The sequence below is a fragment of the Calypte anna genome, chromosome 18, assembly GCF_003957555.1.
Source record: "Calypte anna isolate BGI_N300 chromosome 18, bCalAnn1_v1.p, whole genome shotgun sequence".
NCBI lineage: Eukaryota > Metazoa > Chordata > Aves > Apodiformes > Trochilidae > Calypte > Calypte anna.
In genome coordinates, this window is record NC_044263.1 from 10,528,190 (window position 1) to 10,637,692 (window position 109,503).

Consider the following 109,503-nt stretch of genomic DNA (forward strand, 5'->3'; position numbering starts at 1 on the left):
TACTCATCTGGGTTTTGTACAGCACAGCCAGGCTTTGTTCATCAAGGTTGTCAGTTAAAACAAAGCTTCACTAATTTCTTGTACCCACAAAACACTCCAAGGGCAATGAATCCCTGCCACAACCCTTGGGGTTTGCACTACACTTGATTTGAGCTGTGAGCATATTCAGATCTGGGATTTGTTGCTTCTCACTGATAGACAGCACCTGGCAGCCTCCCTCTCCATCCCACCACGTATCTCATCCTCTCCTCTTTATGAAAAAAGTGGAGATGCATCTGAATTAAACTCCCCACCATCAAATGGAAAAATTAGCAGAGATAAACACAGCCAGACAAACACTTCCCTGGAATTTTACAGAGACAAGGGTTATTTTAACTCATGAGGAGCTGTTTAATATTAACCTGGACAGCTGAAGGTAGATGGGCATTTTGGTTTTACAACATAGGCTGCTTTTGCACAGCTCTTACCAACAATTAAGCTCACACATATAAAAGCTTGTGTTGACATGATCACGAATCTCAGAAGCTAGCATTCACACCACAACTGAATACACAGAGACCTGAAGACAGTGGCTCCAAGTTACAGCAAAGTCAGCTTTCACACCTACCTTGTACCTCCCCACGTCACAGCAAAGAGCTGCAAGGATTCCCTGTAGAGGGCTCAGCAGTAACTCCCTTTCTTTAGTGTCCACACCTCCTGCCAAGTTACTTCCTCTGGATTTAGGTGGAAGACATTGGTTATCAGAGGAGCTAGGAGAGAAAAACAACATCATAACAGGTTTGGAAAGCCCTTGAAGAAACAGAAGGGAAGGTGTTAGCCCAGGGTACAGCCTGTCTCCCTCTACAGCAGAACATTTCACTCAGACTGAGCCCAGGGTCTGCTGAGCAGTTACAGGCACCAAGAGAGGCACCAGCTAAGGGACTGCCAAGCTCCAGGGCAGCCCTTATCAGCTCAGGTCTGGGTGTGCACACCAAGAGCCACAAGAGATAGCAAGATTCCTGCAACCAGAAAAAAATCACAGCTTCCTTTGCTTTTCAGGAACTGTGCTGGCAACTGTGGAGAACACATCTGTGGTAGTCCCTCTTCAGGTAAGTCTGTGATGGGGGATATCACCTGGTCCTACTGCTGCACTTGCAGGAATACCCATAGCTCTGTCACAGAGCAAAGCCTCAGAGGTACCAGGAGGTGGGGAAGAGCTTAGTGAGCCAACTGCTGGGATGTCCACAGGCTCAAATGCCCCAGGAGAGAAACAGTGGCTTCTGGGGGAACACTTGTAAGTGGCTCCTCAGTGTCCACACAGAGGAGCTGTGCCCAGAATGGAAAACCTGTTTTTTTTTTAATCAGTGCTGTTTTGTCTGCTTGGTTTCTGGCCCCACACAGCTAATGCCCCAGTAAGGAAACTGCCTTGAAGCTATATTGTAACACCAGATGATCCCAGTCCAAACTGGAGTATTTCCCTCTCTCCCAGATGGGAACACACACAAGCTCCTCACCCAGCTCCCACACACCAGGGAAAATCCTTGTCTGGAGTCATCACTGGGAGATGGGGTATAAACACTCTGAATTTGGCCACAAAACAGCTTCTGGTTACTGGAATTTTAGTTCTTTTTGTAAGCACAATGACCACTCAGCTGCTGAGCATGTTCCCTATGGCTAGAGGTGTAAAACCTACCCCTGTGGAGTGAAGCAGCCCAAGCCTTCCCTCACACTGCTCTGCTGCCTCTTGAGCTCTTCACCATTCACCCCATCCCATAAACTGCAAACTCTCAACTGGCTCTGGTCCCAGGATTCCTTTCTCAGCTACACAAAGCTCAGAAGAGGGATGATCCATTTCATTTGAGAGAATTAAAAAAAAAACAAAAAACACAAAACAAACAAACCAACAAACCCACAAAACAACCCAAAAACCCAAAAATAAAACAAGAAAAAAAAAACACCAACAGAAAAACATACTCCCAGCAACAATGTCTGGAAATGTCAGCTGGAGCTCCAGAGGCTGGAAAGAACCAGGGCTCCTCTATCCAAAATACCTCCTTCAACAGCTTTTTGTCTGTGCCAGCCCAGCAGGAAGCATATGACCAAGAGCTGACAGAGAAACAAAACTGACACCACTTCAGGGCTAATTTGGGTCAACTTTTTTTTTAGTTTTTCTTTTTTTTCTTTTTCCCCTTTAAAATCTCTTTGATGGAAAGGGATAAAATATTCTGTTCCTTGACTGGGAATCTCTCAGAGAGCTGTCTCCACCCCAGAGCACTGCAGTGCTGCAGACAAGGGAGGGGGTAATTTATTAAACTCATGGTTAGCTGGCCCCACATCAGAGAAACAGCCTCTGCTGTCCCTGACAGATGCCAGGACCATTCTAGGACCCTTCCACTGCTCCAGAAAGAGAAACACAAGAATCACAAAGCTCAAATTCCCCTCTGTACCCTTGGTTAAAAAAAAAAAAAATTAAAAAAAGAATCTCATCACTTCACATCTGCCTGTAAAAATAAGAATCACATCTGTGCAGAAGTCCTATAAATTGTATAGCCAGAAGTGAGCTGTTTCTTGGTAAAGGTCTTTCCCAAACTGAGTTAACATCAGAAACAATCCCTCTTAACCTCTGGAAGAACAAATGTGCCATTTGGCATCCTTTAGGGTGAAAAGTGCTGCAGGAATGCAAGATGTAAGCCTGCTTCTTGAGTGGTATAAATCATCATGTCCCTTCCTTACACCTGGAAAAATGTGGCTTCTCAGTGCCTTCCCCTCTGTTCCTGTTTCATGCTTCTCTTCCCTTCTATTGCTTTCTATTTCCAGTTCTTCTGCCTTCCTGAGGTACCTAGAGGGTTCTGTGCTCCTCACCTCCATCCTCTTCCTAATAACTTGACAGAGGTTTTTGCCAGCCACAGAGAGGGTGGAATTCTTTGGGAAAGCCCCAGGCAAAGTCACTGCTGGGCAGGAGAGCAGTGGAAATGTGGGATCCTTGGGCCATTCTTGGGCTTAACTGGGATGCTGCTTAGCATTTGCTCAACTGGGGTTTGTTTCAGAGGCCCTGGGATCCCTGGGAAGGGCAGTCCTGTTGCACAGTCTCTGCTGAGGCCAAGAGGATCAGCCAGTCTGTTACCAATAATGCTGCACAATGACTTTATTCACCTCCTCCCTTGAACTGCACTTCTTGCAGATGGGTGTCATGCTAGAGAAAGGTATGGCCTGGGCCAGCCAGGCAGGGCATACACAGAGTGTGTTTGTTCCTAGCTCTGCAGCTTTCCTCTCAAGCCTTGCATCCCCATTTTTAGGTATCAAATGAGAATGCTCAGCCCTACAAGAGGAACACTCTAAGCTGTCAGGTTCAGGTGGTGTCCAGCCCATGTGCTAATCTCCACGAGGCTGCCCTTACAAAATGGGGACATTTTGTACCCACTGAGACACTGCCCATCCCTCCAGAAGGAGTTACACTGCAGAGCCACAGAAAAAAAAGGCTGGAAGAGGTATACTGAAAGGTCATCTCATGCAGCTCCAGGCTGCCATGGTATCTAAACCAACCTTGTGACTCCAGTAGATGTTGGCTGGGGATTGGCTATCAGCTCTTGAGGTTTCCCTCCCACTCTCTAAGCAATCTACACCACTGGGTCTTACTCACCTCAGGTCATCTGGGGCACCCCACCTTTCCCTGACCTTGGTCAACTCTGAGTTGACATTTACCCCTGGATACTGTAACTGTAAATAAACACAAGCCAACTAAACTAAACTAATTAGTATCTTAAGAGTGTAGACCAAAAATCAATAGGATGCTAAAAGCTCCTTAGAAAAATAAGGACTGTGGAAAATTACTCTTTTCCAGTTGTTTAATTATGTGTGCTTGTCTGAGAAACCATATGGTAAAGTGCTCTGAGAATCCAAGAGCAAATAACAAGCCCTGGGGTTTATAAACTTTGTGAAATTTACCTTAAAGCCCCTGTAAATCACCTGGCTGTGTTTTCTACAGCTGACACTGAAAGGCAATCCTTGCTAGGAGGCACACCAGGAGCCACGATGCTACAGCACCACCAACCCTTCCAGACCAAAAGCCTCTGAAATAAACAGGAAGGAGACAAAGCAGTGAAAGGCAGTGGATCACATGAGAATTTAACCAGAATGGTGCCAACAGCCCTACTTTTGCCCAGAGATACATGGATAGCTTTTTGTTTTCTGTTTCATCAAGGCAGTGGTAGCTTCAGCACATCCTCAAAACCCCTGTGGCTGAAGCCAGGGTGCTCCTGCAGCTCCCCAGCCCAGGTGCTGTTTGCCCTGGCATCTCATGCTGTTCAGGAGGTTGATCTATCAGAAACATTTGGATATGTCAGGTGCTCCCCCACCACACTGAAACAAGTGCACTGTTCCAGAGATGGAAGTTCAGGTCCTCCCTAAAACACAATTCGATTTGAAAATGAGCTTTGATCTCAGTTGTAACTCACCTCTCTGAAAGACACACAGATTCTTTCTCAGAATCAACAGGTAGTTGTTTACTTGTGGACTTTTCACATGGTTTCCTATCTAATCTATCCAGGAAAAAAAAAATAAAATAAAATTCCCATCTCGTTGTGTGATTAGTTTTTAGGTTCAGGCTGTAAAACAGTTCACTGCTTAGAGATTGCAACCGGGTTGCAACACTTTTACTGGCATGTTTGTTCAGTTTTTACTGCTCCCAGTAGAACATCAGCCCACCTCTCACCTCTCTTCAGCAGCATTTGACAAGGTCAGGCCTCACAACTTCAGCTAAACCAAGAGACTGCAGTCCCAGGTGTGCACAAACAAACAGCACATTGCACAGAAAAAGCCACCCCAGGCACCACTCTGCCTGCTACAAACTTTGCAGCACAACAACAACAGTCTGGAAAGTACCAAAATGGCATCTTAAGGCTGCCTGACCCTGTGCTGGGGACTTTGGGTTAGACATGCTCAGTCACAGACACCTGATCTACCTGTCCACCCTACTAACTGCACCCAAAACCTTAAAATCAAGATAGGTTTAGTGGTCAGCAGCACCCCCAGGGTTTTCTGGACAGTCAAACCAAGTCCCCAGCCATGCCTGCAAAGCCTTGCTCACCAATTTTATTAACCCAGTTTGAGCTGGAGCAGAGCCCAGGGTTTCAGTTCTGCATCTGGCAGTGGGATGGATGCACAGAGATGAACTGGCAAACAACAAACCCTCCTTATGCCATCCCTTCCAAAAGGCATCAGAACATGACTTTAAATAACATGCCTGCCACCAGCTAAGTGACCCAAGGACCACAATAAGCTCTTTGTCCAAAACTACCTGTACATGTGGCTATCTTGGGGTATTTTGTGCTCACAAAGAAGGAAGTGAATGAGGAAGATGACATTGGAATGGTCAAGCTGGAAGATAAGGAAGGTAAAGCCATCAGCAGAAGCCATAACCTTGGAAAGAAGAAAAACAGCTCAGCTAAAGACAGTGAAGGTACCCAAGGAGGAATAGGAAGACCCCAGGCCCTAATACAACTATTGGTCCCAGCCATCACATGAGGGGTGAGGAACTGGGACTGTCAGGGTACAACTGCCCAGGGGTTTCTTTGTTCAGGGTCCCTCTGCAGAAGGAAAATTAATTTTTTTTTTTTTTTTTTTTTTTATTAAATTACTTTGAGACATTGTACCAGAAATTCTTCTTCAGGAAAACTGGGCATGAACCTGAGGGGAAGATAAAAGCTCAAGAGCAACAGTGTGACCTGAGTGGAGTGACAAGCACACCCATCAGCTCACAGAAGCCACACACACCCCATCATCACAGGCACGTCAGTATCAGTAGCACCACGTGCCAAGCATGATGCAAATCATTCCTGGGAACAGAATATCTCTGTGCAAATAAAGGTAACACACCCTTTCCTAATAAAACATTTGTCACAAGGAGCTGGCAAAAAGGACAGTGGGAGCCAGAGAGAGCAGGTGACACAGCCCCATGGGATCCACCCAGCCAGGCAGTGTCACTGGGCTGCAAAGACTTGGCTGTGTCACCAGGGAGCCTGGAAAAAGGCAGGGCTTCTGCTGGAAACCAGTACAAAGGTACTGGATGCAGGTCCAGTATCTTCCCTGCCTGTGCTCTCCAAATGTCCCAGTGATAAAGGTGCCACTCCCAGCAGAGCCAGCAGTGTCCCAGCTCCCCCAGCAGCCTGGCACAGAGGAAGGGGCTGCTTGTAACTCTGCAGCATCTCTGCTGAGCTGCAGGGGAAAGGACAAAGTGTGAGAGGAGAGGGAACATCCCAACTTCTGTCTGCACACTCCTGGGAACAGGGAACCACTTGCTCATACCACAGTCAGCAGGCTCTTCACAGCAGTGACTGCACCCTGGGACACTTCAATGGGGAAAACTTCCCAGGAGGCATCTCAAAAGCCACTGGTGCAGAGGTTGGGCTTTGGGTTGGTTTTTGTTTTTTATTACTTTATATCATAAAGGAATTCCTCTCTGCTGCACTAAATTACATTCTCAGTTGTACTAACACCAGATTTTCTCCTCTAGTTTTGCTCTCAGATGTGGATGTTCACCTGTGAGAACAGATACAGGGAAGAAGGGAACCAGAGGACCAGAGTCCCTCCAAGTCATCAGGCAGCACAAAGAACTCCTGGACCTTCCACTTGCACGAAGGGGGTGTTAAACACCTCGAAGGTGCTGGCAGAAGTTTTAAAAAACAAACTTTGGAGGTGCACAGGGCAGTGTGCAGTTCCCTTGGGGCATTTTAGGGAACCCACATTTTAGGGTCCACCCACTCCCAGCACTGCCCATTTAACAGAGCAATTGTAGCTGCTGGAACTGCTGCAGACTGAGGCCCAACACTCTTAGGTGTTCATGGGCAGCTTCAAAACAGTTGGAAGATAAAATCCTCCCCCTGAAAACAAGTTTTCAGAATCTGGCTCCTATCCCAAGGGTTCATCCCTGAGGGTACTCCCCTTCTTCACTCAGGGCAGCTGATGAGGCACAGAATTCTTCACTGCAGGACCAAGAAACAGAGCCCACGTGGCAGGAAGGATTGGCAGTGCCCAGCCTGCAATTTTCATGCAGTTGCTGCCTTCTTCCCTGTGTCCAAAGCCAACCTTCACCACCACAAAGCTGATGGAAGTGTGGGGGTGAGAAGATTTCCAGGTTTGCCCAGCCAAAAGCTGAGGTTTCCGTTTCTCCATCCGGTTCCTGTTTCCATTGCTAAAAGGCAGGGTGACACCTGAGGTACCTCAGCCCACAGCTTCACATCACAGTGGAAAAACAAACAAAATTAAGACCTGGAGGTGGAAGAGACAACAGCTCCCCAGACTGATCGAAACTGAAGTGCATGAACACACAGAGAGGAGACAAACAAAAAGCCAAAGCAAAAGGGAAGCTCAGAGCTCACCAGTTGGGAATCTCCCTCCCACCATTCTGACCACATCCTACAACTATCCAGAAACTGTGACTCCTCCATTTTGCAGCAGACAGAGCTCTGACTTTCAGCACACACACACATCAGAAGCTGGCAGAAGCCTGGAGTCAGTCATTTCACCTCCCTGCACACCTCTTTCCCCCCCAGAGTCCTGGTTCAGCCCTCCAGCCCCATGTCCAGCAGTCCCTCTGCCCTCAGGAGGTCATGGTCACCTCCATCAGCTGCTGGGCCACAGGGCTTCTCCTCCTAAATGAAACAGATGGATTTTAAAATGGTCCTTGCTGGTTTGAAAGGACACAATTCCCATGGTCAGAGTGGCAGCTAAAGGGAACCGAGGGCGACAGGAGGGGTGGGGAGACCCTGGGCTGCAATGAGGAACCCAAAGAGGCTCTGTGCTGACCCACTGCCTCCACCTGGACAAGCAGTGGTCAGCAGACACACCCCCTGCCAGCAGATCTGCTGTAAAATTCTTCTCTGCTAGCAGAATTTGAGGTATGTGGAAACTGGAAGCAGCTGACAGTCCTCTGCTGCTGGAAGAACCAAAAGATTTAAATGACAATCTCTCAGAAGAGTTACTGAAGCAGTGCAGACATCTTCACTGGCTAAAAACTAAATGCTTCCCATCACTTCCTCTCCCCACCCTCTCATTTCCTTAAAACCAGCATCTTGAGTTAATTTCTATTTCCATCAATTCTCTCTAGCAGAATTCCAACAACTGAGTCATAGGCAGAGCTTGCAGAGGGATTTCCCACACTGCACAGGTTGTTATTGTTTCCAGCAACAGCCTGTTGACAGGGAGAAGAAATTACAGAGCCAGTGATCTACACTTCAGAAGGATCACAGCTGCATTTTAAAGAGAAAGTCACAAGGACATTAAAACAACATCAAATCTGTCCCGAATTCTTGCTTCAGGAATCATCTGCTGCTGTGCCAGCTGATCCTATGGCAGGCAAACAAAATCGAAACTCAAGTCCTGGCCTCTGGAGAGGTGGTTTCACCAGGGGAAGGTGTGCTCCCTTCCCCACCATGCAGCACAAGCACAGCGACCTCACTGCACTTGGCTGAGCCAACAAACACCGAGCCAATCCTGCAGGTGAAACAAAACTTAATCCTGAGGGGCTGGGGAAATGAGGGAAGTTTTAAATGAGATTTAGGAAACAAAACAAAACAAAACAAAACGCAACAACAAAAAAAACCCACAAAACAAACAAAAATGTAAAATTCTGGTGCTGATGAGGGAGGATTGCTCAGAGCTTTCCCCTCTGCAGCCATCAGCATGGTTTAGGCAGCCTCGGGAATGCTGGCCAAGAGGCAGAGCTCAGGATGCAGGATCGGTGAGCATCATGATCCGCTTATTATTTTATATATTGATTATGAGGAGAAATCAGCCACTACCCAGAGACGAGGCTTGAATTACCAAATGACAAGACTGCTGGATTTAAAAGTAGTTACAAGGGTTTATTTCTAAAAAGAGGGAAAGCCGGGTTACTGGCAACAAGGCCTTTGTGTAAAGTAATCACCTTAACGCGGGGGTCGTTAAGTGTAAAAGAGGGAGAAACAAAAGAGAGAAATCATCACCCTGGCCTCGGGCTGGGGGCTGCTCCTGGCTCTGTGCTGGGGGCTGCTCCTGGTTCTGTGCTGGGGGCTGCTCCTGGTTCTCTGGGCTGGGGGCTGCTCCTGGTTCTCCGGGCTGGGGGCTGCTCCTGGTTCTGTGCTGGGGGCTGCTCCTGGTTCTGTGCTGGGGGCTGCTCCTGGTTCTCTGTGCTGGGGGCTGCTCCTGGTTCTCTGTGCTGGGGGCTGCTCCTGGTTCTGGGCTGGGGGCTGCTCCTGGTTCTCCGGGCTGGGGGCTGCTCCTGGTTCTGGGCTGGGGGCTGCTCCTGGTTCTGGGCTGGGGGCTGCTCCTGGTTCTCTGGGCTGGGGGCTGCTCCTGGTTCTCCGGGCTGGGGGCTGCTCCTGGTTCTCTGGGCTGGGGGCTGCTCCGGGTTCTCTTGGGCTGGGGGCTGCTCCTGGTTCTCTGGGCTGGGGGCTGCTCCTGGTTCTCCGGGCTGGGGGCTGCTCCTGGTTCTGTGCTGGGGGCTGCTCCTGGTTCTCTGGGCTGGGGGCTGCTCCTGGTTCTCCGGGCTGGGGGCTGCTCCTGGTTCTCCGGGCTGGGGGCTGCTCCTGGTTCTCTGGGCTGGGGGCTGCTCCGGGTTCTCTTGGGCTGGGGGCTGCTCCTGGTTCTCCGGGCTGGGGGCTGCTCCTGGTTCTGTGCTGGGGGCTGCTCCTGGTTCTCTGTGCTGGGGGCTGCTCCTGGTTCTCTGGGCTGGGGGCTGCTCCTGGTTCTCCGGGCTGGGGGCTGCTCCTGGTTATCTTGGGCAGGGGGCTGCTCCTGGCTCTGTGCTGGGGGCTGCTCCTGGTTATCTTGGGCAGGGGGCTGCTCCTGGTTCTCTGGGCTGGGGGCTGCTCCTGGTTCTGTGCTGGGGGCTGCTCCTGGCTCTCTGGGCTGGGGGCTGCTCCTGGTTATCTTGGGCAGGGGGCTGCTCCTGGTTCTCCGGGCTGGGGGCTGCTCCTGGTTCTCTGGGCTGGGGGCTGCTCCGGGTTCTCCGGGCTGGGGGCTGCTCCTGGTTCTCCGGGCTGGGGGCTGCTCCTGGTTCTGTGCTGGGGGCTGCTCCTGGTTCTCTGGGCTGGGGGCTGCTCCTGGTTCTCCGGGCTGGGGGCTGCTCCTGGTTCTGTGCTGGGGGCTGCTCCTGGTTCTCTGGGCTGGGGGCTGCTCCTGGTTCTCCGTCCTTCGAGCTGCTGCTCTCTTTTCATAGCTGGAAGCCGAGGTGGAGCTGGGGGAGCATCTGGACGAAGGAGCCTCCTTTTCCTTCTTTCCTAGGGTTTTTATACCCCAAAAAGAAAGAGGGCTCCCTTCATTGAGGATGGCCCTGATACATACAGATCCCCAGGCTTCCTGGGATGAGGCAGTTCTGATCTTTTGTTTCCTGGAGTCCTAGTTTTTGGCGACCTGATAAATAACCTTATCTTCTAGATGTCTGTCAGGCATACGCTGAGGTAAACATTTGGTAATTACAAGCCGGATGAAGGGAAAAGGAAAAAAAAAAACCTGATTCAAGAGACATAATTTATATTTTCGGTTCCACATGTGAGGAATTTACAAAGGAGAGGACGCGTGGAATTCCTCTGGATTCTCTGTGAAGCAGAACAGTGCTCGAAGCCTTCAGCCACATCCACCCCAGGCAGGACCCCGCTCCTCTTCCTCTGGAGCAGCAGCCCCCTCCAGCGGGGGAGCCCTGCTCGCTCCGCAGCTCCCACCACTCCCCTTTTAACCTCATTTATCGACAGAAAACGCCCCGCAAAAACTTTCTTCCGACTATCAGCGCTTTCGGGCTGCGTTTACATCAGCCTCGGGGCAAGAAAATGGGAGACGGTTCCGGAGAGAGGTGGAAAAGAGGCTCAGAAAGAAGCGGGCAGCTCTGCCAGGGTCACCTCTCCTTGCACCAGCACTGCGGCTGCGGAGGAGGCAAAACTGATCCCAGAGGGGGCAAAACTGATCCCAGAGGAGGCAAAACTGATCCCAGATGGGGCAAAACTGATCCCAGAGGAGGCAAAACTGATCCCAAAGAAGGCAAGGACTGGTCACACCTCCCCCTCGGACATGCCCATGGGAAACGTGGGAGGTAGAAGCAGAGGTTGTGGTGCAGTGGGGTGTGGGCTGCCGATTTTGGGGGTGTTGAGACTGCTGAGGGCTCCCCAGGACAGTGACACTTGGCTGTGCCAGCCCTGAGAACTCCACTTAACCCCTGGAAACAGCCACAAAACCCACTGTAAGGGTGACAACACCTCCCAGGGAAAAACAACCTAATTATCCCTTTGGAGCCAAAGGAAACCACCTCATCCCTCCAGTCAGTTTATTGCTCCCCATGCAATCCAGCAGTTACCACAAGCACACAGCACTCCCAACATCTGACTTTACACCCGATTCGTTCCGTCCCAGGGCTCCATTCCTGCTGGGAACTGAGAAAGACGCAGACAGCAGAGGAGGTTTTTCCTCTTCAGGAAAAATCCTGTTTCATCTCTGTCCCGGAATCGTTGGCTGGGACCCAGCGATCCCTGCGGGGCTTGACGCACAAGACATCCCAAGTTTAATTTTTTGTTTTCAATAATGAAACCACAAAGGCTGTGTGTGTGCTGCTGTGTTCCTGTCCCAGGAGACAGCCAGACCCCCGGTACCGGCCAGCACTCCATCCTCATCTCCTCACCTTCCCCAAGCGAACCCTCTGACCAGACACCCACAGCGGGCCGACCCCCGCCGCCCAGGGAGGCCTCACACCCCCGTCCCACCGCTGAGGGCACCTCCGCCCCTCTCTGCACCGCTGAGGGCACCCCCGGACCCGCTCCATCCCTCAGCTCCCCCCGGGCCCGCCCGCCGCCATCTTCCTCCTCCTTCTCCCGGCGGTACGGCGGCCGATGAGGGCCATACCGGAGCGTTTCGCCTTGCCCTACGGGTGCCGATGAGGGACAGGTGTGTCTAATGGCGGCCGGGGAGTGGTTGCCATGGCAGCGAGGCCTTGCCCTTGTCACCCAAAATGGCTCCGGTGGCAGCGGGCGAGGCCTCCCGGGTGCGAGGGGCCGTGGGGGGCTCCTCAGTGGCAGCGCTGGGCGGGATCCCCGGGGTTTATCACAGGGGGGGAGGTCTCCCCAAGTCCCCCTGCCCCCCCTCACCTCCCTGCCTGCTGTGCCACCCCAGAGCCTGGCATGGGGCTGAGGAAAAACAGAACCAAAGAACGAAACGCAGGAGGAGAGATCCTGGTGTAGCAACGGGTGACGTTTCCTGTGTAAATATGGATGAGCCCGGGTGGAAAGGGAAATCAGAAGCCAGCCCAGTCGGGATGCAGCCTGTGGCCCTGCACAGTGCTGCTGGCAGTGTCCTCGGGCTCCTCAGCATTCTGTGGTTCTGCTCTTTTCATCCATTTCACATCAATCATCTTTGGCTTTCTTCAGATGTCAGACCGATAAGGACTAGGTTTGAAAGTTGATGTTTTATAAAGGCACCAGACATGAACGTGCCTTTTGGAACCAGTGGTCTTGTGTTTGGCCATCCCTGTGACAGGAAGCACAGAACTTGGGGTGTGGACGGGACCTCCAGAGATGATGGAGCCCAACAGACCCTGTGAGGAGAGGCTGAGGGAGCTGGGGGTGTTGAGGCTGGAGAAGAGGAGGCTCAGGGGAGACCTCATCACTCTCTACAACTCCCTGAAAGGAGGTTGGAGCCAGGGGGGGGGTTGGGCTCTTTTCCCAGGCAACTCTCAGCAAGACAAGAGGGCAGGGTCTCAAGTTGTGCCAGGGGAGGTTTAGGTTGGAGATGAGAAAGAATTTCTTTCTGGAGAGGGTGATCAGGCATTGGAATGGGCTGCCCAGGGAAGTAGTGGATTCTCCGTGTCTGGAGATCTTTCCAAAGAGCCTGGATGTGGCACTGAGTGCCATGGGCTGGGAACCACGGGGGGAGTGGATCAAGGGTTGGACTTGATGAGCTCTGAGGTCCCTTCCAACCCAGCCCATTCTGTGATTCTGTGAACATCACCCAGAACCCAGGACACCTCCAGTGGGTTCTGAGTGAAAAATCTCTGTACGGAATGCAAAGATCACAATAACTCCTCAAGGAAAAAAAATATAAATTCCCCAGTGTGGAGAAGGAGACTTCACAACCTCCTTGGGCAGCCTGGGCCAGGGCTCTGTCACTCTCACACTGGAAAAGCTTTTTTGTTCCGTTTACACAGAACCTCCTGAGCCCCAACTTGAATCCCTTCCCCTTGGCCTCCCACTGGTACCACTGAGGAGAACCTGGCTGCATCCTCCTGATGCTCACCCTTTACATATTAATTAACATTAATGAGGTTTCCTCCAAGTGAAAGACTCAGCTCCTCTCCTCATAAGGGAGGCATTTAAAAGGTGTTTGGATCTGGTCCTTAAGGCCGTGGTTTAATAATTAGATGGTGGTGTTGGTCAAAGGCTGGACTGGATGAGCTTGGAGGTCTCTTCCAACCTCAACATTCTGTGATTCTATTTCCCACTCCCTTTGTTTCATGTCTTGGGCACAGGCTTCTTTGTGCTTCTTTGTTAAACTTCATTTCTGAAATTTGAGGCTAGCACAAAATGGGTTTTTCAGCACTGTCATGGAGAGCATCTGAAGCTTTTGGTGACAGTGCTGGGAGGAGGTATGGGCAGGACAGGGTTCCTGCCAGCTGCTCTTCCTCAGCCACTCTTATCCACATCTTGATGAGAAGCTGAGGGGTCTGAGGTTTTGCCTCTGGAAATATTCCTGTTCAGAGAAGGCAGAAATATAAACCTATTTTTAAAATATTCTATAAAGTCTACAAGACAAAAATCAACTTAAGCTTAACTCTCCTTTTCTTGCTTTCAACAAGGGCTCTGGAAAATGTTCTGCTTTCAGTTTGGAATTAGGGAGAAGACCCAGATACAAATTTTCTACGTTTTGCCCCTTAAACAATTTGACAAAGGAAATTGTGGCCTAGGAACACAGCAAGCCAGCAGTCTGCTTGATATTTCACATCCCGAGAGTCCTTTTTCCACTTAATTCTTTCATATTGAACAAGAGAAGGTAATTTTCAGCCATTCCATCTAGATGAAGTCATGACTGGTGGCCAACCAGCTTGATTTCATAATAAATATGCTTTAATCCAAGTGAGAACAATTAGAAGATAAAATAATTCTCAAAAATCAAATAGTGCAGTAGAATATATTGTAGTGGGAAACAGTGACCAGGTAACAAGATTTTTGTTTTCCCAGACTCAAAAGGATTACACAAAACAAAGGAAACCTAATCTTTTAAGAGACTGTTCCCCAAAGCTGGGTCAGAAAACGTTGCCTCCATTTGTCTACGGTTATTAAAACTGAGACAATCCTTCCTGATAATAGAGTATTTAACAGGATTTCATAGGAGAGATAAGAACACCAGAAGACACTCAATTAAAATGAGGAGCACTCATTGATGGGCTCTATCCAAACCACCACAGGCTGCTCAAGACCATTCAAAACACTTGATAAATTCACTGAGATTTCCTAAGGACTGAGCTTCTTACAGTTCTGTATTAGGTGAAGAAGATCTGAAGTGGACACCGTGGTGCCTGGAAAAATGCTTTTAGCAGTGTCAAGAGCTGAGGAGGTGTCTGTGATCCCAGGCTGAAGTCAGCAGCTCTCTTCTCAGCCGTGGTGATGAACTCAGCAGGGGCAGCAGGAACCAACTTGGATTTGTTTCAAAAAGCCAGCAGGAAGGAGGATGAAGTGTTCCTGCCAAGGAGATGAGAATGGCCACTCACCTCCAGCCCCTGCAGTAATAATCCTTTGCCTTTGGCTGTTTGTTTTCTGGCTGTAAGGCTGGAAAGCTCTCTGCCCAGAGGGGCTCTGCAGTCTCCATCTCTGGAGGTTTTCAAGACCTGATAGGACAAAGCCGTGGGTAACCTGGCTTGATCTCAGAGCTGGTGCTGCTTTGAGCAGGAGGTTGGGTTACAGACCTCCTTCCAGCCTGAGTTATTCTATGACTCCTCTGGTTTCATCCCTTTGACATCTATCATCCTTGGCTTTCTTCAGATATCAAACTGTTAAAGACTAGGTTTGAAAGTTGATGCTTTATAAAGCATGGCCAGAAGTTGTGAGTTGAACTGCTTTGCATGGCTGAGGCACAGAACCCAGCCAGAAAGAGGTAAAGATCTCTGCATGAGATGAAAATATCACAATAACTCTTCAAGGACAGGATATAAAAAGGGTGAGAAATTACAAGTCTTTTGAAATATATATATATATATATCACAGGACTACACATGTCTGCAAAACAAACTGGAACTGCAGGATAATAACTACCAAAACATATTTATAGCACTACAGTCTCCAGTGTGCTGCATGAATAAGGGTTGAGATGTTTTTTGGGCATAGTCTTCCCTGGCTGCAAGGTTATATATCATACAGCCTAAGCTGCTCCTTCATGTCTCCTTCAGACATCTCTCCAAATGTGTCACTTTTTTCTCTCATCAGCCTGAAGATGGCAGCCAGCTGCTCTCTCTGAACCCTGTCAAGAAGAAAAGAAGAAGTAGGAATAGCCAGACCCCAGAAAGCACTTTGAGCAAGAGCACCATGGTCAAATGAAACCCAAGGCCAAGCACAGGTGATTTTTCCTGGCTGCAGAAAACCTGCCCAGGTGAGATGAGGAAGAGATTGCCTCTTGGTCTCCTTCCTCCACCCTCCCATCTTTCCAGTCTCCCTGCACATCTCTCCACAGTTCTTTAAAGATGGAGATAAAACAAACTGCTTTAAAGCCAGCTTTGCAGCTCCTTAGAGCTTAGGCATGCTCCAAGTATCAGGATAACACGACGTGGAATTTAGTAAGGCCACCAAGTCCCAGTTCAGCAGACTCCATGATGAAACTGCTCCATCAGCAGAGTCCTTTCAATCTGTTCTGGGGGTCAGTAGTTACACAGTAATTCAGGAATACCTATTAACTTGAAATGCATACCCTGCCTTAGAGCTGCAGACCAGACTGCCTTCACTTTGAGCCACCACTGGAAGATCAGATCACAGATAGAAATCTGGTTTGATTCAAGAGTTCATCTGCCAATGCCAACTGGTGAGCTGGATTCCTGTAACCAGTCCAGCAACAAGGTCACCTCTGTGTGGGCAGAGATCCTCAACCCAGAACACCACTGGACCACCTAGCTTAGATTTCCAGCCCTAATAAATGCCAGAGTAGATGATTAACACCTTTCTCCCCACACCAGCTGATACCCTGAGCACCTGAAGCAGGTAACCAGTTTTATTTCTGTCCTGCAGCACAGTCTGGGGTCTGTCATGGGGCTTTACTTGAGGCAGCTTTATGGGAAGGTTTGGTCACACATCATCACTCAGGGATCCAGCAGGGTGGGCAGCACAGAGGTATCAGTTGTTACCAAGTAGCTCACAAACTGATGCAACTGCCTACAAATCCTACAAATCCCCTTTCTAGGGCAAAATGAATGTGGGGTAAGGCTGGCTCTGGGCTGGTTTGTTCACACTGGGAGCAGGTTGCAGCACTGCCTGGCACATCCCTGATTCTCTGGGGTGAAATTTAAAGAACTAAGGAGGTTGTGGTGCTTTATGGTTGGGAGAAGCAGCCTCAAGGCTCATTTTTTGTCTGGGACTGTGAGGCCAGAATTCCAGTAGCCCAGTGCCTCAGCACCCAGACCTGCTGCACTCCCAGCTCCTCCTGCTTCTTCAGCATTTATACCTGGGATAAAATCACAGGCTCTGGCTTTTACTTCCCCATTTTCACCCTGTGAAGTCTTCTATCTCCAGGACCCTCTCCAGGGCTAAGCCCCAGCAGACGCAGGAACTGGCTGCTCTCTCAGCACCACTGCAGCAGCAGGGCAGGAAAAAAAGCAGATCCTGGCAAAAGAACCCTTATTGGCCCTTTTTTTTTTTTTTTTTTTTTTTTTTTTTTCCCTCTATTGCAATTAAAATGCAATTATCCCAATTATCCTAAGGCCAAACGTATCCTAATAATGATGTGGGATCTTTTGGTTATGAAAAGGTCTGGCCAGAGGCTGTCAAACTCTGCCTGGATTTGTCTGGCTCAGCTGTAAATTTTTTGTGCCCAACATGAAAAGCACCCAAGTGCCCTTTCCAGGAGAGAGGAGAAGAAGCTCTGGCGTGAAGTGATCAATATTTTATTTTAGAGCACCAGAGGGCACATTTCCAGTCTGGTGCAAAGACATTCAATACACAGCCTTGCCTCATGGGTCTGAAATGCCAGCTGGGAGTGCTCCACACAGGTCTGCATCTCTTGCTCCTTATTTCAGACATTAACACTGTTGAAACCTCCCCCAGGGCCTGTCTCCTTGTCTCTCAACTTGCAAAATCAAGCTCACAAACAATATTCCCTCTCTTTAAGTGCAGCATCAATGCCTGTTGGCTGTCCCCTCAGCTTGGAACATCATGACTGTGCATTTGCAAAACAGAAATAAAAAAAGAGCTGCTGCTTCTCTGTGCTACACAATCTACAACAAAGTGAGAGCAAAACAAAGATAAAGAGAGAAAAGAGCCTGGGAAGGAAGAGCAAGGCATCAAAAACACAACACTGATTTCAAACATGAGCTTCTCCTATCAAAGGCAACCTTGTAAAACAGCTCTGCACTGCTCCAGGTTGTGGGTTTTTTTATGATTTGAGATGAAACCTACCTCATTTACAAGTAAAATAATTCTCTCTTCCCACAAGTGCTGTCCTCAAAACTACCTGGATTCAGGAGGTCAAGCAGGATTTTATTTATTGCTGACAAAATAGATTAATTAAGGCTTTTCAAAGCAGCCTAATTCTTTTTGATAGGCAATTGAATTTGCACCTGTAACTCCCTGAGGCTCCTTTCAGACATTTCAGTCCAAAACATTTTACAGTTAACTGAACGTTTGGGGCACTGAGCCACAGGTATGTTAAAGGAGATCTCTGTGTCAGGAACTGCTGAGCATCCGTGGTCACAGCAGCAGAAATCCTGGGCAGAGATCCTTGGGAAAATTGCTAATTCCTCCCCAGCCAAACAAGACCAGGCCCTTGCTGCAACACTCTGTGTTCTCCAGCAGAAATAAGGGAAAATCCCAGGCTTTTGCCACTGGTCTGGTGTTAAGGAAGGCAATGGAATAATTTATGTAGCAAAAGCCATAGGAGGGCAGAACGTGCCTCAAACCTAAAATCCAGATTTTCAACACAGACCTCTTGAGGAGGAAGCAATAAGCTGCTGAAGTCAGGGAGAACAAGCATCAAACCAAATAAACTATTCAAAGGTTTATTGGACCAAACAAAGGCAATTTTTACAGATTCAAGCCACTAGAATGACAGTCCTTGGTATAAGAGCCACCATCAGATACAAAACAAAACGAAACAAAAGTAAAAAAAACACCCAGACAGCCATTTGAGTAGAAGAAAGAGTTTGACTCACTGCCACTAGCAAAAACCTGGACTCAGCTACAGACTTTGCTGGATGTACATATTGCCATGTCACTTAAACACAAGGTATATAAGGCATTCTTTGCATAGTTGGGTGCTGGGGACACAGAGGCAGCCAGCACCGAGGGAGACAGCAGCTGTACCAGCAGGGTGGTGAAGCAGGGGGTCCAGATGTGCCCCAATTCATATGCAAACCACTGAACACACTTGCAGTTGTCAGGCTAGGAAAGGGCAGCCCAGCCTCTTCTAAAGCTGAAGCCTCCTGCTGTTCTTTCAAGGAGCCTTTTTAGGAGGAATTTGTCAACCCCAGGTGCTGGAAAAGACAACTGTGGACAAGGTTTCAAGTATTGTCTGCATAGGAACTGAAAAAGGGGGGAGGGAAAAAGCAGCCTGGTGGGTTTCTGATATGTTTGCAGCATTAGCCAAGGGGCTGTTGTCCTGCAGCCAGGGAGAAACTTGGAAGGACACATCCCCAGCCAGCCTGCTGTTTCTGCAGCAGGATTAGGGGACAGGGGCCCTCTTCTCACTCTCACAAGCCAGCTGGGTTTGATCTGAAAGCTGCTCCAGCTGAAGCAGGGGTAGAGCTGAATTCATCTTCTGCGTGGGACAGAGCTGAGGAGCAATGCTGAGCTCTGTCTCCTGTGGACAAACCACAGAGCTGGCAAGAGAAGAGGGCATGGGAACAGCAAGCAGGCAGAGGAATGGGGAGGGTGTCTCTTCCAGGACCCCACTATCTCATCCTGAGCCAGAGGGAACCCCTGATGCCATAGCTAACTCCTTGGGTCTCTTCTCTTGGGAACCAGAGTAGGGAAAGGTGAGAATCCAGATATGAACACCGGGCAAAGCTCAGTCTCCTAAACCTCCACCACAGGCCAAACTGCTACATTTTCCATCTTTGTCACTTCTCAAGTCTTCTGTTTACCTACAGGATCAGCTCTCTGCTAAAATAATTACAGAAACCAGACCTGAGCCAGTCCAGCTGCCATCTGCCATCCCTCAGCTGGATCCCACTTTGTCCCTCCAGCCCTCAGGATGAAGCAGCATTGTACAACATGAGAAATCATAGGCAGTTCCCACCCCCTCCAGCCAGAAAGAGGAGCTTGGCCCCAGGGAAAAACAACTTGATAGTCTGGTATAAGGTTCAGGCTGGTCTGGGAGAAGGGCTGTGGTTTGCCTACCCCAGTAAAGGAGCATAAATTCCATGGCAGGCCTAATACATGGGAATGAACACAACTGATAGGCTTGCTGCATAGCTGGTGTCCAGTTTGGGTTCTGTCTGGGGGAAAGGGAGGAAGGTTCATCCCAGGCCCCCAAACACAACTCAAATCACTGCTTGGGCCCAGTGGTCCCTGGAGCCACACAACAGATTCTCCTGAAACTTGAAACCACAGGAGTTTTTGGAGAACTCAACTTCAGAACAAGAGGGGATCCCATATTTTGAGGGTTTATGGATTTCTCTTATGGGTGTTTTTGGTTGTTTTTGGTATTTCTCTCAAGCCTTTAAAGATGCCAAGGGATGCCTTTAGGAGGAGGCTAGGGACAACTTCATATAGTCTTCAGTTCTGCAAAGAGAAACAGGGAGAGAAATCATTTCAGCAATTTCACCCCTCAGGTTTGTTCATTATTATTCACACAAGTAAGGCAGGGGAAAACTCAGTGTGTGTCACGGGGTTGGGGGAAGGCAACTTTCCACATCAGGGCAGAACAAGCCCCTGTTTGCAAACCTCATTTCTTTAAGGAGGAGGCTCTTGGGTTCATCAGCTGCAGCAGGATAGTCAGACCCCAAGCAGAGGTGTAAATCCTCTCATCTGGAAGCAAATCAAAGCTACAACCCTTCTGCCATACTGATAAGAGCTGGAGAAGCCTCCCTGACTCACTGCCTCCCAAGGTTACTGCCTCACTGTCCTGTGCAGAGCCTCCCTGGGCTGCTGGCACCCTTGTCCAGTCCAAACTCCTTCTCCCACCTGCAACCAGATGAGCCAGGAACTGGTTTCACACCTGAACAGGCTGATCTTTCTCAATCATCCTACAGATGTGTCTGTAAAAGGGAAGAAGGAAAAAACCCAAAACCCAAGACTCTCTGCAGGCCACAAGGCTTCCTTTTGGTGGGAAGCTCTCCTGGTGTCCCAGGGATGGAGGGTGAGATGATTGGATGTGTTTTTTGTGGGTGGCAACATCCAGGCACTCCCTGAGGTCTTGCAGCTTGTTGATGGCAGCACCAGAGCTAAAAATCCTGGCTCATTTGTTCTCAGCTTGAACCCTTCAGACACTCTGCTCCTCCTGCCCCAGCACCTGCACTGGGAACCACCCGAGTGGTGTATGTGGAAAATACACCTCAACTGCCCCTGGACACAGAGACCTGCACTGAGGTAGAGGAAAGCTACAACACACATTATCTGGGCACTTAGAAACACAGACAGAAGCACCCCAGACTAATTCCTCCTGAACTCTCTAGGACTGGATTCACCAACACCTGAACCCTTTGCTCCTGCCAGCCCCAGCCTCTTCCTCACTCCTCTGCAGCATCTTCCTCACTCCTCTGCAAAACGTTGCCTTCTCCAGCAGCCTCACAAGTGCAGCTGGTGACTTCCAGGATGGGGGATGGAGGGTGCAGCATCTCCTGGGGCTGGGGTGAGTGGGGAGGCTCAGCAGCTGCCCCCTAGGACAAGGAACAGGAATTCTCCGGGGTGGATAATCGCTCCGCGGGATTCGCGGCGCTGGGGCTGGGATCATCCTGCTGAAGTCACACCAGCATAATCAGATTTCACATGTGAGGACATAAGCTCCTTGCTGTGGGGGCCCAGAAGGAGAGGTCCCCTCCAGGATGCTGCAGTTGGAGCAGGGAGGGATGGAGGACACAGCAGGGAGGGTGGCTGAGGCTCAGTGGCAGCCTGCAGCCCCTCACAGGGATACTCACCTCCAGGACAGGGCCAGGCTGACAGCTGGGGTAGGAAGAGCTTAAAGCAAGCATGAACTGACTAGAAGATGTCCATTAGAGCCATAAATTCCCCATCTGCACAACAGGGATACCCCTTTCTGCTCCTGGAGCAAGTTCTAAGGGGGTTTAGACTAAGAAGCATGGGGCAGTCCATCCCTGGGGACATTCGGGCCACACAACTTCCCTGAGCTCTGTCACTGCTGCCATGAAGCCAGAGAGACTTAAATGAGCTCGGGGTGGAGGCTGTGAGGCATTCCTTATCCTTGGCTCCTCCCTCCCTTCCATTTGCCTTGGATGTTGAAATGAAGCTGATCAGCATGTGCCTCGGCAGCAAATTAATCAAGCCAGGCTAGGGTCTTCTTTTGCTAAAACCATATCCTCTCTTCACATATGAATTATCCAAATATCTCTGCTCTGGCTCCAGCTGTGGGCTGAGTCAGCAAAATGCACAATCTGCCAGCTGGACATGGTCCTGTGGAAGGGGGAATAAGGATTACAAAGGAGGTGCTGGAGGTATCAAAAAACCTTCCTTCTCCTGAAGCATGGAACCTGTGTCCTTCTGATGCCTTCATTAACATTCCCCTCACTCCAGCTCAGCCACGGCATCAGCACAAGGGCAGGAACCTCTTGTCTTTGAGAGCAGAGAGCATCCCAGCAGTGACAAATGGTGGCATCCCCTTCTCCATTTATCCCTCACACCTGCAAAATCCACAGCAGGAGGTCAGGAAATCCTGAAGTCCATCCATAGACTTTTCTAAAGGAGTCCTGGATCAGAGCATCTTGCTGTAACCTCTGGTAATCCCTTGTGTCCTTCTCAGAAAAAGTGTCACTCAGGAAGCTGATTTTCAGAAGTGCTGGAGCATTCTCAGCTCCTTCTCCTGGTAGAGGGAACAGGTTTCTCAGGAACATCAGTCCTCTGGTCTGAAATCCTGGCAAAGAAGGCAGATGACAATCTGGCTCCAGACTCTTCTCACTCCAGACAGGCTTCAGTTGACCCTTGAGGGTTAATACCAGTGAGAAAAAGCCCTGGGCAGACTTGGGAACTCGTGGTGAAGCTCACCCCAGCCACTTCCCTCCCTGCTGTTTCACTCCTGAATGGTCCCATCACAACTGCTTCCCATTTCTCTGCTACTGGGACAGCTACCATCTCATTTCTGGAAGTGACCATGGGCCAGGTCTTGGCCAGGATTGGGGTATTGCAGGAGGGACATAAAGAAGGACATACTAAATCTAAGCCAGTTGCTTCTGCCAACAAGTAAAACGTGGAGAGAGAAAACTTAAATGCAGAACAGGGAGAGACAGTCAGTGTGCAGGAAAGAGCAGGAGAGTGAGAGGTACCAGAGGGAGCTTCCATCAACACAAATCCAAACTTCCTCCAGTGGAATGGAGAAGTTGAAAGGTGCACACAACCTCAGGAACACCAGGAAAGCAGCCAAGGCTGCCAGAGCCTGATGACCAGGGAGCAAAAGTCCCATTGCCTTCAGGACAGGGTCCAGCAAGGAGTCAGCACCCCCTGAGCTGCTCTTACCCACCCACCACTGCTTCAGGACAGAAACCTCCCACATTTCCCAGCAGCAACAGCCAAAATGTCCAGAACATGACCAGGAAAGTGGCTCAAGCTCCTGGCCAGCTCACCTAAGGGGTCATGAGCAGCTCTTTCATTGCATGTCCATCCCCTCTCAATGCTCCTGACCCCCAAACCAACACCAGCACTGTGGGGAAAGCTGTGGATGGGCCAGGCTGAAGCTCTCCTCCATCACTCAGTCTCTGTGCTCACAGCCAGGTTTGGGGGGAGATGATGCCCTGAGGTCCCCCCAGGCACAGGAGAGGCAGAGCAGGGAGAGAAGGACAAACTGCCCTGTGCCATGCAGGGTTCAGCAGAAGCAGCTGGAGACAAAGTTGTGAGCATTGTGTGAGAGAGATGTGGAGAAGCAGCCATGAGCTGGGACAATTCAGGAGCACAGCCAAAAGGGAAGACTCTGGGGCTCAAGCAGAGTTGCTGCCTGGGCTGAAATCTCATGCCAGGGCAGGGTTGGAGACTCCCACCTGGCAAAGGCTATGGGGGAACTTGGAAAAGTTTCCTCTCCTTGATGGGAGAGGAGGAGATGGGGAAAGGACTTCCTGACCTCCCCTTCCCTGGGTTTCAGAGGGAGGCATCCTGAGTTCCTCAGTTTTAAAAGCTGCTGGGGACTCATGACTCAAACCAGATGCTCTATAAATAGGGCCAGAGCTCACATCCACTGACATCTCCTTGGTCAGAAGGCATTTTCCCCAGGGGGGTGGTGGAGGCAGGGAAGTGCTGGGCCACCAGGAAACTCCCTCCTCATACAAGAGGAGCCTGGAAGCTACAGAGAGAGCAGCAGAGCAGGGGGAGCTGAGTGGGGACCCCCAAATACACAACACCCCTTTCCTACAAGAGGCAGGTGGGAAGGGATCATTCCTCCTGGGCAGGGTTCTTGGTGTTTTGGGGCTGAAGGCAGCTTTGCCTCGGGTTGGTGCCATTCCCATGGCTGGTGGCCCCAGGGACCAGTGGCCAGCCTGGCCTGAAGAGTCCCATGGCCCCAGGCTTTGGGATCCCTTCCTGCTGCTCCTCCTCCCTCAGCCCAGGGTGACTATCGTGCTGCAGAAGATGAAGAGCAAGCAAACAATAAAACCCCAAAGAAATCCCAAACTTACCAGCTTCCCTCATCCAAAAGAAGCATCATGCTGGACAGGACAGCAAAGCTGCTAGGTGGGGGGTGAAGGTTGGCAAAGGAGAAGGAGGAGGAAGATGTCCAGGCAAGCAAGCCAGGGCTATGTGATGGCAATGCAGGGGGTGGGCAGGGACAGATGCAGATGGAGAGCTCTCCCAAAAAGCAACCTCCCCCAGCCCAGTCCACCCACTTATTTTTTTGGAGGGCCAGTCATGGAGATGTTCAAAATAGGTCAAGGTCTGTCAACACAATCACTGAACCCCTGCAGCTGCTTCCTGCCCATGTGTGCTCCAGAGCTGTCATCACAAGCATTGTCTCCTTCAAAAACCAAACCCCAGCACGATTCTCCCCCAGGCCACAGCTGATTCCTACTTTGATCCAGGATGCCTGGCAGAGCAGGGAAAGGTCTCTCCTCTCTGCCATTCCCTAGAGCCAGGCTCCATCCAGGGCACCCTGCCTTGCTGCAGCTCCAGGGGCCAAGCCCAGTTTGATTCAGTGTCTCCTAAGCAAGGGCACTCTGAACCCCTCAGTTTTCTCTTGTTAGATTTCCAACAAGAAAAGGACTGGGCATGAGATTTACAGCCAGCCAATTCTCCTTGCATGAGAATTCCAAGCTGCAGCTGAGCCCTGGGTTTCAATCCAGTTGGGATTCAGGCAGTGCCTCCTTGACCCATCTATGCCTATATAGAAGGCTGAGAGGCAGGGGAATATTCTCCTGGGATGGGTCACCTGGCTGCAGGAACTGAGCCCATTGGCAAGGAAACTGGGCAGCCATCCCTTATCTTCTCCACTCTTACAGAGACAGCTGTGGGATCAGCTGCTCCATCCATGAATGCACCAGGGAACAGGATGTCTGAGCACTTTGGTGCCATTCACTTGGATCCTGCTCAGGGGGTCTGCACGGTGCCCTCACAGAGCCCCCCCCCCCTAGGACAGCTTCTGGCTCCCCACCTCCTCCTGAATCCCAGAAGCAAAAGAGAGGAGAGACCTTTCACAGACCATCAGATGGGATGGTCTTTTCTCCAGCCAACACACCTCCCAAAGAGTGGCCAGGACAGAGAACAGACAGCTCAAGCTCTCAGCAGCACCAAAACTTGGCTGGGACCTCCCCTGCCTCATAGAGAGAGAGAGAGCAGAGAGCAAGACCCAAGAGAATCATTTCTCCCGACTGCTTTCTCTTTTACCCTGAGTGGAGCTTTGGTTGCAGCTGTCAGTGCTCAGCAGACTCCTGCTCAGACTCATTTCCAACTGCAAAAAATCCCCACTGACCTCGTTCAACTTCCAGGGAGGTTTGGTGAGCAAGAGGCCACTTGGATGCAGCCAGGCTCTGCAGGCACACCAGGAGCCCTTCCTCTTCCTCCCTCACCTGCAGGAGGTGCTCAGCAGCACCCATCAGTCAGTCCTCATGGGCTGTCCCTCCTGCTTACACCACTCAGCCTTGCTGGCACAGGGACACTGCTGTATTTTTCAGCCCAAACTGCTGCTTAGCACCGTGGCACTACACTTGGCTATAGATGCCCAAAAGCCTCAGACGCAGGAGAGAGAGGTCTGGGAAATACACTGTGCTGGCTCAACAAAGGGCTGAATCCTTCCCCTGCCCTCTTCTCCTTCCTGCCCAGGGTGTTTTTCTCCCTCAGGGGTGCAGGTGCTGGGTGCTTCTCTTCCAGGAGTCCTTGGGACCCACCGGGTGGATCAAGCACCTGTGCAGATGGGTTTGAAGCGAGCTCGACTGTCCTGCTCCCTCACTGAGAAATTCCCTCTGGTTTTTAAGACTGAAGTCAGCAGAACCAGGAAGTTGCACCACTCAGTAAAGGGCACATTCCTTCCCCTTGTAGTCCAGACTTAGCACCAGTTTAAAGCTACAAGACTCAAGTGAGTACTGGGCAAAAGAACCCCAGGTTCTGGAGTGATGCAGGTTAGAGCAGAAGTGGGTTTGGGTTTTTTTGTTAAATAAATCCAATCTACTGCATTCCTCTCCTTTCCTGTCTGAAGTCCTACAGCTCTTCCTGGAAAAAGGGAGGTCATTCTTTCAATGGCACCTCCAAAATCAGGGATGAGTTAAGGCTCAAGGACCACTTCAACACAAGTAGCCCCAGAGGGGGGCTGGGGAACCCCCACTTGTGTGTTTGGGATGTTGCTTACAGGCTGCTTCATACAGGAACCCGTTGGTCCCTGGGGAAGCTGGAGGGCTAGAAGCAAAGCCTGAGCCTGCCTCAGCTTGGGCAACTCAGCCCAGGACTCACTAGCCACTCACTCAGCAACCCTGATTTTCCCAACGAGGAAGCAGAAGTTGTGGGATGTCCAACTTCAGGCAGCCAAGGGGGAAGAGGTGAGGATCCAAACGTGAGAGCCCCCATTCCATTCCCCCTGGAGAGCTCATGGAAAGTGAGATGGAGGCAGAGGGAAGGGACTCAGTCATCTGTTATGAGGAAGGAAGAGGGAAGGACATGGTGGGGGAGGTGGGAGAGGGATTCAACTGCAGCTCAGAAACAAACCCTCCCCCAGAAAACGGGACCCAAAAGGAAAGAAAAAACAACAAACAAACCAAAAAACCAAACCAAACAAAACCAACCACATTAGCAGATGTTACCAGTGGTACCACTACTTCTAAGAAACAGCATGTCCTTACCAAAAAGATTTGCAAGAATGTTTGTGGCCGAGGACCTAAGGTACTTGCTACAGAGATGTGAGATCAGAAGTCAGCTCAATCCTGCAACATAAAGGTGGCAAACCTGGGTCACAGCAGGGCAGCAGCATGGTCGGGGTGCATGGAATCAGGGAGAGGGATGGGACTGCTGAGCCAGAGGAAGGATAGAGGACTGGGCTGAGCTGCTCACCTGGCAGCAGCCCTGCCCCCTTACACCACCTGCCAGGCCTGAAATGAGAAGCTGCTGATGCCACAGGGAAGGTTTAAGGGGAAAAAAACAACAACAAAACAGGAAGCCAGCAACAAAGCAAGACAAAAAAGAAATAGAATTCACAAAGCTGCCTTAAGGAAATGAACAACACAAATATGGAAGAGGAGAAAATAAAGGAGCAGGAGGAAAACCACGCCTGGCAATAGCCTTCAGCTGAGAGCCTCCAAGGGAGCTGGCAGTGTCCATCAGCCCCAGGTGGGTGTCCTGCTCTGGGATGACACCAGCAAGACAGGATCAGCAAAGCCTGGGAGGTCCCACATGAGCAGGAAAGGTCCAGCACCTCCTGGAGCTGGTTCTGAGCACAACCCCCCTGTGCCACTGCTGTCTGCAGACAACGTCCCCTCAGTGTCCCCTCCGTGTCCCCAGGTGACAGCAGCACCAAGGACCCAGCCCAAGGCCCTGCAGGACTCCTGGCCCTGAAAACCTGAGCAGCAATTGCTCAGCTGGTTTGGATGGAGCTGCTGGTGCAAAGGGGCTGAGATTCCCTGCTGCAAGCAGACTTTTGCCTTGGTGGTTGGAAGGATTATACCAAACAATTCCCACGGAGGTTTCACTCACACCCACTCAGTTCCTTCCACCACCCCCCTCCCCAAGTGAAAACTTCAAGGATGCCAACAGATCTGCTGGGCCTTTCTTAGGCTGGGGGCTTCAGGCAGGATCAAGTTAACAAAAGGAAGAAAGAAAACATTTTTCCTGATGCCTCCACTGCAGAATCAACCCAGCACCAGAGGAACACAGAGCTCATTTCTGCTGCTGACCACAGAGCACAGAAGCCCTCACAGATCTTTGCTCCTGGCAGTGCTCCAAGGCAGGTGAAACCCAAGATCTGAGGCCAACTGGGAGCCCAGAAGCTGTGAAGAAAGTTGGGTTTGATATGAAGAGAGCTGCAGGTCTGCACGGAGCCCTGTGTGCCACCTGGGTGAGGACATTTCTGTGCCAGCCCTGGGACAGGTCTCTGGATTTAAGCTGCACACCCTGGAGCTGGGATCCCTCCACCTTCCCTTTCCCTGCTCTGCTCACATTCCCACTCAAGCCTTTACACCACTCTGGTTGTGGTGCATCCCCAGCAAGAAGTGACAAATCCCCCCCAGATCATTCCAGGAGCTGCACAGCACGGAGGGGCAGAATCAGGTCCCACAGCCCTGAGCACACAACATCTCCCAGGCTTCTGGAGCCAGCACTGGGCAATCAGTTCCCTGCAGTTTGCCTAGGAGGGAAGGGCTGTGAGCTGCACACATCTGCTGGGGAGCAGCCTGCAAAACCAAGCCCTTGCTAAGGTGGTTTCACACCTCTGGCTGCCCATGGGCTCTGGTTCCCTCCCTCTGCACCTGGGCAGAAAATTCACAGCATAGAAAGGCTTTGGATAGGGCTTTGCTGCTTGAGGTGCAAGGTTGGGGTTGATTTCCCTCATCTAGACTGGGAAATGTTGAGCTGAGAAGCTTGTTTTCAGCAGCAGGACAGGCTCTTCCTGTCTTCAGGTAGGGCTCAAGCTCAGGAGGAAATTTTAGTAAAAAAAAACAAAACAAAGAGATGGACAATTCTCCTTCTCTAGCAGGGCCACTGTGTGGCAAATCCCCCACATCACTTAGAGCAGAGGAGCCATCCCTGGGTATGGACATTCCCAGTTTTAGCCCCATCAGTGAACTCCAAAGCTCCAAGCTCACTCACTTTGCTCCACTCAGCTGTGTCCCTGTCCTCAGGTTGGAGAAGGAGCCAGAGATCAGGTCCTCTACAGATGTAAATTCCTGTGGCACTGATGGGATCAGGGAACTACAGCAGCTGGGAAATGTGGTCTGAGCACCCAGAAGAGGAGCCTGAACAACCCCAAGGTATCTCTACCTCCTTAATCAGGGTGAGTTGATTTGTTCTTATTTTTTTCCTGGGTGGGAGAGGTCTGGGTCATGGTGCAATGAGACATTAAACCCAAGGCTGTTGAAGCAGTCTGGGGACAAAGAGGTCTGAACACAGCCAGCTTGTTTCAAGAGGACATCAAGCAGCTGGCCTTGGGCAAGAAAAAAAACAAAACAGAAAACTCAGCTCACCTTTGTTCTTCCTCAAGTTCTTCTTTGGTCATCATTGACTTGTACTGGTTTCCTCTCAGCTTTCCAGGGCTGTATTTAAAAGAGAACTTCTCATCTGCAGCTGGAGAGCGGGAGAGACAGAGAGCAAGAGATGGTGTGAGCCAGGGACCTCCAAGAGCAAAGATCTTGGGTTTGTTCCTTGGGCTTCTCACTGCTCCCATCCACACACCCCTAAAACTTCTGGCTACCCCAAAAGATACTTCCACAGTCAACTCCAGTCTCCAGAAAGCCTGGGAAGTGTGTGGGAAGCTCTGGATCGTGGTGGAGAGCTGGGATGCTGCTGGGCCAGAGGACAGCAGGAGTCCCAGCTGCAGCTGGCACTGGACACTGTCCTCCTGGAAGCAGACACAGATAAATCCTACAGCTCAGGAACCATATGCTGGTGCTCTCTTTGGATTCAAAGCTTTGCAGGCCCATCTTGGCTTATCAAGACATGCTAATCCTGCCCTGATTACCCCGAGGCATTTTCCATTTCCCCTCTCCAGACCTCCATTCCTCCTCTCTCCCTCCCCTTGTCCAGGGGCCCTTCCCCATGCTGGGGGCTCACGGATGCTGCCATAGCCCAGCAGTGGAAAAAGGAGGTGTCAGGCTGCAAATCCCAGGGCTGCAAAGAGACCTGAGCCCTGGCAGCTCCAGGAGCTGGGTCCCAGTCCTGAGGGAGACCTGAAAAGGCCACCAGGGTCTCCTCCTCCAGCCCTGGCTGCTCTCCTGCCCAGCTCCCCAGCCTCAGCCCTCTGCTAATTCAGAGCCCTGAAGCTCTCAGCCAAAGCTGATCCTTTTCCAATCGGATTTGGTTTGAGCACTATTTGCTTTTAAAAACTTCTCCCTTCTTTTATCTTCCTAGAGATGGGAGGAAGCGGGAGGAGTGGAGGTCAAGGCAAAGGGCAGAGGAGCAGCTGCTTTGGGTAGTTGCCTTCTCTGGTTATCTGGGGCTGGTTATCTGGGAGCCTTTATCTCTCAAGGACTGCAGGACTCAGCTGCCTCACGTTGACTCCTCTAGGACTGCTGTTTCCACATCCACCCAAGAAACATCTCCTGTTTCCACCAGTCCTCAGAGCCCCGGGGATACTCCTAAAGAGCCCACAAGAAGATGTTGCTCTGTTATCTGCCTGGCCCTGAAAAGTTGCACATTACCCACAAACCAAATATCCAGGGTGATCCCTTGCACTAGCAAGGCCTCAAGAGTGGTGAAACTCTTCTGCCTTCTGTGGCAGGAAAGAAAGCCTCAGCTTGTACATAACCTGTCCCTGTCCCCAAGGAAGCTGCTATTGCAGACACCACATTCATGACAGTTTCCTCCTCCACCTCCCCAGATGAAACCACCCCACAGCCCCTCTCCTCCCTTCCTCACACCCTGAAGGATTCAGCATCAGAACCTTCCCATTAGTTTTTGGTCAATGCTCCCCCTTAAAGATTTTCTCCCCCTGCCCAGATTTAGGGATTTCTCCAGCCCCATACTCATACAAGCACTCAGCTGCTGCCAGGGCTCTCACAAACCTTGGGTACCCCCCCTGAAGCCCAACTTAGAGCCTCATGTCAGAGATGTGGACACTTGGGATGTCCAAAACAAGCAGCCCAAGGCTGAGGGTGCTGGCACGGGTCTGAGCTGCAAGGTCCCTGCTGGCAGCATACTGGGTGTACTGGGAATGGAACACAAACCTCCACTCCCACCCTTCCTCTGCATCCCTGATCTTGGGGACCATCCCTGGGTGGAATACTGCTCAGTGACTGCTCCTGAGTGTTTCTCTAATCCCCAAACACCTTTGGGATTGCTTCTGGGGCAGCAGCCAGGCAAACTCTTTCCCTAGCCCCTTCACAAGTGTCTGAACACAACCACCCCAGTGCTCCAATCCTGCAGCCCCAGACATTCAGCTTGCCCATATCCACTTCCCTGGGTGGGAAAACCAGGAGACAAACAAGTCTGGGCAGCTGAAAACAAGCAGCAGCTTATCAGCCCTTTGGGTGGCCATAAAAGAACACAGAGAAACTTCAGCTGGCCACTGCTTTGGGAGATATTAAGAGAAAGAAATTAAAAAAAATAATAATAAAAATAAAAAAGAGGGTGTGACATCCTGTTTCTTACCCTGGTGCAGGAGCTGTTTTACTGCCTTTGTATAGCTTGCCTGATTTCAAGGACAATAAAATCACTTCCCTCACGTGGTTTTCTGACAAGTAAATTGAGTTTCAGGGTTTTGCCTGTCCCAAAAAGGGCAGTTTCATTGCTACCCCACCAGGAGAGAATAAGAGGGAGGTGAGGAGGCTGCTCATCTCCCTGCCCACAGGCTGTGGTTAAGAAGGAGCCACTGAGCTGCTTTGCTGGATGTTTTCTTAGCTCAGGAACTTTCTTTGCAGCCTGAAAACAAACTTCAGGAAACACACAGCAAAGGGGAGGCCGGGTTTCCATGTGGACAGGGAGAACACCACAGAAACAGGAGGTGACCTACTTAGAGCCTCTGTGAGTTCAGATTAAAGAAAACATTTATCTTTCATCTTTCTGCCCCCACCAGCTTCTGCCCCAGGCAGGGAGAAGGCTGCTCGGGAGGTTTTGGCCACCGTGGCTGGTGACAGAGTGGCCATGGCATCACCGTGTGCCCAAAGGGTCTCTCTGCTCCTGGGCTGGCTGGGCAGCAGCTCAGTGGCTTGAGCTGGGTCAGGACCAAGCAGGACAGAGGAGAAACAGTGGAGGAAGGAGTGAGCCAGGGAGCACCACTACCTCTGCTCTCTTCATCCTCCTTCTCCTCAGGTCTGAGCTTTACCCAGTCCTGTTACAAAACACCTTAAACATGGTGTAAAGAATTCAGAAGATGGGTCAGGGATATCTGCAGGAGAAGCCTAAGGAGGACACTGGGGTGATGACCACCCATGGCCAGGGACCACCATTGCCTCATCCTGAGCCACAGCCACTTGGGGGGAGCCCCAGTGGGGTCAGCACAGCCCTGAGGTGGGGCTGAACCCAAGGACCCTGGCAGAGCAGTGGGAATGAGCATCCATCTGGATCTGGATCCAGATCCATCAGTCCTCCAGCCAGGTCTCCTGCAGCCCTGTCAGTAATAGCCTTGATCAGCAGTGCTGTGAGAGACCCAGAATGGGGTGGAACAAGGGGCTTTAGGGAAGCCCATCTCTAAAGGTGCTTCCCCCACCTTGTGGGCACAGCTCCAGGATTCCAATTTGTTTCTCTGTGGCATTAGGCATGATCCTCCCAAGCCAGGGCATTGCCACCCAGCACCTCAAAGAAAGCAAGTGGAAAGGGGTGCAGAGAAGAGGGTGCACCCCAAGAGCTCCTGGTGCCCCAGCTGCCCAGGGCCACCCCGGGAAGGGACTCCTGGGGACTCCTCAGCATCTCAGAGTCCCCTTCAGACACTCTCCTGCTTGGCACCATCTGTTTCATTTTGTTATGAGCACAGCAGTTGTCACCCCAGTCAGTCAATGAATCATTTTCCAATCAACTAATTGGCTAATCAGTTAAACACAGCTCTGCCTAAACCCCCCTGGAGACTCTTCTGGATGGGAAGAAGGAGCTTTTTGGCCTCAGCACAAAGCTACCCCATGGCAAACAGCCCAAGGGCACCTGGGGAAGCAAACCAGGGCAGGAATCTCCTGCAGGATGGGGACCATCCCCAAGCACTTCAGCCCCTCAAACCCATCCCCACCATCTCCCCAGCTGCTGGCTTGGCACTCACCAGCCTCATCCTCCAGCTCTCTCACCACCAGCTTCTCATTTTCTGAGTCCAGATCTTCCTCCTGGAGGAGTTAAAACCAAAGCAGCCGTGAGGAGAAGGCGTTGGGCTGAAGAACCCCAGCTCAGCCAGGGCACCAAAGGCAAGGGCTGGGCAGCTCTTCTCTGGATCTAGCAGCCTGAAAGGATGCTCACTAATGAGCCAGGGTCATCAGTCTGCTTTCTGCAGGGAGAGGGGGGGGGTTTGGCCTTGCTTACTGCAGTCCCCCCCTCCCCCAGTGCTGTGAACTGCAAGTGCCTCCCCACAATCGAGGGGATATTAAGGTTTTTAGGATAGGTTTGTGCTCAAGCACCCTCCCAGGCACCCACCCAGCCCCAGCACCTGCTGCACAGCCCCCCCTGCCTGGGGACATGAAGGAGACTGAGTCCCAAGGACTTCTGGGTGTCCCCAGGGCAGGCTTGGATGGAGCATCCCAGCAGGAGGAAGATGCAGGTCCCCAGCAAAAGTCACCTCGCAGCCAGGGGGCTGCCCCAAAGCACGGGAGCTTTGGACCAGTGGTCAACCCCCCCTGAGACCACACTGGCCCCTGACCTCTCCTTCCCCCAAGGAAGCAATTAGGAGCAGCAATTAAACAGCACTCTTTGGTGTTGGGGTTTTTTGGGGGGATTGTTTCAGTTTTTGTCTGAGTTTTTTTTTTTGTTTTTGTTTTTTGGGTTTTTTCTTTCGGGGGGGGGTGTGGGTTTGTTTGTTTTTTGGTTTTTTTAAATGGAAAGCAATTTAGGAAGCTTTGGGGGTCGCCTCCTCCAAGCTCCCACAAGCTTTATCACACCCAAATTGCCTCCTCAGGCCACGCAGCTGGCAGGCAGGCAGGGAGAGGAGAATTCCATCTCTGGAGGAAGGACAGGGACACTTGGAAAGAGCTCAGCAAGCCAGGAAAAGCCAGGGAGAAGGAGATCCTTCTCCCTGGGGAGGGGAATTAAGAAAGCCGAGGGAAGGACCCTGCGCAGAGCCGAGGCTTTGCAATGCTCAGCTCTGGATAAAGCACCGGGAGAGGGATGCAGCCCCGACCCAGAACTCGGTTCCTTTGTCATCGGTGAGGAATGTGCATTATTCACAGCTCTCTGGCTGCTCCTGCCGCCCTGCTCCCGGCCTCGCCAGAAGGAGACGGTGCCGAGACCCCCCCCACCCCTTCCAGCCACGGCTATTTTGGGCCACGCTTCCAAAGATGGGCACTTCCCACCCGGGAATGGCTGGGTGGGGGCAGCACCCAAAGGAGCAGCCTCGGAAAGGGTGTGGGGATGCTCAGCCCTGGGGACTGAGCCGTGAGCCTGGGCCAGAGGTTCCCCCTTCTCATCCATCTCTCCCGGTGAGCTGGGGTGTCCCCAGGGAAGCCTCAGCCCCCAGGAGCAGGCACAAGAGGGGATATTTTAGCCTGGAACTGAGCATTTCCTGGCATTTCACAGGGGAAGCAAATGGGAAATTTGGGGTTCAGGCTTTCAAGGGTGGAAAATAGAAAAACAAACAAACAAACAACAAACGTTCTATGGGAGCAGCGAGGGATCCATGGGGATGCCAGAGCATTGTGTCATGGCAGTGCTGGGAAGCCCCTGCTCCTGGCAGCCAGTGCCTGACTGCAGCCCAACAGTTTTCTGCTTGGATGGCTCAGAGGCAGATGCCAGCCCCTCCCTAACCCCAGAAACACAGCCCCAGCCTCAGCATCCCTGTCTGCCTGCCTCACCTTGCTCCCTGGCACCCACAGCCATTGCTGTGCCACCCCCTGACCCCCAGCAGCACTCCCTGCACCCCCAAGGAGCACATTTGCCCCTGGAGCACTCTTCCTCTCTGCTTTAAGCAGACCAAGCCATTAAAAGCCCACCCAGACCCCCCTGGAGGGTGCAGTGGGCAAGCTTCACCCTTCTCCTTGGCTGCTGCTACCCCAGGTGTCCCATCCAGGCAGGGACACCTCCTCTCCCTGTCCCACACACCTCTGCCTTGATGGAAAGTGCTGCATGGCCACATCCACCCTCTGCTTGTCCCTTCTGCCCAGGGCTGGAGCCAGGTGAGGCACCCAAAGGTGGTATCTGGAAAGAAGCAAAAGCTTTGAGCACAGAGCATCCCCCGAGCCCTTCCCATGCTCCAGCAACCATCATCAGCACCTAGGGACACATCTCCAGGTGGGGACAGCCACCCACCTCACCCCCAGCACCCCAGCTGAGGCTGCCTCCCCCCCCCGTGCCAAGTCCTGGCGTTGCTGCTGGAGCAAGGAACAGCAGAGACCTCCAATGCCCATCCCTGGGAATGGGTTTGGAGCTCCTGAGCTGCCCACCACAGCAGCCCCAACCCAGGGGACCAGGACCCTCCCCAGGAGCAGCCCCAGCTGGGCTGGAGGCACTTGCCCAGGATGCTGATGTAGCAGATGGGGGTTAACAAGAGGGGGGAGAGGTGGGAAGGGAGAGAAGAGGAAGGGATTCAATTCAATAACACTTCCCACCTGCTCCATCACCAGGCAACACCCCCAGGAAGCTCCTTGCTGTGATTCCCCAGCGGGGAATTCGCTGCCCTCTCAGTCCCAAGGCAGCTCAGGAAGCAGAACGGCCTCATCCCCCCCTGAAAACCCTGTCCCTCCCTGCTCCCCCCAGCCCCAGGGCTCCTCAGCCCAACTTCTCCCCTCTCCCTGTGCCAGGAGGGCGGCCCTGGAGGAGGGGATGCGTGGGCAGGGAGCGGGGACATCGTGTCCAGTGACCTTGCAGGGAAATACCAGCACCAGGCTGGCTTGAAAAACAATCAGCTGGGACAAAAAAAAAACCTGCTCGGAGCCCAGCCCAGCCCTGTCCCTGCCCCTCCCTGCCTGGAGCATCTCGAAAGCCCCAGGGAGCCTGCCCTGAATTCCAGAGCTCCCCAGCCCCGGTGTGCTGGGGGCTGCTGTGCCCTGGGATGCTCTGTGAGAGCAGGACAATGCCCAAAACTGCAGGGTGAAAGTGCTGGGACAGTGCTGGAAGACTTGACAACCAAAAAAGATGCTATGGCAGCCCAGGCACTGCTCTTCCATGAGAAGCACAGCCCAGGTGCAAGCCCTGAGGAATGTTTTGAGGGTGGGGAGAGAAGGAAGAGTGAACAGGATGGCAGGAGGAGCTGCTGGAGAAGCATGGACCTGAGTGCTCCAGCCACCAGCCTGTGAGCTAACATCTCCCCATGGTCACACCCCAACCAAGGCATCCTCCATGCAGAAAAAAAGGGCAAACAAACAAAAAGGACTGCACACTTCAGAACCTGGGAGCATCTATAGGGGACTTGCCACCCAGGCCAGCTGCTGCAGCAAACAAAGATGGCATTGCTGCTGGCAGTGACATGAGGACACTTTTGGCCACAGCTGCCTGGCCTTGAGGGGCCAAGAACCAGCTCCATGCTCCTGCCCACTGCCCAGCACCCCCTGTGCCTACTGGCATTGGGGTCACACCTCTGCACAGCTCACCAGTGCCTTGGGAAAGCTCAGAACCTGCCACCACAGGGTTAAAACCCAACAAGTGACTTACCTCAAATAGCAACACAGCAATTACATCTGTGCTTGGGCTTTGGGCAGCTCTTGGCTTTTTCTTGGCTGAAGCATTTGTTGGACCATCAGAAACACACTCCTGCCCTTTAGCTTCTATATCCCACCAGCGTGATGCTGGGTCCAGCAGTGGAGGCTCCAGGACAAGACCTCCAGGGACACTTTGAGCATGGGCTGCACCACCCCACAGGTGGCTCCAAGTCACCCAGGAGAAGACATCTCAGATGTAGGAGCTTGGTGTTGTCCCCCCAAAATATCCCTTTGTGCCTCTGCCCTCAAGCAAGCCCCCTCCCTGCCCTGGGGGAACTCCCCAGCACCTCATCATCTGGGTTGCAGCTGATTTCTGGCCATTTCCTCCCTGGTTCCTCCATCCCTGGCACAAAACCCTCTGAGCAATGGGTTTCCCTTCTTAGAAAGGACACAAGGAGGCCACGGAGCTGGTGTGTTCCACTCCCTGTCCTCAGTCATAGAGACAACCCTGGCATCTATGGGCAGGATGGGGGCAAATGAGTGCCCCACTGCAGCCCTGGGGAAAGGGAAGATGCCAGGCTGCAAAGCTGGGGAAGAAAATTCCCTTAAACTCCTGGGCCCTGCATGTTGCCATTTATGGCTGCACTTTCTGCTCCAAGCCTGATGCAAGAAGTTGCAAGAGGGAAAGGAAGCAGCCAGGAGACAGCCAGCCAGCAAGAGAAAAGCCAGGAGGAAAAGGGGAAGGAAAAAGCCTTAAAAAAAAAAAATATATATATATATATATATGTATATATCTAGAGATATCAATTCTAATGATGGGCAGAGCTGAGCAAAGTGGAGCAGCTGCTGTGTGGGCAGCTCCCTTTACCCCACTGCTGGGGGTCTCTATCCTCCCAGCAGCCAGGGAAGCAGCTGCTACAGAATGAAGCAATTTTCCTGTCCTGGGTGAGGGTCCTGCCAGCCCCGAGGTGCCCAGGGGGGGACAGGCCTCGTACAGAGGCAGCACTTCACACCTCTCATCCCCCCAGAATGTGGGCAGCATCTGCTCCCCCCAGTCCCCCAGTCACTGGGCCAGCTGCTGGGACTCTACCCAGCCCAGAAGGGACCCGGTACCAGCCCGACCCTCCCGGACCCACCGGAGGGGACACAACATAAAGCCTGGACACAGCCATGTCCCACTCAAGGGAGATGACACCCGTCCTGCCTCCCTTCCCAGCTGGCAGCCCTACACATTCGGTACGGGCACATCCCAGCGGGTGTGGGTCCAGCCCCACATCCCGTGACAAGGGGCAGCCCAGCATCTCATCCCTCCCCACCACGCTGCGGGAACAGCACAACTCCTGCCCCAGCCCCGAGGCAGTCGGCACAGCCGCCAATTAGTAGCAGACTAATTAGGCAGGCTCTCCCCTCCGGCAGGAGGAGGGAAGGCAGGCAGGAGGTGTGAGGGGGGAGTCCCAGCTGGGTGCTTTGTGCTTCTGCTGTGTCCAGGGGTGCTGGGAGCCTCGAGAAGACACAGATAGGGTGGGGGACAGAGTGGAAAGGTGTGGAGAGCTTTGCAGAAGAGGCAACTTCGTCCCCTTTTGCTGGATCACCTCCAGAGTTGTCCCCTGTCTCCCCACTGCCACCCACTTGACCCCTCTCTCTCTGTGAAGCCACCAGCTGGGGGTAGCCCTTGGCAAACGGGGGAGCCTGGCACTGCCCCCCACCCTCCCCTTCTCCAGAGCATCCCGGACGGGACAGGATCCCAGCAGCAGCTCTGGACCACCCCTGAACCCCCTGCCACTTCCAGGACAGAAATACTCGTTACAGAATGGAAGTTTTCTGACAGTTTCCCTCAAGAACAAGACCCGGCAGCCCCAGCCAACAGCTTTTCATCAGGGGATGGCTTTGACAGCACTGCCTCATCTGCTAACGAGCTGGGGATGGGGATGATAACAGACAGCGACACACTAATTAACTTCTTTTTCTGTGATGGGAGTCAGCAGAGACAAGGGGAACCATGTTAATGGAAACAAGGACTCCTGGGCTCTGCCACTGCTTCATTTCATAGCCGTGGGCACGATGCTGCAACCCTGGGTTCCTCCTGGAGAGAGGCAGGGGGGGAGCCTTGGCCCAGCTGAGGGAAGCTGAGCCCCCCAGCTGAGGGTGCTGAGCAGGCTCAGGTTCCCGGGGCACAGGGAAGGCAGTGGGGGTGCAGGGAAGGCAGTGGGGGTGCAGGCTCCGGCCAGGCAGCAAACACACCGAGGCTGCTCCCCCTGAGCAGTTTGGCTGCGTGGTTGATGCCTTCAGTAAATCTGAACCATCCCGGCCCAGTACGTGCTGAGAAGAGGAGGGGAGCAAAAAGAAAAAACAAAAAAGGAAAGCAAGCTCTGCAAGTGCCAAGCACAGCCCTCTGCTCACTGACCCGGACCACCAAAAAACAGCAGCAGCCTGGAGGGAGCCCGCGGGCGAGGGTGTCAGGAGCCTCCTCTGCTGAGTCACAGCAGGGACCGCAGCCCTGTGCCCGGCAAGGCGGCTGCCGCAGGCCAGGCAGAGCCTGCAAAGCTCTCCCTGCTCTGCCCAGGCTCTGCTACTGCCTGTAACATCTGCCCGAGCAGTGCTGGAGGAAGAGGAAGGAGCTTTGAGGGTATTTGCAGGGAGTAAAAGAGGGGAACCCAGGTGAGAGCCTGTGTTACTGGGGGTGGTATCCCCCACTCTGCCCCCCATCAGCACCCCCAGCACTGCTCCCCCTTCACACGACTGCAGTGCCTGCTGGAAGCACAGATTCTGTGCCACCTCTGCTGTGCCACCCAGCACCCCGGCACTGCCAGCCCCAGCCAGGCAGCCTGCACCCAGCATTCCTGGCAGCAGAGATCATGCATGGGCTTGGCCAGTGCTCCTGAACACTTTCAGAGCAGCAAAAACCATCCCTCCCCCTTCCAACAGTTCTGCACCGCCACCCAGATCACAGCCCTGCTCCCCAGTCCTTCCCAAGGAGATGCTGCTGGGGTCCGGGGTGACTTGCTCTGCCTTGCTCCCACAGTGAGGTCACCATTTCCCAGAAGGAGAAACTGGCCTGGCCCCTGCTCAGCTCCAGTGTCCCCTTCACTCTGCTGCAGAGGGGCTGAGGGCAGCAGAGCCCCCGATCCCACGGAGCACAGCCAGGCTTCAGGGGGACACAAGATTCCCCGTGCCTTGAGTAAGGGCTCCCTTCCAGGCATGCAAAACCCCACTCCCTGTACCTGAGTGGGGAGAAAGGAGCTGAGACCACCTCTGCAGGGGCAGTGCCTGTTCCAAGACATCAGGACTGAAGGGCAGCCAGAGGAAGGGAGGAGAAACATTCCCAAGAAGCTGGCAGAGGAACCATGAGCTCTGGCAGCACTGGACACGTCCATCTGTCCCAAGGGGGTGCTGCACCCCCAGGCCCTGCAGCAGCTCTGGCCGAGAAGCCATCTTTGCTGCCCAGCTGGCAAATGGCAGCCCTGGGGCTCTCCAGCTTAACAAAGACCCCGCTACTCAAAGGCACCAATAAATCATGTGGCAGAGGGACAGATGTGGCTTCCAGGACACTGGGACACGGGAGGGGGCTGCTCTAGAGCTGTACCCATGGCCAAGGGGTGCTGGGAAGTGGAGAGGGAGAGCTCCAGGGCTCAGAAATGACAAGAAGAGGTGAGGAGGAGCAGGGGAAAGCAGATCCAGGTCTCCAGAGCGGCTCAGGGCTCACTCTGGGGGGTGCACAAAGCCCTGGGACCGGCCCGAGGCCGCGCAGTGAGGCGGTGGCGATGCTCTGCAAGGCGGGGGGGCAGCGGGGATACGGTCAGGGACGGTCACAAACGCTGCTAAGAGCAGCCAGCAGGCGCCTGGGCCCCAGGCCTGAGCTCCCCAGCCCAAACACGCTGCCAGGATCCGTCATTCCTGGAGCTCTGAGCCTCCCCCCCCCCCCCCCCCCCGATCGCTCTCATCCTCTCGCTGGGACAAGGGGACATCCTGGGAGAAAGTCACCAACGCCGTGAGTTCAGGCGCCTCAGGTTGTCACCGAGCCCCAGCCAAGCCAGGCAAGAGGAGACGGACACTGGGTGGCCCTTTTATTTCTAAAAAAGATCCAGTGCTGGAGCAGGATTTACTGGGTGCCTAACAGGCAATGATGCCCGTCCCTGCTGACTCCCCCATCTCCCCCAGGGGCTAAAGGACAGTGTCCTGCTGGGGTTTGGAAGGAGGGGGAAACCTTGCCTTGGGGCAGGCAAGGACAACTGGCTGGGGACAGCATAAGGGAACCCCGTGCTGGCAAGGGGACAGGTTGCAGCAAGCCACAGAAAGAGGATGCAGAAGAATAAACACATAACCACATACTACACAACCATCACCACCTGGATTAGCCTTGGGGAGAAGGAAAAGCCTCCTAGGAGCTGGGATGCACAGACAGGAGAGGCTCACACCATCTTTACTATCTTGCTTATTTTTAGGAACATACCTTTAGGGGCGGTGGGTGGAAGGAACCCAAAACACCCACCCACCCGCTGCTGCCGCACTCGGGGACAACAGACTTGTCCCCATCCCAGGGCAAACCCTGGCTTTTGCCGACACCTCCCGTGTTTTAGTGGAAAACCCGGGCGCTGCGCTCCCGCCCCGACACTGCCGCGGGGACGGCGACAGCCGGGAAGGGACACTGCGGGGCGGGGACCCCGGCGGTGCCGGAGAAGGGTCCGTGGGGACCCCGGCCTTACCTTGCTCTTTGCATCCTCCTCTCGGGGCTCGGGGTCCCGGGGCTCGGCGGGCAGCTGCCGGGGGATGCTCTCGGTCACCGGGGGGCTGGGCTCGGTCACCGGGGGGATGCTCTTGGTCACCAGTGGGGTGGGCTCGGTCACCGGGGGGATGCTCTTGGTCACCAGTGGGGTGGGCTCGGTTACCGGGGGGGTGGGCTCGGTCACCGGGGAGATGCTCTTGGTCACCGGGAGGGTGGGCTCGGTCACCGGGGGGATGCTCTTGGTCACCAGTGGGGTGGGCTCGGTCACCGGGGGGATGCTCTTGGTCACCGGGGGGGTGGGCTCGGTCACCGGGGGGATGCTCTTGGTCACCGCGGGGCTGGGCTCGGTCACCGGGGGGCTGGTCTTGGTCATCGGGGGGATGGGCTCGGTCGCCGCGGGGCTGGGCTCGGTCGCCGTCTCCCGCTGCTCGCCCACCGCCTCCTTCCTCGGCTCGCCAGCCCCGACCTCCTCCACCGGTACCCGGCCCCCTTCATCCTCCGGCCCCGCTACCGCTTCCTCCGCCGCCTCCTCGCCCTCCTCTGCCGGCTGCCGGGGCCGCTCCGCCGGCCGCTCCCCTTCTCCTCCTCGCAGCCTGACGAAGACGAAGGCGAGGACGATGGCCAGGACGGTGAAGAGCAGCGAGACGACCACGTACGAGTCCACGGCCAGGTCCATCCCGCCCGGCTGCCCGGAGCCCGCCCGACCCGACTGCGCGGCCGCGGAGGGTGCGCGGAGCTGGGCAGGCTCTGGGCAGGCTCTCGGCCGGCTTTACCCGGCGTCATCTGCCTGGGCCCTGCCCACAGCCCCGGCCCCCCCTCCTCGGCACCCACAGCCGGGAGCCAGGGCCGTGCCCCCCCACCCCCGGCCGGGGATGCGCACCCACACCCGCGGGAGGGATTTGGGGAAGGGAGAGTGCGAGGATGGCTGAGCTCTGCCTGGAGAGAGTTGTCGGGCTCGGGACGGGGGGATCTTGCCTTAGGTACAGCCCTGGATCCAAAAAGTCATTCCCGGAGAGTTCTGCTCCCGTATTTGCATAATTCCTAATTGTTTAGCTTGGAAAAACCTCTGTGTTCTCAGCTCCATCCCCCAGGGTGCTGTGGGCAGGAGGCACCCCCAGCTCAGGGAGCTCAGCGGGGCTGCAGGGTGCTGGGGGGCAGCTGGGCTCCAGGTCATGATTAATGAGCACCCACACCTTGTTAGCTCTTGGCTGGGGAGTGGAGGGGCTGGCAGGGTGAGGGAAGGCCGCCGTGTCCTGTCCTGACATTCCTCAGTGTGGACCACCTGGCAGAACATCTTCACCAAGCTTCAGAGCATCCCCCCACCTTCCCCAGGATCTGCGGGTGACATCTGTGGCACACCTGTGCCAGAAATGCTGTTCTACCCACACAGTAAGTGCCTGGAGCTGCAAGACCCTCCCCCTGAGCACCTTGCTGCCAGGGGGTCTGAACACGGGAGGCTCAAGAAATGGGATGTGCCTAAAAGCCATTAGCAGCTGGTAAGGAGACTGGCCAAGGGGTTGTCAGGTCCTCCCAGATGCTGCCACCAAGGATTTCCTGCCTCTTGAGTCTCCTGGGAGGATTAGCCAACCTTTTACAAAGCAGGCTGAAATTAGAAGGCCTAAGCTATTCCTGCCAGGCTAAAACCAGCATGGAGCTTTCTCCCAGCTGTGTGCAAGAGGAGCAGACATGGGAATCCATCCTCCAACTTTCCTCCAGGGAAAAGGCTTTGGCGATATCTCTGGGAGCAGAGATTTTTATTGACTGGCTAAAAAGAAAACATGCACAAAGAAGGGATTAAGTCCTTGGGATGGGAGGAAGGAAGTGAAGGCCTGGTCGTCACTGTGGTTTGTCTTTATTGGTAATCCTATCAGGCAGGCAATCAGTGGTGTATGGATAATTAATTGTATTCTTAGTAACAACCAGCCATGGTACTTATCTTCCCTTCTGCACTGCTTTGCATTTCCTGGGCCCTGATCACCAGAGCTGCTTTAGAGAACATCCAGAGATGATACCAGCACGGCCTGGCCTGGTTCAGCATCTTGTCTGATGTGTTCTTCTCCCTTCCTATCCCAACCCACTCTTTAGCTTGGGGAAGCTTCCAAAAGTTGGACTCACTAGGTGGAAGGAGGGGAAAAAATGAAGGACGTGACAGCCAGGATTGCTCCATCAACACAAAGGGGTACAAATACAGCTGGAGCAGAGTGAGACTGAAACTCTCCCTTGAGCAGCTTCTGAAAGATCCTTCAAGAAGGAGCAAAGAGCCTCAGCCAAAAGGTTTATGGCTGATGTCTGCCGGGACAGGGTGATCATTGATTAGAGTCTGGCACAGCCTTGGCTATGTGACATGTGGCTGTGTGTTTAGGGATGCAGTCTGGGAACTAGGAGCCCATCAGGCTCATTTGTATTTTATTCTGGTTTTAAATAACCCTGGAGCTGAGGTGACAACCAGCAGCAGGAATGAGGGCATCACTCCCAATCCAGTGGCTCACTCCCTTTCAGAGGCTCCCCCAGAGCCCTGGAAATTGCTCACAACTAGAAGAAAAAAAAACACCCCAAAAAACCAACCAAACAGAAAAACAGAGGAGAAACCCCTGGTCCAGGGCAAGGAAAGGTCTAAAGGTGACTTTGTGACTCTGCTGATGCAGGTTGTCACCTGCAGGTTGTTGCTGGGGCCAAGGAGAAATTTGGGGTGAGGCTGCCAAAACCTGTGACCTGCTAGTAGGGTGACTCTGGGGGTGTTCTGGCTTTACACATCTGCAGCTCTTTATCCCTGGCACTGCACATTTTCCATGGCTCTCAGCTGGAAGCCTGCTGGAGGCTGTTTGCCCGCTCAGGAATGCAGCAGCATGTGGCTTGAATTAGGCCTGAGCAGGGAGAGAGAGAAGAAAGAGAGGAGAGAGGAGAGAGGAGAGAGGAGAGGAGAGAAGAGAGAGAGGGGAGAAGAGAGAGAGGGGAGAGAGGAGAGAGAGAGCCCTTCAGCTCAGGACCCTTCCAAGAGGGATTTATCACCTCCTTGAAACAAGAGGCGTTGCCCCCCACGCCTTCTGCTGCCGTGGGGCAGTGGAGTGAGGACGCTGCCCTCTCCCGGGAGGAGAGCAGCCCTGCACAGCCCCGCACAGCCCCGCACAACCCCCGAGCTGCGGGGGTAGCAGCGGGAACAGGCGCAGAGCTTCACCAGCAGTGCGGGATTCGGGGTCGCTGCGGTGAGAGCCGCCCCGGGCAGCTCCTCAAACCCGCAGCGAATCTGCCGGCCAGGGGGGGGATTGAGCTCCCGGTACCCAAAGGCTCCGCTCCCAGCCTGGCTCTGCTCCCACGTCCCGGGTGTAGCGGGCAGAGCCTCCCAGAGACCCCCCCGTGGGCACACAGAAAGCAGGTTTTCCGGGTTGCTCCCCAGCACCTGAACCGGGCCCGCAGCGCCCGGACCTCGGTCCTTGGCTCGCACGGACACTTCTCCCCGAGCCCGAGGGCTGGAGCCAGCTGGGTTTCCACATCCTCCTCTCCTCCCCAGCTGTGCCCCGAGCCCGTGGAGTGGGGGGAGCAAATCCACACGGGTTTCAAGGAGGGAAAGCAGCAGCTGCTGGGGTGCACAGACCTCAGAGACTTCAGCATCTGCTGCAGGCAATCCTGTGTTCCCAGCAAGCCCTTTCCCCTCACATAAAACTTGGTCCTTTAGTCCAAGCTCAGGTGATTTCTGAAAATCCCACTCATGTCATCGACACCACTTTTTCCTTGCCAAGAACAGCAACGTCCTCCTTGCTTTCATTCCAGAAACCAGAAGCTGTTTCAGTAAATGTCCCTGTACTTCAGCTGACCTGGGCTCAGGGGTCACCAACCTGGCTGGCTGCCTCTTGTTCTTCACTTTGCTTTTTCCCCACCCAGTGCTGGGCTGGCTCTGGTTTGGCCACATCTCAAGTGGCCAAACACTAAATCCCAGAAGACTTAAGCTCAACGAAAGCTCCAACCCAGCACAAGGGTGGGGAAGTACAAACCTGGCTCCCTCTGGAATAAACAATCCTCCCCATGAGCTCCCCCATCCCCACATTTCTGTGCCTTCTCCCTTAGCTCTCTGCCAACGAGGCCTCAGGTCTCACACAGCACAACTCTTCCATTATGTTCAAACTCATTTTCTGCACTAATTCCTGAGCTTGGGCAGGCTCTGAGTTGGTTTTAGTGCTCCTATAATCAGCCCTGGTGAGGCCACAGCTCAAGTCCTGTGTCCAGTTCTGGGCCCCTCAGCTCAGGAAGGAGCTTGAGGTGCTGGAGCAGGTCCAGAGAAGAGCAAGGAGGCTGTGAAGGGATCCAGCAGAATTCCTGTGAGGAAGGGCTGAGGGAGCTGGGGGTGTTGAGGCTGGAGAAGAGGAGGCTCAGGGGAGACCTCATCACTCTCTGCAACTCCCTGAAAGGAGGTTGGAGCCAGGGGGGGGTTGGGCTCTTTTCCCAGGCAACTCTCAGCAAGACAAGAGGGCACAAAGGGTCTCAAGTTGTGCCAGGGGAGGTTTAGGTTGGAGATGAGAAAGAATTTCTTTCTGGAGAGGGTGATCAGGCATTGGAATGGGCTGCCCAGGGAAGTAGTGGATTCTCCGTGTCTGGAGATCTTTCCAAAGAGCCTGGATGTGGCACTGAGTGCCATGGGCTGGGAACCACGGGGGGAGTGGATCAAGGGTTGGAGCTGATGAGCTCTGAGGTCCCTTCCAGCCCAGCCCATTCTATGTTCTACGAATGATCTGCAAGGTTTTGAACCACCTGTTCCAAGGGCCTTGCCCTTGAAGGGAGGCTGAGCCAAGGCCTGAGAGTGAACCAAAAGCTCAGCTACTGGCAGGCAGTCCCCAGCTGGGGCATGACACAACCTTGGGTCTGAACAAGGCAGCACTGCAACAGAAAAGCAATTGTAAAACCTCCAGCCCTGATAAAACCTCCCTGCCAGCACAGCTGAGCCCAGCTGCTGCTCCTCCAGCTGCCCTCATCCTCCTCCTCCTCCTCCTCCACAAGCTGCAGAGACACTTTCTGTGCTGGCAGCCCCACGTTTCAGCTCCTTGTGATGAGCCAAAGGACACCCAATAGTTACAGGCATCCCATACAGGGGGACCCACCAGCCCTCAAACTAGACAGGATACAGAATATTTCCTTTTGAACACGTTTCCAAGCAGCTTCCTCTCCCTTTACACTTCTCCAGAAACAGAGCAGTCACACTGAGGAATCTCGACTTGCTTTGGAAAGAAAAAAACAAAAGAGATGCAGCAAAACCATAAACGCAGTCCCAAACCAGCCTTAAAACACAGTTACTGACACTCAAGCAGGAGTGCAGCCCTGCTCCCTTTCTGAGGTGCTTTCTAACCCCTGCAGCAGAAATTGCAGGAGTTACTTTTGGTTGTATCAAAGGAACAAGAACATCACCAAGGGCACAATCCAACCTCTGTGGTGCCACTGGGGTAACCCAGGAGCAGCTCTAAACTCAGGGTGTCCTCCTCTGGCTTTAGGTATTAGGTTGTAATTGTCACAAAAAGAAAGTTTGATAAATCAGAGGAATAAAAATGATCAGTGAAGTCCAGGTTGTGGCACTGAGGGAAGCACCAGCAGCACCTCTGAATCAGGAGGGACAATGAGGGTATCATGAAGCTGGGAGCACACAAAAATCACCTCTCTTGGGAATGAAAAGCTGGAGAGAGGTTATAAAAGCATTCTGACAATGGCTCTACACAGCTTTCAGATACCACAATTGATGCCATTTCCTGGAAGTTGGTCATGGTTAAATGCCAGGCACTGATGTGCCCAGAGTGCCCCCAGGGAGAGCTGGGGCTGCAGATCCCCTCCAGCAGAGGATGTGAGCAGGGCAGAGATCTGAAGAGCAAAGGAGAAAAAACCCAAACCAATCAGTTTTATGGGTGACAATAATAAAAATAAATGTTTACCATCAGTATTGGGGAGAGGAGGGGCACAAGTTCATGCAGAAATCAGCAGATGTTTCCTCCACAACCCCCCTGTACACAACATAAAGCTTTCAGAAGCCTCCAGGCTGCTGTCCCACATGCTTCAGCTCCTTTACCTGCAGTTCCTGAGCTCAGAGCTCACCAATAAAAGACAATTTTTACCTCTTTCCCAGTCCTTGTTCAGCCAACCACAGAGCTCTGGGGGGGGTATCTGCTCAGGCTGCTTCTGCCACAGCCTGGGGAGGAGCAAAACCACCCAAACTGCTAACAGAGGTACTGAGAAACCTTCCCCCAGAGCCACCACAGCCCCAGGAATTCCAAAACACCCTCCCCTCCATCTGGATCTACTAATCATATCTGGTACAGAGCTAGAGCCAGGCTCCCAAGCACCCCTGGAGCTAATACCTGAGCACCCTTTTGTACTGCTGGACCCTGGGGAAAAGGAGGTGTACAGCTGTAGGTGGCTTTTTTTTTTATTTAAGATTATGATATGAAAAAGAAGTGACTAGGTGACAGGATAATGCAAAATAATTGATTTTATTTAAAATAAAAAGCAAAACCACAATCATTCAAACAAGACCATTTAAGAGTATCCCAGCTCTGCTGGATGGGGTGATAAAAGCAGCTAAGGGCAGCAGCAGGGCTGGGAGCTGACAGTGTGGCTGCCAAATGGATCAGTTCAGCTCTTTCCTTTCCCCCTTTGCCAGGGAAATGCCCCAAACCTCCCATCACAACTGACCCACACAGCCATTTCACATTTGATTCAGCCAACAAAATGCTCCCTGCCCCACACTGCCTGGGGATCCATGGAGGAGGAGTCTGGGTTAGTTATGGAAGAGGTTGCTGTCTTTCTTCTAAGCATCTGGAGGGAGTTAACAGCTGAGAAGAGAAACTGGAGGCAGGGTGCCCAGGTTAGGAAGGGAAGGAAGGGGATGCCAGCACTTCCTTGGTGCCATCTCTGAGATCAGGGTGCCCCTTGTCCACATCTCAGCTCTCATGGGGGGTTTTCCTCCTGAGCTCCCCCAGCACACAAACTTGCACTGGTGACCAGCCCCAAAAGCAGAGCCAGAGCTCACCAAACCCTGCACCTTCAGCCAGAGCAGGCAGGACAGGGACCCAGAGGCACAGTGCAATTGGGGAGCTCCCAGTCCAACCCTCCCAGCCTGGCCCTGGGTGCTGGGGCAGAGCAGTGCTGCTGCTTTGGGGCTCCCCAGTCCATAAAAGCAGTGGAGTCAGAACAAGAGACATGGAAGCCCCAAGAAGCACAAATGTGGAGAAGTGAGCACAAAACCCACTCTCCCCAGTCAGCCTCCCACTGGCATGGAGCTAGACACAAGGGGAGCACAGTTTTTAATTTTATTCCTTATTCATCCAGCCTGGAATGAGGGTCTGGGAGGTACCAGCTCTCCTCCTCCCTGTAAGGCCAGTGGAGCTGACTCCTGGTGAGAGATCTAATATAAGCCTATTTAAAAACAAAAATCCCAATCTAGCAGGACATCCCATTTAGAGGAGGCCATGAAATGCCAACAGTTAAACTCTGGTGAAAACAAAAAGCCTTGTTCTGCTACAATTTCTGTACCACACAGCAGTTCTGGAAGGGCCAGCACACACCACCACGTGGCTGAGAGTGCTGAACAAACATCCCCAATGTTTTCTGCTACAAAAAGCTAACACCAGGATGGGAAGTCTCAGGTTGCTCAGGACGTCTGGAACGCTTTTTGTGGAAGGATGACTTGAAAACATCTTGCCCAGTATGTTCCTTTCAGCCTCACACCAGCCCTGTGAGGTAGGTAATGTCCTCACCTGCTGAGACAAAGAGAGCAGCTCACCAGTTCAGCTGAAGCAAGAGCCTGGAGGTGGAAGAACCAGAAATCCCAGGAGTCCTGATTCCCAGGGCACCTGAACAGATCCATCTTTGTGTTGGAGCAGAAAGTGCCTTGTGGAGCAGTCAGCACAGCCCTGCTGGGCTCACGATGCCTGCAGTCCCTGTCAGACACACTGCTGCTCTTCAGGGGATGGCAAACAGCCCCAGGCTTCCATTTGGAACTGATTTCCTAGAAGCATGGCAGAGTTCTGACTCTGCATCTTCTCACTGTGCTGCTGGTAGCAGAGGGGAGGTGGTCCTGGCACAGCCGTCAGGCTCTCACACACATTTAAGGCTGCAAAACTAAACTGGGCATGGCAAAAACAACTGCAAGCTACAGCAGAAGCCACCTGACTGACACAGGAGCTGCCAAGCCACCAAAGAGGGCACTGGGCAGCTCTCTAAGGGCTCTCCTTACTGTGACAGAGCTGAGACTTCTGAGCCTTTGCCTCTCCAGGCCCAAAAGGCACCAGCTGCATCCTGCTCTGAAAAGAAACACAGATTGTGCAGGCTCCCAGGCTGCTCAGCTGGGCAGGAAAAAAGGCAGAAAAGCCAGGAGTTTGAGTAGTTCCTTTTTTTTTTTTTTTTTAAATGAAGTAATCTTGTGGAAGAATCTGCAGCAGTCTACAGAGCAAGTGTGCTCCCTTATGCTTGGCTATCAGAGGACATTCAGGAGGCTGGACACCCAAGGAGTGTATCAATAAACCTCCCCTCTCTCTTTTTTTCACCACAACCATGCTATTTCTACACAAACAGCCTGGCACAGAGGATTCAGAAGCAGATATCCTGACAAACAGATTTAGGATTCCTTTGTATGACAGGACAGGGCCCTGTCTCCCTGAAAGGGTTTAAACAGGAACAGACAAAGTTTAACAAAAATAAAAATAAAAACAGAACACCCAGAAAGGCAACATCTGGGTTCCAAGTCCAACATGTATAAGGAAGTTACTGTTAAGGCAGCCAATCTGCTTTTGAATTCTGCTACCCCTGCCTGGGCACTCCTGCAAGTTCACTATATGCACATCATTTCTGCTTTGAAGTCTTCTCCTGGACAGAGGAGTGAGCTGCAGTGAGATCTAACACCTGGGGCCCAGGGGAGCACCCCAACCCTGCCAGCTTCTCCCTGTGCTCTTCAGCTAAACAGTAGGATCCTTTCCTTGCAACACACCTTCAGCCAGCCAGACCTCTTCACTGGCACAACCAGCACAAGCCTCTGCTAAAAACCAAAACCAAAACCCAAACACAGCAGCTCCAACAGCTCCCTTGGGGACAAGAGCTTTAACTGGCATAAAACAAATGCATCTACACAGACTTAAGCAACACACTGCATTTTTAAAAAAGCATAAAACAATGTATGTCCCCCCTCCCAGTCCTGTAAAATTGGCACCTCAAGTTCCAGAAACATCTGAACCCATCAAGTGAAAGAAAAACCATTAATGTATGTGAACTGCACTGGCCTGAACCAGCCCACACCCCTGGAACTGCTTGGTATTTAAAGCCCAGAAACTGTTGTTACCCTCCAGGAGTCAGACTTTGTCAGTTGTTGCCCAGTGCTAAACATCACACCTGCACTCAAAGGGCTGTGGTTACTGGCAAATGCTGACTTTTTCCCCATGGTTTTTGCTGTGCAAGAAAGTCCAGGATTATCCTGCTCCATCAAGCTTCCTATCACAAGGTGCTAGTGCATCTGTTACCAGTCCATCATGACACAGAGCAAAAGGAAAGAGATCCTTGCTGGTTAAGGTGTTGCACCCTAGCTGTAGATTAAGACCATGAAAGATGCTGTAGGTTGGTAGTCACCTCCCCTGAAGTTCCTTCAGAGTTTGGAGCATTCATACCACCTTCCCTTCCTGAAATTCAGCTGGGAGATCCACTGGGTGTTCAGACAGAGCAGAAGGGCTGGTGTTCCTTTCCTCAAGTGTACAGGACAACATGTAAACATCTGACAGTGTCAAAACAACACAGGTTTTTTGTTTTGTTTTGAAGATTTACCTGCTGGTTTTAAAAAGAGTTCTTTAAAAACTGACCTTCACCTTCTTTGCCAGTTGGGTGAACCATTCAATACTTGGCATGTCCTTACCCAAAGCTGGGTGAGCAGTGCCCTCACCTGGGGCACAGAGGGAACAAAGCATTGCACAACAAGTCAGGGCATTCCCCTGCCAGTTACCAAGGAGCCAACCTTCCACAGCACGAGATGAAGAGGGATGTCTGGGTCGAGGAAGAGTGACAAAAAAACTCAAGGACTGTGAGACAGAGCAGAAGGGGGCAGAAGAGAGCTGGCTGGCTGCTAAAGGAGCTTCCATGGGCAGCTGCCTCCGGGGGGTTGGTGTTTAGCACTCAGGGGTAGCTGCGGCCTCCACAAGATTCCCTAATCCTGTCAAAAAAAAAAAAAAAAAAAAAAGTCCAACTGCCTGTCAACAACTCCAGGGTTTCCCCTCGCAGCAGAGCTCAAGATGGCAGCATGCAGGTTGATTTCATGCTTATTGCTCCTACTTGTACATGGGGTGATGTCTGCAGCTGTTTCTAACAACTCACCCACCCCAGAGCTGGAGCAGAAAGCCCACCCACCCTTCCTGAGCAAAACAATTAACACCCAGGAGGAAGAACAGTGAAACCTGGAAAGCAGGTGTTGTAGCCAGCACTCCAGTTCTTTATATTGCAGGTATTTCAACTGCAATCAACTTGAAAATGCAGGATATTTGGAAGGACAGATCTGCAAGTGTGCTCTGCATTTTTACAGCTTATTAAAAAAAAAATAAGAATAAATGGTCTGCATTTCCTGCTGCTCACTCCCAGCCTGGAGTCCCAGCTGGCTGCTGAAATGGGATGTGATCATGTCACAGAAAACAAATTCTTAAAGCCTCTGGGGCAAACTGATCAGTCAATACAGTTCTCTCTCAATAGTTTAATGATGGAATTCAATTGTTATGAGCAATCCCTGAAGAGCAGAGAGCAAGGTATCCCAACAAGGGAAACAGCAAGATGTGCAGAAGCAAAGAGATCTCTGGGCACTGCACTACAATGAGAAACCAGGCATGGAACTGGGGATTTGGATTTCTTCAGGCTAATTGCTACTGCACCCCTTTTTTCACAGGCCAGGCTGTAAGTCACCACAGCACTCACATCCCTGCCAAACCTGCAGCATCCAACAGCTCAGTGCCCAGGCAGCCCCTAGTGCAGAAGGCAGCACAGCAGCAGTGGGTAACCAAACTGCAAGGAACTGGATGAAGAATTTTAGCAAAATGCTTCATTTAGCAAAGGAATTTTAGGTTCCTCCCAGCAGGATGCTCCCACTGTTTCACTGTTTTTAAGTTCTCTGGTTAAGTCCAGAGAACTTCCTTCCTCAGCAATTTCACCCTTTCTTGATTCTACAATATTCATGTTCCTTCCCACCACACTGACTAGAAACTCACCTTTTTTTTTTAAATAGGTAAACACAGAAATTAATTTTGCCTTTAACAGATAAAGCAGAGAACCAAATGGAAGTAAACCAGGCAAAAATACACCATGCAGTTAACTGATGGCTTTCTGTTTGAACAAAGCACTGAAACCCAAGTCTTGCCTGCTCACTTCTCAGCTTTAACTGTTCACCATTAATCTGTGCTCTTTAAAAGGCACAGTTAAAATAGCTCACTTTGCCCATGAAAAAACAAAAACAACCCCCCAAAATTTCTCTATTAAAGCAGACAACAAGGAAAAGTAATCAGCTTTTTATTCAAGTAAAAAACCTCATTAAAAAAAAACATCAAGAATTCAGTTTTCAGTTTGGAGCAGTTAAGAGATGTCACCACAAGCCACCTGCTTCATGCTCTGTAAGGGCCCCCTTGCTCTCCATCTCCCTCTCTCAACTCTGCCAGCTCTGCCTTTGTCTTTTGTTTGTTTAAAACAAGAGATGCCAAGGGGTCACCTGGAGGAGCTGCGCTCCTTGCTGACACAGTCATCCTGGGAAGTTGTGTCCCCATTGCCCATCATGCTGCACGTTCTCCTCTTTTTCCTCCTGTGCATCATCCCCTCTGTCTCAGAGCCAGAGTCACACTGTTGGATGAAGAGATGAAAGCAGAATTCAGAAAGAAACCTTGTAACCTGTTTGTGCTGTGGAGTTCAGGGTTAAGAGCTACCTCAGCAACCCTGGGGAATCAGTATTCAAAGAACCTGCTGGGTTAGGGAAGACAGGGGGAAGAGTTAAGTGGAGTGTTTGAAGAACAGGAATGGGGATGTTCTCAGGTGTCACCACGAAGCTGGCTTGGGGCAAGACAATTGAGGTGTTCATTTTGGTTCCCAGAAGGATCTAATTTCCCAAGAGTAAACTCAGGGCTTTCTGGAGCATTTAAGTGCCTACAAAAATTCCCTGTTACAACTGACTGCCTCAGTTTTGGATTGTGTTCCCCTCCTCAATTTCAGAGCATTTCTTTTGCAGCCATTTTACACAGGCATGGCCTAGCTATACAAGTGACAGATTTATACACAATGTAAACACAGATTAAACAAACTAAATTCATTTAGCAACACAAAGAGAAGTTTCAGCTAACAGAACCTGCTAAGCCCACAGGCTCCTCCACCATGTGGGTTTGTTTAGCTGCTTTCTATTAATTTCCTCCATAAGATGTGAACATGAGGATGAAAACAGGGGACCAGGTATGGGAAAAAGAAAAATGTAACTACAGGATATGGACCAGCTGCTGCAGTGAAAAGCATTACCTCTGAATCAGAGTCTGAGGAGCTGGAGCTTGAGGAACTGGAAGAGTCACTAGAACTATCAGAAGCAATACCAGTGGATTCCTGCAGGTCAACTGAATCAGCCAGTGCTGCCAAGTCTGGATGTTCCTGCTTGAGGATCCTAAACAGAGGTGAAATGTCAGGATCAGCCTCTGGACAGTAACCCTGTGTGTAAGGCAACAGAGTGTTTGGGTTTTCACTAGAGACAGTGAAAAGGGAGCTGTTAAACCCCTTACCTGTACCACTTCCGGGACAGTTTGGGTCTCCCTCTCACTGTCTTGTGCCACACCACAGGGAAATTGGTGCAACTGGCAAAGTTCTGTGTGATGGCAATAGTTGTGTCAAGGTTGAGAACCACGTGCCACCAGCCACCTACAGACACAAGAGCAATGACTTCTTCTGACTACCTTACAAAAAGCAAGTTCAAGTGAAGTTCAGGTTAAAAAAACCTCATTTAAAAACAAAACATCAAGAATTCAGTTTTCAGTTTGAAGAGATGTCACCACAAGCCACCTGCTTCATGTTCTGTAAGGGCCCCCTTGCTCTCCATCTCCCTCTCTCAACTCTGCCAGCTCTGCCTTTGTCTTTTGTTTGTTTAAAACAAGAGATGCCAAGGGGTCACCTGGCATCTTCCAGGTGACTTTTCACAGATTTTCCACAGCACGGGGGGAGATGGGACCTTCACCTGCCAATCCCAGGTGAGTTTGCCACCACATCATCTTCCCTCAGTCTTTGTTTCAGCATTTGCTTCATTACTTTACAGGTTTTTGTTACAGAAGGGTGCTCAGTGCTCTGCCCACAGCAACACACTGGCTACTCACAGCTTACTTAACAGCAAGAGCCATTGTACCCCAGGCCACAGAGAGACTCTGTGTTAAGCAGCAGAGCACTTTCCATGGTGATTTAGTAAGGTTCTTATGACTACAGACTAATCTTTCATTTAAAAATAGATACCAAACTGTTTCCTCACACAGGATAAAAATAGACAGTAGTGTTCTGACAGCCCACTTATAACTTCATAAAAAGACTAAGGAAACAGCTTAATGGAACCTGACAGCTACAAAATCTCAACAGAAGGTACACTGAGGTACACTAATAAGTGCCAAGACAGTCACCAGGCACTCTTCAAACATGAACTCAGTTGTATGTTAGAGACAAGTGATGTGAGGAGGAGCTTTGAGCCACGCTGCACAGAATCCTGCAAGATTCAGAGGTTGGAATTTGGTACTGAATTTCTCTTTAGTCATAAGCCACCTCACCTCCCAGTTAAAATGGGCACAAAGTGTGCAGCCACTTAAAAAGAATTGCATCTTTACCAGTTCCTCTGGCTTTTGGTTTCAAATACAAAGGTCCAAAGAGGTGGGTGGAAAGTGTCAATGCTTCAAGTGGTTCTTTTGCCACAGAGGAAAAAAAAAATGCAATCAGACTACTGAGGCCATAAAAGTCAGTCATGAATTTGCTAGTGTATACAGATGCAAACATTTTGCCCAAGAATAACTCATACTCAAACCCCTCTATTATTTTGTGCCTTGACAGTTACTGCAGTTCAGTTTAGGATCACATTCCTGTGATGCTGCAACTCAGGTCCCACTTGTTTTGTCATCTGTACCACATGCAGTCCTAGGCAACAGGCCATGCATGTTTCTGGACATTCAGAGAAGAGCTAAATAGTCTCAAAGTATTTCTTGCAGCACATATCCCTTCTGGAACAGCTCAGTATAGTTTCTTCTGTAATAGATGGCCCACAGATGAAAGCTGAAATAGTCTCTTAATCTCTACTACACAGGAATGGTAAGAATGAACTTCTCTCTCTCCCAGGTTTCCTCCCTGGAGAGATTCATACATACCTGGCACAAAAACTGTCTCCCCTGGTTTCTGCAAGATTTCCAGGGGTTTGAATTCAGGGGGCCAAGTGGGGAGCTGTGTCCTTGGGTAGATGACATTGAACCATGTGATGGCCTCATCCTGCTGGTTCCCTCCCTCCTCTCTGGTCACTTTGATCAGCTCTCGGGGAGTGCTGGTGGGGAACAGGCACCAACGTTTATGTCCCTGGACTAAGGCATTCCATGCACTGGTTCCCAAGGGATCAATGTGAATTCCTGTTCCAGAACGAGGTGGGCCCATCACAAACCATCTGCATGGAGAGGGAAAAATCCTTCAGTCACAGAGCAAAGAAGGAGCTGCCTTCTCTGTTCTTCAGAATAAGACAGAAGAATCACAGATGCTCATTTCACACAGTCAGAGATCCAAGTGGGTACAGGTCCTTAACTTAGGAATGTCAGGCTGTCAGGCTCACACTACTACAGCAAAAGATAGAACATGGGTTTAACCTAAAAGCCAACCTGAACTGGGTCAAGAAGGACTCTGGGAGAAGAAGGTGAAGCAAGCTTTTTTAAAAAATCCTGTAGCTATAACATGAACAGCTCTTCAATAAAATAGATACTTATTTCAAGGCTTAGGAACGTGATGAAGTTGTAACAGCTTGCATTAGGATTCCTAAGATGCAGAGGGATTCTCCTAATCCTGTGTTCTTCTAAAATCCTCTACTCATCCATGGCTCCAAAACTGCCAACAGTGAGGAGCAAACAAAAGGCAACACAAGTAAGGAGCACAGCAAGTTATGCAACCCTGGCCTCCCCTCTATGCCTTGTGTTCATTTATTTACAACAGGCTTTTCATTCCAACATTTAACTAGCTGGAGCTTATCCCCCAGTGACCATTCAGGATTTGGTGTGTATATTCCCACTCCCCATTTGCAAGGTTTATTTCACCCTATGGAGAACTTTATCTGCTACATGTGTTTAAGAGCAGCAGCACCTTTCTTCTTCTCCTGCAAGAGAACCCTAAGATCTCCCTCATGTGATAAAGCAGTGTAAATGCTTGATATCATGTGCCAAGAGGAAAAAAAAAAAGGCATTAACTGTTTAGCAGGCAGCAGAGAGGGTAGAAACCAAAGCACCAAGACCCCTCCACCTCATGGCTGACAGGCAGGTGATGTGCAGCAAGAGGAGTTCAAGATACCAGAAGAGACTGGAATTCAGCAAACTCTTAACCTCCTTTTCCCAAAACAAGTGTAAAACTAAGCTGGTTTCCAAGTAGCATTTGCTAACAGCAATTGCAGGGCTGTAAGTTTGGTTATCAAGCTGCACTCCTCCTACTTCACAAAGGAGCCATAAAATCATAAAAAACGAGGTGTGTTTGTCACTTGTGTCATCAATTCACTCTTTAGATTCCTATTAGCCTTGAAAAGCTAATTAACCCCCAGGCAGAGCAGTCAGAGGTTTCACTAGAGAAGTGAGAAGAAACTGAACACGTGAAGATGTGCCTGGTGCACAGACAGACACACTGTTCTACCCCACTTTTCTGACTACACACACAGAAGCTCTAAAAACCTTTATGTAGGAACACTACAATTCGTTAGCATCTTCCTCCAGCTGTTTCATTTCCAACAAACATAACTCAGTTCACCACAAGACATCAAATCTACCACTGAAAACTTCCCATCCTCCAACTTCAATTTAAAAGCAAAAAACCCACCCCACTCCTCTCCAAATCAGAACAGCTGGTTCAGCAAATGGCTTCCTAACATGAGTGCCCTTGCTTTGAAAAGGAACAACTCTAATAAAAAAATGTCCCAAAGAGCTTCTGGGATCAAGCTCCTGCACTATCACTACTGAGGTCTCAATCCAGAGGTCAAGCTGCACAGTGCACATCCTGATCCTGGGATTAGAAAGCACCACTTCCTGCTGGATTTTTAATTATGCTCTTAAGCTCCTGGATACTCTTCATCTGTTCCTCCACCCAGATGAAAGCCCTGACTGCAGGAGGCACCATCCTGCCCTCTTGCATCACTCAAAGAAGGGTAAAACAGCCTCACCCAAACCCACATTTTCCAGAACAAAGCACAAGATTGTGACTCTGAAGATGAGAAGTGAGGAGCTCAGCATGTGTCTGTGTGTGGGATGAGATATCAATACAAACTGAATCACAACCCAATTATCCAGTTTAACTATCATGAGGATAAATGATCCCCAGTTCTCTAAGCATATTCAAGTTTCTACCAGAGGCTACACCTGGGGGGTTCTGTGTTTGACCACAGCTTTTTCTGTTCCTTTGAAAAGTGAATTATAAAAAGGGGCTGTAAAAACACCTACTTCAGGGATCTTAAACTGAATTAGTTTCATGCTTCACTCCTGTAAAACCACAACTGAACAGCAGACACATGAAAGATGGCAGGGAAGAAGAGGACCATTATTCATCCCTTGTCCTACTTTTAATAAAGAAACAATAAAAAAACCCCACATCACAGCCTCCTGTCACTCAAAGGACAAGGCACTATCCAACCATTTTGCTGCTGTAAAGACTTTAATTACTTGGAAGCATTAAGCTCATGCTCATATTGCTACAAGGAGTTACACTGGGGTAGCTAAAAGCCCTTCTCTAACCAGGATCCCAAATACAAGGTTGCTGCAGTTGCATTAAGGAATGAAATGCAATTTCAATCCTTTTTCAATCTGATGCAAAATAAAAAAAAGAGGGGGGGATGTTTTGGAAACACTACATTGATGTGAACTACTGCTCTCTCCCAAACTCTTCTGAGTGGAAGCCAAGAACTAGTTTCCATGCTTCATACTCATCTAAGCTGAAGATCTTGACCTTAAAAGGACTGAGCATAATTAAACAAAATCCCACTGGTGCAAAACCCAGCAGCTATTCCTGAGACACTTAAAATCTGAAGGCCAGAAAGCACACACAACAAGAAATTAATCCTCCTAACTTCCAATAGCTATGACATTTGTTAGAAATCTAAGAAGGGAGGTAAACTAACTTGAAAAAAAAAATCACCCATGAGCTTGCAGCAACACTGGCAGCAGAACCAGAAATCCTGATTGACAAATCTGCCCCTCCCATCCTCTGGGAGAGGGATGTTTGCTCCTTTCAAACTAGCAGGCAGAAAGCTATCACTTTATTTGATAGGAGACAACTGAACCTATTTGGGAAGTGTTCAAGAGATGGAAATCAGCTGCTTTTCTCTTGCTGCCACTGCACTTTACCTGTAGGGGGGCCTCCGTTTCTCCCCTGCATACTGGAAGAGATCATCAGTGAAGAATTTGGGTACTTTGTAGTCCTCCAGGAGTTTCCTGCGTTTGGGATGCTCTCCATAACTGCTGTCAAAGATGTAGAGGGGGCTGTCATCCCGGGTGGTTTCCATATACTCTATGTAGTATTTCATCTTCATCTTCACAGAATAACCATCATTGTCCTCCCCACACTTGAACTTCTGGTTCCTGTACTTGCGTTTCAGGCGTTCCAGAGTCCACTTCTCCTGGGCTGACCAACCCACCTGAGCATTCAGCAAGACTACAGGCTTGTAAGGTTTTTCATAACGCTCAACAAACTCCTCCACCGTTAGCTGGAGTGCATCTGCCCTCTCCACGTTATCCTACAAACCCGGGAGAGGAACACGGAAGAGATATTAATATTAGGACAGGCTAACAGCGTGGAGGAGCTCCACAATCACACTTTGTTCCACACACCACGAGGGGATCAAGCTGCTCCTGGGCTATTTTAAGCTCCCCGAGGCTGCAGTCCTGTTTCCCATGCCCCGCTCCTTGCACCCATCAGTAACACCAGGAGCACGGAGCCCTTTGGCACTCCTCCCCGCCCCTGCCCTTTCAGCTGGCATATCCCCCCCTTGCCGCTCCCGGGAATTCGATGGAAGCTCCGGCTCTGAAGGTGACTGAACACCCCCAGCCTCACAGAGGGGAGGAAAAACCCTGGGGTGCTGCTTGCCCGCCCCCTCCCCGCCCTCACCCTCTCCCTCAGGGTGTCCCCTGGGAAGCCCCCCCGGCTCTGAGGCACCCTCAGCCTCCAAGCAGAGCCCTTTCCCCGCCGCCATCACACCTCCCTCAGCCCCCCTGCCCCTCAGGCCTCCCCAGATCCCTCAGAACCCCCCAGCCGCCCCTCCCCATTTCCCTCACACCTCCCCAATCCTCCCCTTCCCCCCCCCAAGCCGTGCGTCCCGACCCCCTCCCCTATTCCCTCAGGGTGGTCTTCCCATTCCCTCCTCGCTTCCTTTCAGCCCCCCGGGGTAAGGCGGGCCCGGGGCGCACCTTGCATGCGGCGGGGCTGAGGGGAAAGGTCTCGCAGTAGTTGTGGCGGGTCCAGTCCAGGGAGTCCTTCAGCTCGGGCCGGGCGCTTCGCTTCGCCTCACGGATCCGCTTTTTGCTTTTGTGATTCATGGCAGCGGCGCGGGCAGCGGCAGCAGCAGCTCCCGGGGCCGTCACCCTCCGCCGGGCCGCCCCAGAGCCCTCTCCCCAGACCCCGCACCCCTCTCCCCGCTCCCCGCCCCGCTCCCTCCGGGCCCGCCCGCACCTTCCAGAAATTTCAGCCCCTTGCCGCCGCCGTGACCGCGGCCCCGCCCCCGACGCCTTCCCATTGGCTGCCGGCTCCACCCCCGCCGCCTCCTCATTGGCTGCCCGCCCCGCCTGCTTCCGCCACGCCTCGCCCGCCCGCAGTGCTGATTGGCTGATGAGGAGAAGCGGCGAGCCCGGGCCGCCATGTTGGGTGCTGCGGGACACGGGGCGGGACGGAGCGCGCCCGCCGGGCGCTTTTGCTGTGCCGGTGAGGCCGCCCCGGGAGCTTCCCCCCCCCCGCCCCGTGCCGCTGCTCCCTTTTCCCAGCGAGCCTGCGCGCCGCGCTTGTTCTTCTCCTGACAGCGGCGAGACGGCCGCGTGTCACCCGGTTTGTGCGGGACCGCGCGGTGCCCATCACGACACCGGCCCGCGGGGTTGACCCTGCCCGGCCCCACCGAGGTAACGGCGCGGGCGGGTACCCGCGTTTGGAGCCCGATTTAACCGCGGTGCCGCGAAGAAACCCCGCGCAGCAGCGCGGCGAGCAGCCATCTGCGCCTTGGCGGCGCTCCCCGTGACGTCAAGCCCGGAGAAGGCGCCGATTGGTCCGCGCGGCCGAGTGTGACACGTGGCAGCCCACCATTGGCTGGCGGCGCGCACATGGGGGAGCCGCGGCGGTGCCGCGTGCGGCGGTACCGGTTCGGCGATGGCGCGGAGGGACTGGTGCTGCGCATCCCCGAGGTACCCCTGGGACAGGGGGGGTGGTGATGCCCGAGGTACCCCCGAGGCAGGGGGGGTGGTGATGCCCGAAGGACCGCTCCGGGGAGGCAGGGTAAGGGCGCTAACACCGGGGCAGGACCCGGTTTTCCAGCGCCGCTGTCGGTGTGTTGCAGGTTCTGGACCCGCAGTACGGCATGTACGTGTGGCCCTGCGCCGTGGTGCTGGCCCAGTACCTCTGGACGCAGAGGAGAAGCCTGCCCGGCAAGCGAGTGCTGGAGGTACCCGCAGCCCCCTCCCCGACACCCCGTTTTTCCCCAGCTGCCGGCGGTCCGGTGCCAGGCTCATCCCGTGGTTTCAGGTGGGTGCCGGTGTGAGCCTCCCCGGGGTGCTGGCCGCTAAGTGCGGGGCCGAAGCGATCCTGTCGGACAGCGAGGAGCTGCCCCGCTGCCTGCAGAACTGCCGGCGGAGCTGCCTGGCCAACGGGCTGCCCGGGCTGCCCGTCCTGGGGCTCACCTGGGGCCGGCTGTCCCCGGAGCTGCTGGCTCTGGCTCCCGTGGACATTATCTTAGGCTCGGATGTCTTCTTTGACCCAAAAGGTGCGTGGGTGCTCTCAGAGCTTTGATGGGTGACAAATGGCAGGGACTCCAGGAGCCCCAGGGAGGGGAGGTGACAGCCTGGTGCTGGAGCTGCTCCCGAGGTAATTCTGGCACTGAGCTCTGCCAGAGGTGAGTGAGGAGAAAATGAGTAATTAAATACCTGTCTGCTTAGGGCCACACTGCCCAGGTCTCTCACAGATTAGTCTTGTGTTGATTTTTAATTACCAGTCTGTATGGTACACCTTAACTCAACCCAGCATCCAGACTAACCAATTCTGCTTCATCTCCCCACATTACAGACTTTGAAGATATTTTAACTACAGTTTACTTTCTGCTGGAGAAGAATCCACATGCTCAGTTCTGGACTACTTATCAAGTGCGGAGGTAAATTCTTACTCAGATCTTCCTGAAGTTTTAACTTTTGAGGTACCACAGCACTGAATCCCCAGAAGCTCCTGGCAGATTTGGGAATCAGGCTGCTATTAGCCAAGTAAATCCTAAAAAAAGGCATTCAAACCAGAATAAAACCTCATTAATTTGCTGCTGACTAGGAAGCTATTACAAACTCCTACTTTATGATCTGTATTTAACTCAGTCACAGCCTCCTGGAACTGCTGGAGTTATGAACTGTGGTATTTCCTCCCCCCAGTGCTGACTGGTCTATTGAAGCTTTGCTCTGCAAATGGAAACTCAAGAATGTCCCCGTTCCCTTGCACTCCTTTGGGGCAGACCAGGAGCACTTGGCCAGTTCTCCTCTCCCAGGCAGACATACAATTGAAATGATGATCATCTCACTGGCACAATCAGAGGGTACTTAAGTTTATTCTGCTTGTTGGTTCCAATACAAGATGACATTTAATTGTTCACTGTGTGTGGATCTGCAGAAACAGCCCCGTTTACAGCAAACCTCATGCATAGTTTTTTTTGGGGGGGAAAATGTATCCCCTGAACAGTAATTCTTAAAACATGCACTGTAAAAATAAAAATAAAGCTGTTCAATTGTTTAGCTATGGCTTTTTGAGAAATCTGTGCTTCTCCCCCAAAGCCCATGTCATAGTTCAAAGACTCAGTTCTGGTGTGTGAGTCCCTACACACCACAGCTGAACAGTCTGACAGCCCACAAGGTCCAACTTTAATTCACACCTTGAGCTAGGAAGTTAACTGCACTCTTTCAAGATAAAAAAAATAACCCAATAAGATGTTTCCCAGGACTGAGGCTTTCCCAGAGATTCCCATACAAAAGCCAGCCCTTGTTTATAAATCAATCTGCAGACTGCTGCTAGCCCTGCAGTGCCCAACATACAAACTCTTGAAGTTCATAGAAAAGTACTTTTAATCCTCAATCAAGGCAGACTGCAAGTATTCAGATGTTTCCATTCCCATTTAACATACATGCATCAAGTTCACAAGGCATTACAACAACCCTTGACACTGGATGGTTGAAGTTACAGTTCATTTGTTACCCAAATTCAGGAAAAAAACCATCACTGTAAGATTAAAATCATCACTGTAAGATTAGGACCCCCAGCAGCAGCCTGTGGGTCAGGACAAGCACAGGGTGATGCAGGTAGTACTGCTCAGTGGGTATCTTTGTAACCATGTCCAAGGGGCTCTCTGCCCATTCTGTGCTTACAGCCTGGTTGCAATGCTTGCCATACAGAGTTTGGGTTAGTTACAACACTAGTTAAGTTTGCCCAGAGTAGTTTAAAAGCATCCCCCCTCCCACAGTGGATAAAACTGGTAAGCAGCAAAATGCAATCAGTTACGATATAGAAGTTAAATAACAGTATAAATGCAGAAATCTTTTCAAGCTAAAAATAAGCTGACTCAGACATTAAGTTGAGAAAAGTTAACACAGAAAAATGTTTAATATTAACTACAGAGACAGTGGGTATAGTACAGAATGTCTTAAGCAAAAGATACACCAATCAGTACTTACAAAGGAATGAACCATTTTCTTAACATTACATTTCTTGTACGTTAAGTTCATACATGGATGTTGGTAAGTTTTTTTTTTACCATTCTGGAAAAAATAAGGTGTGTAAATCATCAGCTAGATGTGCTCACTGTATGCTCCATTATTTTTACGCAAGGCCCGGGTGACTGGAAGTGCAGTTGTCAGGCATTTTAATTAACTGGACAGCCATTTGTTTCTGCACGACAAGGCATCGTTACACAGGAGCAATCAGGAGAAAACAGGAAACAGCCAAGCACTCTGCACTGCAACACGCCACCTTAACAGCTAACCAGCATTACTCAACTGCTACACAACTGCGCCTAGTGCACAAAAATACATAAGAGAAGAGATTAGAATTGAGGCTGATAAAACAATCCTTTCAAATATCAACTGTTCACCTGAAAAGATTTCTACCAATTTGAATTTGAAGATAGTATTTGAATTCAAAGTTTAAAAAACAAAACAAAAAAAACCAACAAAAAAAGCATTTACAGTAAGTTTCCAATTAAAGTTCTGCAGAATTTTATTTAAGGAATGAAGACAAAATTGAGAATATTTTTCAACAGAGTTATCTACTCAGCATATAATAGCTGCGTGTGTTCTCAGTATGAAACTGGAGGCAGCAAGTTACCATCAGGTTTAATTTCAAATGAAAGTCAGCACTATATAAACAAAAATGAAGTTTTACCTCAAATATCCAAGCCAATAATGAAATCGGTAGTCGTTCACTTCACTAAATTACAAGAAATTTGAATAACAGCAACAAAATGGCACATAAAATGTAAAATCTGCCACTTGAGGCGCAACTTAAACAAGTAAAAAGTTAGACAAAATGTTTACAAAATAACCTTTTCAACAGCTGGTTGCTCTGCCAGGGTCTCTCCAAGGGACTGAAGACTCAAGCGATCTTTTCCCCCCAAAGGCGTCCTTTATCTGGGTTCTCATTTATCTGATGCATCTAGGTTTGAAGAAAGAAAAGTTCAGCCAGGTTTCTACCTTGTCTCTTTGGGTTGTGTGGATGACTTCAGGTATACTTCTAGTTGTGTTTCAACTGTCTTTTTTGCCTAATTTAATTTTAAGAAATTTCCACAGTGTTCCACCTCCCCCCCCACGTGTTGCTTTACTTCCAAGGCCAAATGTAAGGTTCTGTTGGAAGTATTTTAGTTACAAAGAAGAGTAAAGCATCAGGCTGGAGATCAAACCACCATTAACTTCAATTCAGCCTGTTTGACAATGAATTATTAGAAGTTGTATAAAAGTTATAAAACTAATACTTCTTCATAAAGACTTAACTAAGCTCTAATTAGCATTCCATACAAAACGTTACTAATTTTGCTACAATTATCTAACTTCAGAGCTAACTTAGGCCCTTTCCTTTTTAAAAAAATAGGACCAAACAGTTTGAAGGGTTAAAGACACACTATCCTTTCCCCACCCGATGTATCCTTAGATGCCTCTTCAAGATGTCGACTTGAGGAAAAACTAAGTTTCCATGGTTTTCTCGTTGCAAGGAATTTGCCACTTTTCTAGAACAGTTATTACCTCCAGTCAGTATAACGGCCACTGAACCGATCTCTTCCGTTATAAAAGGATAGTGTATCTTTAACATTTAAAGACAAACCTGCTCCAATACACGCCCACAGAAACTGGTCCCTGGAGGATCAGCCAAATCAGTTAAAATCTGCAATACTGGCCAATATTCTTTTAGCAAACAGGAGACCGCAGCTTTAAAGGGGAAAATGCAGATGTTGGATAAATACAGTAAGAAATAGTCATTTTCATCATAGGTTGCGTCTCATACAATATTTTATTAAAACCAAGCCATTAATCTCTCAATAAAACATTTTCTCTGGAAAAAAAAAAATAATCTCTCCGTAGAAAGCCCTTTGGTATTAATTTCCCTAAACCAACAACCGAAAAACACTGCTCAAGAAAAAAAACCCAAAAAAACTAACAATGTGCCCCGTTAGGATTCACTTGGTTCAGGCTATTAATACTCTAAGAAACTACCCAAAACCCCACCTAGGTGCTACAATAAAGTAACATGCAACGTGTGCTGCTCCCGTGGTACATTACCATGTTCCTACGAGGATACAGCTCCTTCTTCTTCCGGAGACTTGGGAGGGCTCTTAGACCTGGATCTAGAGTTGGATTCCCTCTTTGAGGCAGGGGGAGGGCTTCTAGATCTGGACCGGGATCTCGACCTGGACCGGGATCTGGAGACAGACGAGGACTTTGACTTGGACCTCCTCGCAGATCTGGACTTGGAGGTGGAACGAGACCGTGAACGTGTGCGAGACCGGGATTTGGATCGACTGTAGCGGGACCGACTGCGAGATCTAGAGCGGCTCCTGCTTCTAGATCGGCTGCGCCGGCGTCTTCTAGGGCTAAAACATCCCAGGAGAGAGTTAGAGTTAAAAAAAAAAAAAAGAAAACACAAAAAAGAAACAGGTTGGAAGTTGAACACTGGCGGCGCAACAGGCTCCAGCGACAACTTCGGGACGGGGAGGGCGGGACGGGACCCACGTGGGGAAGGAAATGAGTGTTAAGAGGGCGCCATTGTTCAGAGTGAGTGGCCGGGGGCTAAAACTACTACAGAACCAAACTGCTCCGCTCCGAGGGAACTCCACGTGCCTCTGCTTCTACACTCCTACCCTCCCACTTTCAACCCCACCGCGAAACTCACTCGGAAAAAGAAAAAAACCAAGACAAACCCGAGTGGCCCCCTCTCCACAGACACATGGCTCAGCCCCAGCTGCCTGCCCGTCATTACAGAGGCTCCGCTGCCCGCCCTGCACCCTTCCGAGCGCTCACCTGCGGCTGCGGCGCCCGTAGCCACTGCTCCCGTAGCGGCGGGGCGGGGGTCCCCGCCGGCTGTGGTGGGAGTCGGGGGGGCGGCCGTAACGGGCCATCTGCACTCGGAGCTCCCGGCCATCCAGCACGGCCCCGTCCATGGCGTCCATGGCGTCCTCCGCATCGCGTTTATCGTGGAAACGAACGAAAGCGAAGCCTCGGCTTTCCTTAGTGTAGCGGTCCCGGGGGATGTAGACGTCGCCCACACGGCCATACTTCTCAAACACCCTCCGGAGCGTGTCCGGGGAGGTACGGTAGGTCAGGTTGTCCACCTTGAGGGACGTCATGCCCTCCACGTCCGGCGGAGGCCGCCCGTAACTCATGGCGGGCAACAGCCCCCGAGGGGCGGCGGCGGCTGAGGAGAAGTAACCTGAGAGAAGAGAGGGAGGGGGGAGGAAGGTGTGTGGAGTCAAGAGGCGGCGCGGCCCTCAGAGGAAAGCGCCTCACACCCGAGGGGGAGCGCCGAAGCGGCGGCCCAGCAAAGTCCGGCAAGGAGGAGAGCTGCAGGGCATAGGGAAACGCCACGAGAGTTCTCAGCGGAGAAGACGGAGCAGAAAACCCACCTCTGGGGTCCGGCGGGGAGGCGGCCTAAGGCCGGATCGGAGGCGAAGCGGCAGCACCCGCACGGCCGCCCCTCTCCGCTGCGGCGAGGAAATGAACGGGCGCCGCCCGCGCGCGCCGACTTAACGCCACAAAATGGCCGCCAGTGACCCGGATGAAAAGCGCGGCCCGGCCAGCGCTGCCCCGCCCGCCCCGCTCCCGGCACGGGGTGGATTTCCCTTCCTCACCCACTGCGGGGCCCGGAGGCGGCGCGGGAAAGCTGCCGGGAAGTTGTCTGCGCAATGGATAACTCGCCTACATTTCAAAAGAGTCCGTGAAGGCGGCTCCGCCGTGACCCGGAAGGATTGGGCGGAGGCGGGGAAATTTTGAACAATGTGTGGAGAAAACGGTAAAAAAAAAAAAAAAAAAAAAAAAAAAAAGACAACAAGCGGAAATAAGGCGAGGGCTGGTCTGTGTTGGGGGGAGGAGCGGCGAGAAACCTCCTCCACGAGAGAAAAAAAACAACAAAAAACCAAAACCAAAGGGAAAGTGATAAGGAAGGAGCGCGCCTGCCCGGAGGGCGTGGGGTGAGGGTTCAAAATGGCGGCTGCGGGGGGGGGGGGGGGAGAGGCCCTGAGGGGAGGCGGGCGGCGGGCTCGCTGTGAGGGGCATCCCGCGTTCCTTCCCTCCTCCCGCTGCACCCGGGGCCGTTCCCGGTCGCTGCTCTGCCCTGTAGCCGGTGCCTGAGGAAGCCGCTGATGTGTTTGGTGCCAGAGCCCTGCAGGCAGCGATCTTCACCGGAGCTGTGGAACACCCCAAAGTTCTCCTTAGGGCGCGGCAGAAGGGGCCCGGGGTGAGGGTGAGAGGCAGGTGTCCTGAGGTGGCTCTGGCGAGTTCGGTGGAAGCTGCTTCCCCGCCCCTAAAGTCGTTGCTTCGGGCACTAAATGCCCCAACTCTCGAGTATGAGCTGTAATATCCATTTCTCATCCTGTAACCGTGTGTCTGTACCCATCCCTTTCGCTAGACTATGTTAGAAAAATGATAGCAAGAGGCAGCTCTTTACTGATCCATTTAATGCAGTGGCAGTATTGAAAAGAAAAAGCAAATCAGTCCTTATTCTTACTGTAACTCTATTTACTATTTTTATTTTATTGCACTGAAGTGTAAAAGTAAGCTATGTTATCAAATGTAAAAGCAACAGTTTGTACAAAAGGCTTAAGTAATCAAATGAACTGCTAACTGCTTTTAACCTTTTGTATTGCTGTGTTCTGTGTTCTGGTTTTGCCCAAAGACTTTGTGTTAAAAGTTTTCCCATTTAGTCTGCTGAAACCCTTTACCTAAGGAGAAGTTTGAAGTTTTTCTTTATAATGGTTTCCTTAAAATGACAGTGGGATTTGTATGTTCCTTATTCAGAATCACTTCAAATCAATACAAACTCCTGCCCAGTTTGCTCTGCAGTCAGAGACATTCTTATGGTGGCACAAGGGGAAGAAACCCTCAGTGGGACAAAATGCCTGGAGGGTCTTAGCAATGTTATTATAAATTTAACATAAGAAAGGAAGAAGAGAGCTTTGCTTGTTTGAAAATATCACTTTCTATTCTAATCTGATCTTTAAAGCAGTCTCTGAATAATCATACTGACTTTCTTCCACAAGTGTAAATGCTGCTGGAAAGAGCCCTACTTTTTTTAGAAAAGACAGCTTGGGAATTAAAATTGTATTGGTGGCTGGGATGGTGGCTGGGATGCAGATTTTAAGTCCTTTAAGTAGTGGAGGTAGAATTTGCTGATCTGTCATTTCCTTCAATCAGTTCTAGATTTCCTTCTCTTCCTCTTTGACCAGCAGCCAAGTGAAGCTGATGTAGCAGAATGTTCCCATCCCAACTCGGAGGCCCAGCAAATTGGAGAGAAGATGATGCCAGTAAAAAGCAGCCCTTCAGTTGATACAAGTTGTGTGGACTTCCTCCAGTTTTGCCAGTGCTGTGACAGAGACCTTCAAAACTTAAAGATCAATTGATCTTGTTATTTGGAAATACTGTGAACTAAAACATGTAACTGCTGAAATGAGTGTTGTGGTGGACTACGCTGGAGCCTGTTTCCTCTCCTGAGGCACTGAAAGGCAGAAGCACCTTGCAGAGCATGGTTGGTGGCACAGGGATACACAGTTCCTCACAGGTGAGAATAATTTTCCCTTTGGAATGACTTTGTGTGTGTTTGAATTCAGCTCGTTACTTTTCTTAGACAACTTTCTAGGACCTTTTCATCTCGCTGCATGTTATTTAGTGGCTCGATCTTAAAATTCTTAAGAACTAGTACAGCTCTTAAAGGTTTATAGTGTTTCCACCCGTTCAAGTAGAAAACTGCATTTCCCATGGTGCACAAGGGCTTTCGGGGCCAGGTCAGCTGTGCTGGGTTGTGAAATGTTCCTTATTTCCTGTCCAACATGCATGGAAATGACTCGTATGTGCCAATGTCTCATCTTTCCTTCGTCAGGTGATTTTAGGGCTGTGGGGCAGAATTCTGATTTAGAACAATGGCAAGAACCTGAGCTGATTAACTAGCCAGGTGTTAGAAAAACTGCTTCATTTGGGGAAGGAGATGTCTTGAAGAAGTTACATGCTGCAGTCTGCCCTTTAAACTTCAGGGAAAAGGTAGAATCTTGATCTTTACCTCTTGTACCAGACCTTAGCTCTGGGGTTGGTATTTTTTCCAGTTTAGTGATTTTACTCTACAGTATTTTAGAGATTTCTTATTAGTTGGTTGTAAGTAGCCCTAAATAATTGACATTTTAGAAGCATTCTTTTATTTGGTTTATTCTTTTAATCTGTTTTTAACAGAGTCTAAGAGGAAACTTTTAAAAGGAAATAGAGTCTTTTCCAGGCTGAAGCTCAGGACTTGGCAAAGAAACACAAAATGTCTCCTGAATCAAAAAAACTTTTCAACATAATTCTTCTGGGAGTCTCATTTATGTTTATGTTCACTGCTTTCCAAACATGTGGAAACATTGCGGTAAGTGTCAATTTCAGAACATGCCACATTTCTGTCACATTTTATCTTTTCTTGTCTCTTGTGGGCTCTCAGAGCTGCTTTACCTGATGGTTTGTTTCTTTTTAATGCGCAGGGCATCTCAACATCTTGTCTCTTTTGGTTTTGTGATAACTAGATGTTGGGTAACTGGGTAATTAAGTGGGGTTTTTCTTTGGATAGCATGGCTACATATGTAACTGTGCCTGCTTGCTTAGAAAGTAGGAAATTATTGAATCTTACCAAATGCTTGAAGTTTAAAATAGTGTCACTGGCACTCGCAGTGTTTAAGACTTGGATCTTCCCTATTTCTGATTGTTGTACGTAGTCCCTTTCAAAGTATCTGCCTAAGTTACTTGTTATTTACCATGCCCCTAGTTTTTCCTAGACTGTTTTTCTAATCTCTAATATTTTACATATCTAGACATTGAGGGGGAGTAGGAGATAACATCTGACAAGTAGGCAAGACTTCTACAATTGCTAGAAGTGCCAAGTCACCTTCATCTGCATAAGTAATTGACTGCTTTGGTGTCATGTGTCTTTATGCATGCTGAAGCAAAACTGGGCATAACATAATTCAGATTTACTATTGAAATCAAATTGACACACCTGCTACTTAAATATTTAGAATTCTTCTGCTGACATACTTAGCCCAGATCCCCTGAACTCCTGGAGCTGTTGATATTGCTGTCAGTAGGAGTTCTATGCCTGAATAACAGTTAGGTTTCATCACACCTCTGGACCTGCAGGCCTTACAGCTTTTCTTTTCTTGCATGCAAAAGAATAATCCTTTCTGGGTTCAGACAGAGAAAAGTCCTTCACTGCACTGGAGGAATTACTGCTTAGAATACTTCTTATGAAAGTCATAGAGAGCATGGGACTGTGCAAGAACAGCCCAGAGCTCAGAGGTTCTGTAATGCATTCATGGCACGTCACTGAGTGGGACCTAATGATCATGCAGTTGTGTCATTTATTGTCATTAACATCACCACCAGTGACTTTCAATCAGATCTGCGTGCCAATCCAACTGATTACTCTGTCTCATGACCACTAAAGCTGATACAAGGGGAAAAAAAAGATCAGGGAAGTAAGAGGAACCCAAAACGAACGGAAACTCTTATCAGCAGCTCATGGTTAACTCAAATGAAGAGTATATTGAAACAGTTCTTTTCCCCCCACTTTTTAAAACCAAGATAGTCCTGCCTAAGAGGTGTGGAGTGAAACAAAGTTTTTGTGAAATATTTTAAGCTCTCTGAAATCATCCTGAAGTTCTGGTTACTGCTTCAAACACAGATGTTTCTCCTTCAAATATCTCCCTCACTTTCGTTGTGGAGATATTCTCTGTTGTTTGTTATTAACACTTTAAGTTATTTTAAGTACATTGTAAAGTCAATTAATGATTGACTTCAAACTGATGCAAGTGTTCTTGAACTACAAGGTATATTATAACATATTACAATGGATGCTTTTCTCCTCACAGCAAACTGTAATCACAAATTTAAACAACACGGATTTTCATGGCAGTGGCTACACAAGGTAATTTATACAGATCTTACTACTTAGCTCCTTGCAGGGTGAATCAAGTTATAATTCCTTCTGGCAGAGTTATATTCTAAAGAGGTTGTGCTGTTCTGCTGACTTCAGAATTTAAAAACATACTTTAAAGCAATTTAAAAGAAAGGCTTTTCACATTCCCTCTAGTTCTGCTCTGAATTATTTCTAGTTAAACTACTCTTTTTTCATATATATTTTTAAGTGTAGGGAGAAAAACCCCACAATATGGTTATTACTTTCTGAGTATTTTATTTTAGGAGGTGCAGAATGTGGAAGTTTTAAAATAAAAGTGCTAAGTATGAAGGCCTTGGTTGTTTGCCCTGTGTGTTTGAGGAGGACAGGTGGTGTGGATCAACTTCCAGGAAGTCCTGCAACATAAATGTGAAAGGAGCAGCCAGGAAGATGAGAAGCAAAGCCAGGGAAAGCTGCTCTCTTTGTTTATTGCACTGGTGTAGCCAAACTTGTTGAGCATGATCAGGCACCTCTTCTCCACCAAATTAACCTGTTCTAGAGGAAAACCTGGTTGCTGCTTTGAAGAATTTACTGTCTTAATTTAAACAAAAAATGCCACTGGCACCAAATACATCTAGAAAATTCCTGCAGTGTATTTGGCAGAAAATGAAAATGTCAGGGATAGACAAATGAGTCTCTGGAACATTCTCTAGAAGTACTGGGTACAAAATACAATAATTATTGTTAGGGCACTATTTGACAAATACAGGTTGTAAATTATAAGCTGTGCTTCCTGCAGCCATCTGGGATTCTGTTCAGCAATCCATGAAACACTGAACACTCCTCTGTCCCCACAGAGTGCAGGGAGGGAGGAAGGAAAAGGGAAGGAAGGAAATACTTAACTTGGTATTTTGGAATTCACTGAACATTCTTCTATCAATTGCACTTACACCCTGTATTTTATTTAAGTACTTAATCATCTCTGTTTATTTATGTAGCATGTCCATTATTTATGGAGTATTGTCTGCATCAAATCTTATATCACCATCAGTGGTTGCAATAGTAGGACCTCAGCTCTCCATGGTTGTTAGTGGTGTATTTTATAGGTAAGTATGACTTTGGGATTTTCATCTGCTCTCTTTGAAATCTTTCTTTCATTTTTTTCACATCACACATGAAATTATATTGGCAGAAGAAGGCATCTTGCAGAGGGACTGTCTGTTTTAGTAGACATGTAGCTGCAGAGTAGTTCAGCCTACAGTGAATTTCTTCCACAGCATTTCCAGACATTACTGACTGTGGAGTTGAGGTTGTGGTCTCAAATATATAAAAAAAAATATAAAAAAATTCTACATGCTTAGTGGAGGAAAAAGACTACTTTTTACATATGACCTAAACTATTTTGAGAGAGTAGCTGATTTAGAAGAAGCTAAGGGAGATCTCTGATAGTTGAAGAGTATTGTCTACTTTAAGGGTACATTTAATAAACCAATCTGTTCTGTTCTAGCCTGTACATTGCTGTTTTTATCCAACCTGCTACATGGTCATTCTACACTGCTTCTGTTTTTATTGGCATTGCAGCTGCTGGTGAGTAGTGTTCATACCCTACTGATTCTTCTTTGGTACACTTGAATATACCTTAAAAAGGTTTTTATTTCTGAATAACATATTCTCTGTATTTCAGTACTCTGGACAGCACAGGGAAATTGCTTGACTGTGAATTCTGATGAGAACACCATTGGAAGGAACAGTGGAGTTTTTTGGGCACTCTTACAGTCGAGGTAAACTTTATTTTTAATCTTTTTTGCCTCTATACACATTCTACTTTTTTACATATTTTGGTAAGTGGGAAACTGTTTCAGAAAGACTCCACGGGTACCTTGCAGTTGGTGAAGTGGGAGGGAAGCTGGAAGCAACATTTCTGTTGCTGTTGTGCATCAGAGAGCAGTCAGGGAACCTTACATGTTGTGAGCCTCTGCTCTCCACATGACAGGGAGAGAAATCTCTGCTAGAGGAGTGTCTGACATATGTGACAGAAATCTTCTTGATTCTGGAGGGCTGTGCTCATTTGTGCCAGGGTGCACTAACAAGCTCTAATGGCTCTGAACAACCTCACCTAGGACCTCTACACTTCCCCTCTGCCTGTGGGCCCCAGAGCCCCATTTAAACTCAGCCCTGGGCATTCATGTTTCCTGGAGCTGCATCACAGGAACATTGGGCTCAGTCACAGCTATGCCCATGTGGATACTGCTGCTCCAGACTCCAGTCCACAGACTTTCTACCCATCTTGGCTTTGTTCTATCTTGTCACTGGGGACCTGAGTGGTAAGCACTGGATTCCCAGCTTGACCTCAGACCTGCCCCATCAACACAAACTTTTGTGGTGGTCTGGGCTCTTGGTTGACTTTGCAGGGCTGGGCTCTAGCTGATCAGGACCTTCTCTGCTGCATGCGTTCCCCTCCTTGGCTCTTGGCCCTTCTTCCCTGAGGGAAAAGCTGGACCTTGCTGCTCACTGGCAAGTTGAGGTGAAGATATTAAAGTTGGACCTGGCAATCAGAAGAGAGAGTTTGTTGTTAGTTCTCTGATATTAAGGTTTGGGTGCTGCATCAAGAAAAAAAAAGCCAACAAAGACTCTGCATCAAGAAAGGCAGTGAGAACAAGGGAGTGGACACTGTGTAGCTCCCACTGAGTATTTTGTGCAGATGTGGTTTCTGCCTCTTGTATTTAGAACACAGGGAAAAATAACAAAAATGGTCAAGAAGAGAGAGATTCTGACTCAGACAAAAAAAAAAAGGTTAGGATTCTTTGGTGAAATAGTGTCTGAAGAGGACTGTACAGCTGGGTTGCTAAAACATGAAGGCAGCAGGTGAGCTGAATGTAGAACTGTTGCTCACCAGAAGCTGCTGTACTAGAACTCAGGTCATTTGGTGAAACTAGAAGAGGGTTGGCTTGAAAGAGGTAAAGTGCTTCTGTACACAAGGGGTGATTAAACTGCTGGAACTTGCTGCCACGGGAGGGTGTGAGTTGGACAGTGTCAGCAAGATCAAAAAGGGATCAAAAATTCTTTGGTAACAAAGTCCACAAATGGTTTCTGAGGAGAGAAACCTTTTCCCACCCATAACAGAGCAATTCTGGCTATTGGGAGATAATGAGAGGAGTGAATTGCAGAAAGTGCTCAGGCTGGTGAGCCTGCAGCAGGTTGGTAATGCTGCTGTGGGGACAGAACCCTGCTTTAGTAGAACATCAGTCTGAACCAGTGAATGCTTCTTGGGTTCCTGAAGTTTCAGGTTCCAGAATTAACATATCTGGATGTCATCAGAGCAGCAGTTTCCACAAGCCCAACTAATCTTATGTTTTACAGTGAGTAAAAAGCATGGCTTTAGATGAAGGAAAATCACTCTAAGGCTGTTTTGAATCATTACTTGGTCAGGATTACTGCATCTCAGGAACCTGTAGGTAGGAACACAGAGTTTCCCTCGAGCTGTTAGCAACCAATTACAGCATTGCTGGGGCAACCTCAGGCAAGACACATGACACTCCTAATAAAGTACTACAAAACAACCTCCCTAAATATCTCAGTTTTGCAGCCTATACCCTTCTCAAATTTGGCAATGTAGGTGCAGATTTCCTAATTTTTACTGCCCCCTGTGTTTTGATTACTGAAAAGAGTGACCAGCATTATGGAGAAGAACCTTCTACTGCATTTGAAGTTTTATACAGAGTCAGCAGTTTGCATGGAGAGGGTGCCTGGTGTCTGTATTTCCCTCATGACTGCACTTTTTGGCATAGCACAGCATAACTGTGATGCTGTAACCTCAATCTTACCACAAAAATGTGCTGTTCACCTTTGTTGTCCTGTTTCTTTACAGCTTGTTTTTTGGAAACCTGTACATATACTTTGCTTGGCAAGGAAAAACTCACATATCAGGTGGGTATTGCTTGTTTATGTGTGAGGCCATCCTTTAGAATAGGGTACCATAAATAAACAGATGAAATAATGAACTGGGAAGTGGCAAGAAATTTACATAATAGCAGACAAGTTTTTTCCTTTTTATTGTTCAGTGTACTTTGTTTTTGGAGTATGTTTTTGATTCAGTGTCAGTGGCACTCGCAGCCCTTGTATTTATTATGTTTTCCTGCATGCAATGCACTTTCAGTACCTTCTTTTAGGATTTTGTCTATGAAATTCTTTAGAATGCTGGTTTGGAATAAGGTTTGCTACAATAACCACTCTGGGATTTTCCCTGTGCAGACACAATTATACCAAAATCCATGGGGTTTTGGTTCTTTTTAGGGGGCTGTACAATTAATGTATGTACCCACTGTCCTGTTCCAAACTAAGTTCCTGGAGTATATTGTCCTAAATCAAATTGGAGACTGGTTAACCTATGACATTAAGGAAAAGAAAGGAAAACCAACCTCTAAACACTGTGCTGGCAGAAAGCAGGAGCAAGATAGAGGTTGAGATGTGCAGCTGGCCTGAGAGCTGCAGCTGCTTAAACAGGCAGCATGGCTGGGAGTGTGTGTAAAAGCCTGCCTTTCTCAGCATTGTTTAGGAAGGGTAACTTCCTAATGACATTGTAATTAATACTGGAGGGTTTTTTTGTTTGGTGCTAGACTGGCAGAGAGCTTGAGAGAGGACAGTAAACTTAATATTCCTGGGAAGCTGAATAGTGGTTGAGACTCATAGCTATTGAGGCAGAGATTTCTGCTGAGGCAGGGAAACAGCAATGGTGAAAATAGAGGCAAATATAAGATCTAAATTACAAAATCTGAGTGTTGCTTGGAAAGCAACCTTTTGTGAATAAGTGGGTTTGGTTGTCCTGTTTTGTACTGGTCATGGGTTTTCTTTATTGTCACATTAAAATACCCACTAGGATGGTCAGTTCTTTTAAAAGGTGAGGATAGTTCTGGTGTAGCAAATCAGGAATAAGATGTTGATTTTTTAAATAGTATTTATCAGGCTTCAGAAGTACTGCCCTGTTGAGACCAAGTGGTCCATTTCATGTCTCTGTTAGATCTGCCTGTTCAGGTTCCCCACAGACACAGGCTTGGGAGCACAGCACAGTTTAAATTTTAAAGGTCAGATCCCACATTCCCTCATCCTTAACACAAAGGCTGAAATGTTATTGAAAGTATTGGGCACACTTTAGATCTGGTGGGCCTGAGATCCCAAATGCCATTGCTCTATTTAGCCACAGAATAATTAACAATGAGGAAGTTCTGCAGTTACATCCCCCCCTTCTTTAAATGTCTAGAGACTGCTCTTTATTAAATGATGTTGATATCAGAAGATCTTGCCTCTAAGAGCTGTTTCCAAGAGCTGTTAATTTATTTTTAATATTTGTATATGGGAATGACTTCTCTACTATCTCCCTCCAGCTATGCACTGTATGCTTTATCACTTTGGTCTCAGTGGTTTTAAGGCTTTTGTAGTTTGCAAGCCTACCAGTTTATGACCTTACAGTGCTAATATTTCTGAGGCCTGTAAGGGGTTGGGTTTTTTTTTTGCTTCTTGTTTGCTTGTTTTGTTGTGTTTGGTTTTTTTTTTAAATCCAAAGGGTTTTGGGGTGCTTTGCTACATCCACCCTGAATTATATAAGTCTTGAAAGATGTACTTTCTTCTGCTAATAATTCATGCACTTCCTTTGTTAATTGGCTCCTCCTTGGTCATAGCCTTTGCATGGCAGGAAATGCAGCTGACACTTATTTAGAATCCTAGAATGGGCTGGGTTGGAAGGGACCTCAGAGCTCATCAACTCCAACCCTTGATCCACTCCCCCCGTGGTTCCCAGCCCATGGCACTCAGTGCCACATCCAGGCTCTTTGGAAATATCTCCAGACATGGAGAATCCACTACTTCCCTGGGCAGCCCATTCCAATGCCTGATCACCCTCTCCAGAAAGAAATTCTTTCTCATCTCCAACCTAAACCTCCCCTGGCACAACTTGAGACCCTGCCCTCTTGTCTTGCTGAGAGTTGCCTGGGAAAAGAGCCCAACCCCCCCTGGCTCCAACCTCCTTTCAGGGAGTTGGAGAGAGTGATGAGGTCTCCCCTGAGCCTCCTCTTCTCCAGCCTCAACACCCCCAGCTCCCTCAGCCCTTCCTCACAGGACTTGTGCTGGATCCCTTCACAGCCTCCTTGCTCTTCTCTGGACCTGCTCCAGCACCTCAATCTCCTTCCTGAGCTGAGGGGCCCAGAACTGGACACAGGACTCAAGCTGTGGCCTCCCCAGGGCTGAGCACAGGGGCAGAATCCCTTCCCTGGACCTGCTGGCCACGCTGTTCCTGAGCCAGCCCAGGATGCCATTGGCCTTCTTGGCCACCTGGGCACACTGCTGCCTCCTCTTCAGCTTCCTGGCAATCCAGACTCCCAGGTCCCTTTCTGCCACTCTGTGCCCAGCCTGGAGCTCCCCATGGGGTTGTTGTGTTGAACCTCATCCCGTTGGGATCATCCCAACTCTCCAGTCTGTCCAGGTCCCTCTGCAGAGCCCTCCTGCCTTCCAGCTGATCCACACTTCCCCCCAGCTTGGTGTCATCTGCAAATTTGCTGATGATGGACTCAGTCCCCACATCTATTTGTGCCACTATTTTATTGGCATCATAAAACTGAGACAGGAACCTGCCAGCAGCTAGGTTCCTTTTGCTCCAGGTGGAAGGTAAGTTAGAAAATTAGTCTGGATTTTGAACACTGCTGTGTAGTGCTCCTGTCTTAGTTCTCTGAAGCTTCTAGAATTGCTTTTGCACATCTGGTTATGACTTCTCTTTGTTTTTCCACAGAGAGTGATCGTAGAACTGTCTTCATTGCTCTGACTGTTATCAGTCTTGTGGGCACAGTTCTCTTCTTTCTGATTAGGAAACAAGAGGACACAAAAACTCCAGGGGAGGAAGATTCTGTTAATGAAATCCTGGGGGACAGCACGTAAGTGCTTCTGGCAGTAACATGTTGTCAGATGGACTCCTTTGTGCTCCTGCTCCTCAGTGGAACATTGTGCAGTCACTTTCCCCTCAACACTGGAAATGTGTTATGAACAACCTGTAGAATTTATAGATTTAATAGAAAAGTTTGTGCTTGAACAACTAAGAATTAATCTTCTTCACATGTCATTTTCAAGGACAGAGTGCAGTACTGCACATTAAGTTTTTCCATTAATAAGTACCTTTGAAAGATACCTTTTACCTCTTTTTTTCCCACTGATGATGAGTAAACACTTACCTGCCTTTCACAGTCTGGCTTGCCCTCATCTGCCCAGCTTAAAGGCTGGAATAAGGAAAATGACTCCCTTTTTATAGGTTAACTTCTGCATGTTGAAACACATTTTTTGTATCTTCTCTAAATATCTATATGCAACCCTGATAAATACATCAGAAGTGCTGAAGGACACAGGTTAATATGGTTTTGTTTGAGGCATCAGTTTAAATACTTTTGTTTTAATTAAAGGCCAACAAAAATGTGAGAAACACATCAGCAAGTATGACAGTGAAAAAATGTTCCAAACTGAAAATGCTCAGAAGAAAGTTTCTGTCAGGCAGGTGAATTCTGAATGGCATTCACTAGCCCAGGAAAAAGCAAACCAAAAAATATTTTGTAGTTAGTAGCTTGGCTTCTGAGAAACTTTATGTGCTGGTATATGCTAATATGTTGTTAATGTTGGGGTAGAAAATGTACAGAAAATACAAAAAATTAAACTGCTTTCTAGCATAGTGATAGGATTTGGTTATTCCTTCCTTCTGTTTTGACTAAATCATTTGTTTATCCAGGTCTGCACAAAACAAAATGACAAGAGCAGTGGCTGCCTTCAGTAAGTACTGTTACAAGTCAGAGTTTCTTCAAAAAATACTGACATACAGAGCCTTTCCTGCTCCCCATGGTGCTGGTGGTCATCAACAGATCACTGGGAACAAAAATCTGTGAACAAATAAGGTTTTAAGAATACACTGAAGTTACTCCATTTCCACTACAGACACTCAGGGCTGGCCTGCTGGGAATAATGACTGCCAGATGGCAGTGGTTTTCAGAGCAGAGATCACAGTTCACATGGGGGCAGAGGAGCAGGGAGGTTCTAGAGGCTGTTAGGAATTCAGTTGTCAGTGTCAGCATTTGTGGGCTTGATGCTTGCAACTGGAAAAGCTTGGGAAACAGTGAACTAACATGTGATGAGTGTGAGGTGGCTGGCTGTGCTTTGGGAACACTCCTAGGTGGTGGTAACAAAAGCTTCAGTAACAAAGCTTAACTACCTGCAGGCAGAGGAAGGGAACTACTTTACTTCAGTTACATACTAGAGTAGTCCAGGAAAAATTTGGAGGCAGAGGGAGGTACTTCCATGATGTAGTTTCAAGTCCAAGCTACTTGACCAAAGCTTCCTTATATGAATGAGCTCAAAAGGAACAGCTCATCACTTGGGGAAGCTAAATCATGAAAGTTGTTTTGGGGAAAAAAAATCACTAGCATAACAAGATCAAGAAGTTACAGGTTTGTTATTTTATCTCCAAATATGCCAGTTAATACCAACGATTTTGAACCACAACATCTGCAGTCTCTGTTGATGTTCGGTGCTTTGCCTGTGACTGTTAAGTTTGTTTCTGAGAACATGGGGATCTTCACTGAAAATTTATTTGTCCTTTATGAGCTGATTGCCATGAGCTGAGAGAACAAAAATACCATAAGCAGAAAATTGTCTGCTAACTGGAAACTGTGGATTTTCTCTTCAGTATTTCCCCCCTTGCATTTCTTACCACAGAGGATTTCAGATAACAGCATTTCTTTTAAAGAGCAAGTCAGGGTTGGTTTCTTTAGCACTGGGATTCCTGTAATAAAATAACAATTTGCATGATTTTAACATTTTTATAGAGCAAAGGAAGGTGTAGATTGTCTTAACAGTGTTACCAGTTACATTAATTTCCATTACAATGTCCTTACAGAGAAATCTATAAAGCTGAGCTTCACCAAAGAGATTCTGCTTCTCAGTGTCACAACAGCCTACACAGGTATGGGACCAGCAAAGTGTGGAATTGTGGCAGAACTTTGTTTGGAATTTTAGCCCTCAAAGCAGGATTGCAATTCCACATCTCTGCCAATGCTACCTGAACATTTCAATTAAATTTGATGGAGTTGGTGCCATCTCTGTGTTCTGGAAAGTGTTTCTGTAGGGGGAGGTGGTGCACTTAAATCTGTGTGTCCTGACAGATGTTGCAGTGCTTGGGTGAGTGCAGCTCTGTGTCCCCTCACTTACACAGCTGATTTTGATGTGCTTTGACATCACACTGTCACTGGGTTTCATGTTGTTTAATGTTGCTGTTTAAAGTTTATCAAAGCAAGCTGTATTTTGAGAACCTCAGCTCTGAGTTACTGTTGTGAAAAATGATTGCTTGATTTTGTAAGCAAAAAGAAAGACTTGGGAACAAACTAAGCAGTGCCATGACATCTCCTCAAGTTTACAGTTGCCTACTGATACAGAAGCAGTTGTACCAGCCACCAATCTTGAATTACAAGCTACTTCATAGCATTTCCAGTGTTGGACTAACCCACATTAACTCACTTGAATTCCTCTTAATAATTTAGTGCAGTGGAAATGTGAAGCAAGATACCAAGGGAAGGGGGTTGCTCAGGTTTTACCTGAGTAATCTGAAATTTGGTCTTGGAGCTGGCAGAAGAAAAAAAAAAAAATAAATCAGTCCAGCTTGGAAAAAATCCTTACTGCCATCTGGTGTCACTTGGCCAATATTGCCACTTTCTGGAGGAAAAGACAAAATCTCACATGGCCAAAAAAAGCTTTTCTTCCCAAAACTGGTGGTTGGTTTCAGAGCTCATCCCTTCTTGAGGCCATGCAGTTGGACCCAAATGCAAGTGACACCAAGTAGTGACACTTCTTTCTAATGGAGATTTTGTAAACTGGCAGGGGAGGATATCATAATTCTGTAGTTTAAATTCCCCAGTTGCTACTTTAGGAAAACAGCCTTTAGAGATAACATTTTTTAAATAATTTCATCTCTCAATTTTGTTTCTTTCAAAGGTTTGGAATTAACATTCTTTTCTGGAGTGTATGGAACATGTATTGGTGCTGTGAATAGGTTTGGCAATGAAGAGAAAAGCCTTATTGGTCTCTCTGGTATTTTTATTGGTGTTGGAGAAATTCTAGGTGAGTATATACTCACTGCTTAATAAAAAATAAATTATGATGATGTAGTTATTGAAAATTGGTTCTTTGTACTTAACTAAATCTACTGTCTTCCAAATTTCCAGTAATGAAAGCAATGTTTTGTGTAAACAAAAAAGGAATATTAAAATTGTCAAGGTGGTTCCTTGTTGCACTGTGAATTCTACATTACACCAGGTAAAGGGAATGCAGATAATGTGAGGTACTGAGACTGAAATCCAAGATACTGCTTTGTTTTGGGGTTAGTGCAAAGAAATACATGGGACTTAGAATGAAAAACCCCACTAGGCTACAATTAGGGACTTCACAGCAGTTTGATATTCTATTTTTAAGTAGCATTCTGTTGATCATTTTATTCTCAATTTAATTGCTGTTATTGCTAGTTTGAATTTATTTCTACACTAAAGATTTTTTTCTCTGAGGAAGTTTGTGTGACATGAGATCTGATACTTGAATAAAACTGAATACAGGTAATCTTAATTTTATTTTTTTTCTTAACCTCAGGTACTTCAGTGTTTAGCAAAATATGAGCCAACACTGTCTTTTTTAACTGACAACTTGGATCCACAGATTAAATGGCAGGGTTTTCAGGTTTCTGTGCAATTTTTTGCACTTAGTGAGTGCTGTTGCAGTACTGAAGGCAACAGTGGCTGCTGGGGAAATACTTGCAGAAAGGTTAAGTGTCTTCATCACCAATCATCTGATAAATCTGCCCACATTTCCCAGACATCCCAAGCAACCCAAAGGTTTTGTCATTTGGCAAATCCCTTGGGACAGTTTTCATGTCTGTCAATCCTTCAATTAGATAATAACTTTATCATCTAAGTTTTCCACTTGTTTTTTTTTTTTTCCAGTGTCTTAGCTTTGGTTCTGTGCTTTACAGCTGCAGTCCTGGTTATCCACTGAATAATTCTCCACTCTTTTCCACTTGTACAGGTGGAGGACTCTTTGGTTTACTGAGCAAGGGCAATCGTTTTGGCAGGAACCCTGTGGTCATGCTGGGCATTGTTGTCCATTTCATAGCCTTTTATTTAATTTTTTTCAACATGCCAAATGCTGCCCCTATTGCTCCCATGCAAGGAACAGATGATGTTGCTTATATGATCCCAAGGTAAGCAAGCATCTTCCTGGGGCTGGTTTAACTCCAGAGGTACATAAAGAGCTTTGTAATAGAAAACTGCTTGAATCTGGTTTTTTCTGTAGTGACTAACTCCAGAGGCTCTCAGGAATTCTGTTCTTATTGAAGGTGTTGCACCTAATTTAGGGATTTATATAGCCTGATAAGGTAAAGCATGAGAATATTTGACAGCAGTTCTGTCCCTGGGAACTGACATTTCTGACATCCTGTACAACGTGGAGATCAGACCTGTTGTACTGAGTGTCAGGAGCTGGGTTTGTGTTAAACCAGTGCTGGGCTCAGCTTTCCTGCAGCAGGGAGCACCAGGAAATGCTCACTGGAATGCTGATTGTCCACCTCCACCTGCTCTGACTGGAGATGTGCTGTGCCTGACTGACACCTCTCAGGGTTAGGGGAGGAGGAGAAGGAGCTTTCTTACCTCATCATGTCTATTTTTGCCAATTTGTGTGAAAATAGTGTCAGTTTGTGCAGACACAGCTGCTGAAGTGCAGTTGTGAAGTGCATTGGTGCCTGTGCTGGTGACTATTTTTATTTAATGAAGTATGAATTCCTTTATTATCCCTGCAATTTTTATGAATTCACCTTTTTATCACTGTCTTGTGTGGTTTATAGCTCCAGGAACCAAAATAAATTCCTCCAGGGGTTCTAAATCAGTGTAGAATTAATTGCAGGCCAGAGTAACAGTCTCAACAAGAAATTCAAGAAATTATAACCTGGTGAAACTGTTCTTTTTGCCCAGCCAAGTGTTCCCAGTGCTTTTCCAGTGAAATTTCAAGTTTGATAACTTTATTCCATTCTCACTTTCCAAGTAAAGTCTGCCAAAAAATAGTTTGTAGGATGTGTAAGCTGTTGGAATGAACACCTTTTAAAGTTGATTCACTTTCCCTTTCAGCAAAGAGGTGGCCATGTTCTGCAGCTTTCTGCTGGGCCTGGGGGACAGCTGCTTTAACACCCAGCTCCTCAGTATTTTAGGGTTCCTGTATTCAGAAGACAGTGCTCCTGCCTTTGCCATCTTTAAGTTTGTTCAGGTATTACATGACACAGCCTTTTGACTCTTAGCCTGCTAATGAAATACTGGGCTGGGGGTTTTAATGAGATGAGAAAAATTGTTGTCTCTGTTCAGGATTTCAGGGTTTTTATCTCACAGGAGAGTGTTTAGGAGTAGCTTGGTTGTTTAGCTTGGTGTGGTTATTTGATCAAACTGCTTATTTGGGAATTTTGAGGGAAGTTAGAGGTGTTGGGAATTGTAGCTTAAAGTCAAAAACCTGGCACAGGTAACTAGACTTGGGTCTCATTACCCCATTTCATTTCCTGAGTTTATTTACTCAAAGACATCCTTGACAGAGGAGGGGGTCAGTTAAAAGGAAATTAATTTTTTTTAATCTTTTTGTTTAAATAGCAGTTGAAGAGTTTGTGGATGTTGTACCATGGGAGTTAGCAGGTGCTGGGTGCACTGACAAAAGAAGAATTAAGTTCTGTTGTTTATCTGGTCTTGTTTGAATGCCAAAATAAATGCATCAGTGCTAGCTTGGATGAAAAGCCTTCACACAAAATAAATAAAGCTTCTGTGTTTTGTATGGATAACTTCTTCCACAGACATTCATCCTGTTTGGTACTGAACTTTCCAGGTCAATGTCTGTGTTGATCAGAAGTATAAGCAGAGAACAGGGATGGGAGGCATTGAAGCTTCACACATTGGCACAGCAATGACAGAGCAGTGCTGGGAGCAGAGCTCAGGGTGTGTCCACATGAAACAATGGCAGCTGCTTCCTTGCTTCAATTTTTATTTTTTCCTTGGGCACTGCACCATTTATATCTCCTTCTCAGTGATAGAGATGAATTTGAGATAGACATGAAATAAAGAAATTCTTGATGTGAGCTGTAATGAAAGTTGTGCTATTGAAAAGGATAGATTGCAGGTAAGCAGCACTGTCAAAGCCTCTGGCTGTTTTGGTATAGAATACTTTGAGAGGCTGTAAAATTGGGAATAGTTCTCTGGATTTTGTCTTAAAACCTTGGCAGTCTCATTTCCAGACCAACTGTTTTCAGATAACAGAACTGCACTTGTGATGCTACAAACTCTCTTGGTGTTGGTTTTCTACAGTGAGCACTATTTAAATAACAAGTGAAAACTAAATCTGTTGTGTATCACATTAAGACATATGTTGAGGTATAATGAAGTTTTAAAATCATCTATTTCCTGCAGAAGCAAGCTACTGAGAGTTGCATATTGAGCTGTGTGGATGTCAAATTGATAATCCTTGTACAGTAATGCCAGCTTGGATATTTCCACTAATAATCCTTTTACACTGTGTTTTTTCTCTCAGTCCATCTGTGCTGCAGTTGCATATTTCTACAGCAACTACTTCCTTCTGCAGTGGCAACTCCTGATCATGGTGGTCGTGGGCTTCTTTGGAACAATTACCTTTTTTACAGTGGAGTGGGGAGCAGCAGCAGCTCTTGCTGCTCGTGGCTCAGACTACAGCAGCATTTGATCTGGATACCCTGGCTGGTCCAACGTGAGAGGAAACCCAGGCACATTTATTGAGAAGTGATGGGAGAAGGTGGAAAAACGAAGTTGCTGCAGACATTGAGATGGAGGAAGCTGTTCCTAAATCTGCATCAGTCTGACTGAATGTGAAACGTGAGAGAAAATAAAAAAGCCAAGTTTTGAAAGGCTTTTTTTCTTGCTTTAATCAGCTGAATGTGGTATTCATGTCCTAAAAATCCAGTTTTAGAAATGAAAGGAAATGTAGGGATCTATGTATTGAGCAAGTCTGTTCTGAGACAAACCTTTCAGAATGTAATTGCCTAATTTCACTCTGCCATGCACTACAGAATTGCAGTTCCTTTCTCCCCTTCCCAAATTATTTTTCCTATAATCTAGTTCTGCAGGCACTTGAATTCTTGTATTGAATGAGTTATGTTTCTATAAGGGATGCAATACCACTGAGTGTGTCTGCACTACTGAGAAATCAATTTATGTCATTGACTTCTTCAACAATTAGATAGAAGTGTTTCTGTGGGAAATGTTCCTGCCTTGTTCTGTATCACCCAGGCCTTTGTTTCCCAGCTGTTTGTTCATGAGTCTCTTTGATGTGCTTAAATTCTATCAGATGTATGGGTTTCCTTGGAGAAAGTGAGTCAGGTTGTAGTATGACATGGAAGATTTTATAAGAATCTGAAGAAATTGCCCATAACCACCTTAAGGATGTGATCCTGGGGCTGGTGAAGTACTGGTAATTGAGAACAGTCTCTTGATTTAGCATCTCAGAATTGATCTGTGCTGGAACAGATACTGAAACTTCCTCAGGGTGATGCTGTACAAAGGACCATAAGACATGGTTTCCCTCCCTGCCTCCTAAACAATTATTTTTTTTGACCACATTTTCACCCATTCAGTTTCCCATTTGCTGTGCTGGGACCACTGTCTGAGATAACTTTTAGAAAGCACAAATAGAGTCAAAGTGAACTCTAAGCATAACCTTGCAGCATGTATTCTACTGCAAAGCCTAAAAATACCTGAAACACTTGACAGGAGTTGTTGCATTCAGTGTATTTTGGGCAGCCTGTACTGTAATCTTATCCTGCCAAATGCAAACCCAGGGCTGTTGGCATCATGACTCAGTTTTAATCCTGAACTGTTACAGATGATGTAATACAGGCAGGGAATGCAGCTCACCTTGGTTTTCTTTCTGTCTACAGGGCTCTGTAGTACTTGCAGTTATGTTTCTGTCTAGCAGGCAAACAAGATGCAAGTGAGAGCAGGTATGGAACACAGAGAAGGTGTTTTTAGGTGCCCCCCTGAGCTATTTTTAGAGAAGTGGTGTTCATCAACACCTTTTTACACACAAACTGCTAATGTCTTTCATCTTTAAAGTCAAGCAAAGAGAAGTTGGCTGGGTATGTGTCAGTAGTTTCTGCATGCCATAACTGTGTAGGTGTACCCAGAGTTGAGGTTGGTGAGGGTGTGTGTTACCTGCTGTGGCATTTCTTGTCACTTTTGCTCTCACAGTACCCTGTAGCACAGCTCCTGTGTCACACAGCAAAACAGCAGGGAGGGATTATTTTACTGGCATGTAGAAATGTATTTTTAAATTCAGTGCAGGTTTTTGCTGCAAGGTGTTAATGGGAGGATGAGAGGGCACCTGAACCTTTTTCAAGCAAAGAAATCTGTGAGGACAGCCAGGAAAGAAAAGCTTTGTGTATTCCCAAGAGATGCCATGAGTGATGTAAGGGAGAATGAGACAGAACACATGTTTGAGCAAGGGCTTGCAGGAGCCTTTCCAATTTGTCAGACAAACTGAAGAAGCATTCAGTATTCAATCAATATCTATGATTAATGTGACCAGCAGCACTCTTATGCCTTTCTCTTATCCACTCCTGTTATCTGGTAATTTGAAGCATACTATTTTTATGTAACAAGTGCTGTAAAAGGTATAGATTATAGGGTGCTGCCAGTGGTTAGACTTCTTGTGTTGCTGTGCATTTGTGTTTTCTCCTGAGTAACAAAAGGGATAAAGAGCTTTTTTTAAGATAGGGAGTTACTGCCTTTTGTCTCTGAACCTTTTCTGGGACCTCTGTTCCCCTGCATACCAACGAGAGCAAAAAGACCTGGAAGTTCACAAGGAAAAATTTGTCTTACAGTACATGGGGAGGAAAAAATTATTCTTGTTGTTAAGTTGGCTTTTAAAAGAGCCATTTAATTGTACTTAGTGGCTCTTCTGAAATTGCTTGTTAAATGCATCCCTTTAAGTTATGAACTTGTGTTCTTCATGTGCCATGTAGGAATCAACCATTTTATTAGGAATTAAACTTCTGAAGTTCATGTAGTTTCAAAGCATTTTGAGACCAACTTTCATGGATACTGCTCAACTAGGACTTGGGGAGTTTCACTACTTCTGAAGCTGATTATTTTCTTAATTCCTCTGTTCTGCTTGGTCTAACATAGCTCAAGTATGTTGGTCTAAGTAACACTAGAAGGCTGTCTAGAACTATTTATTGGGTCATTAAAGTGAAATTTTATAATTCCTTTGTGATTGGGTCATCAGGGAATCATGAAATTCTCAAGTGCATCATGGATTGCCAGGTGTATTTTGGAGTAACTGTATAAAGTATCAATGCTGACGTTTGATCTTGAGAGAGAAAGTTCTCAGTTATTCAGGCTGATGATGACAGAACTGCTTTTCACTTATTCATATCTCTTTGTTTTGTCAGGAGGTGAAAAATCCACCCAGCTGCACACACGTGTCAGTTCAGCCAAATGTTTGGGTAGAGTAGTATAAAGACTCAGTGCTGACATCCATTTATGATTCCATCTCTTAATCCTTTTATCAGCATTTGCCAGCCCTGAGACTGCACCACATTGATTTCACCTCCTTGGCCTTTGAACAGTTTCTGTTAATCTCAACTGGGACCTTGCTGTTAAATTAAGTAGGATTTGGAAAAAAAAGGCTTTTACTCTATTTGTGATGTTATGCACTTGCTTTATATTTTGTGTTTTATCTTTATGAGCAAAATTGCACATTAAGTTGCTTGGGTTTATTGAAAAGAATGACTTCTCTCACTTGTGGGGTTTGGGGCTTTTTTTGGCATTGTTATCCCTTTAGGTTGTTACTGAGGTTTAATATCTTGATGTCACATCCCCAAGCTTTTTAAACATGTTAAAGAGAAAATGAAAACTGACATTGATCTTTGAGTGCCAAAGAAGCAGCTACAAATTAGTTTTTGATGCATATATAAGCATGATGTATTTTTGTTGATTTTCATTTTGGTACATGAATGCATGGAAAGAGCTGTCTGCAGCTGTGGACAGTTCTCATAATTAAGTGATGTGCCTTTACTTTTGTTGTCTTAATTTTGTTAGGTACAACCTATGTTAGCAAGTTGAGATAAGGGAGAGAACTTTCTATATAGATGCTCTTCATAAATAATTAGAGCCTATAAATTCCTGCAGATACAGCTAAACTCAGAAGAGATTTAAATATATTTATATATATCATAACCTTTACTGAGATCCCTATCCTAGCAGAAACCCTCCTGTTACTAAAACCTAGAAGGCTTCTGCTGGTAGAGTTCTTTCAGGTTTTGTGACCATTTTAAACTACTGGAAGCAACATCCTAGTGGGTGAACTGTATGGAAAAGTAATTTAAGTGTCAAAAACCTTAAATTCAGACCTGTATGTCAGTTAACCACACTGGGAAAGCTCCATTTCACTTTCTTTGAGCTCCAGGAGTTGATATCAGCTGGGAATGTGGTTCCAGTGATTAATGTGACAGAGGTTGCCCAGCAGCTTTCCTCTGCTTGAAGAGTGGGTGAGTATTAAGAGAACCTCAAAGACTGTTTTCTAGGGCAGTGCTTAATTGTTTGCTGTCAGGAACCTTTCCATCTGACACCCTGCCAGGAGATACAATACCAACTTTGGACTTGAATTGTGGGAGTTATGTAGCAGGGCCTGGCATTTATCACCATGACTTTTTTCTAGCAAAATGCTTTTTTAACAAACTTTGTCCACAAAGTTTTCTTGGAAATCTTGTAGCCCCACCAAGGCCAGTTGCTGGGCAGCAGTGGTTAATGCCACATTCCCTAATTCCTTGGTAGGTCTGGCATGCTGGCAGAAATATGAAGAGAAGGGAGAATTTAAAGCTGGAGATGAGTCAAGAGATGAGCTGCTTAACAAGATGCTTGCTGCTCTGATAAGACCACACTGGTTCTGAAGCAAGGTTCAGGCTCCCATTTGTTGTAGTTTTCCTGGATAAATTCAGAATAATGCTTTGCTAAGTTTCACTTCAGAGTTGGTGTGACAGAAAAGTACTAATGGGAAAGTGGCAAAAACATCCTTAAAGTGCAATAGAGCCCAAATCTGGTACTGAGGGTAATTCTCAGCAGGCATGTGAAGGAGATGCTTTGTTAATTGGGTCTGGGGATTTAGCTGCTGCTGGCGTTGACTCCATTTCTGTTTGTTTCCTGCTTTCTCTGCTGTCTTGGTTATTTCAGCTGTTGCCACGTCCTCCTCCAAGCTCCCCTTTCTCTTCTGTTTACATCCTGAGCTGTGCAGAAAGATAATTTAAATGATTGAAACTTCTTTTTGCCTTTTTATTCAAGGTGTCTGGGTTAGAACTAACTGGTGATAATTGAGAACTGGCTGACACAAGGATTATCCTAATGAAAATGTTGGTTTCAGCTGAGTCTTCTTGACTCTTGATGATATTCTCTTGTTACAGTCACACCATGCAAATAAAAGTCAATCACAGACAATGGTGGTGTCAATGTGCTGGGTAAGGTGCCAGAACTGCTCCTGTCACTGTTTTCAACAGTCCTGCCAGGGGCTTTGGGAGAGGGAGAAAGAGTCTTAAGAGATGAATCTGGGAAGTGCCTTGTGCCACTTGTAAGGGCACTTAGGAAAAAAAATGGCAATGTTTTGTTTAGTACTAAATATCCCTTTTGAACCACTCTCTTCTGGTCCTGGGGCAGACTAGTGAAATGTTTTGGGGAAATCAGGGTGGCTGCTTCAGTCCTGGCCTCTTTGCTTTCCCTGCCCTGCTTGAGAGCCCATCTTAAGAAAACTGATCCTGTTGTTGAGAGAAGAATATACCTAATGTTTTGGGTGTTGGTTTTTTTGGTTTTTTTTTAGTTATCCCAGTATCCTTTCCTCTGACTCTGGGTGTTTATCTCCTAGCTGGAGTGTTGGATGTCTGAAAGATCCCCAAGATGAATTCAGAAGTGTGGAATATTTGTGTGCTGTTTAAGTGTAGGTGTGGAGGGTGGCTGTTCAAATACTGTGTGGCTAAAAGACATCATTAAACCCTGGCTTCATGCTGGGAAGAAAGGGCTGGGATGGAACAGCAGGGAGCAGCTGTGGCTGGATTGTACCTGAAAGAACACCTAGAAGAGCTACAGAGGGAAGGTAAAAGTGCCTCATGCAGAGACCAGCACAGACACATCCTGCCTGCTGCATTATCCCATCCAGTAATTTGTGAATTCATCAAAATCCCCTCTGCTTCCACTAAATGTGGTCTTGGAATTCTGTTTTCTGAGGGAAAGAATCTACATGCAAGAGCTAACTATGAAACCCTTCATGTGACCAAAGAGAAAAGAGCTGGGCTGGTTGGCTGTGGCTTTGGATAAAAGGACATTGAGGAGTTTGCACTTCAAAGTTAGATCATGAAGGGAGGAGGAAAGAAGAGAAAGTCTTTGCCTTAAATGAACAGAATAATTCATTCTGTCATATTAAAGGGAATCTGCTATTTGTTTAGGTTGCTTAGTAAAATTACCTTTAATTAAAGTATCCTTGCTAAGTGCAGTGGTGGCGTTGTCAGAGCCACTTATCTTGTGATAATGCCTGACCTGGAGAGTTTAGGATTATTAATTCTTGTGAAAAAACCCAAACCAAACCAACTGCACAGATAATAACCTGTTCAGAAGAGCCTCCCTACACATACATCAGGATTTGTTTCAGCTTCACAGAAGTAGAACTGTGGTACAGGGGATTGATTTAACAGCTCCAGGGCTGAGTGGTTGTGTTAAGGGAGCAGAACGTTCCCCCTGGAGCAGGAGAGGATGCCCAGGGCTGTGTGCTGGGTGTGTTTGTCACTGGACTGAGTGTGGTGCTAAAAAGGGGGATGGTGGAAAGGACCAGAGGTTGCCAGAGCACCCCAGCTCTGTGTGATGGAGGAAGAGGCAGGTGGAGGATAGCAGGGGCTGCTTGGCCTTTTCCCTTTTCCCTTGCTGAAATTTCTCCATGGTACCCATCTAAAAATTGCAGGCTACATTTCTAAAATAGAAAATATTTTACAACATTTCTACCCTATAAAATATAGGGTGCAAATAACTATCCTGTATCCCGAGGCTGGGATTCTTCCTTTGCCTTCAGGGGTGATGCTGTGGGGGTGATGTCCTCTGTTGGCACGTTGGGTATGGAGCAGGGAGACACCAGGTGGTGCTGAACTCAGCAGCCCAGGGAGCACTTGTGCTGGAATTGGAAGTTTGGGAGAAAAATACAGCGTGAGGGCGATGGGCTGAAAACTGAGTGTTCCAGTGGCTGCATTCATCTGCCAGCCCTGCCTCGTGGCAGAGTGACACAGCAGCAATTGCAGCTCTCAGTGACATTTATGAATAATTGTAATAATTATCCTTTGCACCATTCCCAGGCGTGTGGGGAAGGCAGGAAGCACTGCCCTGTGGCACAGGAGGGTGCTGGGTGCCCCCTGGGTGCTCTCAGCCCAGCCCAGCCCTGCTGCTGTACACTGGGAACAAATGACTGTAGGGGAAGGAAAGGGCTCGATGCACACTGGGTTTGGTTTCATGCAGAAAGCAGTTGGACTGAAAAGCTTGCTAGCTGGTAGAAATATTTACAGTGCTGTGCAGCAAGCAGATAAACACCCCAGCACTGCCAGGGGAAAGTGCTGAGATGCTGAAAGCTCCATGTTCCAAACATGGTCCCTGGATCAAATACCTTTGAGGTGTGGGAGATCCAGGTGTGCTGTGGAATGCTGGTGGTTAAGGGGGTGCCTGTCAGGCTCCAGGGGAGAAAAGGCAATGACCAGAGAGAGCCCTGAGATGTTCATAGAACATAGAATGGGCTGGGTTGGAAGGGACCTCAGAGCTCATCAAGTCCAACCCTTGATCCACTCCCCCCGTGGTTCCCAGCCCATGGCACTCAGTGCCACATCCAGGCTCTTTGGAAAGATCTCCAGACACGGAGAATCCACTACTTCCCTGGGCAGCCCATTCCAATGCCTGAGCACCCTCTCCAGAAAGAAATTCTTTCTCATCTCCAACCTAAACCTCCCCTGGCACAACTTGAGACCCTGCCCTCTTGTCTTGCTGAGAGCTGCCTGGGAAAAGAGCCCAACCCCCCCCTGGCTCCAACCTCCTTTCAGGGAGTTGCAGAGAGTGATGAGGTCTCCCCTGAGCCTCCTCTTCTCCAGCCTCAACACCCCCAGCTCCCTCAGCCCTTCCTCACAGGAATTCTGCTGGATCCCTTCACAGCCTCCTTGCTCTTCTCTGGACCTGCTCCAGCACCTCAATCTCCTTCCTGAGCTGAGGGGCCCAGAACTGGACACAGGACTCAAGCTGTGGCCTCACCAGAGCTGAGCACAGGGCCATGTTCCTTTCCCCTGCAGGGTACCTGGGAGCATGTCTGCCCCTGGCCATTCCCACAGCATGGACACCTTGCTCTGAGCCCCTGCTGCCCTCAGAGCTGTGCTTGAGCTCAGGCCCTTGCTGTTGTCTGAGCTCCAAGGAGGTGCCTGTCCATGGTTTGCCTTGCAGAGCTGTTTGTGTTGAGCAGCTTGAGCTGTCTGTGTGTTTGTGGGATCTGCTGGCTCTGCTGGGGATGGAGCTGAGGTTGATGTGTGCATTCCTGCTCTGTCACAGAGCAGTGAACAATCAGACCTTAGGCCTTATCCACCATGAACATTTTATTTAGTTATTTTTCCCCTGAGGCAGGTGAAGCATAGCTTGGCATTCATAACTGGGCTGGGGAAAGGGTTTCCAGGGCAGAAGATGGTTTTGCTTGGGCAGTTTTGCACACCTCAGACTGAACTCTGGAAAGAAAAAAAAGATGCATATGGGTCTCATCCTGGTTTCCAACACCAGCTCCCCCCACCATGGCTCTGGATTTGCTGCAGGATTGAAGAAACAGAGGGAGCCAAAGGCTGCAGCTACCCAGGCAAGGTCAGTGAGAAGCCAGGTGAGGCAGAAAGGGGAATCCTTTGAGTAGGAAGAGAACAAAAGTATTATTTTTCATATTAAGGCTACTGAACCATTATGAAATGATGATGTGTTGATAATCAGTGATATTGAGGAGTCAGCAAAGCTCAGGTTGTGACTGTCCATGGAGATGAACCTGTGAACCAGGCTCGAGCAGCTCTCAGCATCTGTTGTCCTCAGCTTTTCAGCTCAGAGCATGCCATGGTGTGCTCTGGTTTTACTCTGTGTGTGTCTGCATGTCACTATTTTGAGAGGAAAGAAGGGTCAGGTTGCACTATTAAAAATTAAACTTCTTTTCAGCTGGTGACAAAGTGGTGGTGACACTTAAGCTGTAGGGAAAAGGAGTGGGAACACCTGGTAAGTTCTGAGCAGCTTTCAGTTTGGACAGTTTGGTTACTATTTCCCTGAGAGGCTGTATTTAGTAAAACCAAGAAAGTTCTGGGGTGACTGGCTGAAACTCTCAAATAAACAGATTTTGTCTCTGGAATTAAAAGCTTAGGATGCTTGATGGGACTTAGGTGTAGAAACTGCAACGTGCTGCTGTGAAATGCTTGGTTTGGTTTTCCTCTGCCAGTAAATTGCTCTCCCAAAAAGCTTTGTGCAGAAGATAAATATTGCAAAAAGAGGGAAGTTTTGGAACAGAAAGTGGTATGCCCAAAGAGACAAGCATCTTCAGTGGTGAGCTGGGATTAGCAGCTGGTTGCTCCCAGTTTCTCCAGCTTGCAAAGTCCCAGATGGCTCTGCTGGCCTGGGAGCTGCTTCCAGCTCTGAGCAGCTCTTCCCCCTTCGGGATGCAAAGCACTGCCTAAAAATTTACCACCAGCCTTCCTGCCTGAGGAGGGGAAAAGCTACACCTCAGGGGGGTGAGAAACTGTCCTGGTTTGGGCCAGGATAAAGGGGATTTTCTGCCTTGTACTTTTGCTTTCAGCTCAGTCTCTTGTAAGCAGCTGCACTTGCTGAAATTCACAGCAGGTTTCTCAGTCAGTGTCTGCTGCTGGGACTGATAACTCCATGGTTATAGTTCCAGCCAGAGCCTGGTGTGCAGAGCCAAGGACACTGCTCAGCTCTGAGGAACATTTTACCCTCCAGAAGGAATAAAGAGGTCCCACCTGCAGCCTCCTTTGGGGAGGAAGGGACAAGAGAGATGCCAGAACTGACCAAACAGAGGATTCCATCCCATACACCTCATACTCAGGAGAAATTTGAGGGATCAGGAGGGTCAAACCCCTTCCTGCTTCCCCTTCTTCCCCTCTCCCTGTTTGTTTCAGCATCCTGGGAGGATTCCGTCCCTTCCTCTGCCTGTGCTCCTGATCCATCCCAGCCCATATCTCTGTGTTCTGCCTCCAGCTCCCCACTGCTGCTGACCCCAGGATTCCAGCCTGGGCTTTCCCAGGGCTGCCCTACAGCCTCGGGGGTGACGTGAGAGTTATTGGGGGAAAAGAGGGGAAGGAACATGGGATCCATTTTCCTGGATATTTGTATATATTTAGTAATCTTTCCTATTTATCATTCCTGTTTCATTAAAGCTGTGTAGTTTGGTTTCCAACCCATAAGTCTCTCTCCCTTATTCTCTCTCCTTTCTTTATCAAGGAGGAGAGAGAGATTAATAGAGAGCATCAGGTACTCGGTTTAATTGTAATTTACTTTACAGAAACTCAGTAAAAAACTCAGGCAGGGCATGAGGGGCTCCTTGGTTTGTGGAGGTGTTGGAGCACCCACAGCAGCAGCCCAGGAGCTCATCCCTGCTGGGCTCCCATCCAAGTTTGGGTGCTCTGAGTGCTGATGGCAGAGGGGCTGTGTTGGTCCTGAGCAGAGGAAAGTCTGGAGGTTGGGAGCAGAAAGAAATCAGCTGTGTCTGGGCACAGAAACTCCTTGAAAGGGCTGGGGGCTCCTTGGGCGTGGGTGCTCTGGGTGCTGGGGCTGTGCCCTGCAGGAGGATGGGTGCTCACTGAGTGCAGACCCAACGGGCTGGACCTGGAGCAGCACAGAGCTCTCCAAACCCAGGGTGTCCTCTGAGCAGAGCTGCAGAGGGTGCTCTCTGCCCACCTTCTCCCCAAGGTGCCCTTTCCCATCCCACTCCAGCAACTTTGAATTAAATCCAGCTCAGGGCAGCTCTTGACAAGCAGCCTCCCTTGGAACTCGAGGAGGTTACCAGACAGCAGATTCTTGAAGTGATTCTTAAAGGTTTGGGCTGAGAGCCAAGATAATGATTTTTTTCTTTTTCTTTTTTTCTTCTCTTTTGTCTTTCTCCCCCTTCCTTCTCTGCAGTAACTCCTTGCCAAGGCCTGTGACTCGGGTGGGAGGCTGTGGGCACCAAGAGGTGAGAAGGTGTGTGTGATGCTAATTAGCTGCTGTACCTGCAGCATGTCCAGCATGTAAAGCCCTGGTAGAGGCAGTTGTCAGAATTAATGATCACAGAAATAGCAGAAGGGCTCTTAGAGCTTGTGCTGGGGGACTGAAGCCAGTTTCAAAGTACTAGAAACTAGAGAGAGCCTTGAGTGAGGGCAGAGTGTCCTGTGTGTTTGCAGGGGGTTTCTGGGATTCTTCTGAAGCAGCCAGAAGGGGATGCTCTGGGGATGTGGGATGCAGCTGCTCTCAGCCCTTCTGATGGTTGGCTCTGGGTTCCTCTCTGTTAATCATTATCCTCTGTTAGTAAGCAGGTGCTCAGTGCTGTACAGCACAGATGGAAGGTGGGGCTTTCTTTTTATAACTGAGGCCTCTGTAGCACATCCTACGTGGAGCAGATGCAATGAAGTGGTGATGTTTGCTTTGAGGCCCCTGCAGCTGAGCAGCCCCTGCACTCCTGCTGTCCCAGGGTGGAAACCAGGACTTGGCTGATGGCTGGAGAGGAGCTGGGCCCCCTGTGATGAATAAAGTGGCAAGTTTAGATGCATCAGCACTTGGGTATAAAGGTAACTCCTTGTCTCCAGTGCTGCAGCATCTCTCCCCCTCAGGGCACTGGTTTTCCAGCCACCAGGACCTGTGGCTGGGCTTGGCTGAGCACAGAGCCCTGGTGGCATCCCCTGCCAGGGCTGCCTTTTAGTGGCACTTGCTGCAGAGTTTATTGCTCTGTTGGGCACGTGGAGCTGCTGACCTGCTTTTGGCTTCCCCCTTATCTAACGGAGAGACAATTCCAGCCTCTGTAATTAATGAATCTCTCCAGCCAGGGTCCTGGGTGAAGCATCAACACGGGAAATTGGTCAGGCTAAGTGGTGTCTGTGCTGGGTCCTGCCTGCAAAGTCAGACCTTGGGCAGCTGAGATGAATTATGGCTTGGTTGCTGAATTAATTTTCCACCCTTGGGTCTTGAAGGCAGACATGGGAACAGCTCCTGGGCAGCCTGGGCTGCACAATTCCCACTCTGCTCTCCTGCCAGGGGCTGCTTTTACTGCAGACATCCCCTGTGCTGGGTGCAGAGGGAACAGGGCTTGTTGGGCTGTACCTCTCCTTTGGTTTTGCATTGGCATTTGGGGACCAGGCAGTCCAGGGAGAGAGCAAAGGGGCTGCTGAAAGGTGCCAGCACTGCTCTGAGCTGCCCCAGGGTTGGCTTCATCTCATCAGCTCACCCAGGGGCTGGGGTCTGAGCTGCTGCCAGGCTCCCAGGTGCAGAGACAGTGTGCACCCTGGCTATGATTTCAGAGGAAAAAAAGATTTCTTTAGCTGGTAGTGAAGCCTAAGTTTAGCTGAGAGGAGTTTGGCCCCAGGGAAAAGCTGTGGCAGTGCTGGGGATGTGTGCCTCTGCCTCCACCTTCTTCCCTCCTGGGTTCTTAACATCTCAGGTGCCTGCATGTGCTGCTCTTGGCAAATAAGGATTTTTTGGAGATTTTTTGGTGGCCGGGCAAGGATGCAGCAACTTCCCCTGGCATCCATGAACCTCTGCCAGGCAACCTAGAGGGAAGAAACAGATCTGGAGTCCCCTGAGGAGGAAAGATGGTGAGGTTGTTCCAAGAGGGAGCAGATTTATCCCAGGCACACCTGGAAGGGGAAAGTGCATTTGTCAGAAGTAGCTTTCCCTGGCACTGCAGTTCATCTTGTTAATAAAGCTGTTGTAACACCTCCCTGCAGAGCCCCTTATCGAACCAGGAGCCAGGAGAGATCCAAGATAAGCCTCCTCATCTCCACTCAGCAGATACAATCAGCCTCTCCACCTGCTGGCAAAGGGCCCTGCAACCCCCCCACTGCTGGGATCCAGCCCTGGGCTGCTGCCCCACAGCTGCTTGGTCACAGCTCTGCCTTCCCTGCACCTCTCTGCCTTCAGCCTCCTGACCCAGCTCTGTGTCTCCTCTTGAGAAGCAGCAGTAGAGCTGAAAAATCAAGTGCCTGGTGGTTTCTAGGCCTGTGACCTCCAGTATGGAAACAAATCTCCTGGTCAGGATTGCTTTTGAGAGGCTCTGCAGGAGGAGGAGAGGAATCTCCTTATTAATGGCATGGGGTGGAGTGCTTGGTTTCCTTCCCTCCCCCTTCCATCCCTGAGCTCAGACCTGTTTTGGGTCCTGGGCTGTGGCTCCTGGGTTTCAGGTCTCTGCAGATGCTCTCCAAGGGTCTTGGGGACATTTGTGGCCTGAGGACCCAACTCTGCAGGCAGGGCATGGGATGTGAAGGACTTCCCAGTGTGCTCAGAGAGCACAGAACTGAGCTTCACAGGTAGAGCTGGGCTGGGCAGCATCACCTCTCCTACCAGAGCATCTTTCCCACACTTCTGCTCCTCAGGTTGGTTATTCCCAGCCTGCCTGAGCTTGGGAAGGACCTCTGGAAGTCGCTGGAGAAATGTCACCAGATCAGGAGGTGCAGAGCCACCTGGACACCTCTCAGTCTGTCCCAACCACATCACGAGTTTCCCACCAGCCCCGTGCTGAGCTCTGGGAACCCCCCAACAGTTCCTGTTTCTTTAGTTGTATTTCCTTTAATATATTCACTATTCAAAATAAAAATCCCTCTGCACAAAAGGAGCAGAAGAGCAAAACCAACAGCAGGTAAAGAATGGCTTAATCTTCTGACTCATTTTCTAGAAAGTAATTATTTCTTTAAAAACCTGGGACTGGCTGAAAGTGTCACAATTACTTTTTTTCATTATGGCTCCAGAATGAAGAGCTCGTTTAATTAGTAAACATTTGGCATGCCTTTAAATAGGTTTTTAATTACATTAAAAGGCCACTCTTGAGGTGTCTTTCATAATTTTTAATAGACCTAGAGAGTGGAGGGGTTTTTTCCCCTCTCCCAGCCAGCTGCAGCTCTTTGAGTCTGACTGGCTGCTCCAGACAAAAACTGCAGAAGACATTTCCCTAAAAAATGATTTTTCTAGAGGCTCCCTTGTTGGTTTGGAGCTGAGCTGTGCTCTCCCTGCCTCCTCTGGTTCTTCACCTGCCAGCAGTGGGGTTTGGCCCTGCTCCCAGTGCCATGGCCACCTCTGGCTCATCACCCTTTGGCCTTGGTGGCCACACTCCTGCTCCAGCCACCCCTGAGGGTCACAGGCAGCAGAGGAGCTGTGGCTTTTCAGCCCTCCCCTTCCCTGGAAGTAATTGCTGCCCAAATTCCTAAAGGAAAGCAATGCCCATTCCTGCCTCCCATCTCAGCACCCCTTCCAGTTTCCAGGGAGCCAGGCACTGGGAAGCAGTGGAAGCTGTGGAGCTGGTGGGATTGCACAGCCCAGCATCCCCTGGGGGTGCCACACCATCCATCCCCCCCCAGCCTGTGTCCCAGGGACCAAGGGAGCAGCTGCCCTGGGGTCACTTCCAGCCTCTTTGTCCTGGGAGGGGCTGGGGTGATGCTGGGAGCTGTGCTGCCCCTGGAGGTACCAGGGGGATGGATGCTGGGGGGGAGAGGTAAAACCCAGTCCCTGCTGCTGCTCTGTGCTCTGTCCCTGGTGTCACCAAGGTCCCCAAAGTGGAACCTGCACCCTGGCTTCATCCCCACCCCCAGCTCTGCTGGAGAAGTGGAGCCCAGGGCTGTGAATAACCAGGGTTGGGGCTTTGCAAGACTTCCATAAAATATAGATGCCCGATAACATCTGCATAAATTATTCAAACTGCTCAGCACGAGGGGGGGATGGGGATGGGGATGGGGATGTTTCCCCGGTAATTCCTGAAGCTTGATTATCCCACCTGCTGGCTGGGCAGCAGAAAGGGAAGGTTCTGGGCATCTCAGGACTCCCAGCTCCTCCTGTCCCTCTTTTTTAGCTTTCCAGCTCTTCTCCCTCCTGCCTTGATGTGCTTTCCCCCAGCTCCCAGTGCTATTAACACCTCTAATTAGAGCTGCTTCTTGCTGCACTGCTGGGTTGTCTCAGTGCAGCTGCTCACAGCAGAGGAGCCCTTGAGCCACCCCCCAGGGCAGCTCCTTCCCACACCATGCAGCAGCTTGGGGTGTTCCTCACCCCATGGCTGGGGCAGGAAGGAAAAAAAAAAAAAACAGGGAGGAAAGAAAGAGCCCCAAAAGTGTGTGCTGCACCTGCAGAAACCCCCTCCCTGCACCTGGAAAGAAGGCCCTGTAACCAGGGATGGAGGGATGGATGGATGGAGGGAGGGATGGATGGATGGATGGATGGATGGATGGACACATTGACAGCTGCAGGACAGCCATGAGCACAGGGGGCTCCCCAAAACTCCCCAAAAATAGCTGGGCCCAGGGGGCTGCCCCCAGAGTTGGGGTGCTGGGGCACACAGTCCTGTTCCCTGCTCCCTGTGCAGGGGGTTGGACCGGGCTGGGGTTTGGTCTCTTCTCCCAAGTAACAAGTGGTAGAACAAGAGGAAACAGCCCCAAATTGCACCAGAGGGGTTTTAGATTGGATATTGGGAACAATTTCCTCTCCAAAAGGGTTGTCAGGCCCTGGCCCAGGCTGCCCAGGGCAGTGGTGGAGTCCCCATCTCTGGAGGTGTTTGAAAGCCAGGTAGATGTGGTGCTGAGGGACCTGGTGTACTGGTGGACGTGTGGGTTAACAGTTGGACTTGACAACCTTCGAGTTTTTTTCCAGCCCAGATGATTCTCTGAGTCCATCTCTGTAATGCCACTTCCAGGTGAGAGCAATCCCTGGTGCTGAGGCCATGTCCAAGGATGCAGATGCTACTGGTGCAACTGGTGCAGCAAGAGAGAATGAAAGGGTTAAGATAACACCATGAAAACCTCTGTTTGGGCTCTACCAGCAGCTGGGCAGGAGCCTGTGCCATGACCTGCATCTGCCAAGGCAGTTTTCTTCATCCCCATCTTACTCTGAACCTGGCAGCTCCTCCTGGACCAGGCAGTGCCAGGCACAGGGTGCTGCAGGAGTCAGGCTGAGGGCACCCCCTGGCATCACCAACCCATCAGGTGTCCAGGGGACAAGATGGAGAGGGTGATGGACTCCAGAAGGAGTGTTTCCTATCCCCCTCACCTCTGGGATTTGTTAATTCCTTGTGCAGTGAAGTCTCTATTAATAAAGAGCTTTAGGAGCTGGCAGGTGAGCTGGGTAATGAGATTCTCTACTTGTGTTCCTGTGTTGCAGTGATTGTGTTTGGAGGACAAAATTCTACGTGGATTAATTAAAATGAAAAACAGAAGTTTAAAAAAAAAAAAAAAAAGAAGAAAGGAGTGAGTGGGTTTGAATTATTTACAGGGTTCTGGGAGACAAAGCAGTAATTGCAAGTGTCTTATTGCAGGTGTTTGGAGAGGGGGACTCTCCCTCCTCCAAGTGAGGAGCAAAGGATGGTTATTTCCTGATGCTGGAGGAGATTTAGCAATCCTCATGCAGAGCAGGCACAGCTCCAACTGCTCCTCAGTTTGCTGATTCTGATTTTCTCCTCTTTGTTTTGGAACTTGAGAAGAGATGGGATGTGAGGCAGTTTGGATGAGGGTAAAGGAGGGAACATGCTCTGCTGGCAGTCTGCTCGTCCCTTTCCATCCTTGACAGGGTCCTTCTGGATCACACAGATGTCACCACCTGTCCCTTTTCTACAGCCCCATCCTGCCAGAGGAATCCTGAGCCTGAAGCAAGGGGAATCCCTCTGGCACTGGGGACAAGTGGCTGAGGTCTTGTCCCTAAAGGACAGGTCTGGGTCTCAACCCATGGCTGGATCTGGCCCCAGGGAAAAGCCACTGTGTGTCCCAGCTGTCCCACTGCATCGGGGTCCCATGGCCAGGGTGGCTTTCGCAGATGTCCCTGCTGTCCCCTGCCACAGTGGGGATGGAGGGCTGGTGTGAAATCAGGTGGTGGGATCCCAGCTTCCTTCTCAGCTGAAAGCCCAACCTAAAGCATCCTGATGCAGAGACCTGGGGCTTGGGGTCCCTGTGGGTGGCGGGAACCATGGGTGATCCCCAAAGAAGGATCTCAACGTGGTCTTTGTGGGTGTTGGAACCATGGGTGGTCAAAGAGGGACCTCAACATGGTCCCCATGAGTGGTGGGAACCATGGGTGGTCCCCAAAGAGGGACCTCATGGCTTGTGGGAACCATGGGTGGTCAGAGGGACCTCAACATGGTCCCCATGGGTGGTCAGAGGGACCTCAACATGGTCCCCATGGGTGGTGGGAACCATGGGTGGTCAAAGAGGGACCTCAATGTGGTCCAGGTGGTCTCCAGGAGAAGGGGGATCAGTCCCAGCAAACAGAGCCCCCCTTCCCCTTCCCTGCTGGCAGAATTAAATCCCAATCATCTCTGCTGCAGGGATTGTGCAGTGTGTATGGGAAGGCAGCAGGTTAGCAATGGGGCAGATCATTATGTGCTCATATTAACAGCAGTAAAGCAAAGTCACTTTTAATTCCTCACTCCACCATTGTCTGACATATTTCTCTAGGAGTTTTCTATTCATCCATATTTTTTTTTCCCTGGGTCTCCACTAATAGAAATTGCTTTGTTGTTAAACTCAATTTCACTCTTGACTGGGTTGAAATATGTTTATTTCCCTTCCATAATAATAACAATAATAATAAAAATCTAAAATTATTTCCACTCATTGTGTATGAAAAGTGAACATTTTTCTTCCTATTCTTCATTTTTCTTCTATTAGGTTTAAATGTCTGAGGGTTTCAGAGGTTTATTTTTTAATGGTCTAATTGCATGATCTCAGCCCATAGCTGGGGGCTTTCCAATTCTTGCTCTCTAAGTCTGAATGAGCCAGGACAATATCTGATTTCCTGGGTGATTTTGAAGCCTTTCTGCAGAGATGGGGCTGCTCCCAGATCCTTTAAACAGTGGAGGCAGGAAGATACCTCCCAGCACAGAGAAATCACCCCAAGTGTCCCTCTGGGCTCGCTGGAGGGATCTGCAGGGTGGTGGGTGCCTCCTCCTCATCCCCCAGCTCCTGGGTCTGACCCCACTGTCTGAATGGGGCAGAGAGGGGCAGGAAGGTTCTGGTGGGTCCTGAGGTCTGCCAGGTGCTTTGTGATAAGGGGGAAGCTTGATAAGAGGGCTGCCTGAGCCCTGGGGTTGTGCCTGCCCCCTGGGTTTCTCTGCTCCTGCTTCTGGGCTTGCTGTGAGTTTTGGGGCTGTGAGAGGTGGGCCTGGGTGGTATCCAGAACCTGGGAAGGGTCTGTCCCTCCCCTTCCTGAAGGGGTGGCTAGATGGAAAACCCAGCAGGAGATAGGGACCCCAAAACCAGCTAAAGGCTCCCAATGTCCTTGCTGCAGTGAGGGCACTTCAGGGAGTCCTGGTCCCTGCTGGGATTTGCTCTCCCCTTCCACCAGCTGTGTCTGAAGCAGGACAGTGGAACTGGTGGTTGATTGGTTTGCTGGTCTGATGGCCCAGAGGTGTCCCAAGCATCCCCCAAATGCATCTCTGGCAGTGAGAGAAGGCTCAGCTGGTTACTGGGGCGCTGGCATTCCCTCTTGGCTCTGACATGCTGGGGCCGTGGTCTTCTTCATCTCCTCCTGCCAGCCCCTGGGGACCGATGGCAGCACTGGATGAGCCCTTTTCCCCTTCGGCTGTGAAAAACGGGAGATAAGGGGGTGAGGTGCTGGGTCCAGGGCTGCGGCCACGTGTGAACGCTGGGATAAGGAAGGTGTGGAAATAAACACCGCAGGAGCCTCGGGAGCTGTGTCACCCCCTGGCTATAATGGTGTGGGGTCAGCACCTTCCCCAGCTCCCTCCCTGGGGACAGCCACGGGGACAGGAGGTGGCTCGGGGCATCCCAGCGCTGCGTGCCCCGAGTCCACCCGGGATGCGGCAGCGCTGGGGGAGAGCCAGGGGGGAGCCAGGGGAAGGGTGGATGAGATGGGAAATGAAGAGATGGCTCCCACCTCAGGGGATGCACTTGCTGCCTGGCCCCAGAGCTTGGCTGTCGGCAGGAGAGGCTTTTGTCCTGGGGTACAGCAGTGTTTGGGGGGAGCTCTGAGTGCTGCCGTGGCTGAGATCACGGCGCTTTCTCTGCCCTCCGATGTGGTGCAAGGGCCGGGGAGGAGGACACGCACCCACAGCTCCCCTCTGGGTGGGGGGACAGGGCCTGCCCACCCGGGGGACACCCCACCCGCGGGACATTGCCAGCGAGCTCCCTGCAGCCCCGGCGGGGGATGCTGCCAGCGCCCTGCTCTCCAGCAGTAATTAAAAGGCTGCGGAGCTCTTGCTCTTTTAAACCCCCGACTTTATTTTCTTTATTTACAGCCGATACTTCACGTGCCTTGTCCCTCTTAATTCTCTTAATGCTGGAGCAAGCCTAGCAGCAGCCCTCTGCTCACCGTGGGGGCTCTGGCACTCCCCAGCTGCCTTGTGGGGGGTACAAGTGTCCTGCCCTGGCTCCCCGAGGTCACTTGGGGGCTGTCGATACAAGCCCTGGGGCCACACACACTCGGGGAAGCTGTTGCGAGTGGGTGGGTTATGAGCTCTCCCCTCCACCCTTGGCGCACCGTTTTGCATCCTCTTCCTTGCTCAAACACTTCTCCAAACCCTGCACGGAGGTGCCACCCCGTCGGGCAGCTCCTTTGGCCCAGCCTTGGGGCCAGGAGGTGTAAAATCCGTGGTGGGATGGGTGAGGGGCACCGGTGGCCCCTGGACACCAGTCTGGGGCAGCAGCACTGGTGAGGGGCTCAGGATAATGTGTGGATAAGCCTGGGAGGCTCCTCCAGCCTCCTTTTCTGGTGGTCTCATCTCTACAATGTCCTTTGGATGCCAGCTCGATGGAGGAGCAAAGAATTGTCCTCCTGGGCCAGCACCGGTTCGGCTGAGTGTGACAGGGAGGCAGAGGAGGCAAACCTGAGCTGGCAGCTCGGAGAAGTCTGGCCGGCTAAGGGACAGATCCAGCCCTTGGGGCTGACAGGTTGTTTTGCTTTGTTTTGGTTTCCTTTGTTGTTTTTTTTTTTGTGGGTTTTTTTCTTTGAAGGTGTCTGGATCCGACTGGAACACGGTGCTTTGTCCCCACCCCACAGGGGGCTCTCTGGGAGGGGGGAGGGAGTTCAGCGTCAAATAACCTCACCCCAAAGTAATGCTCTCAAGCTGGGGTTCAGCATCTCCCATCCACCTCCCTGCCTGCTCTCCTTGACCCAGAGCTTGGGCCCTTCTTTGTTTCCCCATCCTGCCCGGGCTGGATGAGCAGAGCTGCCCCGGGGGTCCCTGTTCTGCCCCCCGGGGGTCCCTGTTCTGCTCCCCGGGATGCCGGGACTTCCCTCCAGGGCATCTCCAGTCCTGTTAATGCACTGCAGGGATGCAAACACATCTCGGTAATCTGCTGTACAGCTCTCCCTCTCTCTTTAATATTTAATTGCTGCTCTGGTTTCCTCTGGGCATCTCCCCTTGCAGCGGGGCAGTCAGGAAACCTTTCTGAGGGATTCAGCTGGTTCAGGCTTTTCTTTTACCTTTTACGTTTTCTTCTTGCTGAAGCCAGGGTCATTGCTGGCTTTAATTAACACTGAAAGAAAAAGGCACTCATTTCTTTTTTTTTTTTTTTCCCAAGGAGAGAACGGGAAATTTGGCTTCTCTTCTGCTCTCAAAAGGCATAATTCTGTCGGGACCTGAGGACTGATCTTTCCCTCCATTATTTTCCTCTGCTGTAAGTGAATTAGCAGCTAATGGATGTGAAGGATTCAGTGTGCTGACAGGCTTGCAAGGGCAGGAGCTTCCCAAATTCCCTGTGCAAGGCTGTACTGATGCTGCCAGGAGCTGTAGGATCCTGAGTTTCACACCTGCCCTGGCTGTGCACCTCCAGCAGGTACCTGAGCACCAGAGCTGTGGTACCAGCATCCTGGGCTGCAGCATCACCAGGGATCCAGAGCTCCTCCTGCTCCCCAAGCAGCCTGGAGCGATTTGGTGAACTGGGAGAGTCTGGATTGAGCGCTGAAGGCTGTACTCAGCCTATAACCCTGCCCGAGCTGTGCCTGAGGGATGATAGAATGACAGAAATGATGGCTGTGACCTTGCAGAGTGCTGTACAGCGCTGGGGCTCCCAGCCGCTGCCCCAGGGAAGGAAGGGACAGAGCTCAAGAGGTGCCTGGGGGTTCTGCTCCACTCCCCTGAGACTGCAGGGACCCAGGGACCCTCGGCAGTGGGGAAAGCACCCACCGGGGCAGTGCCAGGTGCACGCTTGCTGCTGTCTTTTAGCTGAGCAGCACTTGGGGTTTTCCAGCTTTGAAGGGAAACGTTGCATCCTCTGAGGCTTCAGTCACAGGGGACTCTGAGCCAGCAGATTGGCCCCACAGGTTCAGTGCTCTGCCAGCAGCAAACTCACCTGGGCTGCTTGCTGCCACAGATGTCCCATCTGCCACAGCACCTCTGAGTTTCTCTTGCTTCCTTTCACCAATCTTCAGGGACCCAGGAGGTTCCTGGGCTCCCCGTGGGGGAGGAAGCAAAGGTGGCTTTAGGACACTGCCACCCCCTCCCTGCTCTTGCCTCTGCCCCGAGGCAGCTCCGGAGGGACTGGTGATGCTCGCTGGTGCAGGAGGTGGGTACCAGGCTGGGAGCCTTTCTGCCTTGTTGCTACAGAGATGGACAGAGGCGTGAATGCAGTAATTGAGGCTGAGCCAGCGATGGAGCTGAGTTGTTTGATATCAATAAAGAGTGTCTTGTACCCTGCAATGTCGCTTGAGGGGGATGGAGAAGTTACTGTGACTAAGTGATCTTCTGCCCAAAGCACTTGGGCATTGCAGCTCCTGCAATCAAATTATATTTCTTCTCTCAAGGGCAAAATTGTGCGTGGGGAGAGCTTGAGAAAGTAGCTTGTCATAGCACATTACGAGTCAGTGGTTTGCTGCAGTTCTCCTCCTCTCTGATCATTACTTTTCCATGAGGACCCAACAGCTTGAGGCTCAAGAGGAGGCTCCAAGAAGAAACATGGGCAGAGTTTGGAGCCTGAGACTCTGGGAAGCATCGGAGAGAAGTCCTGGGCTGGGTCATGGGGTGCCTTGGGAGCCCTGACAGCACTTGGGCACTGCTCACCAAAATCCAACATCAATGCTGTTGCTGTGACTTCTCCAGAGGTGCCCGAGGCTGTGCTGCCAGCAGCTGTGGCTGTCAGGCTGTACCTTTTACAGGGACAGTGTTTATTAAGCTTACCCATGGTGGGCTACATCCTGCTTTGCCTTTATAACCCCTTTTCTCCAGCTGTGGTGATCTACATCATGCTCTGCCCAGTGCTGGCTGGGTTAAGGGAGCTTTGGGACTCATGGTAATGTGGATTCACAAGATGAGCTGAAATTTCCTGTGTGCTTTTCCTGGGCCAGAGGCACAGGGTGAGTCCTGGCTACCAGAGGATGCTCAGAACTGTAACTTTAGCTCTGCCCCAAGTGACAGGTAGAAGGTGGCTGTCTGGGGCCTGTACCGAAGGTGTTTCATGTATGTCTGTCTGTCCAAGGGCTCTAACTGGTGGGAAACTGGTTTCTTTCATAGCAGCTGGCTGCTGAGCTGGTTTTCTCCACTCCCTGCTGCTGCCTGACTCAGGACAACAACAAACACACACGTGTGCATACATAGAACTGCAACATATTGATTTTGGGGCCATTGCTTCCCAGCTGCTGACGAAGATAATTCACTGCTTTATTACCATCCTTGGATTTTAGACTTATCCCTCTAAACAATGACCTGGTGGTTAATTAAGCTTTTTCTTTCAAGCAGCAGCACAGGGAAGGGACCTTCTGCTGCAGCACTTCTCCCCAGGGACAGGAGCTCTACAACTCCACATTTCTATCCACAGGGTGATGGATCCTGCACACAATGGTGCTGGAAGGATCTGAGAGCTGAAGAGATAATTGTGCCTGGCTCCCCAGCCAGCGTGGAGCTTGCATCCCTGCTCCCTGCCAGCCCCAGGCCGTGCCTATGGAATGTGTCCTTCCCCATCTCCAGGCAATCCAGTGTGCACAGAGGTTGTGTGCTGCATGCAGGGTCATGGGCAGGTGCTGGCTAATGTGCTGGCAAAAGAAGAGCTTGTTGAATGGGGTTTGCCAGAGGCAGAGTTCTGTATTTCAGTTTATTTTATATATATTTTTTTTGCTGGCTGGCACTGCAGGAGGCACCTGGAGGAAACCAAGGTGGCTGAACTGCCTTCTGCCTACTGGGGACCCAGTCAGGCCCTTGGGGAGTTGTTTTCAACCTGGGGTCAGCCCTGAAGGGAGGCACAGTTCATCATCTCCCCACTGGTCCCTTCTACCACTCCCAGTGACCTTGACCCATAAGATTTAACAAATGTATGTGTTGCTCCTCAGCAGCCTTTTCCTTCTGGGATGCTGCTGGCCCTGGGGAAGAGCTGCTCCTTGGCACTACCTGTCATGGGATGAGCAGAGGGACCTCAGCATTATCCTTACAGAGCTGAGAGGGGTGGGTCTGACCCACAGCAAAATTCACCCCATGCTGGAACTCCTTTAACCCCAGGTTCTGCATCCCCTGAGAAGGGAAGCTCTGTTTTCCCCCCAGTCCCCAGGGAAGGCACAGCCAGTCCCTGGCACAGGGGAGGCAGCGATTTGGCTGCTCTGTTGACCACTTCATGTTGTGTGTTTATGTGCATTAGGAAGGTTTCCAGCTCCATCCTGCTGAGCTGGGCTCAAAGCAAACAGCTCTGCCTCCTGCTGCTCTCCAGAGCAGAGAGTGCAGAAACAACAGGTTTGTAAAGGGAGATTTTACAGCTAGGATGGGGACCGAGGGTTTCTGGCCAGGGGAACAAGAGTTAGGAATGGAGCAAGGAGATTCCCTGTAGTCTGCTGCTTCCCTGCTTTCCCAAGGTTAAGACAAAACCAGGTGGTTTTCCAGAGAAGGCCAGATGCCTCCCAAAACTCAAAACTGCACCTAAAATAACAGTGCTGTCTGTCCACCTGCCTTAGCCCAGTATTATCCTGCTCAGACCCAGTGTGGCAATGATTCTCTCTCTGACCATGAAACTTAGGGATGAGCACAAAAATTCTTTTGTATTTAGGAAACCCTAAAGGATATGATTTTTCCTTCCCACTTCCTGAAAAAAAAAAGAGTCCCATTTCATGGTAAAATTGCAGCTGTCTTTCATGTCCCTGCTTGGCTGAGGCTGCTGATGTTGCAGCACAGCTACCTGAAGCTCTGCTGCCCAAAGCCACCTCTGGGCTACATCAGGGAGAAGGAAGCAGAGGGAGCACCAGGGATCCCTATGGAAACTCGAGTCACTGTATCACAACAGGCAGAACACAGCAGTTCCTTTACATCAGCCTCACGGGGAAACTCTGGGATTCTGCACAAGCAGAGGAGCCCATGATTAGCTCATAAAATAAAGGGGTGGTTGGCTGCTTGGTGCTGAGAGGGAGTTGTAATCACAGAGTGGATGGTTGAGCCATGCCAGGTGGTTGGGCTTGGAGGAATATGTCTAACCTGAAAAGGAAGGATGGAGAAGAGCTGGGAAAGACCATGAGAGGACAAGTGTCCCACCATGGGGAAGGCAAAAAGGGAGCTTTTCCCCAGGGTCACCCTGTGCTTTGTGGGGGAATCAAGTGCATGGGGCCTGCATGGCACAACGGGGGGCTTGTTGGCACCAGAGATCCCCCAGACAGCCGCCTGGTCCCATCCCAGAGCCTGGTCACACAGTGAGGACAACTGTCTCCTTCTACCTCGTTGCCATTTTGTGTTCATCCCATGGTGTGATGGATCCCCTCCCTCACCCCTGGTGGGGTGCCATGCTGAGCACCCTTGGGTCAGGGGGTGGAAAAGGGGTGCCTCTGGGCTCAGTGCACTCTTGGCTCCTTTAATCCCTGAGCTTTGGGAGGCTTTTTGTGCCTGTCACCTTTCACACGTGAGCTGGGAACATCTCTGCTGAGCTCAGCAGCTGCTTCTCCTGCCTCAGCTTTCATGGCCCCTTACCAAGGACCCTTCCTTGCCCTGGCCCCTCCACACCACCCAGGTCCTTTTGCCAGCACCCAGGGGTGCCTGGAGAAGCCATGGCTCTGTCCCCATAGGGCACAAGTAGGGTGATGGGGAAGCAAAGCCTCCAGCACCCCCTTTTCCTCAGGGGCAGGGCTTACCCTGCTCCTCACAGCCCCACAAGAAGCAAATAGCACCCACGGGGGGCTGCACGGTGCCATTTCTTATATACACCCCCCCTTCCCAAAAAGAGCCACCCCCAGCTCCCAAACCCACCCCCCCGAGGCTGTCACCTGCCCCAGGATGCAGCTGCACCCCCGAAACCTCCATCCTACCCCCCCAGAAA

At 49.7% G+C, this 109,503-nt stretch overlaps 5 protein-coding genes across 24 annotated transcripts; 2 read left to right on the forward strand and 3 right to left on the reverse strand.

Moving 5' to 3' along the window:
- Nucleotides 1-14,125: 14,125 nt before the first annotated feature.
- Nucleotides 14,126-41,655, reverse strand: MXRA7 (matrix remodeling associated 7). Of its 6 annotated transcripts, none has more exons than XM_030461863.1 (6): nucleotides 41,027-41,655; nucleotides 40,879-40,963; nucleotides 34,641-34,736; nucleotides 32,659-32,719; nucleotides 28,940-29,039; nucleotides 14,693-15,447 (listed from the first exon to the last, which is right to left on the reverse strand). In XM_030461863.1, exons 1-6 carry the CDS (start codon nucleotides 41,572-41,574, stop codon nucleotides 15,333-15,335), a joined length of 1,005 nt encoding a protein of 334 aa, XP_030317723.1. In that variant the 5' UTR covers nucleotides 41,575-41,655; the 3' UTR covers nucleotides 14,693-15,332. The 6 variants fall into 6 exon arrangements, with proteins under 6 accessions (XP_030317726.1, XP_030317723.1, XP_030317727.1 ...); XM_030461865.1 differs by lacking the exon at nucleotides 14,693-15,447 and adding exons at nucleotides 18,756-19,910; nucleotides 26,609-26,689 and having other exon boundaries at nucleotides 40,879-41,655; XM_030461866.1 differs by lacking the exon at nucleotides 14,693-15,447 and adding an exon at nucleotides 14,126-14,672 and having other exon boundaries at nucleotides 40,879-41,655.
- Nucleotides 41,656-47,346: 5,691 nt separating this feature from the next.
- On the reverse strand, nucleotides 47,347-59,770 carry JMJD6 (jumonji domain containing 6, arginine demethylase and lysine hydroxylase). Its single transcript, XM_030461668.1, has 7 exons — nucleotides 59,519-59,770; nucleotides 58,460-58,848; nucleotides 55,253-55,539; nucleotides 53,642-53,777; nucleotides 53,388-53,526; nucleotides 52,597-52,724; nucleotides 47,347-51,063 (listed from the first exon to the last, which is right to left on the reverse strand). Exons 1-7 carry the CDS (start codon nucleotides 59,645-59,647, stop codon nucleotides 51,027-51,029), a joined length of 1,245 nt encoding a protein of 414 aa, XP_030317528.1. The 5' UTR covers nucleotides 59,648-59,770; the 3' UTR covers nucleotides 47,347-51,026.
- A 210-nt stretch (nucleotides 59,771-59,980) lies between these two features.
- On the forward strand, nucleotides 59,981-62,080 carry METTL23 (methyltransferase like 23). The gene is made up of 5 exons (XM_030462020.1): nucleotides 59,981-60,499; nucleotides 60,652-60,756; nucleotides 60,837-61,074; nucleotides 61,374-61,458; nucleotides 61,724-62,080. Exons 1-5 carry the CDS (start codon nucleotides 60,419-60,421, stop codon nucleotides 61,890-61,892), a joined length of 678 nt encoding a protein of 225 aa, XP_030317880.1. The 5' UTR covers nucleotides 59,981-60,418; the 3' UTR covers nucleotides 61,893-62,080.
- A 314-nt stretch (nucleotides 62,081-62,394) lies between these two features.
- Nucleotides 62,395-66,591, reverse strand: SRSF2 (serine and arginine rich splicing factor 2). 3 transcript variants are annotated; one of them, XR_003988318.1, is made up of 5 exons: nucleotides 66,448-66,587; nucleotides 65,846-66,254; nucleotides 65,108-65,418; nucleotides 63,880-63,989; nucleotides 62,914-63,351 (listed from the first exon to the last, which is right to left on the reverse strand). XR_003988318.1 is itself a non-coding variant. In XM_030462021.1 (4 exons), the coding sequence occupies exons 2-3, from the start codon at nucleotides 66,205-66,207 to the stop codon at nucleotides 65,115-65,117; spliced, it is 666 nt and encodes a 221-aa protein (XP_030317881.1). In that variant the 5' UTR covers nucleotides 66,208-66,254; nucleotides 66,448-66,591; the 3' UTR covers nucleotides 62,395-63,989; nucleotides 65,108-65,114. The 3 variants fall into 3 exon arrangements, 2 of the variants coding, with proteins under 2 accessions (XP_030317881.1, XP_030317882.1); XM_030462021.1 differs by having other exon boundaries at nucleotides 62,395-63,989; nucleotides 66,448-66,591; XM_030462022.1 differs by lacking the exons at nucleotides 62,914-63,351; nucleotides 63,880-63,989 and adding an exon at nucleotides 64,658-64,756.
- On the forward strand, nucleotides 66,571-89,503 carry MFSD11 (major facilitator superfamily domain containing 11). 13 transcript variants are annotated; one of them, XM_030462005.1, is made up of 15 exons: nucleotides 66,571-66,833; nucleotides 68,234-68,597; nucleotides 69,260-69,431; nucleotides 70,927-70,982; nucleotides 71,951-72,058; nucleotides 72,460-72,539; nucleotides 72,637-72,733; nucleotides 74,821-74,879; nucleotides 77,731-77,872; nucleotides 78,712-78,752; nucleotides 79,873-79,938; nucleotides 80,964-81,089; nucleotides 82,044-82,218; nucleotides 83,138-83,273; nucleotides 84,573-84,921. In XM_030462005.1, the coding sequence occupies exons 3-15, from the start codon at nucleotides 69,336-69,338 to the stop codon at nucleotides 84,738-84,740; spliced, it is 1,350 nt and encodes a 449-aa protein (XP_030317865.1). In that variant the 5' UTR covers nucleotides 66,571-66,833; nucleotides 68,234-68,597; nucleotides 69,260-69,335; the 3' UTR covers nucleotides 84,741-84,921. The 13 variants fall into 13 exon arrangements, with proteins under 13 accessions (XP_030317865.1, XP_030317871.1, XP_030317866.1 ...); XM_030462011.1 differs by having other exon boundaries at nucleotides 68,269-68,597; XM_030462006.1 differs by having other exon boundaries at nucleotides 66,641-66,833; nucleotides 68,266-68,597; nucleotides 84,573-89,503.
- Nucleotides 89,504-109,503: the final 20,000 nt, after the last annotated feature.

Bases quoted from the DNA above. Each gene is read 5' to 3' on its own strand.
- MXRA7 (XM_030461862.1), bottom strand. From the start codon at position 41,574: ATGGACCTGGCCGTGGACTCGTACGTGGTCGTCTCGCTGCTCTTCACC. The intron at 34,737-40,878 runs GTAAGGCCGGGG...GCTTCTTTCCAG, and splicing joins AGGAGGATGCAAAGAGCAAG to ATACCACCTTTGGGTGCCTC. The intron at 29,040-32,658 runs GTGAGTGCCAAG...CCCGCTCTCCAG, and splicing joins AGAGCTGGAGGATGAGGCTG to CTGCAGATGAGAAGTTCTCT.
- JMJD6 (XM_030461668.1), bottom strand. From the start codon at position 59,647: ATGAATCACAAAAGCAAAAAGCGGATCCGTGAGGCGAAGCGAAGCGCC. The intron at 53,527-53,641 runs GTAAGGGGTTTA...ACCTCTGTTTAG, and splicing joins CTGTCCCGGAAGTGGTACAG to GATCCTCAAGCAGGAACATC. The intron at 51,064-52,596 runs GTGACCCCTTGG...TTTTTTTGACAG, and splicing joins AAGGAGCGCAGCTCCTCCAG to GATTAGGGAATCTTGTGGAG.
- METTL23 (XM_030462020.1), top strand. From the start codon at position 60,419: ATGGGGGAGCCGCGGCGGTGCCGCGTGCGGCGGTACCGGTTCGGCGAT. The intron at 60,500-60,651 runs GTACCCCTGGGA...GGTGTGTTGCAG, and splicing joins TGGTGCTGCGCATCCCCGAG to GTTCTGGACCCGCAGTACGG. The intron at 61,075-61,373 runs GTGCGTGGGTGC...CCCACATTACAG, and splicing joins TGTCTTCTTTGACCCAAAAG to ACTTTGAAGATATTTTAACT.
- SRSF2 (XM_030462021.1), bottom strand. From the start codon at position 66,207: ATGAGTTACGGGCGGCCTCCGCCGGACGTGGAGGGCATGACGTCCCTC. The intron at 65,419-65,845 runs GTGAGCGCTCGG...GGGATGTTTTAG, and splicing joins TACGGGCGCCGCAGCCGCAG to CCCTAGAAGACGCCGGCGCA.
- MFSD11 (XM_030462005.1), top strand. From the start codon at position 69,336: ATGTCTCCTGAATCAAAAAAACTTTTCAACATAATTCTTCTGGGAGTC. The intron at 72,540-72,636 runs GTGAGTAGTGTT...TCTGTATTTCAG, and splicing joins TATTGGCATTGCAGCTGCTG to TACTCTGGACAGCACAGGGA. The intron at 74,880-77,730 runs GTGGGTATTGCT...GTTTTTCCACAG, and splicing joins AGGAAAAACTCACATATCAG to AGAGTGATCGTAGAACTGTC.